This window comes from Muscardinus avellanarius (assembly GCF_963383645.1).
Source record: "Muscardinus avellanarius genome assembly, chromosome: 11".
Taxonomy (NCBI): domain Eukaryota; kingdom Metazoa; phylum Chordata; class Mammalia; order Rodentia; family Gliridae; genus Muscardinus; species Muscardinus avellanarius.
Window position 1 is genome coordinate 84,414,481 of NC_137797.1, and position 144,179 is coordinate 84,558,659.

General features: G+C 36.1%; 1 protein-coding gene across 1 annotated transcript; it reads left to right on the forward strand.

Annotated features, from left to right (window-relative positions):
* Positions 1-31,078: 31,078 nt before the first annotated feature.
* SYT10 (synaptotagmin 10) lies at positions 31,079-94,683 on the forward strand (the record flags this gene model as incomplete). The annotated part of the gene is made up of 7 exons (XM_080705261.1): positions 31,079-31,229; positions 44,861-45,218; positions 60,822-61,389; positions 76,302-76,422; positions 89,496-89,667; positions 91,077-91,206; positions 94,612-94,683. 7 exons carry the CDS (start codon positions 31,079-31,081, stop codon positions 94,681-94,683), a joined length of 1,572 nt encoding a protein of 523 aa, XP_080561387.1.
* Between the last annotated feature and the right edge of the window lie 49,496 nt (positions 94,684-144,179).

Below are 144,179 nucleotides of genomic sequence, written 5' to 3' on the forward strand. Positions count from 1 at the left end.
TAGAGCAGATAAGATAAAGAATCAATTCTATAAATCTCAGAACCAATTAAAAAACTCATCCTAAAATATTTTCTTCTAAAACCACTCTCAATAGTAAAATCTACAGTAGGTTTTACTAGAGAAATACTACCAGTGGTGTGTATAGTTTAGATAACTCAATTGAACAACAGATAGTCTAGACAGTATAAAAAAATATTCCTATAAACTGGCATTTGAAATTTTGGGGGCTAGCAGGTCTGAAACTTCTAGAGTAGACAGACAGGCTGGATTTGGCATTATAGACTATAGGGAGAATTTTTCCCAGAGTATGTTCAATGTTTTCTTTAAGGAAGGATATTTAACTAGTTGGATGAAGTCTCATATTATTGAAGATATTCTCTTTTATTTAAAGGCAACTGACTGTAGATGTTAAACGCATGTACAAAAATACTTCTATACTTTATGGGAATATCATAACTCAATATCTTTTTTAAAAATGTTATTGGTGCATTGTAGTCATACATCTTAATGGAGTACAAGATGGTAAAGGGAAATATGCACACAACACTCAATTAGCCCTTACCTAATTTTCACCACATTCCAGTCTCAATATATTCAGAAGGCCTATGTTTTTCTTATTATGTAACAGAAGATAATTTATTACACATAATTGTCTGTTCAAATAATCTTTTATATTCTACCTAATTTATGATTAATATATACATTTCTGTTTTCGTGGTTAACCTTTATGAAAATTACTAATGGTTGGTCACTTTATTAAAAAACAAAAACCTCAGGACACTGTTATTAGCAGGTGCAAACTAGCACTGCAAAAGAATAAAGCAGTCAACTGGTCAAGATGAGCAGCAGCTGTATAATCTATGGAACAAGGTGCTTTGAGTACATTGACAGTTTTCAGTAATCATGCTAATTATAAATATAAAATACTAAGGTATATATTTATGTGCTCTAAACACCTTAAAATAATTCAGAAGCATGTTCTGCTTTTAAATTATTTTAAAAAGATTTATTTTATACCCCCATTTGCTATTAACTTTACTAAGAGTTGTTCCTGTGAATCTGAGAACACATTGATTCTTTAATAATATAACATTGATATGTTGTATTTTGAACACCAGGCTGGCTCTTGTTTCAATTTGAAATTTAGCAAGATGAAGAAAAAAACTCAAACTACTTAATATAAAGTAGCATTTATTTTCTTAATCAATGATAATGATAATAAAATACAAGCTCACAGAGAGGAGCAGTTTTCATTTAATATTTTTATGATGTTCCTTGCATCTAATTTAAATAAGATTAGGATATTTGTCTATATTTGTTTTGATTTAGTATAATGAAATGAAGTACAAAGCAAAGCATTTAAGAAAGAGATGCATGGATGTTTTTACCATCAAGATAGAAAAATAGGAACTCTATGAAAGTTTAAGTGAGCCTGGGAGGCTGCCACTATTTACTGAATTCCTGCAAAATATCAAGCTTTGTGATAGTAAAACATTATCTCATTAATCTTCCCACCATAAATAAATTGTTGTAATTCTAAATTTGTAGAAAATTAGTTTGAGATGTTAGGATGGTTATTGCTTAAGAATGCTAAGAAAGGAAATGACAGTGCTGGGATTTTAATCTATGCTGCCTGATTCCAAAGCCTAAGTGTTTGACAATTAAACTATAACACCTTTGCTATCATTGGAATGTTTGTATTTCCCTCAAATTGTATGCTTAAATCCTAATCTCCAAGGCAATAATATAAGAATGTGGGAGGTGATTATGCATTTAAAAAGAGATCCAAAAAGGACATTCTTCTCTAGCTTGTAAAAGGTAAAAATTGCCACACACTCCCAAACACCTGAACCAGGAAGTGGGTCCTCACCAAACACTGAAACTATTAAACCTTACTGTGGAACTGAACTGGCTCCATAACCCTGAGAAATAAATTCCTTTTTATGTAAACTATATACTCTCTAGTATTTTCTTACAGATGCCCAAATAAATTAAGTCCCTTTGTAAAGTGTAGGTTTATCCCAAACAATTATTATTATTTAAGTAGATTTATGTATTACAATACTAATAGATGGTTGTATAAAATTTAGGTGGTACGTATCTGAAGGATAAAAATAAAATTTATATCAAGATTCAATTGTCAGCCGGGCATGGTGGCACATGCTTGTAATCCCAGCATTCAGGAGGCTGAGACCGGAGGATCGCGGTTCACAGACAGCCTCAGTTACTTAGTGAGGCCCTCTGCAACTTAGTGAGACCCGGTTTCAAAATAAAGAATAAAAAATAGGGCAGGGGGTGTGGCTCGGAGGTCGACTGCCCCTGGGTTCCACTCCCAGACCTGAAAAAAAAGAAAAAAAAGATTCATTTGTCAAAAAGAGTGTAAACAGTCAGGTGTGGTGTTCACGCTTGCAATCCCAGCACTTGGGATACTGAGACAGGAGGATCACACAGGTTTAAAGCCAGCCTCTGCTTAGTGAGTCTCTCAGTAATTTAGTGAGATCCTGTTTCCAAATAAAGTATAAAATAGGTCTGGAAGTATAGCCCAGAGGTAGAAAAGTCCCTGGGTTCCACCCCAGTACCACCAAAAAAAAAAAAAAAAAAAGTGTAAACCAAGAAAAGATTTTAATAAAGCACTATGTGACCTACAGAATTACTATAAGGGTAGAAAAGAAATTCTAGATTCTGCTTTCAGAAATTTATCCAGAAGCAAGGACTTCTGGAAAGATGGCAACCAAGGGAAGAAGCACGTATTAGTCCAGCTGACACTCAGTTTCTTGCTGAAAAAACAGCATTCTGACAAAAGAAAGAAACCAGCATAAATTTAAAAAGAGGAAAAGGTAGCAAAAAACCAAAAGTTAGAAGGTAGATCAGAGAGCAGAAAAGGACCCTGCCCACATCCAATGGCTCCTCTAACAGAGAAAATTGCTGAGTCCAAGTCTGCTGAGTATTCATATATTTCTATAGTGGTATTATTTTGGGGAGGTTGGGGTTTTTTGTTATTTTGTGTATGCATTGTGTGTGTTTTGGGGAGTGTATGCTGGTTTGCTTGCTCTCGTCCCCTTTCACAAGCCTCTTCCCTTGTACATACCTACTCTCTTCTCTCCATATCTTTTATTTTTTCTTATTTGTCTTGTATTAAATTACTAATATATCATTATACTAAATACTCTACATTGGTTTCTGGAATCCTACTACATATTTGCTATCTCTAATTTCTACTATATACTACTTTACCAAACTCATACTCTCATTTGATTTGCTCCTATCTGTAGATGTACCCTATTCTTGAATTTACAACTTGATTTTTCTTCTCACTTAACCTTTACATAATTAAATACAAACACAACTTGCCCATGTATATACCAGCTGACACCTAAAGACTGAGAGAAATCTATTAAAAGCAACAGAAACAAACTTCAGAAATCATGAGAAGGAAGAATAATAAGCAAGCAATAAGCTCCTACAATCCAACAATAACAGAACCTGACAACACAGATTTGCAGAGCTCACCAGAAAAACAAATCAGAAATTTAACAGTAGAAATGATATAGAACTTTTGTAAAGAATTTAGAGAGAGCCGAGAGCCTGAAAGAAATAAAAGATGCAATCAATTCAGTGAAGGCATCAATAAGAACTATAAACAATAGATTAGACATGGAAAATAGAATCTTGCTCTTAGAAGATGATCACTCCAAAAATGAATGCATAGTATATAATTTTGAAAAAAATAATTTGACAGCATGAATTGGACATTGAAGTGATATGGGCCCATCTTAAAAGAGCTAACCAAAGAATAATAGGCACAAAAAAGAGAAAAGTAGGTGAAACCAAAGGGATCAACAATCTTTTCAAATAAATAATATCATAAAAAATCCAAATATACTAAAAGATGTCAAACCACAGGTACAGAAAACTTAGAGAAACCCCTTTGGACAAGATCACCACAGCAATTAAAATCAAGCTGACCAATGTAGAGACCAAGGAGAAAAATTTAAAGATAACAAAAAGGAAAAAGAAAAAAAAAGTAACATTCAGAGGCAAATCAATTAGAATCACTCCAGACTTCCCAAACCAAATCATAAAAGCCAGAAGGCCCTGGAGTAACATATTTCAAATTCTAAGAGAAAATAACTTGCAGCCCAAAACTTTATACCCAGCAAAATTATCTGTCAGATTTGATAGGGAAATAAAAATCTTCCATGACAAACAGAAGCTGAAAGAAATTATGTCTCACAAGCCAACATTAAAAAAATACTCGAAAAAGTAACTGCAAAGAAGAAATAGTTGATACATGCCAGAACCAAAAACGATAATAATAATAATAATTTCCATCAAGCAAGCAACTAAGCAAAAAAAAAAGATAAAACTCAAAATACTAGGAATTAAAAATTATTACTCAATAACCATGTGGAACATAAATGGCCTCAACTCCCAATAAAAAGACATAAGGTGACAAAATTTATTAAAATTCAGAATTTATTTATTTACTGCTTGTAAGAAACACACTTTACAAGTAAAGATAGTAACAAACTAAAAGTAAAGGTCTGGAGCAAGGTAATCCATGCCAACAAAAATTGAAGATGAGTAGGAAGAGCAATTATGATATTAAACAAGTTAGAATTCAAGCTCAAGCTTATCAAAAGAGGCAAAGCATCTCATTTTTACTGGTTAAAAAAAATCCAGCAAGAGGATATATGACCCAAACACACTCTTTGTGACATTAAACCAAACATAAATCCCAATACACTAATACTGGAGAGACTTCAACACCCCTCTCACACTGATAGACAAAACTTCTAGCCAAAAGGTCAGTAAAGATGCCTCTGACCTAAAGAACACCATAAATCAAACAGACCTATTAGACACATATAGAAAAATCTAGCCAATTACAATAGAGTTCACATTTTTCTCAGTAGTTCACAGAACCTTTTCCAAAATAGACCACATCCTGGGTCATAAAGTGAGCACTTGCAAATACAAAAAATGTGACATACTCCCCTGTATCTTCTTAGAACATAATGGAATGAAACTAAAAATAAACTATAAGAAGACCCACAGAAACCACATAAACATGTACAGACTGAACACCACACTGCTGAACAAAGAATGGGTCATAGAAGGAAGGGGTGAAATCAAAAAATTTTCTAAAATTAAATAAAAAGAGAAATATAACATATCAAAACCTCTGGGACACCTTGAAGGTACTATTAGGAGAAAATTCAAAGCACTGAGTTATCACATAAAAACAGAAAATCATCAAATAAATAACCTAATGAGACACCTCAAAACCCTTGAGAAACAGAAATAGTCTAACCCCAAAGCCAGTAGAAAACAAGAAATTTTTAAAATCAGAGCAGATATCAATGAAGTCAATGATAAAAAAAAACAATACAAAAAAAACAATAAATGGATATAGCACTAGCCAATTAACAAAATAATCAATCCAAATCATAAAAATAAGATGAAAAAGTAAATAGTACCACTGACAGTGTAGAAATCCAGAGGATTATCAGAAGTGACTTTGAAAAACTATACTCCAAAAAAAAGGAATAATTTGGAAGAAATTTACAACTTTTTATATAAATGCAGTATCTCTAAACTGAATAAACTATTAGCAATCAAAGAGATTGAGCAGCAATAAAGAGCCTACCATCAAACAAAGCTCAGGACCATATGGTTTCCCAAGTGAATTTCATAAAATCTTTATAGAACAGCTAATCCCAATACTCCTGAATCTATTTTATGGAATAGAAAGAAATAGGATTCCTCAATATACATTTTATAAAGCCAATAGACATTAATAATAAAATCAAATAAAGGCAGCTCAAGGAAAGAAAACTACAGGCCTATATTGTTGTTGAACAAAACTGCTAAACAAAATACTAGCAACATGCATTCAAAACCACATCAAGAAAATCATACACAATGAACAAGTAGGGTTCATCCTAGGGATGAAAGGCTGGTTCAACATTCAAAAATGAATTAATGTAATTCATCACATAAACAAAACCAAAGACAAAAATCACATGATCATCTCAATAGATGCTGAAAAGGCATTTGAAAAAATGCAACACCAATTTATACCAAAAGCACTGCATAGAACTGTAATAGAGGAAACCTTCCTCAACACCATAAAGGAAGTCTACAGTAGGCACACAGCAAACATTATATTAAATGAGGGAAAACTTTGAGTATTTCCCCTAAAAGCAAGAACAAGACAAGGATGTTCATTATTACCACTTGTTTTCAATGTAGTAATTGAGACTGTAGCAGAGCAATAAGGCAATAAAGAGAAGGAAATGAAAGGAATACAAATAGGAAAAGAAGAACTAAAACTATCAACATCTGCAGATGACATGATACTATACTTAGAAGACCCAACAAACTCAACCAAAAGGCATATAGAACTGAACAACAAATTCAGCAGAGTGTATGGCTACACAATCAATCTTTTTAAAAGTCAGAAATTCTCCTGTATGCCAATCATAAATCTCCTGAAAAATATACAGAAAACAATTCCACTCAGGATATCCAAGAAAACAAAATTAAATACTTAGAAATGAGCCTAACCAAGGAGGGAAAAGACCTCTACAAATTAAATTATAAAACATTGAAAAAACAACTGAAGATCTTAAGAAGATGGAAAATCGTCCATGTTCTTGGATAGGCAGAATAAATATAATCAAAATAGCCATACTTTCAAAAGTGATCTACAGATTTAATGCAATACCCATTAAATTATTAAGGTAATTCCCCATAGACATAGAAAAATCAGCCCTTTAATACATTTGGAAGAGCAAAGAAACCCAGAATAGTCAAAGTAGTTCTCAGTAACAAAAACAAGGCATGAGGAATCACAATACCTGACTTCAAACTATACTACAAATTTATAGTAATATAAACAGCATGATACTGGCAGAAAAACAGATACATAGACCAACAGAGCAGAATGGAAGACTCATAAACAAATCCACACAATAATATACAATTAATTTTTGACAAAGGGACCAAAAATCATACACTGGAAAAAAAGGTAGCCTCTTCAACAAATGGTGTTGGCAAAACTGGTTAACTACAGGCAGAAAAATGAAAATAAACTTTATTTTCTCATCCTGCACAAGAGTCAAGATGGATCAAAGATGTGGAAATTAGACCAGAGACCTTGAGGCTCCTTGAAGAAGGCATAGGTCCAACACTGCAACACATAGACACAAGTAACAACTTTCTCAATAAGACCCCAAAGGCACAAAAATCTAAAAGGCACATAAATACATGAGATTGCATTAAACTGAAGATCTTCTGTACAGTAAAGAAAACTATCAAAAACTTCAACAAAGAGCCAACAAATGGGGAGAAAATTTTTGCCAAGTATTCCTCTGATAGAAGACTAACTTCTAGAAAATAAAAAGAACTCAAGAAACTCATCACTAAGAAAACAAATAACTCAATAAAAAATGAGCAAGTGAACTAAATAAACACTCCACAGAAGAAGAAATTTAAGTGGCAAATAAATGCATTAAAATACTTGATTTTATTAGCAGTCAGAGAGATACAAATCAAAACTACAATGAGATTTCACCCAACTCCAACTACAATGTCAATCATTCAAAACACAAACAACAACAAATGCTGGGGAGGATGTGTAGAATTGGGAACTCTAATACATTTTTGGTGGGACTGAAAATTAGTGCAATCACTTTGGAAGACAGTATAGAGGATTCTCAGAAGAATGGAAACAAACCTACCATATGATCCAGCAATACCACTTCTGGGTATCTCCCCAAAAGAATAAAAAACAAACTAATGCATGCATATCTATGTTCAAAGCGGCTCAACTCTTCATTTTCAAACTATAGAACCAGCCAAGATGTCCATAAACAGATGAATGGATAACAAAAGTATGAAATGTGGACAGAATAGAATTTTACTCAACCATAAAGAACAAAATCATATCATTTACAGGAAATGAATGGAACAGGAGAACATTATGCTAGGTGAGATTAGTCAGTCACAAAATGTAAAAAATTGGATGCTCTCCCTAATAGGTGGAAGCTAGGGAGAAAATGGGTCATAGGAAGAACTCTAGATAAAGGAGAAACTATAGATGCACAAATAAGGCGACCTTACTGAGGGGGTGAGAGGGGAAGAGGGAAGTTCCCTAATGTACATGATGTACATTAACAAATATATTAGTCAATTAGTCAAAGGCGCACGCTTGTAATCCCCGCGCTTGGGAGGCAGAGACAGGAGGATCGCACAGGTTCGAAGCCAGCCACGCGCAGGCTTAGGAGACCATGTTTCCAAATTTTTAAAAAAATGTAAAAATAGGTCTGGGAGTGTAGCCCGGAGGTAGAAGGGCTTCCAGGAACCCCAGTACCACACACACAAAAAAGTCAATTGCTAAGCTAAACAATGAGGGAGGAAGAGGGAATGGAGTGGGAATTGTGGAAGGGCTAAATGAGTGAGGTGTGCATGTATGCCTCTACCATCTTGTGCCCCATTAAGATGTATGACTACAATTGCACCAATAAAAAGTTAAGAAAAAGAAATTTGTCCCAAATACATAATATGGAGAGCTACTTATTCTTTTCTGATTGAACATTAGGAATCAAATTTATGCCATCACTGTCATTACTTGGAAACTGCTCCTCAATCATCTCAGTGACTAATACATTAACCATCAGCGAAGTAAATATCCCATACACAGATTCATTGGAATCAAATTAAAGGTAACTTAAGAGTGGCAATCATCAAGAATACAAATAATAAGTGCTGTCAGGGATCTGGGGAAATTCTTGAAAGGAACCCTTATAAACTGTTGGTGAAATTGTGTGGCCTGTGAAGATCAATTTGGAGATATCTCAGAAAATTGGGTATGGAACCTATATATGACCCAGGTATGCAACGCCTGGGTATCTCTTTAAAGAAACTAAAGTCAGAATATTATATTGATACATGTGAATACATGCTTATAGTCACACAATTCAACATAGCTAAACTATAGAACCAGGCTAAGTCGTCATCAACTGATTAATAAGTTAAAAAAAACTGTGGTGTATACACACAATGGAATTCTACTCAGCCATAAGAAAGAATAAGATTATGTCATTTGCAGAAAAACAGATAGATAATGGATAATATAATACTAAGTAGCCAGATTCAGAAAATGAAGAGTCATATGTTTTCTCTCATATGTAGAAGCTAGAGAGAAGCAGAAAAGCAAGAAAGACTTAAATGAGAAATACCAGTAGAATATTATGGTGGCAAGGAAAGAGACTTGATGAAAAAATCTGTTCAAATAATCCTATGCATTTTTTAAATCTAAAAATGCTAAATTTAATATTATAAATGAAGAGAGGGTCGAGTAGGGTGGGATCTGGGAACAGAAATATATTGAGTGCTATGTGTCTGTTTGTTTTTATCATACTGAATGGTGTATTACACTGCATCAATAAAATAAATAAATAAAAATAAAACACTCTATAAAGACAAAAAACTGAACACCTGATAATGCAACAACAACAAAATAATTTTTTTATGATAGTGCTTGCTAACAGAAGTATCAAGAGCAATGACAAAATGCCTTGGCTTTATTTTATCACCTAATTTTCTGCAATGACATAAGGTTAACTAGGTAAAGAATGAACTACAGTGAATTCAGAAAGGCAATTTCTATCTTTCTCATCCCTACAATACAAGAAGCATACCAAAAGAGGCTGGAAGAGATATTGAACACCAGCCCAGCATAGTCAACTAGCCCAATATTTTGATAAATGCACCGTGAACATTTTGTTGCTTTTTCTTACTATCATAAATTAATAAATTTGGACCAACATTTTTATAAACTTCTTTTAAAAATTTTTTTGTTGGTGCATTGTAGTCATACATCGTAATGGAATTAAAAAAAACTTGTGAATACATACATGCTAACATTGTCCAATTAGCCCATACACAATTCTCTTTCCATTTCCTCTCCATCCCTCCTTCCCATGTTTGGCTTAGTGATTGATATCTTTTTTTTAAGTATATCATGTGCTGATTAACTCATCTTACTATATATCATGGCCACACTTCACTATTACTGTATTTACAAATACCTTCTTAAATTTCATATCATTTTTTCAAATACTTTAAATGTTATGTGGTAAAAATTATGCACAACCTAAATTTTTTCATATTAACCATTTCTAAGTGCACAGGTTGGGAATGCTGAACACATTCACAATGTTGAATAACTTTCACCACCACCCATTTCTATAACTCTTTTCATCCTGTCAAACCTTTTTTAAAGCTAAGTAATGTTTTAATATATGTATAGATCACATGTTGCATATACATTTATCCTTTGATAACTACTGGAGGATTTATTTCTGAGATGTCTATATTATTCAATTAATCTATGTGCCTGCTTGTGCCATGATCCACAGTTCAGCAATGCTATCAGCCTGAATGTGCAAATATCTTTTTGAGACCCTTCTTTCAATTCTTTGGGATATATTTCCTAAGGTAGGACTGCTGAATCAAGTAGTAACTCTAATGTTAATGTTTTAAGGAACTGCAATTCTGCTTTCCACAGTGGCATTTTAAAATTCAAACAACAGTGTACACTTAGGGTTCTAATTTACCTACATACTTGCTAACTAAGACTTTTAATCTTTTGTTGTATTTTTGTTGTATTTTGTATTTTTTTATGGAAGCCATCCTATTGGGTGTGAACTGAGTGGAATCTCATCATAATTTGATTTTCACTTCCCTGATGATTAGTGATATTGAACATCTTTTCATATACTTGCTAAAAATATATATTTTTTCTTTGAAGAAATGTCCATTCATAATGTTTACTCATTTTTGAACCAGATGGTCTGTTTTGTTGTTGAATTTTTAAAGTTGTCTATGTATTCTTGATGTTAATATCTTGTCATTTATGTGATTTAAAACTATTTTTCCCATTTGGCATGTTGCCCTTTTCCTCTGTTGTAACTATCTTTTGATATATAAAATTAAATTTTTCACAAAGTATAATTAGTCTATTGATTCTTTTGTTGCTTTTGCCTTTGGAGTCAAATCTAAGAAACCATTGCCAGATTCAATCTCATGAAGATTTTTGTCTATATTTTTTCTTAAAATCTTACAAATTTAGTTTTTATATTTTATGTCTTTGATCCAAGTTAATTCTTATGTATGATATTAGGCAAAGGTCCTATTTCATTTTTTTTCACAGATGGGTATCCAATTTCTCAGCAACAGTTGTTGAAAAACTTCCCTTTTATTTCTCTGTGTCAAAATAATTTGACCATGTGTGAGGATTTATTTAATTTTGGGATATTTATAGTATTCCATTGGTCAATATCTGTCATTATGCCAGTATCACATTGTTTTGTGGTAGTAGCTTGTAAAAATATGTGAAATTAGGAAACATAATTCCACTGGCTTTGTGGTTATTTTAAGATTGTTTTGGCTACTTAGGCTACTTTAAGATTCCATGTAGTTTTAGAATAAGTTTTCCTAGTTCTATTAAAAAAAAGGGGGGGGGGAATTTTTGCCAGCTACTTCTCTGAAAGAGGATTAATATCTAGAATATACAGAGAACTCAAGAAACTCATCACTAAGAAAACAAATAACCCAATAAAAAATGGGAAAGTGAACTAAATAGACACTTTACAAAAGAAGAAATTTAAATGGCCAATACATGCATAAAAATGTTCAATGTCATTAGTAATCAGAGATGCAAATCAAAACTACCCTGAGATCTCACCTAACTTCAACTAGAATGTCAATTATTCAAAATACAAATAACAACAAATGCTGGAAAGGATGTGGAGAAGTGGGAACTCTAAAACATTTTTGGTGGGACTGAAAATTAGTGCAACCACTTTGGAAAACTATATCAATAATCCTCAGAAGAATGGGAATGAATTTACCATATGATCCAGCAATGCCACTTCTGGGTATTTCCCCAAAAGAATGGACACCAAACTACAAAAATAATGCATGCATATCTTGGTTCGTAGCTGCACATTCACCATTATCAAATTATGGAACCAGCCAAGATGTCCAGCAACAAATGAATGGATTATAAAACTATGGGATGTGTACACAATGGAATTCTACTCAGCTATAAAGCAAAACACAATTATATCATTTATAGAAAATGGATGGAACTGAAAGATATTATTCTAAGTGAGATTGGTCAGTCACAAAAAATAATAAATCAGACTCTCGGTCTAACATGCAGAAACCAGGAAGAAAATAGGTCATAGGATCAACCCTGGACAAAGAAGGAGATACTATAGATGAGCAAATAAGGTGACCTCATTGAAGAAATGGGAAGAGGGAAGAGGGAAATTCCCTAATGTACATAATTTACTTTAACAATCATATCAATGTCAATCACTAAGCCAAACATAAGTAGGAGGCAGGGGAAGGGAATGGGGTGCGAATTGGGTAAGGACTAATTGGGCAGTGCATGTATGTATAAAAAATAATAAAATGAAACATTTAAACAGTTAAAAATGTCACTCAGATTTTGAAAGGAATTGCATTGAGTATGTAGATTGCTTTAATTAGTATTTATATCTCTACATTTTGTCTTCTCATTCATGAAATGGGGTATGTTTCAACCTTTTTATGTCTTCTTTAATTTCTTATAGCAGTTCTTTATCATTTTTATTTTACAAGCTTTTCAGCTACTTACTTAATACCAAAGAATTTTCTTCTTCATAATGCTATTATAAATTACTGTTCTCAGTATTTTCTTTTCATATAGCTCATTGTTAGGTTATAGGAATGCATTAATTAGGATAATCATATGTTTTTTTTCTTTCATTCTCTTAATGTGATATTTACATTGATTAATTTTAGCATGCTTGAATTCCAGAAAAAAATTCCCATCTATTTATGTTGTATAATTCTTGCGATGTGCTGCTGAACTCAGTTTGCTGGTATTTTGTTGCAGAGTTTTGCATTAATAATCTGTGGTTTTCTTTTACTTTTCCTGTAGTGTCTTCTCTAGCTTTAGTATTAGGGGAGTGCTCATCTCATCAAATGAGTTAGAAAAATATTCTTCCTCTCCAACTTTTTGGAAGTGTTTGCAAAGTTTAATGTTACTTTGTTATTTATTGTTTTTAGCTTTACTAAACATTTATTACAAAGCCCCAGTGCTTTATAAAAATATGAAACACTTCACAAATTTGCATGTCATCCTTGCACAGGGGCCATACTAATCTTCTCTGTATCATTCTAATTTTAGTATATATGCTGCTGAAGCATGCATTTAGTTTTTATTTAAATATTTGTGTTAAGTCCTCTCTTTCCTGATTTATCTTCGATCGGGTTGTTCTAGCCATTATTGAGAGTTAGGTATTAGAGTCTCCAACTCATAGTAGGCCAACTTCTTTCTTCAGTTTTTACATATTTAATGTCCTATCATTAGGTACATAACTATTTATAATTATTATGTATTCTTTCTATATTAAAATTTATAAATATATAATATTCTTTGTATTTAAATTTTATGGAGATCATTTTTATATTGGTATATACATCAAATATATACATTTGGTACTTGGGATTGAACCCAGAAATGGCATGGTGGTGGATGCTTGTAATTCCAGTACCTGGGAGACTGAGGCAGGAAAATTATAGTTTTGTGGACAGCCTCTGCTAATAGGTGAGGCCCTCTGCAACTTAGTGAGACCCTGTTTCAAAAGTAAGAAAAAAAAATAGGGATGGGGGTGCAGCTTGAAGGTAGAATGCTCCTGGGTTTAGTCTCCAGAATGGAGATTATTTATTTATTTATTTATTTATTTATTTAATGGATTTATATACATAAACTAAATCCTAAATGTGGCAGACTGGCTCAATTGGGAATAATAAATCCAGCACTGAATATGGCCACTGAGTCCATTCGGGACCGAATTATCTCAGAAAGGTGGACAAAGGTTTAGATGGTAGTTCTGCAGCCACTTATCTGCAGCGATTTTTTTCCCTTTTATGAAATAAACTCCTTTAAGTTCCTATTCATGGCTCTAAACGTGGAGATTCCTCTCCGGGAAAAAAATCTGAATTGATTGACATGGACCAATGCCTCTTGTGCAATTGACCACTTTATTCTAGACACAAGATTTTTTATATTTTTCTATTTCCCTGTGATTCCCTAGTAGAAAAGTGCAAACACCCAAAATACAATAGTGAGATGTACATGTAAATCACCAACCCTGAACAAGACAAAAGTAAGGCCTGTGACATCACAGGTCTTTGTGATTGAAATCAGTCCCATGACCCTACAGGTGGGTCTTGTGCTCCGAGTCAGCCCCTCTGGCCTTGCCTTGGCCTTGCAGCTACAGAGGCTTTTAGTGGGCAAGTTCCAGAGGAACAAAAGTCACACCCAAAAGCACTTGAAGAATCCAGTTTTTAAGAGTTTTCTTTAACCCTTTCAGAACCTTTTATTCCTAGGGCTTAGTCCAATGTCCTTCTCTATCTAGCAACCTCCTTTGAGCTGAATGGGGATGAAGTCGGAGATTCCAGCTTTCATACGTGTAGTGTTGGCATAGGGAAATCCATGTACATTTATGATGATTTAGAGGATTTCGATGAATGTCTGCTGGATTTTGTCTGCAATACCATCTGCTGTCTGAATGCTTCACCCTATTAAACACTTAAAATATATTTTAGTAGACAGGGCCCCAAAAACATGAAGTTTTTATTATATGTCTTTTGTTCTGTCATAACTATTTTAACCAAGTGGTGTCTCCCTGTCTCCAGGCAGTGCTATCACTAGGTGCAAAGGTCAAGATTCCTCCTAGCCCTTGGCTCTATTGTAATGATTAGAATGAAGGTCAAAGATAGGGAGGAATTCTGCATTTGTTAATTGCTGTAGCAGGAATGCTTCCACAGTATCTGAATTCTGACTAGAGTTACATCTTTGAGCAAAGCCAAGGGTGTTTAGAGGCTTAGACAAATTACTAGAAAATTTTCGACGGACTCAGTTTCTCCCACAGTCCTGATCTTACATCACTGGAGCAATTCGTGTGGAAAGTTAAAAGAATCATTACCAAAAGAATAATAGTTATGAAAGAATATCTAAGAGTGGGGTAGTACTTTGGCGAGAGGCAATGCTCCCTCAGGGCTTCTCCCTGAGATGCCACGGCAGTCATGTGTCATGCGTGGGGGCACACACAGACATCAAGGAAAGCCGGCTGTGGCACCTGAATATGCAATGGTACATGGCATTGAACTCAGGAATGGTCTTTGTCTGAGATATACATTCTGCTCAAAAATCACAAGTGGCCTCAAACTTGAGATTCTCCTGCATAAGCCTTCTAAGTCACTGGAATTCTAAGTCTAAGTCTTTGTCTCATAAATACTTTTCATTTCTAAAGATTTTTTTATCTCAATGATGTTTTGTGATTTTCAGAGTTTGCCTTATATTTTATTCATTAATTATATTAAGCATTTTATTCTTTAAGTGCTATTATAAATGGAATTACTATCTGGGTGTGGTGCTACACACTTGTAATTCCAGTATTTGGGAGGCTGAGACAGGAGGATCACAGATTCTCAGTCAGCCTCAGCTACTTAGAGAGGCTCTCCACAACTAAGACCCTGTTTCAAAATAAAGAATGAAAAATAGAGATGGAGGTGTAGTTTGGAGGTAAAAGTGCCCTAGGTTCAATCCCCAGTACCACTAAACAAATTAAATAAATAAATTAAATAAAATAAATGGAATTATCCAGGTGTGGTGGCGCACACTTTTAATCCCCACACTTGGGAGGCCAAGACAGGAGGATTGTGCAGGTTCAAAGCCAGCCTCACTGGCTTGAGACACTGTTTCCAAATAAAAAATATAAAAATAGATCTGAGAGTGTAGCCCGAAGGTAGAAGGATTCCATCCCCAGTACCACCATAAATAAATAAATAAATAAATAAATAAATAAAGGAATTACTGAATTTTATTTTGTTTTTGTTTTTGTTTTTTGGGGTGGTACTGGGGTTCCTGGAAGCCCTTCTACCTCTGGGCTACACTCCCAGACCTATTTTAGGCTTTTTTATTTTTGGAAACTGTCTCTTAAGCCTGCACGGCTGGCTTCAAACCTGCCCGATCCTCCTGTCTCCACCTCCCAAGTGTGGGGATTACAAGTATGTGCCACCACACTCGCCTCTGAATTTTATTTTGAATTGCTCATTATTATGGTATAGCAACAAAATATTATAGTATTGTTTATGAATCCTGTAACTTTGTTAAACTTATCTGTCTTAGTTTTGATACAGATTTCTTAGGACTTTTTATATTAAAAATTATGTTCTCTGCAAATACAGTTTTACATCTTCCTTTCCAATCTGGGTGCTCTTTATTCATTATTTTGCCTAATTCCCTGGGTATAACCTTCAGTAAAATGTTTAATTGAAATGGCAAGCATGGACATCCTTGTCTTCTCCTACTCTTAAAAAACCTTTTCAGCCTTTCACCAGTAAGTATGAGGTTTCCAAGATATTTTATAGTTGCCCTTTAACAGGTTGAGAAAGTTCTAGTCCTTGTCTGTTGAGAGTTTTTAATCACGAATTAATTTGTTTTTAAAGTCATACTTTAAGTCAAGTTTCAGAGTTGGTAAATAAATCATTAAATCACACTATTGCAATTTATGTTAAAATTGGTGGTATTTTAAATTCTCTTATTTTCTTCATAACATGTGAAATGGCCTGGAAGTTAATTCCAAAAGATACTCTCCCCAAAATGTTTGAATTAATGTAGCATTATTGAAATTAGTGCAAGCCTATAAAAGCAACTATTCAAAAAAAAACAATATGCTCTTTTGTTTTAGGCATATTTCACATTCTAGTAGTTATTTGTTAATGTTTGAGACAAGAATATTACAAATGCTTTCCACATAAAACTTACCCAATATCTAAAAATTGAAATATTATGGAGAAAGCAATCACAACTAAAATGTTGACTCTATAGGGAGTGTAGCTTGAAGATAGATTGCTTCTGAACTCAACCCCCAGTACCATTACAAAGAAAGAGTCTATAGAGAAGAGTGATGTTAGATGTTTACTCCCTGAATTCAACAGTATTAGCATCACTTGGAAATTTTTAAAAATACTTTTTCAGTCTCCACCTTAAACCTATGAAATCAGAAATTCTAGGAGTAAGACCCAGTTATTTGCATTTAACAGACCCTTTCATTGACCTAAAACAAGATAAAGTGTTAGACCATTATTTAGAAAATAAGTAATACATGTATATATATATGTATATGTGTGTGTGTGTGTGTGTGTGTGTGTGTGTGTGTGTGTATATATGTATATATATATATATATATATATATATATATATATATATATATATATATATATATGTATATATTTGGTAGTACTGGGGATTGATTGAAGAGGCATTCTACCTCAGATATATCACCAGTCCTTTTTATATTTTGTTTTGAAACAAGGTCTCACTAGGTTGCCAAGAGTTTTGCTATATTCCTGAGGCTGAGGCTGGTCTGAACTTGCAATTCTCCTATCTCAGCCTTCCAAATACTGGGATTACAGGTATAAAAAATTACACCTGATTTAGATTGTGCCTATTCTATAGATATCTCATGAAGATAAATTAAAAGAGGCAGCATGCTATCAAGTTATGAATCTAAATTCTGCAACCTTAAGGTCTTAGACCAATTTTAGACTCTGCCACCAATGGCTACACAGCCTAGGAAAAGCTACTAGTTCCTTTGTGGCTCAGTTTTTAGTGTAAAATGTGAATAATAGTCACTATCAAACAATTTAATCTTGATGAATAATGAATTAATGCATGTAAAAGTATAAACAGATGCCTGTTTATACTAATATATGAGTTCTTATAACAATTACACTACAAAATACTCAAGTTGTATATGTATATATATGCTCTATAGAAAATATTTATAATTATTATCACTAAGTCATTTATATAACATGTATAAAGCATATCACTAATATTATATATATATAACATTTAATAGAAACTTGAACACAAAAGAAACACGTAGAAGTTAGTATTTACTCCTGAGATACAAATGGCCATCTTATTTCTTCTCAAATGACATATTTCCTCAATACCATCTACTCTTCCCCATGGTTTCTGTTTTCCTGATTTCTACTAAAACCCATGGGGGTTATTGCTGATGATGCCAGAGAGAAGCAGATAGAGAACATATGACAATGAACTGCTTTGCCAAATATTTATTGAGCAACTCTTATAGCTGGCACAGTGCAAGGCACATTGAATGTATTTAATATATTTTAAATAGTGAGAAGCAACTGCGGGCTGATCAGTAGTCAGAATTGCTTGTTTAAATAGTGAATTGAAGATGTGAGTACTTGCATGAGATGACAACTGACATGCCTGTAAAGCAATCAGAAACTGTAAACTCAAAAGGACAAAAATGGTAGGAAAAGACATAATAAAAGACAAAAGACATCAATAGTTCTTCAGAATAGAAGCTGAATAAAAAAAGAACTCACCTGCCAAGCAGAGGGAGCTTAAACCTCTAGATTCTGAGAGGAACTGAATCTTAGTGATTCAATGCAGTCTCAGAAAAATCAGAAGTGGAAGCATGTTCCACTGGTTCCACAGAAAACAGGGAAAGGCAAAAAGCCAACAAGGCAAGGTTTGGAGGTAGGGTAATTTTTAACATTTTTAAAAATTTAAGCCTAGGCAAGCAAGAAAGCAAGAAAAGAATCAGTGAAGAAAATGATGAAGGAAGGAAGGAAGGAATGAATGAAGGAAGGAAGGAAGGAAGGAAGGAAGGGAGGAAGACTTCCTTGATTCTATAAACTAATTTGGGCGATGTGGTCCTTTTGACTGATTCTGCCAACTTGTAACCATGAATTTGTTTCAAATTTTTAGTCCTCTTCAGTTTCCTTTATCAATGTTTTATAAATTTTATTGTAGAGATTTTTTTACCTCTATGGCTAAATTTATTCCTGTTTTTTGGGGTTTTTATTTTAGCCATTGTAAGTAGAATTGCTTTCTTGATTTCTATTTCTAATAATTTGATGGCGTACAGTAATGCCACCAATTTCTGTATGTTGATTTTGTATCCTACAACTTTGCTAAATGTATTTAATAGTTCTAAGAGCTTATTGATGAAGTTTTGGAGTTTTCTATAATTAAAATCATGTCAACTATGCTTGGTAACAATTGAATTTTTTCTTTTCCAATTGGGATCCATTTATTTCTCTTTACTCATTGTTCTGGCTAGAATCCACAGAACTAACTTAAATAAAAGTTGTAAAAATGGACATCTTCATCTTGTTTCATATTTAGAGAAAAAACTTTCAACTTTTTCTGTTTAGTATGCTAGCTGTGGGCTCATGATAAATGGCCCTTATTATGTTTAGGTACATTTATTCTATTCTAAAGTTGCTCAATGTTTCTATCATGAGAAATATTGAATTTTATCAAATTTCTTTTCTGCATATATTGAGATAACCATATGTTCTTTAATCCTTCATGCTGTCAATATGGTGTAAATACACCATTTATTGTATTGCATATATTGAAACCACCTTTCCATTCCTGGGACAATCCAAATCAATTATGGTGAATGATCTATAATTAAAAAGATTATTGTTGGATTTGGTTTTCTAGTAAATTGTTAAAAAGTTGTGTACCTATATTCCTTAGAGATGCTAATTATAACCTTTACTTCCTTCTTTTCCTCCTGTCTTCCTTCCTTCCTGTGTGTCTTCATCTATTTTTGGTATTGGTATAATTAGGGTTTCATACAATGTGTTTAGAACAACTTCTTTCTTATTTCCCTTTCTTCCTCTTTCCTTCTTTTTTCTTTCTTTATTTCTTGAATAACTTCAATAAAATTTCTATTACTTCTTATTGATCCTCCTTTTAATTTCTTGTGCCTTTGATGTTGAGAAAGTTTTTACCTGGGCCTATGTGTTGCAGTGTTGGACCTATGCCCTCTTCAAGGAGATGCAAGGTCTCTGGTCTGATTTTCAAGTCTTTGATTCATCTTGAATTTACTCTTGTGCAGGATGAGAAAGTAAAGATTATTTCCATTTGTCTGCATATGGTTAACCAATTTTACCAACAATACTTATTAAAGAGGCTTTTTATCCAGTTTATGTTTTGGGGCCCTTTGTCAAAAATCAATTGGCTATAAGTGTGCAGATTTGTTTCTGAGTTTTCTATTCTGCTCCATTGGTCTGTTTATCTGTTTTTGTGCCAATACAATGCTGTTTTTATTACTTTGGCTTTGTAGTATACTTTGATGTCAGGTATTGTGATGCCTCCTACATAGTTCTTATTGCTAAGAAATATTTTGGCTATTCTGGAATTTTTGTTGATCCAATTGAATTTAAGGACTGATTTTTCTATGTCTGTGAAAAATTATCTTGGTAATTTAATGGGTATGGCATTAAATCTGTAGGTCACTTTTGGAAGAATGGCCATTTTGATGATATTTATTCTGCTTATTCAAAATCACAGAAGATTTTTACATCTCCTAAGGTTTTCTTTGATTTCTTATTTCAATGTTTTGAAGTAGTATAATTACATGTGATTGCATTAAACTGAAGAGCTTCTATACAGCAAATAAAACTATCAAGAACCTCAACAGAGAATCAACAGAATGGTAGAAAATTTTTGTCAACTACTCCGCCAATAGAAGACTAATATCTAAAATATACAGAGAATTCAAGAAACTCAGTAATAAGAAAACAAATAGTTCAATCAAAAATGGGAAATTGAACTAAATAGACATTTTAAAAAATCCAAATGGTAAATAATGTATGAAAAAAATGTTCAACATCATTAGCAATCACAGAGATGCAAATCAAAATTACCCTGAGATTTCACCTATCTTCAACTAGAATGGAAATCATTCAAAACACAAACAACAACAAATGCTGGAGAGGATGAAGAGAAGTGGGAACTCTAAAACATTGTTGGTGGGATTGCAAATTAGTGCAACCACTTTGGAAAACAGTATGGAGGATCCTCAGTAAAACAAAAATGAACCTACCATATGATCCAGCAATATCACTTCTGGGTATCTACCCAAAAGAATCTAAAACAAACTACCAAATTAATGCATGTATATCTATGTTCATAATTGCCCAATTCAAAATCACCAAACTATGGAACCAGCCAAGACGTCTATCAACAGATGAATAGATTATAAAACTATGGTATATGTATACAATGAAATTCTATTCAGCCATAAAAAAGAACAAAATCAGGTCTTTTATAGGGAAATGGGTGGAACTGGAGAACATTATGTTAAGATTAGTCAGTCACAATTTAACATAATCATAAAGATAAGAATGGGCTGAGCTCCATGGAACACACTTATCATCCCAGTAATTGGGAGGCTGAGACAGGAAGAAAATTCAAAACCAGCCTCAGAAACTTAATGAAAATCTCAGCAACCTAGTAAGACCCTATTTCAAAAACCAAATATAGCCTTTATAAGGCTGGGATATGTTTTAGTGAGAGACAATTTTCCTAGCATGCATGAACCTCTGGATTCAATCCCCAGTACTGCAAACAAACAAACACATGAGCAATGTATTTTTAAAAAAACAAATATAATAAAATAAAAAAAAATAAAAAGGGCTGAGGGCATAGCTTAGAGGTAGAATGCCCCTGGTTTAAATATGACATCCAATTTACATTTTTCTGTATTACCTATCTCTTAACATATTAATGTAGTTACTGTTTAAATTTTTTTAGTCTTCATCCTAAAGGTAAGAATGGTTTCCACACAACTCTTACAATATGAGCATTCTGTATATTTATTCTGTTTTGGAGAAAGTAATAAGTTTATTTCATGTGGAAGTTTGTATAATTATTCTCACCATTGAATTTTATACCTTTCCATTTTTACTTGTAAATTTTAAGAAACATCCTTTAGTGTTTCTTGTAGAACAGGTCTGGTGAATATGTTTTCTCTTAGCTTTTGTTTGGAAATGTGTTTATCCCTCTTTTATTTCTAAACAATAGCTTTTCTGGGTATGGTATTTTCAGTAGACATTTTTCTTATTTAGTAATATGAAAATCTCATGCCACTCTCTCCTGGCCTGTAAAACTTCTACTGAAAAGTCAATCAGGCAAATTGTGGCACCTCTGTGTTGCTTTTATATTTTACTTTTGAAAGTTTGATTATGTCTTGGGGTAGATTTGATTGAGCTAAATTTCACTGGTGACCTTTGAACTTCCCATAGCTGGATATTTTTTATCCTTCTCTAGGTTTTAGAAGTACTTTTGATATTATTTATTTGAATAAAGCTTTCTACTCCTCTGGAATTGTCAAGTCCTTCTTCAACCCCAAAGATGTGAATATTTGCTCTTTTAACACTATCCCAAAATTTCTGCAAGCTTTCTTCATTTCTCTCCATTTTTTTTTCTCCTCCAACTACATATTTTTACCTAGCCTGTCTTTAAGCTCACTATTTCTTCTGGTTGATAAATACTGCTATTTAAACCTTCTAGGTGGAAGAAGGCAGTGGCCATGGCTGCAGCAGTGACCACAGTGGCAGCGATGATGGTTGGCAAAGACCGAATAGGACATGTATTCCTCTGAGAAACCCTAGACAAAAAATTTTGGCTTAATATCTGATTGGGACAACAAACAGAGACAGAAAAATGTCCTGGAGGAGAACTAAGGTGGCAGCAGTGGTGGTGGTGGTAGCTAGTATTCAAAGAGGCAGACAGATCCAATCCAATCCACCTCAAACTTTTGAAGAAATCACCCTGAAAGTAGACTACTCCTACACCACATGATTAGAAACTCTGGAAAACATACTATGTAAGAAAAATGTTTGGAGTGCTTCAGAGGGAGCCCTGCATAGCCAGAACAACTGATGCTCAGCGCATTCCAGGAGACAACAGTGCTCATGGTCACTTCATTCCTCTGTACAGCCCTGGGGGGCGGCATGTGATAAGAGCATCAGAACCCACTCTTCGTGGTGTAGCTGTGGACCTCTGCTCTTAGTAGGAAGATAAAATCTATTGCTGCTAAATATTCAGGTTTCCAATCCACAAAAGACATGTACTGTTTCCTTTTCAGACCAGATGGCAGTGGTGGCGGTGGCCAGTATTCAGGAGAGGCAGACATATCCAATCCAAGCCACCTTGAATTTTTGAAGAAATCTTCCTGAAAGTAAACTGCTTCTGCCACAAATTCTCAGGAATTCTGAACAACATACTATGTAAGAAAAATATTTGGGATAGAATCAAGATGGTCGCAGCAGCAGCCAGTATTTGGGAGAGACAGAAAGATCCAATCCAATCTACTCTGAACTTTTGAAGAAATCTCCCCAAAAGTAGACTCCTTCTGTCCCATATGCTCAGGAACACAGGACAACATACTATGTAAGAAATATGTTCAGTGAGTGTCAGAGGAAGCCCCATATAGCCAGGCCAGCTGATGTGCTGTGTGTCCCAGGAGACAATTTCGCTCATGGCTGCTGTACTCTACACAGTGCTGGGGCCCAAGGTATACTCGGAGCAGCAGAACTCACTCTCCAGCTGTGGACCTCTACCTTTGGAAGGGGGAAAAAATTCATTGCTGCTAGGTATTCAGGCTCCCAGCTATTGCAAAGGACACATACTGTTTTCTCCTACTAAAATATATATATGTATGTATGTGTTTACATATATATATATATATATATATATATATATATATATATATATATGAGAGAGAGAGAGAGAGAGAGAGAGAGAGAGAGAGAGAGAGAGAGAGAGAAGAAAAATAGGATCTTCTGTAGACGACCTGCCCACAGTGACAGAGAATGGAGCATACTGTACAGCGAGGCTGGTGCTGGGGCCTGTGAGTCTGGAATCAGAGCCTGACATGTGGTGAGGCCAGTGCTGGTGCCTGCAAGGCAGGGGTCAGAGCATGCCATGCAGCAAGGCCAAGATGGTGGCCTGCTGCAAAGCAAAGGGCCAGAGGGTACCTGCAATTATGAGGTCAGGAAGCACTTGAAGATGCCACTGTCTCACTCTATTTCTCAGCAGTTCTCCAGATGCAAGTGACCTCTATTAAAAAATTTAGGGTGAGTGGGTCATCTCATCAAAGTCACTCACCTTCTGGCTATTGTGATTTCAGCAAATGGGAAATAGTGTAGAAAATAAAAGTAGGACTTCCAAGGAAGAGATAAACTGTAATTGATCAGGCATAGAGAGGTGGAAACTCTAGTGCATTGTTGGTGGGATTGCAAACTAATGCAGCCATTTTTGAAGATGACATGGGAGATCCTCAGAAGAATGAAAACAAAATTACCATATGACCCAGCAATACCAACTATGGGTAACCACCACCCAAAATGAAAACCAAACTACCAAACCAACGCATGAGTTCATAGATGCACAATTCATCATTCCCAAACTATGGAACCAGCCAAGATGTCCATCAACAAATAAATGGATTACAAAACTATGGGGTATATACACAATGGAATTTTACCCAGCCATAAAATAGAACAAAATTATGGCATCTACAGAGAAACAACACAAAAAATAAGAAAACAGATGCTTTTCCTAATATGTGAAAACTAGGGAGAAATGGGTAATAGGAGGAACTCTAGTTGAAGAAGGGGTCCTATAGAGAAACAATTAAGGTGACCTATCTGAGGGGGGAAGATGGAAACTCTTTAAAGTACATTATGTACTTTAAAGCACATTATGTCCTTAGACAAACATATCAAAGTCAATCACTAAATGAAGCAAGGGAATGAGGGAGGGGGAGGAAATGGGAATGGCAGGCACTGAGGGATTCTGCCTAATTCTGGACAGTCACCGTGGATGGACCAGCCCCAAACTCTCACCTCACACCTGTTGCCACCAATGCTCACAAACCAAATGACATCCTGAGCCCACAACCCACCCAAGCCAGCATAACACTGGGATAAAACCAAGGCCCACACTGCTATAGTCTGCCTATTGCTGAGGTAGACCTTGTAGCCCAAGACTTCTGCAACGACCCCCAAGTGATACTAGCTGGAATAAGAGTCCAATTGAATAAGGCCACTTGTCTTCCCTGGCACTGTAGCTGTGCCAGATGCTTTGTCCTCAGACATGCCTAGAAATGGAAAGATGTATTCAGTACTAGGTTTCAATATTCCAGCTCTAAAGAATCAAAGCAGAAGCTTACACTTACAAGCTATCCAATACACATCCATACTATGCTGGCTGAGGTTGGGTAGTATTATGGGAGTGGTGGCTACGTAGGTTGATAATAAGCAGGCTTACATCTGAGTCTCATAGCATTAAGGACCTGCACAACATCACGGTGCACAGAAGTTCTTGCCACAGCTAGTAGTGATGCAGGCCAACACACACGTCCATTTCTTTATGGCACAAGTTGCTGCCTGGCTCCAGGGTAACTCTAGATCCCTGTCTGTAAACACTGGACTAGAAATATTTGTGTTGTCCAAGAATAGAGGATAGGCAATAGAGACCATTCTTTGTCCACCAAGGCTGATGTCAGGCTGGATTGTGCCAGAGTCTCACAGGTTTTGTGGCCTGCTCAGTCTCAGGAGGAGGCGTCAGGTCCACTGGTCCATCTCAAAGGCTGGAAATTATGCAGGCTAAAACTCCTATCTCTCACAATGGCACAAGTGAAGGCCAATAACAGAGGCTTCACCTGAGTATTCTAGTGCCTTCAGTTTCTACTGGGTTCTTGCTCTTACTTTGATGGTCTGGAATGTGGCTTTAAGACAAATTTCTATTCTAGACTTCATGATCTGATCACATATGGGTAAGGTTCTGCTGCCTAGATTGCCAGTCACCCAAGAATAGAGGATAAGTACTAGAGTCAGTGAGCCACCTATCCTAATGCAGTTCCTATCTTCCAGTTCTCAGGTATTAGCTTAGTGATGGGGTTGCAGGTCTTTGCTCTGCACTGGGTTTCCTCATGGCTTGCCTGGTACTAAATTTAAAGTCTAAGGCTTAGACTTAATTCTCTTTGCCTCCCTGAAGTAGGAGGTATCTTGCTCTATGATGGGTTGGCTGGAGTTGGGGGAGGGTTGACATGAGCAACTCTTTCCTTCCTGCCTTCTTTAATCCATCTTTTCACTTTGTTATACTAAATTCAGGCACCAGAGCTCTCAGCTGAATTCCTTAACTCTTGAGAGGAAGGGAGTTTCACATGAGAATAGATGTTTAACTTGGTGTGTCTGTAGGAAGCCCTTAGCTGCCCTCTTGCTCAGCCTCTCAACATGATTCTTAAGGTGTCTAGAAGCTCATAACCTTACCTGAGTATCTGTTTTGCTCAATAATTACCCTTCCCCAAACTTAAAAATAAAAGCATTTTCATGAAAATATTAAACTAGGAAGGCTTCACACTCTAGATGCCAGGTTCAAAAGAAGGCAGAGTGTGGTTTCAGACAAAAGAAGAAAGGATAAAAGCAGGAAGAATTTACTGAGTACTCCACATCCATAGTGAGAGACCAGGTAGTGTCTCTCTGAAAAAAATTGAAGTATTCCAGAAAATATAGCTATTGACGCTGACATTTGGGCATCCCAATTAAAATGCACCTCGTTCAGTGATATACCTTACTAATGCACTTGGGACTTTGAATCCATAATATACTATTCTTAAATGGAAAGCCATGTACCGTGGACACCTGAGAAAATCTACCAATAGTCAAACATGGTAAGTACCATCAACAACTAAACACCACGAACTTAATATCAAAATAAGAGCACTGTTTAGAAGAAGACACAAGATACAAGTGGAAGGAGAGTTAAAATTATATGATAAATATGATCAGAGAAATAAGAAAAGACTTGTGTCCATCAATTAAGGAACAAAAAATAATCAGTAAAACAAAAACTGCAGAAATTTAAGGACTATGACAGCTAAAATTAATAATTGTTTAATAGAAGTTACAGAAGACAAAGTCAAGGAGATCTCCTAAAAAAATTAGATTATAAGAAATAGGGCTGATGGAAGATAGGAAATAAATAAAAATTAGAGATTTGATTCTGATGGTCAAAAACCCAACAGAAAGGAGATCCAGGAAAGCACTTACATCAAAAATAAAAAATAAGAAAAGAAAGAAAACTTTTAAAACTGAAGGACTCCAACTGAATCTCAGATTGAAATACCCAGTGAGTATCTGTCAGCATAAATAAAAGAAGTGAACACAACAGAAAAGAGAGGGCATGAAACCTTTCTGAGAGATAGCACAGACTGTAGGAAAAGGATGTAGAGCCAGAGTAGAACTCACTTCTCAGTGCTGACTCAGTCTATGCAAGCAAGAAGTCTGGTCCTTCCCCCCATCGGTTGAAAGTAAATGGCAATGTTATTTCTGAATTAAAGAACCCTGAGCAGGCCGGGTTTGTATAGGATGTTAAATCATTATGCATCTGAGCTGCCTGGAGAACACTAGAAAAGAAAAGCAATAGGGTTTTAAGTAACTTAAAATATAGCATTTGTCTCTGATCTTTATTCAGACTGGGTTGAGTTTCTCTGAGATTTCCTAATTTATTCACCTTCTTTGACCCTGTCTTCTGATCAAGTAATATTTAAAACAGTCTTGAGGATGACTCCTGTATTATGTTAGAACTCTCCCTACTGGAGGATTTGAAAAGTCATAGGAAGGGAAGAAGAAAGAAGTGGAAGAGGACTGAGCAAGTATAAAAATCGTAGTATTGAATATTCTTGAGTGGCATGCTTAGATAATCAAATTTTGGAATCAGCTTAGGTGACCATTGAAGAGATGAATATATATATATATATATATATATATATATATATATATATATATGGAATTCTACTCAGCTATAAAAAGAACAAAATTTTGTCATTTTCAGGAAAATAGATGGAACTAGAAAATATCATGCTGTGAGATTAGCCAGTCACAGAAAATCAAGGGTCATATGTTTTCTCTCATATGTGGCAGCACAGAGAAACTGGAATACAAGATGAACTTCAGATAAAGGAGGGGTTCTAGAGGAGGGGGATGGAGACTTGACACAGGAAACAAAACACTTCGAATAATAAAATATACATATTCAAAATTATCAATTCTATTCTCAATATCGTATATGGAGAAGGAAAGAAAATGGGGTAGACTCGGGCGAGTGCGGAAGTTAACCAAGTGCTGTGAGCATATATCTCTATCACCCTGAATTTCATTATGTTGTATAATTAAAATGCACCAATAAAAGCATGTGTGTACCGGGCACGCTTGTAATTCTCACACTTGGGAGGCTGAGACAGGAGGATTGCACAGGTTCGGGGCCAGCCTCAGCTACTTAGTGAGGCTCTCAGCAACTTAATGAGACCCTGTTTCCAAATAAAATATAAAATAGGTCTGGGAGTATAGCCCGGAGGTAGAAAAGCCCCTGGGTTCCACCCACAGTACCACCAAATTAAAAAAAAAAAGTTTGTGTGTATATTTTCTTTCTCTTTTTAAGAGACATGCTTAGTTTACAGGGATTTTGCTTCTTCTCCTCAAAGCCCCACACAATTCTTCCTCTGTTTAATGCAGAGGTCATTCAGAAGGAAGCTGTGACAGAGACGTTACAATCATCATCTTTTTCTGACAATAGTTAGCATAGTGCTTGATACCACCACCTCAGTTAGTCACGGTCTAACACGCTCCCCTTTTACTATTTCAGCAATTCCTTCAGAGTATGGATGAGAAAATAAATGCAAATCTGTATCGCTTCATTGGTTTTATTTTTTGGCTTTTGGTAGCTGACATAAATAATAAAACATTTTGAAGACTGCACATTGAAATTCCAGTCATCTTCAGCACTGAAAAGAAAATTGACCTTGAATGCAGTTTCTACTTTTCCTAAAACTCTCACCTGAGCTATTAATAAATGACCAGTAAAAAGTGTTTTGATTCACCTGCAAATGAGCTGAGAGATGGTCTAAAGAACAAAGAGAAAAATCAAAACCTATGGTGTTCATTTCAGATGAAAGGAAAATAATTTCAAACAAATGAATTCAATATGAACATCCAAGGGAAATTAACCCTGCTTGTTGCTGGAAATACAACAGTGAAGGTAGCCTGAGTAAGCAACAGCACACAAAACCTGGAAAAGTTATTTACATAATTTGTTTACTCAGTACTTAACACTGAATTCAAGCACAGGAGGGTCATTAAAGAGACCTGCATCACTCCACTTAAGTACTTAGCATAAAGATAAATTCTTCACAGGGTCTCCCACACAGCAGTCAGTTCACAGTGTGAAAACAGAGCGCTGCCTTGGCAGTTGTTTTATATGGGTCTGTCTAGTCTAGAATGACAGAGGCAAAGACAATTGAAAAGGACCTTATTAAAGTGTGTTACTGAACTTTGAGGGTGGTGTAGACATTCAGTACTTTAAAACTGACAGTAAAATTATTTCTTTAGATAATGTGATCTTAAGACCACCCAAATCGATGTGCATTATACAAACAAACACAGTCATATGAAGCCTGTAGTATTTAGTTTGTCTTAATTCATGACAGATAGTCCTCATTAGATTAATTGTTCTGTGAACCAGGTCAAAGAGATTCAATGAATGAACCTACTGGGGAGCTGTGCCTAATGTTTATACTAAATTTTACCATAGTGTCCAAGCAAGGGAAACCATGTAACAAGGACTGACTAACAGCTTTTGAAAAGAGATTCTACTTGTATATACACACAAACGTTCAGAATACTTCACTTTAAGAAATAAAGGAATTCTCACCTAATGATGGTTAAGCTGGCCCTCTGGATATAATAGAGGCTCAAATTCTGAATGCAAACAATCTTAAAACTGTGTGTATGCATTTATTTTATTTTTGTGGCACATGTTTACTGATTTATTTTGTAGCCTAAACTCCATTTGTGACTTGCATCATAGAATGAGAGCACTGTAGGAACAGGTGAGCTAGATCTCCAATTCAAGTTCCTCATTTTACAGGTTGAGAAAAAGTCCTGAAAACTGTAATTTAAGATTAAGCAAGGGCGTGCAGCAGATCGGACTTTACTTGCTCCACTTTAACACCCATGTCTTGTCTTTTCAGTAGTAGAAGTCGCTGGTAAAATAAAACAAAACAAAACAACAACAACAAAAGAAAAATCAAGATACAGGGCAGCTAGGCGTGGTGGCGCACTCTTGCAATCCCAGCATTCTGGAGGTTGAGAATAGAGGATTGCGGTTCACGGACAACCTCAGCTACTACTTAAATGAGGCCTTTTGCAACTCAGTGAGACCCTTTTTTCAAAATATAGAAGAAAAAAATAGGGCAGGGGTGTAGCTCAGAGGTCGAATGCCCTCTGTGGTGAATGTCCCTGGGTTCCACCCCCAGACCCGCAAGGAAAAAAAAAATACATTCTCAAGTGTCAAATAATGGATAAATCAACAAAATCCTCACCAAGTATCAGTACAAACGACGCATCTTGTTTTGTTTACCTAAGAGGATTAAAAAAATAAAAGACATCATAATCAGATTTGCCTATTCTAGTATTTACGCGTAAAGAAAAACTGAACTGATTGAACAGGAAATGTGTCTATGGCGAATGTTATTACTACTAATAAATCCCCTCGGGGAAAATGCATTCTTTGTCCCTATACTACCATCCTCAGAGTTCATTTTAAAAATATTTTAAGGCAGGCGTGTGTGTGAGACTTAATTTTTTTTCTATGTTTTCAGTTTCCCTGGGATGAGTTATAGAAAAGCAGAACAGGATGGAGGACAGAAAGTAGAAAGTTAGATGGAGGGGGAGGAGCGGAGGACCGGGTGCAGCGGAGCCCCGGCACCGAGCGGTCGCGGTCCCCGCGCGCCGCGCTGCGATTGGCCCGGGAAGGGGAGGGGGCGAGCCGCGCCGCTCCCACCGCCCTCCCCTCGGCTCCTCGCCCGCCGAGAGTTGGCGCCCAGCTCGCCATCGCCGCCTGCGCCCGCAGCAGCCTCTCCCGCGCGCCCTGCGCCCGGCCATGGGAACGACTCCGGGCGCCTAAGAGTTGGCGGCTCTGGGCGACGCGCTCCTCCGCACGAATCGCGCGGGCTATGGCTTCGGGCGCCAGAGGGTCGGGCTAGAGAAGGGGGAGGACGGCTAGCAGAGAAAGCAGAAGCCAGAAGATCGGCCGACGATGAGTTTCCACAAAGAGGACGGAGTGAGCAGCCTGTGCCAGAAGGCGCTGCACATCGTCACCGAGCTCTGCTTCGCGGGCCAGGTGGAGTGGGAGAAGTGCTCGGGCATCTTCCCGCCCGACCGCGGCGGCCAGGGCGCAGGCGGCACAGGTAAGGGCCGGCTGGGCCCGGGGCGCCGCGCCTCCCTCCAGCCCCCACAGCCCGAGGCTCGGAGCGCGGTGTTCGGGCGTCTGCCTCCTCCCCACCTGCGCGGCGTCTCCGGGTCCTCTCCCAGCCGCTCGGGCTCCCCGGCTCCCGCACCCGTCCCTGCGGTCTCCCGCGCCTCTGCCCAGGCTCGCGAGTGGAGAGGGCGAGCGCCGCGGCTGGTCCTGCGGCTCGCGGGCTGTGGGCTCGGGCCAAGGGGCCGGCACGAGAGTCTATGCTTGAAGGCCACGAAGCCCCGAGTGTGTGGGGGTGTCTTGGCCCTCGGGGTCTGAAAGGGCCCCAGAGCGGTAACTTTCCGCAGCAACCTGTCGAGCGCTGGTGAGCTCCAGCGGCCGGCAGGCAGGTGTCCTGGTGCTTCAGGATAACGATGACACAATATCAGAGATGACTGATCCCGTCTTTGGGGCGAAAGATTTATGCGATCTGAAGAGAAACCAGAGTATACGACGCTTAAGGCCCACGGCACATAATCTTTTCCACACACACTAATTCTAATCCCCCGCCCCTTCTCCCAAGCCCTCGGGAAACTTGGAAGATGGTGGGGTGGATATTGACTATGAGGAATCTGGAGATGGGAAGAAGTGTCAGGTGACACATTTTTCTCAAGGCTTGGGAGTAGGGGCCAGAAGAGCCTCTTTTTCGTTACGCGGGGTGGGGGGAGTTCATCACCCACCTCCAGCGCGGGTTTGTCCAGCTTGCTGTGCTGTTCCCAGGCGCGAGAGGGACTCCAGTGACTGACCTTCACTTGTTGAGTTGGGAGATAAACACTGACGCTGAGGTTTTCCGCATCTGAAGAGGTCTCCTTTCCTTGTGTGGGGTCTTGTTTAGTTCCCTTTGACTTCCCAGATCATTTTGGTCTCCCGGTGGGGCTTCAAGGGTTAAGGGTCGCCAGGGCAACAGGTCTTTAGCTTGGACCACCACGTTCAGGGCAAAACAGACCTTAGAGAAGCCAGAGTGCCGGAAAGGAGAGGAGGGGTCCGGAGTGAGTCATCCACTGCCCTCCTGGCCTGAGACAAAGGAAGCAGGGCGGGGATTGATTCGTTTTAGTTTTTGTTTTTTGTTTTTGTTTTGTTTTTGTTTTTTACATACTATGGTTTACATAGTATGAAACATCTGCCCGGTTATCCAGTTCTCTGGTAAAAAGGAAACAGAGGCTCAGAGGGGCTTCTCTCTGCACCTGACACAACTCGGGCTGTTCCTGCTTGGACCCCAGACAGAAGGATACTTAGCTGCTGTTCTCCAGGCACTGGGCGCTTGGACTTTTAGTGAAAGTAAAAACACCACTGAGTCTTTTCCAGGTGTTAAGTTCCCATGAGTGAATGAAACTGGAGTAACAGTGTAAGGGACCAAGTGAACGCCGAGTGTGCGTGTGCGTGTGCGTGTTGCATATGATTGTTCAGCAAGAGGTAAAGAAATAGTGTAACTTCAGGGTCCATCATCGTGATAGTGAGGAAGTTCTTCCGAAATGTCAGTAGGTGGGACACAGGCCTAAAATCTGACTCAGAGAAGCAGGCCCAGTGGAGGAAATGAGAGTATTTAAGGACCTGTGCTTTGGTTATTTAACAGTAGACGCCTTCTCCTGCTCCTTTGTAATCATATGCCAAATAGTGTTTTCCTGTGTCTCATTGCTGGCAATGTGGACAATGTGTGAAAGTTGCAGACCATATATAGTGCTAGCTTTTAAATCTATATTATATTAAGATGTATACAAGATTAAGGTAAAACACAGTATATGAATCGTAAAAAGTTTCTGAGCTTTTCCTAAGCATTATAACAAATAGTTGTAGTCCTAATTCCATTTGAACATTTCCTTGGGAACAAAAGATTGATAAAAATTACTCTAAAAGAATTGCATGCATATTTTTCTCACCTTAAAGTAATATATATAGTACTCAAGTGGGTTATTGAATTTAATGTCATTTAATATTTAATATAACATTTGGCATATTATTTGGCTGTCAGTAGGGAAGATATTTTACTAGTAAAATCAAAGGTCATATGTTTTATTTCATATGTAGAAGCTAGAACAAAAATAGAAAACAAAGGGACTTTATTTAAATGAGGAGAGAGACTAGCAGAACAGGAGGGAGATTGGGGAAGGAGGTGCTGAGGGAACATTGAAGCTTTAGGAAGGGCCTGGCTCAAATTAGGTGATGTCCATACGTGAAGGTGTCGGTATCACTGTCACTGCCATGAGGAGGGAGGAAGGGGAGCGGAATGGGGTGAGAGGAAACATAGCACGTGCTGTGTGCATGTATGAATGTGTCCCTGTGACTCTCACTATGATGTATAATTACAGTGGACCCATAAAAGTATAAAAAGGTAAACAAGATCTTTCTATATTTTCCGTTTGCAAATTTATACAACTATTAGAAGTAAACTACTTTAATCTGAAAATAGGCTTCCAATATTAATTAGCTCCACAGTATTTTTGTAGTAGATTTTTTATAAGTTGTGTACTTGGGGTCATTATGATAGATCCCTAGATAAAAACACCTCCATTATTTGATCCTTCTACTCGTTGTTTAATGAGAAATGCATTATTGGTAGGAGGACATTAATGAAATTTATTGGTGAAGTCATTATTTACTTTGAAAGTAATCAGCACTGCCCACATGGTGTTACTTATTCTGATATTGCAGTGGCAATTGCAAGCTTTAAAATTGTGTATATTTTTTATTACTTGCTTAGAAAAGAGATTCATGTAATCTCAAAGTTATTCTACATTGATGCAGTTAAGAATTATATATTGCATAAGATACTTTTATTCTGTCTTTTAAAATGCCAATAAAAAGCAAGGATAACTGTTTGTTTACCATGAAGGTAGCAGCAGCAGCAGCAGCAGCAGCAGCAGCAGCAGCAGGTTATTGATCATCCCCCAACCAAGTTAACCAACCTCATGCTTTAGTAAACTTTATGAAGACTTAAACTGCCACTGGCAACGCTAATTGATCTATCCTTTTGGAATATTTTATTAGCGCCATTGCACACACTAACATTACTAGCACACTAGAGAGCTTATTGTATGCAGTTTTTAGAAAATTAGATTTGGGGGAGTTCTTGTAAGACACTGATTCTCCTCTCCCTCAAAAAATAGATATGTCACCCACTAAATTCACTTTATTGTACAACAGTAGAATTATTTGAAAAATATACAAAACAACATGTTGGTCTGAAATATTATTTTTCAGCTATATTGTAACTGATAATCATTGTTTGAACTGGATTTAAGTTCATTTCTGGTCAGTCTTTATTGCTCGAATACTTAGCAGGTCCAAGGATTCATGTTACTTAAAAGACAGAACTCACAAAATCACAGCTACACAAAACCACCTAAGTTCACAGTTATTTACATTCATATCACAAACCTGACCTTACTAGAAATATCTTAATATTTGATTCAGCAGTTGTTTAATTTGGCATTTTTGTGTATTTTAACATGACACTAAAGATTCTAAAACAAAATTTAGACGAATTCTTCAGGCTCATACATTTATTCTTCAATTTCTTATAGGTTAGGATAATGGTATATAGTAATGAATTTCACTGAAGTACTTCACCATAAGAAAAGAAAAACTAAGTGCAGTGTTTAAAACCACATCATGTGTTTTCTCTGAGACTAAGGGGTTTTGAGTCCATGATAAAGGCTGAAAGTAATTAAGGAGCCTTTATAGACTTTCCCAACAGACACAGAAAATGCTCCCCAATTAGTTGAGCTGTCACTTTTATATCACCATAACTCTGAGTTTACACATCCTAATGACTGTATAAAGAATTACAGTTTAAGCCCAGTCAGAGAAAATAGTAAAGTAGTGGAAAGGGGCTTGGGGAAAGGAAGTCGTGGGGGAACAGTGAGGATTGAGAAAGCGAATAGTTCAAATGAGGTTATTTCCATACAAGGTTTCCCTACCAACCTCACCAGTATGTATGGCACAGGAGAAAGAGGAAGGGGGCAGGTTTGCAGAGGAAATGCACCAAGCGATGTGTTTATGTATGTTCGTATCACACTGAATCTCGTTATGATGTATTACACTGCATCAATACAAGTATTTTTTAGAAAATAATCACTTTAAAAATATATCAGTGGAAATATTTTCTTGAGACTTATAAGTGTGGAAAAGAAAAAACAGAACCACAGTACATTCAGAATCACCTGTAAGGTTGTGAAAGGATATTCATTCCCTCCTCAGTATCATCACTCTATCCAAAAATTGACGAGCTTTTGCCATATCTAGTCTCATGGGCACATGATGATTAGTACACATTGCGCTTCATCTCATTTTATTCCAGAGACCTGCGCGATCCTCCTGTCTCCGCCTCCCAAGCGCTGGGATTACAAGCCTGCGCCACCACGCCCGGCTCATTATTCTTATGGCAAGCTAAATTCTGTATTTTTCTTTATATGAGCTATGAATCTCTGCAGTATTATTATTGTGTTAGTAGTTTTATATACAAAGTGTATAGTTGTTCACTTCAAATCATATTTTTAAAAAACTTAATCATTATAATTTTGCTTTTATGAAAAAGATCATTTTTAAGACGCATCTTTATTCATGTACAGATTTCTTAGTTTTGCTTTGTTTTTTTTTTTTTTCTACAACATTTTGGTGGAAGGCAAACATTACCACAAATGTTTAATGGAATTCCGAATGCTAATTAAAATTATCCATATTTCTAAAAGTATAATTAGTTTCTTCATGATATACATTTATTCTACGTTAAATCAGAATGTGAGCCTTTTGAGGAAAAGGGTTTGCTTCTTCTTTATCCCCAGTACCTAGAAACATCTGTGATACAAACTTGAGGCTCAATAAATATTTGTTAAATGAATAAATAAAACAAATAATTTATTTATAAAATAATGGGTGCTACTTAATAATCTCCAAAAACCCTGTGAAATAAAATTGTATTCACTTGATCTCTGTGTCTCTAGTGCTTAATACAATATCCTATATAGATGGACATACAAAATATTTAGTTCATGATAATGGCAGGAATTACAGCTCTTTAAGACATTTAAAAGCTAGACTTTAACAAGCGACATAAGAAAGCAACTGAACACAATATAGATGTCCACCAATTTTTGGGGTGTGTGTTCAGATACAGATATGAGTCCATAGCTAAATCTGAAGTATTGCACAGAAAATATACTGAGTTTGCTAAAGTTCTAAGGAAAAGTAGGATTATACAAATGTTCTAATACAGATGTCTAATATAGATGTCATAATATGTCTAATACAGAAGTTCTTTGACTTATGAGGTTATGTCCTGATAAGCCATTGTAAATTGAAAATAAAGACGAAAATGCAGTAAACATACCAGACCCACTGAATATCACAGCTTATCCTAGCCTATCTTGAATGTACGCAGATCACTTACATTAGCCTACAGTTGGGCATCACAAGAGAATATTGCACCATGTATTGCTAGCATGGGAAAAACATAAAAGTTCAAAGTATGGTTTCTACCCACTTTGTACCATTGTATGGTAGAAACATCACAAGTCAGGGACCATCTGTATATGTATACTCTATACTTATTTACAACAGTATAAGGAAGCTGACTTTTTATTGTTATTATTCCTATCATCCAAATATAACACTTTTTCATTTCTTACTTGAATATTTACATGCATATGGACCTTAGTATGCATGAGTATTTGTTGTATATTCTTGACTAAATAGAATTTATTTGTATCAAAAGTCACATAAAAGGGTTTAGTGTGTTTGAAATGTGAAACTTTGAATTCATATAATTCCAAATATAGCTTCATTTATTTGTTCATAAATAAACCTATAATAAAACTATATTAAAACAAATAGCTAAATTGTTTTAACTAATTTATGATTAGGGAAAAACATGAAAATCTAATTTTTATGTTATCTTGCCACATTTTGACAAAGTTCAATAACAGTTCATATTATAATTTGAATTAATTACTGTAAAGCATTAAAAATGACATGGCAGTGGAAAAGAGCTTTAAATAATCTGTTCGAAGCTCCCAAAGCATTATTAACATGAATGTGTTAAAGAAACTGGACCTCCAGACAGTGAGTGTTAGTATTAAAGGTCAATAAATTACATTTTCTTGTCTCTAATTTGTAAGAGGCCAATTTACTTTTTTTAATATTCAACAATGACCAAGTTTAGAAATATAATTTTTGTCTAAAGCGATAACTTTTTATTGGTATCTAATGTGGTAGATTTATTTTGCTTCACAGTGTCAAATATACCCTAAGTAGTACTCACATTAATATGGCTTATGTACACTGTCAGGGAGATATGAAGATACATGATGTATGCATATATGTTTCATATAGTCATTATGTATATATGTGCATTCTCTATCACTGTATTTAATTAACTGTGGATGGAAAACATTTGGGAAAGATTTGCATTTGTAATGAACATGTGCAGACTTTTTTCTTGTCAATATTCCCTAAACAGTACAACGTAAGAGCTATTTACATGCATTATATACTGGGTTAGGTATTATAAATAATCTAGAGATGATTTAAAGTTTTAGGGAAGATGGAGTTGGTTGTATCTAACTCCACACCACTTATATTAAGGACTAGAGCAACTATGGATTTTGGTTCTTTGGAGGGTCCTAGATCCAACGTGTGTGTGTGTGTGTGTGTGTGTGTGTGTGTGTGTGTGTGTGAAATTGTGCTGTGATGGACTTGGTGCCAGAAAGGTTAGACTCATTCTGGAGCAGGGGTAAGGAAGAAACTGGTAGTAGTACAGTAACTTTTTTTCCCCAATCAGGTGAATCTTGAAGTATGTTATAGTCTACTGACTAATTTAGTGTTAAATAGGGAATATTACTGTCAACTTCGAAAAGTTGGTAAATGTTAAATTGTTCAAAGCATAAAATTATTCTAATTAAACAAGAATTATCATTTTCTCTCTAGTCTTTAAAATTCTCTTAATTTCACTTGAGTACTTGTAGAATTGTAAGAATAATAGAAAAATATTTATTTATTTATTTATTTATTTATTTATTTATTTATTTTTGCGGTACTGGAGATGGGACCCAGGGACACTCTACCTCTGAGCTACACCCTCAGCCCTACTTTTTATTCTTTTTTTGAAACAGGGTCTTACTGAGTTGCAAAGGGCCTCACTAAGTAGCTGAGGCTGTCCTAGAACCACGAGCCTCCTGTCTCGGCCTCCCAAATGCTGGGATTACAAGAGTGTGCCACCATGCCCAGCTCCCTTTTTATTTTGAAACAGATTCTCACTAGGTTGCTGAGTGTCTCACTAGTTTGCTGAGGCTGGCCTAGAACCTGTGATCTTTCTATCTCAGCCTCTCATGTACAGGATTATAGGTGTGTGCCACCATGCTTGGATTAAATGAATTTAACTTTTTTACATGGCTGGCCACTTCTTAAAATACTCTGCTACATACTACTATAAAAAACCATTCTCTTGATTTTCTTTTTAATATCTCTCTGCCTACTCTTTCTCAGTCTTTATTTGGGTTTCTTATTCCTTAAAGTTTTCTTCCTCTAAGTATTAATATACTCAGAATTCTATAGAGAAACTTTTCTATCCCCTGAACTCAGATGCCACTGTTGAAGGAAGCCTTTCAGTTTTATTTGGGTTGCAGCTATGTATGGCCAGCAGCCCATTCAAAATTTCTATTTGCATGATCACAAGTTTTTCTGGTAAAACTGAAAATTTGGTCTTCCTTTTTTCACCATCCTATTTCCCAATGGGTCACATTTCTTGTCTTTTGAATCATTACATTCCTTTACCAGATATTTGATTTCAAATTTTTCTCCTGAATCGTCTTCTTCCCAGGTCCGCAAGTACACTCTCTCTCTCCTGGATTAGCTAGTTTTTCTTCTTCCATTCTTATTTCCCACTGTGTCTTCTCTTTGACCAGGATGTCATTTCTGAAATATACATCTAACAATTTAAACCTTGACTTAAAATGTTTTGGGGCGACTTATTTCTCTTTAAGTCCACATTCATGATATGAGATTTTTCACGTCAAACTCAAGATACTATATTGATACATATATATCATGACTATAATAATAATTCAGAATAGCTAAATTATGAAATCAACCCAGATATCCAACAACAGATTATATATATATATATATATATATATATATATATATATACACACACACAATGTAATTATTGTATATATACATATATACACACAATGTAATATATAATATATATATATATATACACACACACACACACACACACACATATACACACAATGTAATTTTACTGAGCCATACAGAAGAATAAATCTATGTGATTTGCAGGAAAATAGAAGGAACTGAAGAAAAGTAAGAATAGTCAGTGTGAAAATGCCAAAGGTGGTACATTTTCTGTCATTTGTGGAAGGTAGGAAGAAAATAGAGACATAAAGGACTTGAAATAACACAAAGAAAGATCTGTAGAGTATCAGAAGAGAAAATATCATTTAAATTTTTAATATACTTTTAGTGATGCCTTTTGATTTTTAACATTTTATAAATTCTAGATTTTAAATCTTATGATCCATTCTTTTTATTTTTTGTAATAAAGCTTGTTGAAAAATATTACATCATGAAGATCTAAGCATTAAACATTTGATTTCCTTTTAACATTTGTGTAAAGTACAATGACAGGTATTACATACCTTTCTTTATTCAAACTTCACAACATTCCTACAAAATAATACAACTACCCTTATTATTATTTATTTAGGTACTAGGGATGGAACCAGGGACATTCTACCCCAAAGATACACCCCCAGCCCTGGTTTTTTTTTTTTTTTATTCTTTATTTTGAAACAGGTTCTCACTGGGTTGCAAAGGACCTCACTAAGTAGCTGAGGCTGGCCACAAGCTGTGATCCTACTGTCTCAGCCTCCTGAATGCAGGGATTACAAGTGTGAGCCACCGTTCCAGGCTTACAACTACCCTTATTTTATGGAAGATTTTGAATTCTAAATAACTTTCCCAAATTCCCACAGTGGTGCATATGACATTTTATAAAAGGTTCCATAGTATGAGGAAGAAGGGTTTATGCATAATTCCTCCAAATTATCCAACTCTTAGTTATTCTAATCACTTTAGGATCTACAGACATCTGACTATTTTTTAAATAACACTCAAATATGTACCTTTCAAATAATGCACTTTTCAAATATCTCCCAAATATGCACCATGTGATACAAATTAGACATCAAACATGATTAAATATATAAAGGTGAACAAATTTGGTTCCTGCTCTGAATGATCAAGAAATAAGCATATTGGTAGAATGGGAATCTTTTTTTTTTTTTTTTTTTTTTTTTGGTGGTACTGGGGTTCCTGGAAGCCCTTCTACCTCCGGGCTACACTCCCAGACCTATTTTTACATTTTTATTTGGAAACAGGGTCTCCTAAGCCAGCGCGCGCCGCTGGCTTCGAACCTGCGCGATCCTCCTGTCTCTGCCTCCCAAGCGCGGGGATTACAAGCTTGCGCCACCACGCCCGGCTGAATGGGAATCTTTGAAGAAGCAAATATTTGTGAATTTCATAATCCATTATCAACAATGATAAAACCCCCAAATCTCTGAAAAATGAAAAATAGTTTTTTTAAATTGTAGTAATCTAGCCAGGTGTGGTGGCACACGCTTGTAATTTCAGTACTTGGGAGGCTGAGACAGGAGGATCACAGGTTCAAAGCCAGCCTAGCAGCTCAGTGAGGCTCTCAGAAATTTAGTGAGACCCTGTTTCCAAATAAAATATAAAAATAGGCCGGGCGTGGTGGCACACGCTTGTAATCACCGCGCTTGGCGGGCGGAGACAGGAGGATCGCGCTGGTTCGGAGCCAGCCTCGCTGGCTTAGGAGACCCTGTTTCCAAATTATAAAATAGGTCTGGGAGTGTAGCCCAGAGGTAGAAGGGCTTCCAGGAACCCCAGTACCACCAAAAAAAAAAAAAAAAAAAAAAAAAAAAAAAAAAAAAAAAAAAAGGTCTGGAGGTGTAGCGCAGAGATAGAATGGCCCTAGGTTCCACCCCCAGTACTACACACACACACACACACACACACACACACACACACACACACTATAATAATCTGACACCAACAATGTATCTAAATTGGTGTTAACTACTTAATTAAAACCATACATTAGTACATTACTATGGCCTTCGGTGGTCCCACTTAGCATGACTAATTTACATATTCCATTAAAGATATAGTACCATTTTTCATTACTGGATATTATCCCAGATAATGTGCACCCCATTACATATCTAATATCCAAAAGAATGAATGTGCCAGGAAATATTCTGTGTAGTTATTTGGAAGGTTTATTATTTTTAACATCATTTAAGGCAGTTTTATAAATAATGTCCTAAAAGAAAAGCTTCACCAAAATTCCCTTGAGTCCCAGAGAGCCATACTGGATTTTCCTCTCCTCCATTTTGTCTCCTCTCCATATTCTCTAGCTGTTTGCACCTTTTCCCACTCTGCTTTGTTAGGAGCCCTCAGCGATGTCCTTCAGCAAAAGAAAGTAATATGTGAGATAGGAAAAGAATACAGGCAAGGGAGTGACAAAAATTGAAGCTGGATCCACAGTCAGGGACCACATCTCTAGTGCTGTGGGATGTCATGCAAAGTTTGGACCTGGTCCAAATGGCCCAGGAGGGACCTGGACAGATGTCAGGCTGAGAGAACTAAGGTTGCCAGACATTCGTCCTCATTGCTAGGGTGGTATTTTTCTGCTATCCTGGATTCATTGATAGCACAACCTTTCATTTTGGAAAGTATACTTGCTTGAAGAAAGTATGTGATCTCTCAAGTTAAGGAAGATGATGTCAATTTTAGAAAAATATATATTAGTAGTGAGAAAAATAGAAGTAGGTTCAGAGATTTCAACAGATTTCTTTCCTAAAATAAAAATGTACAAATATTGAATTCTTCTCTTAGGAACAGTGGCATAAAGGGATTTTATTAAACACTTGTAAAGAGAGTATAAAAGGTTCTCTCAAGCCTGAACCCCATGAATCAACAACACGGTGCAAAAGAAGAGACAAAGAGGGTCTAAACTCACTTCTCTATGAATTCATTTGCCTGGTACCTAACGCACTCTCTCTTATGATAATATTAATCCATTCATCAAGGCAGAGCTCTCCTGACTGAATCACCTCTATGAGGCCATACTTTTCAGTACTGTTGTACTAGGGACAAAGTTCCCAACATGTGAACTTCAGGGAGCACATTCAGAAGCAGAGTACAGGCGATGACTGTACTTATTCAGCCAGTTATAAATCATAGTTAACAATCATGAAGCACATTAATTTTATACTTTTTCTTTTTTTCTTGAGTTAAGATGATAATGAGTAATAAAAAGCAAACTACAAAATGTGAAATATGATCCTACTCTGCTCACCAGTGAAATATAAATGGGGAACATTCTATAGTTGTTTTACTAAATAACTGAAAAATGAAGAAAAATATTGATGTCTACATATCACAGCATGTCAGAATTAATTTTTATTTGCATAATTAAGTAGCAATAAAAACTCAGAAATATTTCAGTTTATAAAAGGATTTCTATTAGCCACAAATTGTATCTTACCAATTAGGAAAATATAAATTAAGACAAGGTATCATTTTCTCATCCAATTAGTGAACATTCAAGTACAGTATTTCTTTGAAATTTAGGAACTGGTAAACTCATGATTTTGTTACAGCAACTTTGGGACTTTCTTTGGAAATTGCTAGTTAAACCAAACATGTATACAAGACATGACCCAGAAATTCTATTTCAAGGTATTTGCCTTAGACATAACATTCCCAAATACATGCACAGAAAGAAAGATATAAGGATGCTAGTTATAGCTATGTTGGGCATAAACTATACATGATTAATTGTTATGTATTAACAAGATGTTAAACCTCAAACATTGTTAAATAAAAATTAATTGAAGAAAGAAATATGTAGTCATCCATTATGTAAAAAAGGAGTATTACGTATTTGGATATATTTTTTTACGTAGTTGGATATATTTATGGCTTTATGAAAGATATATTTGTTTGTTAGTACTGGGCAGACACACCTAATCAGTACCAGTGGTTACTTAGGGAATGATAGAACCTCATAGAATTAGAGTAAGACTTATTCGGTTTTAGCTTTCTTTATGGACTTAACCAGCCTCTAGAACTGTGAGCCAAAATAAAATGCTTACTTTCAAAAATTACCCTACCAGCATCTTGCTAGAGTCAGTGTCTGGTGAGAGCCTGTTTTCATCTGTGCTCTACTACTATAACAGAATAAAAGAGGTAGGATAACTTATGAAAGTAAGAGTTTTATTTTGGCTCTCAGTTCTAGAGGCTGGTAGGTCAATATCAGACAGTCATGTCCAGTGGTAAATGTCCTTGTTTTACGTCAGGCTATGATGGAAAGTGGAAAGACAAGCAGCCATGTGCTGAACAGGCAAAACAAAAGTAGCAGCCTCATTATATAACACACTCTTATAGTAGCTAATCCATTCCCCAAAGAGACAGAACTCAGGCATCATGGTAGAACATTCATGAGGGCTCCACACCATCGCACAGATACCTCCCAGGAAGCCTCTTCTCCCGACACTTCCATACTGAGGAATTAAGCTTTCAACTCAAAATCCCAACTCAAGAATTATGGAGGATACACTCGAACTATGGTATGGCCTCTTCTTGGCACATAGATGGCAACTTCTTATAGTACCTTGGTCCTATTTTATATAGATACTAATTCCATTTACAAAAACTTAACTCTCACAACCTGATTACCTTCTCGTATGCTCCATCTCCTAATACCTTGGTAGTTGGGATCTTAACATATGAATTTTAGAGGTACACCATGCCATATGGTCATACCATAGCACAATTCATTAACTAATTTAGAACTTAAAACACCTAGAAGCATCCCAAGTTATCAGAAAGGACTTAGGGTGTTGGAAAATACAACTAATAGTGTACCTATTCATTAATAGACATGTGTCATTCTCATTTATACTATAAAGAGCAGTTTACACAAATATTTAAGATTGTTTTATGCTTAGAGAATGAGAGGGATCTTTTTTTGATCAAAGACAAAACAGCCGAGCGTGGTGGCGCACACTTGTAATCCCCGCACTTGGGAGGTGGAGATAGGAGGATCGCGCTGATTCAAAGGCAGCCTTGCTGGCTTAAGAGACCCTGTTTCCAAATTAAAAAAAAAAAAAAATATATATATATATATATATATTCTGTAGTCTGGGAGTGTAGCCCAGAGGTAGAAGGGTTTTCAGGAACCCCAGTACCACCACCACCAAAAAATAAAAAAAGATGAAACAAACAACATTTCGTGTTCTGTGCAGCTTCAGAGCTCAACTTCCTGTCTTCATGGCAAGTGTCATGTTGTAGACTTACTTGCAAGATCTTAAATCCCTTGTAGCATAATTGGAAATGATATTCATGTCATGCTTTTCCTGTATACAATTGGAAAGCTTTCCTGGGCTGAAATTTGTCATAACTCTCCTATTCCCTCACCATGTCTACATCTTTATGTATAAAATGGATTAATGTTCTCCATATTGTCATTTTTTCCAGATATTTCAGTCAGCCTCTTAGCAGTCGTTGTCAGCTTTTGTGGCCTGGCCTTGTTGGTTGTCTCACTCTTTGTCTTCTGGAAGTTGTGCTGGCCGTGCTGGAAAAGCAAACCAGTGACTCCCGACGTCAATGCCCTTCCACAGAGCATTTCAAATGCCCCTACTGAAGTGTTTGAGGCTGAAGAAAAAAAAGAAGTTAAAGAAAATGGAAAGCCAGCACTCAAAGCTATTGAGCCTGCAATAAAAATAAGCCACACTTCACCGGATATCCCAGCAGAGGTCCAAACTGCCCTAAAAGAACATTTAATTAAACATGCACGAGTCCAGAGACAAACTACTGAGCCTACATCATCATCACGGTAAGGAAAGGTCAAATATGTGAAACTTGGGCTCTTGAATGTGTGCCTGTGTGTATGTGTGGTGTTTGATTTCAGAAGAAGGGTTAAACAAAGAAAGAGGAAAAGGAGAGATGGGGAAAACATAGGATACACATTATTCAATAAAGAGGGAAAGGGTAGAATAGAGTAAGTAGGGGCGAAGGGAGAAACTGAAGACAAAGGAGTAGATGAGAAGCAGTCCTAAGAAAGGGACTTGGTAGACTGATGCCTCAGCAAGATCATGACACACAGATGATTATTTAACTTTCCCTTGAATATTGGCCTTGAATATTGGTTGGTTAGTTAGCAGTTCACTAACTAACCAACCAAGACTAATCTTTAGTTTACAATTATTTAGCACCTACACCATAAACATGGAACTGCAAGAAAACGTTATCATTTCAGCTCATCAAGCTCGTATGCTGAGTTGTAACACAGAAGCCCTTAGGAGTATACACACAGGAAGGAAAAAGATTACCTTAAGAAAATATGTTTTAACTCAGCCTGTGAAAATTAGCAAAAGTTTGCTTGAATTAAAAAAATTGCCACATCTTATTTAAATTATATTAACTGTAAAGAAAATTAGAGATACATGGGAAGAGGCACTTTCTTTTCTGCTAAGTATAGTTATAAATTCTTAAAACAAATGACAGCATGATAATAGCTTTTCTCTGGGTCCTAGAAGTATAGCAACTAGGTTTACACCAGGGCAGGGTAAAACTAATGACACTGGGAGATGACTACTCTTGCCTGCTAACTGAATTTCTTTCCAAGCTTACCTTCTCCTTCTCTAAACCTGGGCCGCATTTCTGCTTGTTGACATGACATACTTTTGTGGGTTTAGAAATCTATCAAATTGAAAAACTGGGTCATGTTTGCTACTTGTACTGAAAGAATACTCAACATCTCTTTTGTGTAAATAAAATAGAGTTAAATTTATTAATAAATACATATCTCTCCAAAATACATTCCAGAAAGATAAATAAGAATAATTTTTATCTTTGATGTAAGAAATTTGGGATAAGGAATGGGAATGGGTGAAGGTGTCTATTATGTTACAATTTTCTGTGCTATATGAATTTTACAATCAAGGTATGCCTCATATTTAGTTATTATTTTAAGACATTTTCTGAATGGTTGATCATTTCAGATTTTCCTTTTTATAATTTTTATATAATGTAACAGAGTAAATGTTCATTTTAATTGTGAATATTTAAAAATAGTTATTTGATATAGTATTTTTTTTTTTTTTTGGTGGTACTGGGGTTCCTGGAAACCCTTCTACCTCTGGCTACACTTCCAGACCTATTTTATATTTTATTTATTTGGAAACAGAGTCTCAGCGAGGCTGGCTTTGAACCTGCACGATCCTCCTGTCTTTGCCTCCCAAGAGCAGAGATTATAAGCGTAGTCCACCACCCCGGACTGATATAGTATTTTTTTCACATGTTCTATAAATGGATAAAAAGCCTTTGAGAGGGAAAATTGCTTTTTTTCTAAACACTGGCTATGAATAATATATATATGAAAATATATATGCATATATATATATATATGTTTTTCATATTATATATATGGAAAATTGCTTTAAAATTATTTCATGTGGTTCCTGTATGATTATTACTTCTATCCTTGGAAACTATGATCAGATAGGATATTTAATATCCACAAAGCTTGAAGACACTCAATTTTTAAAATAAAAACACTGAATTAAACTTTTATTTTTTTATTTTTTATTTTTGGTGGTACTGGGGGTGGAACCCAGAGACTTTCTACCTCCGGGCTATACTCCCAGACCTTTTTAATATTTTATTTGGAAACAGGGTCTCACTAAGTTCCTGAGAGCCTCACTAAGTAGCTGAGGCTGGCTTCGAACCTGTGCAATCCTCCTGTCTCAGCCTCCCAAGCGCGGGGATTACAAGCATGCGCCACCACACCCGGCTAAATTAAACTTTAAAACATTTAAAAATATATTAGTTCTCCTTATCCAGAGGGATACAATTCCAAAGCCTTAGTAGATACCTGAAAGTACCGAGCTTTATAAATACTATGATTTTCCTTTGCATACTAAACCTATGATAAATTTTAATTCATCACTTAAGCACAATAGGAAATTAATGACAAAAGGTGATAATAAAATTAAATGATAGATGGGTGCAGTGGTACACTTCTGTAATCTGAGTACTTGGGAGGCTGAGGCAAGAGGATGGTAATTTTGAGACCAACCTCAACGACTTAGCCAGATGTTGTTTCAAAATAAAATAAAAAGGGCTGGGGTATAGCTTGGATGTAGAATGCCCCTGGGCTTACTCTTCAGTACCAAAATAAAATAATGATAACCATATACCGTAGTTAAAGTTATATGGATATGGTCTCTTTTAAAATATCTTACGATACTGTACTCACCCTTTTGATGGTGTGATGCAACACAGGGAGTCGAATGGTGCAGGCACTGCGAGGTGGCCTTAGGCTACTACGTGAGGGTTACTTGGACACAAGCACTCAACACTGAGATGGAATCTGATAACTATGAGGAAACCAAGCAGCTAAGAGGCAGGGGGCTTATGTTGTGTGCCTTTCATAGATAAGGTGATGATTTCCATCCCAATGGAGCAGAATGGTGCAAGATTTCCTATGCTACTCAAAACAATGCACTTATGAATGGTTTATTTCTAGGATTTTCCATTCAGTATTTTCAGGCCTCGGTTGATCATCAAGTGAAACCATGGATAAAGGGAGAACTAATATATATATTCAGCTTACCATTAAAAATTACATAGCTCTTTCTGTTAAGTGCATCTCATATAAGAAAACTCCACTAGTGAAGACAAATTGAAGTCATCTATATATTTTAGAAATTTCAGACAAAATTCTAATTCTAAAATATTGATTAAAAATAAACCATGTATCCAAAGACTCCTAGCTAGAAAAGAAGAAAAGAATAAACACTGAAAACACTTGTGCGAAGATAGTTTGAGGTACAGAATTGGCTAATGGAAATAATGTATGCTAGCAACAAAGTTGCATCATTTTCCCTGAATTTCCTAATAACTATATGAAATTTATTACATTGGAAGAGCTTTTCCCCTCAATCATTTAAAAAAAAAAAAAAACTAGGCATGGTAGCATACACCTGTAATCCCAGTACCCGGGAAGCTGAAACAGGAATATCAGATGTTAATGGTCAATCTTAACAACTTAGTGAAGCCCTCTACATCTTAGTGAGACCATTTGAAAATAAATAAATAAAATAGGACTTGGGTTGTAGTCCAGAAGTAGAATGCCCCTGGGTTTTATCCCCAGGACCATAAAACAAAACAAAACAAACATAAATTTAGATAAATTTAAATATCTGATATTTTCTAAGAAAAAAGTATAATAGAGATTTGTAGTTTTGTTAGAACTTTAATATTCATCTGTCTCTTTGAATTTCCCTGCTAAGTGGCTGGGGTAGAAAGAAGAAAAAATTATTTTGAGCCTTTGCAATTTAGTCACTGAGCCAAGGCACCCTTCCTGCTAATCTTTCACCAGCCTGCACGATGTGTTATTAATTATCCCCATTAGTTACAAGTTAACTGAAGCCCAGAAAGATTTAAAAATTTGCCTGAAGTCATGCAACTGGCAAAAGTCAGAATTCAAATTTCTCCAGATTGATGGAATATATTTTAAGTTTTAAAGCCAACGAGATGTAGCGTTTGCACAACAAAAATTGTAGGTTGCAGAGTTCTCTAAGGACACGTGTCTTGGAGGCTGGAAGAATAAGGGCATGTCCTACTCCTCCTACTCAAAGGGAAATCTGTAATTGTGTATGGTTATCATGGATGACTAGAGTCATGACTAAGTCTGTTTGGCCTTGGAATGAATTCCTGATCATTCTTACTTCTCAGAAACACTCATCTACATTAATTACTACATCAGACTAAAAATCATATTCTCCTTGATTTGGAGAGGAAGAAGAAATTACACAATTATGAAGTCCACTTGGACACAGAGATGGAGAGCATATTATTATAAATCGGTTTATTTGGCTCCTGTACCAGGTTTTCCCTGGAATATGACAAAAAGTAAACCCATGTGTATGTGCAGGTGTACACGCACGCACACACGCACACACGCACACATACTCACAAAATATAAGTACACCTTTAGTACTTGGTTTCCATGACTTGTTAGTCCCCGCTCTGTTCTGCTGTTAGTACTCTTTTGTGTGGTTCAAACAATAAATGACAAAAATCACATTCTTCCAAGTTTTCTTTGTTTCTATACTGAAATAGCATTCTGATAGGTCCTGAAGTTAGCAGTACTGCTACAAACAGCCTTAGTTCCCAAATTCTCATCATCCTTTTTTAATACCTGAACATCAGCTTGACAGGAAGACAAATATCCCAATTGGCATTTGTACACTTCTTCATTACTGTCTTTCTTCTAATTTTCACCTTGACTTATTGCCCATTCATCCAGTAACCTCACTGACTATATATTTATTTCAGATATAGTCAGTGTATTCTGTACACTCTCTCCACTGTTGAAACTTTAAGGATCTGTAACTTACAGCCTAATGTGGAGCTAAGACACATGATGCCATCTTCAATATAGGGAATTGTGAGAATCAACTGAGTGGTGGTGAATGTGAAATTCAGAGTCTGGAGGAATTATTTCCATCTGCATCATGGAGAAGCCTCATTAAACTGAAGTGAAAGGAAACTAGAAATTAACATACTACATAGGATAATTGGAAGAGGATTCGCATTTCTAATGGAAATATTTTATGTGAAAAGTCATAGGACGGAAAGTCTTGTTAAGGAAACAGCACATAGCTACCTTGATAAAAAAAAATAGAGCTTTAGGAGGCATAATGGAAGACAATGTTGGCTGGATTTAAAGTATAAGGAAACCTAAAACCATAGCTGACATGTTCAAAGGCTAACATATTAAACATACTTGCAGTACAAGAGTTACTTGGATTAGATCTATGTTTTATTTATATTTTAGAGTAGCCTACCATTGAAGACAGTTATAATTCAACTAGACCAAAGTGCTGTTAATTTTTGGTTTAATATGTCCCACCCATACAGGCATATGCTGTTTTTAAGGCAGAGAATCTGGTGGATTTGCTTCTATATTTCTTTTTGATGCCTAAACAAAGTATGATAGAAGCTTAAGTTATACTTGTTAAGTTAGAAAAAATAGCCAGGCGTGGTGGCGCACCCTTGTAATCCCCACACTTGGGAGGCGGAGACAGGAGTTTCGCACACATTGGAAGCCAGCTGCATTGGCTTAAGAGACCCTGTTTCCAAAAATTAAAAAAAAGTATAAAATAGGTCTGGGAGTGTAGCCCGGAGGTAGAAGGGCTTCCAGGAACCCCAGTACCAAAATGGAGAAGGAGGAGGAGGAAGAGGAGGAGGAGGAGGAGGAGGAGGAGGAGGAGGAGGAGGAGGAGGAGGAGGAGGAGGAGGAAAAATAATAAAGGAATTCAGTAACTTTATCTTGCCTATCCAAATGGATTTTTCATGGTTACCCATAAGAAGCATATCTGGCCTTTTTTTGTGTGTGGTACTGGGAATGGAACCCAGGGGCATTCTACCACGGAGCTATACCCCCAGCCCTATTTTTATTGTCTATTTTGAAACAGGGTCTCACTGAGTTGCAAAGGGCCTCACTAAGTAGTAGCTGGGGCTGTCTGTGAACCGCGATCCTCCTGTTTCAGTCTCCCAAATGCTGGTATTGCAATTGTGCACCACCACACCCGGCATATCTGGCCTTTTAATTAGCCTCCTAAATGGCCTTACTTTGCCTCTGTCTTAGCTAATGTTGTTTTCTGTGTCTAAATGATGACCTCTTTCTTATTTAATACAAAATATTTATAGAAAATGCTCCTGGCAGTCTGTAAGCTATTATCTTTTATTATTTAAATCTCAAGTTACAATATAGCAATTAACAGTTTAGTGTCTTACATAGAACTCCAACTGTTCCAACAAACTCGATCCTAAATTCTCAGAGAACAAGGATGTAACCTACTTTTATGCCCTTCTAATTCCAGCAGTGTGTAGGTGTGTAATAAGCATCAAGTGAATGCTTTTCATTGATTGGTCATCCCTGCACTTCATTTTCCTCTTTTAAAGGCATCATCAGGTGGTGAGCTAACACTGTGCTCATCTGAGAAGAGGTTAATGATGTATCCTCACAGGGATGAGCATGAGAATCAATGTTCTTTGCATTCATATATGGTGTAAAGATAAAGTGACTAGTCCATGGCAAAATAATTTGCTCAGGATGAGAAATTATACAGCCTTGTCACTGTCAGAGAGGATTCTAAGTACCTACTGATAATAATTAGGAAGCATAATGGGAGACCCAACTGAACATGAACAAAAGCAGGAAAATGGACATAAAAAAATCACTGATTCATAGGTTCTGATGGACTTACAATTAGCTTTGGTTGATGAAAAAAGTTGTTCTTAAAATGACCACACACAATACAAGAATACACAATGTACCCTGTTATAAGGAAAATTAATAATTATGTAAAATAAATAAATGGCATGGCATAGTTTAATGTAAAAAGTTTTTTAAAAAATTTAAGTTTTTCTCAAAAGATAGCAAAATTGAAATTACTCATTCCAGGTCACTGAAGGGAATGGATAATAAGATGTTGCACAAAGAGAGAGTTTAAAAATTATGTAGCTAGCTAGGATATCAAGAAGAATTGCTTGCCTGGAATGATGGAAGGAACTGAGTTACATCTCCTTGAAATAAAAGTTTCTAAAACATGCTTTATGCCGGGCGTGATGGCACACGCTTGTAATCCCTGCGCTTGGGAGGCGGAGACAGAAGGATCACGCAGGTTCAAAGCCAGCCGTGCTGGCTTAGGAGACTCTGTTTCCAAATAAAACCTATAAAATAGGTCTGGGAGTGTATCCCAGATGTAGAAGGGCTTCCAGGAACCCCAGTACCACCAAAAAAATTAAAAAATTAAAAAATAAAACATACTTTATAGCATAAGTTTCTCTTTTCCAAAGGGAAAAGGAAGGGAGGGAGGGAGGGAGGAAGGAAGGAAGGAAAGAAATAAAAGGAAAAAATATTACTCAGTGCCCACCTGGGTGCTTTCGCCTACACACCCCCCCAATTACACTCAAGGGTACCACCATCCCCATCATTCCAATCTCCCCTACCAGGTAGTTCAGACTGCTTTGGGAATTTATGCTTTATAGTAAGTTGAGGTGGTTAAATCTCCTTTATGAAAGGTATATATTTGGTGTTTACACTTGCTTTTTTTTTTTCTTAAATGGATAACTATTTGAACCAGACACTAAACCTTACAAAAATAGATTCTAACCTCAAGAGTTATTTTTCTGACATCAATCAATATTAATTTTCTATGCAAGTGCTAACTCTGAATTTATTATAATACAAATAGTTCTTAGAAAGTGTGATGCTATTAGTACAGGAATCTTATGGCAGACTATAGTTTTATGAACTCTAACAGACATTTTCTTAGTCCCAGCATGTGTTTATGATAAAATACATGAAAAGATGAACTCTTAATCCCCATTATAAAGACCACAGTCTAGTAGAAGGATGGTATGATGGAAGACAGATGTGAAAACAGGTAATTTAAGCCCATTAGATGCAATGTTTGAGGACTTATGAAGGCATAGAAGGCTCACAGAGGGTGGTGGGTGAGCTCAGCTGAAGAGGTATGAATATTTTCTTTCAAAAGTTGGCTGAGTTCATAAGGAGGTGGGTTCATGATAACAGAAATATGTTCTAAAGTGACAAAAACCTCAAACAGCATACTGAGTATAGAAATTTAGAGCTAATATGCATACTTAAGGTCAGAGATCTAGTAATACTGTAATATAAGTTGTTACACTTACTATTTTAACACATTCTTACTGATAATCTTTTATCAATACTTAAAGCTTTAGTCTGTTTACTTCCTGTCTTAGAATCAAAGTGGGCCCCAGGAACAGAAGCAAAACACACTAAGGAGGAGATAATGGTTCAGATCTGGGAAGTGGTGGCCAGTGGTGATGAGAATTGACTGGATCCAGAACATATTTTGAAAGTAGAACAAATGAAATATCATTAAAGATTGGTTAGGACATATAAATAAAAAAGGAAGAATCAAATTGGCACTGAGGTTTTGCCTGAACATCCGGGACTCTTTAACTGAGACAAACCAGACTCAGTAGGCAAGTATAAGAGGCAAAAACAGGCATTCTGCATCTGTTGAGTTTGAGGATTCTGTTAGAATTCTAAGTAGGGAAGTCATTGAGGCAACAGGATAAAGATTTTGGAATTCTGGAGAGAAACTGTGATATACATGTAAGTTTAATGTCCTCAACATATTGATGATATCGAAAGCTGGAAGATGATATCATCAAAGTGGTGAATGTAGATGGGAAAAAAAGATCAGAGACAAATCCTAGAGGTTCCTGAATGATAAGTCAAAAAGGGCAGCAAAAGGGCCTGAAAAGTTGACTAGTACAATAGGAGTAAAGTGAGGAAGATGCAATTTGGGAGCCAAGTGAAGACGTTATGTTAACAGCCAGGAATGACTGATTGTACACTGACTTTGATACAGCCTGTTGGGATGAGGATTGAATTGACCTGTGAATTTAGCTTTGTTTGGAGACACTGTAGACATTTTAGAAAGCAGTTGTGGTGGAGTAGGGCATGTTAGAAGCTAATTAAAGTAGATTTAAATAGAGTGAGATGAGTTAAGTTGGACAGTGAATATACTATCCTCCACTTTTGCAAGATTTGCTGCAAATGTGTTATGTATAAAACAGAGCAGTGTGGAGAGATAGCATAGGGTGAACAAGAGGTTATTTAAAGACTCTCTTATACCCTAACTCAGACAGCCCTGCTCCAGAACTCTCTTATACTCCAACTCACCAGAAGTTTTAGTCCATTGATTCCATCACCATGGAATTGTCTCCAATTAATTAGTAATATTTTTCCCTCTGTTCAGTTTCAGTTTTATGGTCAATAGTTAAGCCATTCTCTTGTAAGAACTCCCAATTATCTCATTGAACTCTGTTCTCTTATTTGAATGGCAATCTACAGCCCTGAAGCCAGGTAGGGTAGCACACACTTGTAATCCCAGTGTACTTAGGAGGCAGAGACAAGAGGATCACAGGTTTAAGGCCAACCTCAACAAGTTAGCAAGGCCCTCCTCAACTTAGGGAGACTGTTTCAAAATAAAAAATAAAATAGAGCTGGAGGAATAGCTCAAAGATAGAATTCCCTTGGGTTTAAACCCTAGTTCTACATTCACACAAAAGAGCAAAAACTACAAACCTGGATAAATTCAAATCTGCCATCTTGCACATGTTCAAGTGAACACCAACCACTGAGACAAAACATAACCAACTCTCACTGATCCGCTTCAAACCTGTAACCACATCCAAATTTTCTAGATGCCCAAGACTATTTTATACCTTCTCACCTTTCTTTAAATTTTTGTCACCTCTGTCCTTATACTCAGTTTCAACTAATGACTTCACTTCCAATTTCACTAAGGAAATAGAGAAAAAAGGCAGAAAACTTCAGCCTCCTACCACATCCTTATTGCTCTTACCAGCATCTATGTACATATATTTGTCTTCTTGATGGATGTTATGTTAATGACTCCCACTTTGATCTAAGGCCAAAGCCGATACTCTTATTCTAGATCTTATTTTTCCTCATGTCAACTTTAAGAATGCTCCTCTCTGAATCCTTCCTTATTAACTCTATTTTATCAGTACCCTCAACATAAAAACAGACTGATATTTTTGTCTTAAAAGACTCTGGGAAGGGAAGAGCTTTCAGCTACTGATGATGACACACAGTCTGACTGTGCATATGATAGTGTCTAAGAAAAGTGGAGAACACCATTATAGGAGTAGAATTCATTCAACTCATGACAGGAATTAGAACAGAGCACTTCCAAAAAAAAGTGTTAATGATCCAGAAGACCTAACAAATTACTACAAATAATGGCTTGTCAAAATCAAGCTGACAACCCAGCCAGAAGACAGAATACAGGTATGAGATTACAAGGGTTGGGATACAGCTTCAGGAAAGCATAATTTAACATTAGGTATCAAGGTTAATTACCAAAACAACTTAAGCAGACAGCTCTTCTTTATAGATGCCAAGTACAGCAAAATGCTTTGAGAAGAAACATGTACAGTGATTGGAATTAGAATAGAGCCCTTTCAAAAACAGTGTCAATGATCCAGAAGACTTACAGAATGACTAAAAGCTGTGGCTTGGTTATCTATAAATGACAGCAATCAGAGCTAATGATGAGAGAGGGCTCTGTTGAGTAGCTTCAGGTGAGGGTGAGGGTTTAAAGCAGAATGGTGTGAAGAATGGACAGCTACTCTAGCCTGAAGCCCAGTGGATTTGGGGGTGTGGAGGAAACATCCACTGGCCACTATAGGAGAGGAAAACTGAGGATATAGTGTCATTTATGAAGATCCAAGTTCTTTCCAAGCAATAAGATGAAAAACATTCATATTAGAGTTTAAGAACATAGAGGCAGAGGTCAACGAATAATATTTTTAAAATTCATTGTGGTATTTTAACAACTAAATCTGCATATGTATATATATATGTATATATATATATATATATATACATACATATATATATATATATATATATATTCATTCTGAGGAGCACCTAGTCCAGGGAATGGTCCAAGAGGCATGGTCACGTAGGAATGACTCATTATAGTGCCATCTCTGCATCTCCAGACTTGAATGTGTCAAAACTAGAGTTCATTATGGTATTTGCACACCAGCTCCTTAGTCCTGAATTCTAATGCTAATAGATAAAACTAATACAAATGATAATAGTCTTCAGAGTTATCTTCAAGTTCATTTTATCTTTACAAAAACTATGCAAGAAGAAAATAAAGCTCAAACAAGTTAAGTGAGTTGCCCAAAGTCACCTTCCCTACTTAGTTTAGGCCAGCAGAAACCAAACCACAATCTGATGCCAGGCCAGCACTTCCCCAGAGCACTTAGCCAGTGCCCTTTTGGGTCTGAAGGATAAGAATTGGAATAGTAACAGACAAATGGCTTGCACTGATTGCTTGAGTATTTGTGTGACTATATAGTCACTAATCACTGTCATTCTAAAAGAGGAAAAGAAAGCAAGACAAAAAAAAAGACCTGTGTTGTCATGGCAATAGCTTAACATTGTAATAATTAAAGCTTTTCTTAACTGACTAGCTAAACTGTGACTTAGAATATGCACTATTTACCCTATAATTAGGACACTGGCTTACAAGAACAAAAACATTACTATGTTTTTTATTACTGTTAAAAGACGCTTTATAGCTTTGATTTCTTTCAGAAGGAGACTCACAGCCTGCACTAATTATATTCAGGGGCATAAAGAAGACATTGATGACTTTTAAGATGAAGACAGAGGATTTTAGGTTTATTATGCAGAAGAACAAGTGAGAAATTATAGAGTAAACATGTAAAATTAAGAAATTAAATTCTAAAGGCTTTCCTTTACAAGATTTTGTTGCATAAGTGAAAGTGATTTTTAACAGGAGTATTAGATTATTTAATAAAGTATTCCAAATATCTTGGAAACAAAGGATGCATAAACTACATTACTCTACACCCCTTTACTACTTCACAACAATACATACTTTTATTTTTCCGTTATTCTTATTTTCCTAAGTTCTCTTTGAGCTTTTTCTGAATCTAATCTAGGCTACTAATTTTTATATCTGGATGGTCTCAGGATCCAAATATATTTCATGGCATTTTTTTTGGTGGTATTGGGGAGGATGGAACCCTTCTACTTCTGGGTTACACTCCCAGACCTATTTTATATTTTTATTTGGAAACAGGGTCTCTTAAGCCAGCGAGGCTGACTTTGAACCTGTGCAATCCTCCTGTCTCCCAAGCGCAAGGATAACAAGTGTGCACCACCATGCCTGGCCTCTATATCATGGCATTTCTAATGTATTAAAATGGAATAGAGCTAAGGAAGCATTACTTGAAGATTTAATAAAGATTTTTTATATACATATTCAGTTACAAAAACTAAAATACTGGGTTTTAATTTCAGTGTAGTTCCCTCATGTGACAAAAAGGAGTGGTAGCGTATTTCTTTGTATAGAAATAATTTTTGGTTACATTCAAATTTTAACTTAGTCACTTTGAATATAGCATATAGCAGAAAGGGTTTTACACATTGTGCTTTGCTATTTTCAAAGTCTATATCATTTCTTATACCATTAACAATAAACTTGATGAAATTTTTATATGATATCTATAATTTTCCTCACAAATTAAACATCCTTATTCCCTTTCAATTCTTGGTAACTAGTCAAAGAAGTGAAAAAAACAACTTTAAAAGTACATCTCAAGCTCTTTCAACCAAATAAACTTTAATGGGATACTTAATGATATATATATATATATAATGTTTAAAAGGGAAAAGTTCCATAAAAGTGTGCGTGAATATTTTTTCAATATCTTATTTGATTATCTAGCAGAATTATTTAAAATAATTCAATTAAATAGGATTAGAAGGAACTTGACAGTATAGCATTGTGGTCAAGGGTGCAACCCCTAGACTCAGGCCTGTATTAATTTGAATAAACTGCCTCTCTGGGCCCCAGTATCCTCCTCATTTGTAGAACAGAGAACACAATAATTTCCTAGAGTCACATGAGGATCAAGTGAGTCAATTAAGGATTTATACCTGTACTTGCCATATCATTAGTCCTCATAATGTTTAATCTTTAATAGAAAAATCTAAAGAGCAAGAGCACATTTAATTTTATTGTGAAAGTAAAATATATATTGTTTTTTTCTGTTTTTCATTTTTCTCCCTTTATTTCATCCCTAATTATCATTGGATATTATTTTCTCTCATTCTAATTCTTGTATTAACACTAATCCAGTACTAGAGTATCCTTTTTATTTCTGTCTTTCCCTTCAGCCATGTAGTTCTCGGTGACCACATGCTGAATGTCTCCCATTCCATGGTAAGAGCAAGCAGAGGCTGAAGAAGAGATCTTTTGTTTTATCTTCTTTATCTCTGTTAAGGGAGTACTATTAAAAGAAGTACAATTAGTTAAGTTCTACACATTTTCATGGAGTTATTTACTATTTCAGGCCAACTACAGACAATAATTCAATTACATGTAAGAGAATGAATTTTAAAACTCTTTAGATTATCATTCTGACCTTAACAAATCCCATCTTACTAATAAACTTCAGAATAATATCGTGGATATTTTATCTTATAAAATTATCAAAGAGTCATAGAATGAAAGAATCACAGAAATTTATGGTTAGAAAACACCTAGTAGTGAAACATCTCCTGAGACAATGTTTTTTCTTCAATATCTAACCTTTGTTGTATAATTTCATTTGGGGGAAGTTCATCACATTACCGTGTTGCGTAGCTCTAGATATCTTTACATATTCTTTTCTATGGACGAAGTCTAACAACTAAATTCTTGCTGTGTCATGACAGTTCCTCAGGCATTAGAGAACAACCAACACTAATCTTGTCTTTGTCTTCTGTTCCTGATTTTTCTTTCCTTTCTAGGTTCAACATCCTTTCTTTTTTATGTTACCTGAATTTTTTATTCCTCTGTAAGAAAGCAATCTCCATGCATGAATCAAGGAATAAAGTATTGATTAAGCAATGTCTTGAGCATAATCTGGTTCTATGAAAGGTGTAGATTTGATACAATAGACAACAGAAGTGAGCAGAGGATTTTTTTATATTATTCGTTACTAGGGATAGCGCCCAAGGGCATTCTACCTCCAAACTACACCCCCAGTCCTATTTTTTTTCCTTCCTTCCTTCCTTCCTTCCTCCCTCCCTCCCTCCCTCCCTCCCTCCCTCCCTCCCTTCCTTCCTTCCTTTCTTTCCTTCTTTCTTTCGTGGTACTGGGGTTCCTGGAAACCCTTCTACTTCCGGGCTACATTCCCAGACCTTTTTTATACTTTTTTGATTTGGAAACAGGGTCTCTTAAGCCAGCGCGGCTGGCTTCGAACCTGTGTGATCCTCCTGTCTCCACCTCACAAGCGCGGAGATTACAAGTGTGCGCCACCACGCCCGGCTTAATTCTTTATTTTGAAACAGGGTCTCACTGAGTTGCACATGGCCTCACTAAGAGGCTGTGTCTGTCTGTGAACCTTTATCCTCCTGTCGCAGCCTCCCAAATGCTGGGATTATAAGCATGCACCACCATGCCAAGCTATGAGCAGAGGATTTGGGGTGAACTCTCTGACCATGTGCTGAACACATAATACTTGAAGGCTAATGGAAGAAGCAAAGTATACAGTGATGAGAGTCTGCACTGAGTTACAAGGGAAATGGAATGGGTGATGATATGAGATGTTACAAAGAAAACATCAACATCATTTAGAAAACTAAATAAATCTCACAGTTGACGGGAAGGTGATTCATAGCATACTGCACATTTTTAAGTGTTGAATGACTCAAAAATTTTAACACTGTTGGCAGTGATTGTGGAAGAAAGAACTAGTTTCAGAGCAAAGGGGAGAAAATGCTGAGTTTGCTTGAATTTGGGGTAAGATCTGGAATCTATTGAGAAATCCTCTTTAGAGACTTAAAGATATGGGACTAGAAGTTTATGTACCCAAGAGATGTCAGCAGAACCATCAAATTCTAGACAGTAATTATAGTCCAAGAACTGATACATAATCTGATGGATAAACTGAGGAGAGTCAAGAACAAAAGACCTGGGGTTAAGCCTGGAGGAGACAACAGATAAATAGACGTAGTCTAGAAGTCATAGAGGAAGTATACAAGAAGATCTTAATGCAAATCACATTTAAAACACATCATATTGCATATTTAATATTCTAGATATGTTGACTAAATGAATAGTAATAGTGACTATAAGAAATTTAGCTAGAATTGTTTAAACTATTATTTTGTCCCCAAATTCTAAAATTCTATATATTTTGTCCTCAGCTTCTGAAACCCATTCAATGTTGAAAAAAGGAAAATGTACTAATTTTGGCTATCACCACTTTATAATCTTTCTAGAAGTAAATATTCAATTATTTATATATTAGAAATAATTACCACATTATAAAAATATGTAGACATATATCTTAGTATTGTGGTCACCAAAACATAAAATACAAAAGACCCAAATGTCCAGATGACAGGGAACCAGACATCTGAATGTCTTTATTTATATAAAGTTCATATCTAGATAGACCCAAATGTTGTAAGTTTATTTTTATAAAATATTAAACTTTTATTAATAATCTTCTTTAATTAAGTGCTTATTAGTAGTAGTACAAAATTCCAAAAGCTCATAAAATGTATGTGTGTTAGGTGTTCCTAAAATTTTAGGCTTTTTCTTTGAATATTGCATGTCTCATTATTCAAAATAGCTCTGTGTGTGTGTGTGTGTGTGTGTGTGTGTGTGTGTGTGTGTATAGAAACATAGTTTTTTTGTTATTCTGGGGGTGGGAAGAATTTATGTGTCACTTTATAACATTTTCTGGTCTCCCTAAATGACGTGTGTGTGTGTGTGTGTGTGTGTGTGTGTGTGTGTGTGTACAGCCACAATTCTTTCAGGAGACATCTACCAAGGCAAATGCAAGTTTCCAGTGTTGATTACAGCATGGGCACGGAACCAGTTTTACAAAGAGGAGAAACAACAACTAGCATCGGGAGGATAAAACCAGAGCTCTACAAGCAGAAATCAGTCGATTCCGAGGGCAACAGAAAGGAAGATGTCAAAACCTGTGGGAAGCTTAACTTTACCCTTCAGTATGATTATGAAAATGAACTTCTAGTTGTTAAAATTGTCAAGGCCTTAGATCTCCCTGCTAAAGACTTCACAGGAACTTCTGACCCTTATGTGAAAATGTACCTTCTTCCAGATAGGAAAAAGAAATTTCAGACCCGAGTGCACAGGAAGACATTAAATCCTCTGTTTGATGAGGTGTTTCAGTTTCCAGTGGCATATGATCAACTAAGCAACCGAAAACTACATTTCAGTGTGTATGATTTTGATAGATTTTCCAGACATGACATGATTGGGGAAGTGATTCTTGAGAATTTGTTTGAAGTCTCTGATCTCTCCAGAGAAGCCACAGTATGGAAAGATATTCATTGTGCTACCACGGTAAGTGACAATTCCACCAATGTATTATTTTCTATGTGACCTACAGTGATATACGAGACCATTTTTTACCCAGATGAATATATTGTACAGAATTAAAGAATTTAGATCCTAAGAACCTGAAAATATAGGGTTTGTTTCCGTGTTAAGAATTTAAGTACAATAACACAATATATTAGTGATTGTGTAATAACAAACTAGCTCTTACAAGTTATCAAAAACAGTAGCCTTTTCTCTTATAAAATATTTATGTATAACCTATACCCAGCACCCAGTTTTTTCATGGCTATTATTGACTTTCATTATATAAAGTGATTTTCCTCCTCACATCAAACATAAGATGTTCTTTGATCTAAAAGAGTCCATTACTTCAGATGTTGAATGATCAAGTAGTGATTGCTTCTATTAAAACTTTTTCATTACAAAATGATTTTTAATTATTAAATAGCATTAAGCATAGTATTGGAAATGTGAAAAACAGCCAAATAATCAGGAATGTTAACAATTACCTAAATATTTTGGTGTATTTCTTTCCAAGTTAGACTATGGATACATTAAAATCAGATCATACTAAGTTTTAAGATTTTTCACACTGATTTTTTATGCTATTTTTTTTGTGAAAGGTGCTTAAATATATTATCCATTTTCTTATTAGTCATTTAAGTTGAGCATAAATTTGATTATATGGAAAATTATGGGGTTTTTCAAATGTTTTTTCAATTTAAGGCTACCTAGGATATCATTATAGAAGTGGAACTAAAGAACTGTCTCTTAGGTTCCATTGCTACACTGTTTTCACTTATTAATTTTAAAATGGGATCACTTAACTTTTTATCAGATTGTCTTTATGTATTTACTATCTTTCAAATTTTTACAAAACTTACAACCTTAAGATGTTAAAGCTTTGAATAGAGACAAGGATTATCAACAAAGGAAAACCAGTTTTTCAAATTCAAATATTTCTTTTGTATTTTACTCTCATCCATTTTTCCAGTTACAGTTAATATTTAGGATTATTATAATGTTATTGTAAATTACATATGATATTAAAATTAACTGACCCCTTAATATTGTAATCTATGATTTCAACATTTTTAGTTGTTGTATTTTATATCATGGTCTCCAATGTGATATTGATAAGGGAACATAGAAATAATTTTGTGGTGGGATAATGTTTCAAAGACACATTGGGCTTCTTTTGACTTTCCATTTGTTTTTCAGTTTATTGCTTGTTTTCTGACAGAGAAAATATGATAAACAGTAATTTTATTATTTTCAAATATATAACTTCTAGAAATCTATAAATACAAATAGTAAGTTGTTATTTCTTTGTCTCTTTGGTATTATTACTTCTTTTATTCATTTAACACATATTTACTGAGTGTATACTATATGTTTGGCATGCTCAACATATGTCTATAAACCTTTGTATTAAAGCATTTTCTTTCCATCAATCAGATTTAGAGGTAAGTAATCTACAAAAGAAATCTATAAATTTCTATATTTGTAGTAGATAATTTTGATTTTTATAATCATAAGTTCTTATATTACAAACTGGTCCTTAGAAAAATAAAAATTCTTATAGAACTTCATTTTTTGACTGTTAGTAGTAAATTGTTGTTTTGGTTAATAATAAATTCTTCATTTTTATTTTCCACTCTCCCATATGTTTGATATGTTAAATTTCTAGTTTTGTTATACAAATTTCCACAAATATTGTAATAGCTCCAGCAGCCAGGCTTGATGGCTCATGCCCATAATCCCAGCAACTAAGAGCCTGAAGCAGCAGGATCTAAAGTTTGAGGTTAGTCTTGGGCAACTTAGACCTTATCTCAAAGTAAAATTTTATAAAAGGCTGGAGGTAGCTACCTCAGTGATAGAGTACTTGACTAGCACATTAAAGCTCTAGGTTCTATCACTGGTCACACACACGCACGCGCGCGCACACACACACACACACACCCCCAAACAAAACAAAAACAGCACAAAAAAATGTGCTGTTTTAAACCAAAAGCAAATTTAGTTTAAAAAAAAAAGGAAAGTTGAGCATATATTTCTTTCTGATGGCTACTGTAGCCATTCATTTCCTTCCCTATTCCAGCTACTAGAAGCCATGGGCATTCCTCAACATAGATTGGGCATTGGGCTCATGTGAGTAATCTAGGAAAATCAAGGTGTATAATTTTCAGCACATCTGAAAAATCTCTTTTTGCCATGGAAATTTCAGATTCCAGGAATTAGGACATAGTCGTTGCTTAACGACCATTTTCCTATTCACATGTCATTAATTTTAAATAATTTCATATTGCTGTTGTATGAATTTTCAGAAAGAAGGAAGTAAAAAGAAAGAAATGTAATATATGGCAAGGCATGGTGGTGCACACTCGTAACTCCAGTACTTGGGAGGCTGAGACAGGAGGATTTCAAGTTTGCAGCCAGCTTCAGCTACTTAGTGTGGCACTTCGCAACTTAGTGAGACTGTTTCTAAATAAAGAATAAAAAACAGGGCTGGGGGCGTAGCTCAGAGGTAGAATGCCCCTGGTGCATACACACACATATCCCCAGTAACACACACACACACACACACACACACACACACACACAAATTAATATATGCTCTCACTCATCCAAGTGGTATAGAAGCTTGGGTAGGGGATACAGGTTTATAAGCATAGACATAACAGACTTTATGTAACAGATACGATAAATAATATTTGAATTATAAGACTATCGTTCTATTATGATATAAAATGATAAATATAATATTCCCATAATTCTGATAATTTCAACTATAATAGTTTATAATTATTCTAATTTAACTGAAAGTTAACTTACTTTAGTAAGAGGGAAATATTTTTGATCAGCTTGAAAAGCAGCAGCTAGTATACCTTTAACTTTTAATGATTTTTAATACTTTATTAGCATGTTGGTATAGATATAACTTTTTTCTTCTTTATGCCAATTTTATATTATAATTTTTGAAAATAGAACTAAATGAAAATCAGAGTTAATGATTTTGTGTTTTTAAATATTTTCAGTATCTGTTTACAATACATTTTTATAATAAAGCCTCAGTCACATTTTTTTAACCATATGTCCAAAATTTTTTCCAAGGCTAGGTAGAAATCTAAACTACATGAGGGGAACTGAAGCCTGATTGAGCCTGGTGGCAAAGACAATGGAAAAGAGCTAATATGTAACATGATAGATAGATAGATAGATAGATAGATAGATAGATAGATAGATAGATGGGTGATAGATATAGATAGATAGTACTTATTTAAACATTCCACACATACTTGACAATATTTGCCACTTGATTCTGAGCTCCTGGAAAGCAGAAAGCATCTTATAATTCTCTTCCATATTTCACAGCATATATGAGTACCTAGTAATTAACTAAAAAATACTGCTCAATTAATAACTTGGCAAATTGTCATCTAAGGTCAAGTGTTAGATCAAGTGTATGTTAAGTACAAATCTACAACTACCAGATGGAGAAAAAGAACCAAGCAGTACAAAGATGTTCCCCAGTGGCTGCAAATTAATACTAGTGGTTATTTTTAATGTTAACTACTTTTTGTAGACAAAAATTTTTTTTAATTATTCAGTGTGTGGCACTATTTACATATAAAAGAAACCTGGAATATTTTAAATGTTCTGCATTCCATTTTGTTACTAATTATTTCTGTATAAAAAAGATTAATATTTTTATTATGAATTAGCAATTTTTCTTTGTTAAATTTGATACTGGAGAATGCCAGCATTGTGTTCTTATATCACAGATTTCCAAGGATTAGAAATATATATACATATATATATTTTTTTTTATTTAAAAAAATTTACTGTGGAATAATGTGTTAGCTAATAACATTTTAAAGAGTGCCCAAATACTCCAGTCTCATTCTAATAAAACAGATGTGGCTAAGGCGGGGTAGCAGTTGGGGGTTGTTTCTCTCACGGCATCTCCCAGAATGCAGCAGACAGTCTTGTAGCCATAGAATTGCAGGTTGAGATAATATCCAACCTAGTCCTTTCTGGGCAATCCTAACTTTTTAGTCATTTCTGTAATAAACCTAGTCCTGGAATGCCACAGATTTTCATATGCTCATGGACCACCATTAATTGATTATTGATTAACGCAAACAGTGCGAATTTTATGAGCCTATCTATAAAGTCTTTTAGCCATTTTATAAAAATAGCAGGGAAACATCAGCGTTGCAATAAATCTAAATTAAGTTTAAAATAATAGAACCTATCAGACTTTCACAAAGCTATGAGAGGTCTCAAAGCATGATTCTTTTTGGCCTAACACCCACCCAAATCAGGAAAACTGTTAAAAAGAATTATGATTCATGAATATTTAATAAATCACCAGTTTGTTATATAACTTTTAAAGTTAGATTACATCAAGTACATCTAGAGAACAAGGTTTCATTGTCTTATCAGTCTGTTCTGATTATCTTTGAATTTCATTAAAAATATTGCAGGTCCATAACATAGATTTTTATTAGCAGTTTATGTAGAAGCTTTCTTTAATATTGATTACAGCATTTTGCTTCACACACACACAAATAAAGGTTAACTAAAATCTGAAATTTAAATCTCTGCCACCAGTTTTTAGCTCTACACTGATGCCACACCTTTCAGGTAAATGCAGGTATTGGATAAAATACACTGCCTCTAATTATAGTTACAGATAGTCCCGAGGGAAATGGGAAGCTCAGGGGAGAGCCTAGGGGCTAAGAAAAGAGCCTTGGGTTTAACTCTGAGTGGCAAGTCAGAACACTGAAGTGGTTTATTCAGAAAGAAGTCATAGTTTCACTTAGAATGAACATGATTTTTGTGTGGAGAATCAACTGTAATAGGCAGGAGTAACACCATACAAATCAATTCAACATGGGCCCCAAAATAGTGAAGCAAGGTATCTATAGCAACACTTAAAGGGTTCCTTGACTTAAGAATTTTTTTAATTTTATTTATTTATTTATTGGTGATACTGGGGTTTCTAGAAACCCTTCTACCTCTGGGCTACACTCCCAGACCTATTTTTTAATATTTTTATTTGGAAACTGGGTCTCTTGAGCCAGCGAGGCTGGCTTCGAACCTGTGAGATCCTCCTGTCTCCGCCTCCCAAGCACAGGGATTACAAGCGTGCGCCACCACAAACGGCTGAGTTAAGAATTTTTCAAAGGTATTTAAATGTTTTTGTAAAGTATTTAAATAGTTTTATAAAATCACTCTAAAGGGAGCTGTACAAAGTTTATTGCATGAGATTTATTACCCTATCTATAAGTAGAGATTAATGTTTGAGAGAAGTGTATCCATCAGCATTCTTATAGGCAAAAATCTAAAGACTTGATCATATAACGTAGAGAAAGATGATTTATTTGCTCAAGCTCTAGTCCATGTGAGGCTGGACACTGCGGTCTCAGAGCATGGCAATAGGAGGTGGAGAGGGAGAGAGCATATGAGCTGTCCTTATATCATGGAGGCCAGACGCAAGAGAGTGAGTGCGCAGGGAAAGGAGGAACCAGATATAATCCCAAAGGCCACACTCCCTGGGACCACCTCCTCCAGCCACACCTTAGTAGCCCAGGCCATCACCCAGATAAATTCATTACAATAGATTTATATGTATCCACTTCTGGGATTACAACCTGCAATTCTCACTCCGAACATCAATTTATGAGCTATTTACGGGGTCATTCTGTATTTAACCATAACAGTCGAATGTGTTTTACTAAGAAGCCTATGATATCTCTCAAGAACTATATTGACTGAAGGATTTATTTATTTATTTACTTATTCATTCATTCATTCATTCATTCATTCATTTGTTACTGGGGACAGAACCCAGAGGCATTCTACCTCTGAGCTACACAACCAGCTCAATTTTATTTTTATTTTGAAACAGTCTTGCTAGGTTGATGAGAGTCTCACTACTTGCTAAGGCTGTCCTCAAAGCCACCCCCAAGGGTGTTGTGTCTTAGGGAGTGAACACACCTGTCAAGGCCTCAATCACATATGATGACTTCCAAAATATAGTAAGTTAAGAATCATGGTGATTTTGAGCCAACTAAAGATACACATATGGTTTGGGAAGCTTCAGTCTATGCCTCCCAAGTACTGGGAATACAAATGTGCGCCACCACGCCTGGTTTGATGGAAGAGTTTTTATCAAACCTGTAACCTATCTTTGTGTCACCAGGTGGCTCTGGTCCCAGTGTCTGTGTTGGACTGTCTCCTCTTTGTGTCTTTATTGTACAAGTAGTAATGAAGCTTGATTGATTAGATCAAGGAGAGGTTTTTCTAAGGCTGCAGGTCTGTTTTATAACCTGAGCACTTCATGGCTCTTTGTGGCTTCATGTCTATGTAAGATAAGTTACAGAATCTTGGTAGATAATTATTCCTCACTTGGATTAGGCACTGAAAATAAATTTTTCCTTTGAACAGAAACAGGGGCACTCCTGGCCACCGCAGCTCTGGGGTTATTGCCATGACTCAAGGAATAACCAGTAGGGTCCAGGGTTACCCTGCCTTGAACTGTGTCTACCCTGACTTCAGCCAAGCTCTTTGCCTGGAATAGTGTCATGGTGAAAAGCAACACTCAGGATTATGTGCTCCCTTCCCTGGAGCAACCACTTATTACCTATGTTTCCCATAACATTGCGTGGTAAACCTCATATATGCATTACAATGCTTATTTTAATACTTAAATATTTTTTTAAAATCTAAAGGGAAAAAATAAAGATCATGTGCTTAATACAAAATATATTCCTTCCTTCATGCAGAGGTCCCACTAAGGGTGTGTGGCAAACATTGTGTCTGTCTTCAAGTGGAGATGGAACAAAGAATCAATAATGGAAATATGATGTGAAAACCCAAGAACATAAGGAAGCAACCTTTGTTTCCCATTCCTTCCCTGACCCCAATTGACCATAATGAAATCTAGTTTAATTTGAATCACCCAGGAGGAGGAGGAAAGGCTGAAAGGAAGTGCTGTTTGAAAATCGTGGTTCTTTGAAAGAAAAAGAGGGAAGTAGGCTAGAAACTGGAGATGGGTGATAATATTAATTACGCTTCCTAATTATATTCCATCAGACAGCTTCCTCCTCCTCCTTATTTGCCATCTTGTGCGACTGACTACGCGCGCTGGCTAGTTAAGGACGTGGCCAGACGTGCAAAGAAGAAAGCAATTTATATATCTTAGAGATCTACAGATTTGATTCTGAAGTTTCAGCTTACTACTGAATTATAGCAAACATAATCCCACACCACTCTCTAGAAAGATTAACAGACATAAGATTCAATAAAAATAAAAAAATAAGTATCTTATCACTGAAGCTTCCCAAACCATATGTGTATCGTTAGTTGGCTCAAAATCACCATGACTCTTAACTTACTGTATTTTGGAAGTCATCATATGTGATTGAGGCCTTGACAGGTGTGTTCACTCCCTAAGACACAACACCCTTGGGGGTGGCTTTGCTCACTTGTTCTCTAATTGCTGAGTGGTCTTCACCCCTTCGATGCCCCACTGCAGCTGAAGCCATGAGTTGGCCTGATGCTTTTATGGTTTATATCTTGATTTATTAATTCAATAAGCACTTTATTGAGCATAAACCTTATATCAGGCATTGACCTCAGAAACATTATGAGCAAGCAAGGAGGGTGGTACGTTCTTAGCATTATTATATTTTCTTTTTTTTTATTTTCTTTTTTTCTAGCATCTGCACAGTGGGCCTAGGGCATATATTAGATTTTTGTGTTAGCCCTTTTCAGTCTAACTTCCACTCCTTCATATAATTTTTATTCGCAATTAAATGGAACTTATCCCAACTGCAGACAACCTCAGAGGTGATCTATTTAAGTATTCCTGAGGCAGGGACTGCTGCCATTCTAAGTAAGCTCTGGCACTGTCAGAGACAGTGCTTCCTGCTGGACCTTCTGGTCATGACCAGACAAGACACCCCAGGCCTCCCTTCACTCTCCATGGATGCTGCTCTCCCTGATCTTACTTCCTTTGAAGCATGTGTCTTTGTTCACGCTTAAAGAATCAGATTGTCAACCAGCTTTGAAGACCAGATATTCATGGGAAGGATCAGGTACCCTTTCTCAATTCCTATAGTAAAAATAATTCCTCTACAAAGAAATTTTGAAACTAGATATAAAAAGATATATATTAAAATTAAGTAGACCTGTATTTTTATTCCAGCTTGTTCCCTACTTAATTGTGCAATATTCTACAAGGTTAAGTGACTTGTCCAAAATCACCAAAAGAGATCTATGAATAAAAAAAGTTTGTCTTGGTTGTCAATATTCCTTCCATGGCTAGAAGAGTGCTGGGCAATTCTGGATTCTCTCCATTACTATGAGCATGCTAATGAATGACCGATTCAAGATTGACAAGGCATTCAGTGCAGCTAGAGTGCCGAGTTTAGGGGTTGTGAGAGTGTAGTAAAAGATTTAGAAGATGAAGGCAAAAACTGGAGAACAAAACTGTTAGGACTACATATGTTATCTAGAGAAGTTTGGATTTTATGTTGTAAGACATCTGTGTTCAATACAGGAAATCCCACTGAGACTTTCAGTAGAGTCAGAGGCAATATAAATGACTTGTACATTTGTCAAATTTTATGGATTTCCTCATGGATCCCCAACTAGGTCAGCAGGGATAGTCTGGGCCTTGAGGATTAGAGGCCTCCTAGGCTATCACATTTCCTGGAAGTGTAAGTGATAACTACTCTTTGTAAACACTTGTTCTTCATCTTGAAATCAAGCTCGTAGCACCAGTTGATCTTTCCTGGTCTTTCATCTGAGGCTCCCTCAGCACTACGACAAACAAACCTAGTAGGGCCTGTCTGACATAAATCCAGCCTGTCCAGATTAATTGGTTAGTTTATTAATTTATTTATTGGTTGTAACACATATTAAACCCAGAGGCATTCTACTCCTGAACTACACACCCAGACTTGTTGTTTTGAAACAGGATCTCAGTAAATTGCTGAGAATTTGCTAAGTTGCTGAGATTGGCTCCAAACATGTGATCCTTCTGTTTCAGCCTCCCAATACTTTGGAGGAATTACAGGTGTGTACTACTGCACCTGGCAAAGAAAATCTTAAACATTCCTAAAGTATATGTTCTTTTTAGTTCTTATTTTTTTACAGGTGCTTACAGTTACAGAATCCTATAAATGGAACATAAACCAATTCATCTCCCTGAACACACTCAAAATTATACCCAGGATACTGAAAAGGAGTGAGGTTAAAGTAGATAGCTTAAGGTTAAATTCCATGATTTCCTCAGGGGGATGAGAGGTACAGGTCAGGGAGAAATACAAAATGTAAAGTAAGCTGAGTCCAGAAGGTCTTTCCAGAGCCTGACTTTCATCTTAGCTGCATTTTGTGAACAGGTAGATGGAGGAACTGGTAACAAGATGGAGATGTTCACTTGATTAACACATCTTGCTTTTAGCAGTGTGGAGAAATCCATGTTTTTTTTTTTTCCCTAAAGAAAACATGGAAGGCAGGCTACATTTAAGGTGCTAAGTGGATGTGATGACTGCTGTAGCCATAGCAACCAATTGTTGTTTATCAAGTGTTTTCCCCAGTAAGTCTTTGCGATTCTTACTTTCCAATTTATCCCTGAATTCAAATCTTTCCAGCACCTCTCACACCTGCTCCAGTTCACTAGCCTCTATGTTATGTCTTTTTTTCATCCTAATGTAACATAATCAAGGTAAAGAAATGTTTTTTCAAATATTATTTTCACATCATTATTTTCAAATGTCTTTTTACAACAAGCACTTTACTTGCTTAATACCTACCTCACAAAGTATTATCATTATTCCATTTGACTTGCAATTAAACACAAGTTTAGGGAGGCCCAGTATTTTTGCCCTGTTTCGAGAACTAGTACAAGGAAGATTTAGGATTATAATGATATCATTTTTTACCATGAACCTGCATCCTTTCTACTCTGCCAAGCTCCCACTCTCATGTCACAAACATCACCAACATCTTTAGATCCCTACTGCCCACCAAAGCCAGCAATAAAAATTTACCTGGACGTGCTGTTACACACCTGTAATCCTAGTTGTTGGGAGGCTGAGACGAGAGAATCACAGGCTTGAGGCCAACCTCAGCAAATTAACATGGTGCCTCAGCAAAATAGTGAGACCCTCTCTCAAAGTAAAAAAATAAAATAAAATAAAATAGGGCTGGGGTTATAATTCAGAGATAGAATGCCTCTGGTTTCAACCTCTCATACTCTCCCCCACATACACACAAAAAATTTAGCCTAAACCTCCCCTAACACATCACAAAACTTATTATTTTTCAGCATATACTGCTCATTTCTATTTTTTAGTATTTATCACAGCACTCATATAAAACATGACTCCTCTTCTTCTCTTTGAAATCTCTACTCCTTAATTCTTCACCCCCCAAAGTAATGACCACTTCCCTCCAGGAAAGTTTTTCTTGGTTATTATCCATTAATTATCAAGACTTTAATATGCCTCTTCCCCATCTCTGACTCTCGATTGTTACAGCTTGGCTTTATTAATAGTTCAGTTAGTCCCAAAATAGGATGGGCAATGCAAACAGTTGCCTAGAAATTCATATTTCCAGTGGCTTTTATTTTTAGTTTGGATAAGAGTAGATAGGAGAAAGTATATGTTGCTATATTTGTGAGGATAACTATTACAAATCATCAGAAAATTATCTTTATCTACTCTGTTCCATGTTGGTGGAGCCAAGATGAAAAAAAAAATCAAGTGCACAATGCCCAGCCCAGCTCAGTGTCAGCTTTTCTCCATAAGCATGGACTCAGAAACTGTCATAAATGTTCAACCCAATAAATTAGTGTGCATGAGAACGGACTGTACATCTACTTACATGAAAGAGGTTTTATGGAATACTATATCCTACATTTATAGCAGGCTTTTAAATGCTTATTTGCCCAAAGACACAGAGTTTTTCAAAGGATAATCTGGAAACTCATGATGATGTAATACTGTAGAAGATAAGATTATGCATAAATAAGATTTTCAGACATTCAAAGTCTTACTCATCTCAAGCCAAAATTACCACTTTAAACATTTTAAGCATTTTGGATAAAAATAATGCAGAAAAACAGTGTAATTTTCTCTACCTTCTTAAACAGAAAATATAGAATATGTTTTCTTAGCTAGATGAGTCAAGCCCATCATTTTAGTATTAACTTCTATTCAAGTTTATTCCTCTTCATGTAAAATAATTAACACAAAATGTTTAGGTTAGTTCCTCTTAATGAAAAAATAATTCTAGATTGTCATTTTCTCTAGGATATCTGCTTCTTATGTATCTAGATACATCTCTGTAGCTACTATGCATTACTGTCACTAAATTAGATACCCTCATCTCTACATTTCATGTATGACCTTTGATCTCCTGTAGATGGATACAAGTAAACATTCTTATTTGAATTTTGTCTGAAATAATAGCATATGGGTACTGTATAAGAAATCATGTAGTCTTCTTATATAGAAAACCTTTAGAATATAATTTTCAAATACTCTATATGTTCAAAGACCTCTCACCTTGCTTCCTGGTTCTTTGCTGGGCAGCAGAGAGTTCATATTGTTGGGTCTGAGTGCAGCCTTGTAGTCCACAGTATTACGGGAAAGACCAAAAAGAGGTGGTAATTTAAACTACCTATCCCCAGTAGTTGGACTATCAGTCACCCGAGAGCTCAGTGGTGCATCCCGAGAATTGGTGCATATTGCAACTCAAAGCCTTTCATCTGTGATAGGACCTTCTTAAGGTCATACAGCTCTTTACCTTCACTGAGTTCATTTTTTAATGATTATCTCTTAAGTCACTTCTGAATCTAAAAAGTTCAAAAATACTGGTATTCACCATAGAGAGTGTTATTCTACTTTTTCTGGTACTGAGACAGTTTGTTCATTCACATTCATGCTTCCTGAAAGAAAAAACTCTAATGCAGAATTCAAATTTTGCCATTATTATGCATGCCTACTATATTTTACTTTTTACAGTCCAGTTAACTGCAATTTCCCAAAACTTCCTGACTGCATGGACTTTGAATACTTAAAGTTCTTACTATAGCATTAGATATAAAACCAATATAAAGCTTCTGGGAGATGCCTTCCTTTACTCAGGCTTTTTGCTTTCTGTTTATTTGCTTTTTATTCAGCGTCTTAGTTTAACTTCTCTATAGGCATCTGTTATCATAACAGATGGTCAACATTGTGTTGCACTTGAATCCATAGAAAGAATCTTTGAGAGCTGGGTGTAGTGGCACACACCTGTAATCCAAGTACTTGGAAACAGAGACAGGAGGTTTGCAGAATCGAGGCCAGCCTCAGAGACTTAACAAGGCTCTCAGCAACTTAGTGAGACCTTGTTTAAAAATAAAAAAAGGCTAGGGGTGTAGCTAAGAGATAAAGTGCCCTTGGGCTCAATCCCCAATACTAAATCAAATCAAATCAAATCAAAATAATCTTTGAGAGATGTGGCTAAACATAGCAACTTTTCTTGGTTCTAACACAATACATATCAAGAGAAATTGAAAAACTACTTTCAGAGATTAATGCATAAAAGTAAAATCATATCAGTCAGAACCAGATATGTTTTATTTTTTAATCCTTTTCAATGATTCTGTATCCTCTCCCTTTTCTTTTCTGATTTCCTGTTGTGTTGGATTCTAAGCTTTTCAGCTGGAGATTCTGACATCTATTCATCTTTGGCTTCTCCATCAGTACCCAGATCATGTCTTAGTGGAACATGAGATCAAGCTCTACATTCATACAGAAATCCCTTAATTTGGCTAGGAAGCAACAAAATATGGCTGTAGTTATCAATAAAAACTGAAAATAAATAAGAAAAAGCGGAGTAGCTATAAGGTAGAAAATAGCCCATATGTTGAGCCTAAAGACATTTTTGGGAAAAAGAATCAAACAGAAAAACCAGGAAAGACTATTAAGATAAAATGGGATTAAGAATTATGTGCTTCATCCTTCCTAGCCTGCTCTCTTCCTTCTCAACAGTGATCTTCTAGGGCAGAATCATAAAAACAGTATTCTTGATATCCATGCTGCTGCCATGGTGCCCAGCAAATAATGCTTAATAATTTTTAGGTAGCAAAAAGGATGAACCTCTCCTTAGTTGGAGATTGTGCTCTTCCTGTTCTTACTCAGCTCTCTTCTATGGAACTTTGATCACTGTCTTTACTGTCTTTGGTTTGCAGCAATCCAATGTCCCAGAGGAGACCCAGGTGTAAAACTCGCTCACTTTTTTTTTTTTTTTTTTTTGCGATACTGGGGATGGAACCCAGGGGCATTCTACCTCCGAGCTACACCCCCAGCCCTATTTTTTAGTCCTTTTAGTTTTTGAAACAGGGTCTTGCTGAGTTGTGATGATCCTCACTAAGTAGCTGAAACTGTCTGCAAACCAAGATCCTCTGGTCTCTGCCACCAGAATGCTGGGATTCCAAGCATGTGTCACCATGCCTGCTGTAACTCTCTTTTAGAATACTTACTTTAAAGCCACACATGGTGGCGCATGCTTGTAATCCCAGTATTCAGAAGGCTGAGACAGGAGGATCATGGTTCACAGACAGCCTCAGCTACTTAGTGATGTCCTCCATAACTTAACTTAGTGAGATACTGTTTCAAAATAAAGAATAAAAATAGGGCAGAGGGTGTAGCTCAGAGGTTGAATGCCCCTGGGTTCTATCCCCAGACCTGCAAAAAGAAAAAAGAAAAAAAAAGAATACTTACTTTACTATTGTTTTTGAAAAATAATAAATGCTTCCATTTAGTTTTTACATTTATTCAGTAATTGCTAAGCACCAGGTATCTGCTAATAACACAGAAATGAAAAACAACAACAACAAAAAATACCTGAAATCCCACACATGTAAGGTACCGAGTATTGGATAAATCAAAAAATGGTGGATACATTTATTATTTCTCAAGAAAATTAGTAAAAATAAATCTAAACCATAGGTACATATATACCCAATTGGGTGTATGGATGGCTACAGACCTAAGATAGTCTAGTGGAAGAGGAGAAAAGAGAGAAAGTCCAGGTGACCTGGGTTCTGTGTGTGTGACCTTGTAATGTATTTTCCAAACAAAGACACATGTTAAGAGTGGAAGGGGATGCTTTTAACAATTATATCAGGACAACAGGTCTATACTAGGATTTCCCAGGCACACCAGGACTTAGAATTATTCTTCTTATATGCCACAGTAAGGAGTTTGAAATTTATTCAAACTCTAAAAAAGCCCTGAGATGATTTCAGCAAGAGGGTGGCATAATTAGATTGGCATCTCATACACTGTCACTTTGACTACTATGTGAAGATGAACTCCAACAAGGAAAGTAAGTCTCAGAGGCTGGTAGAGTAGTCCTCGTAAGAGGTGATGGTGTTTGGAGTGGTAGTCAGTTGAAAAGAAAATCGCTAATTTACAATGTGTTTCTAGATGGTATGGACAAGCCCCACCTATGGGCTGCATGTAGGGGCAAACGAAAGAAGAAAAAAAGTGACTGCTAGTTTTTGGTGAGTTGTGATGCCACTGCTTGGCTGTGGAAAGATGAAGGAAGGAATTGGTTAGTGAAGATGATGGCGGATGGGTGGAATCAGCAGGCTGGCTTTAACTGTGTGCTTGAGTTTCTTATTACAAACGCAAATGTAGAAAGCATATCAGCAACTGGGATATGCCCTTTTTTCTTACTCCATTCAAGACATCCTTCTTCCAATGTTATTTGTATCCCTCAATAAAAGTATTCAAAATGACATTCCTATATTCTAGTAAAGTGATTTTTCACTCATCATCTTTCATTTTCTTTTGTCTTCACTGTTTGGTGTTTGAAATTACTAACCTTGCTAAATGCCTTTTTAGGAGAGCATAGACCTGGGTGAAATCATGTTTTCCCTCTGTTATTTGCCAACTGCTGGTCGTATGACCCTGACGGTCATCAAGTGCAGAAATCTGAAGGCGATGGATATTACTGGCTCATCAGGTATGTACAGGCCAGTGGGTCAAGGGCACATTTCTCAAATAAGATACATCATGTATGTAAAATTATATATGGCTGTTGAATTATTCGTAATGGGGTATGGTAATAGGAGTAAAGAAGAGATTTTAAATCAAATGTTCCAAACTACCACTTTTGTATAATTATCTCATTATGAAAAATTTAAAAATTCTTATCAAATAGTGAATTTGAGTTTGTGTTTGTATTTACTTCTCTACTGATTTAGCTATATCTCAAAAGTACAAAATTTAGCCGGGCATGGTGGTGCACGCTTATAATCCCAGCATTTGGGAGGCTGAGATAGGAGGATCAGAGTTCGCAGACAGTCTCACCTACTTAGTGAGGCCTTCTGCAACTCAGTAAGACCCTGTTCAAAATAAATAATAAAAAATAGGGCTGGAGCAGGAAAGGTGGGACATGCTTGTAATCCCCGGGCTTGGGAGGCAGACAAGAGGATTTCGCAGGTTCTAAGTCAGCCTCTCTGGTTTAAGAGAACCTGTTTCCAAATAAAAATATAAAAAATAGGTCTGGGAGTGTAGCCCAGAGGTAGAAGGGTTTCCAGGAACCCCAGTACCACCAAAAAAAAAAAAAAAATAGGGCTGGGGGTGTAGCTCAGAGGTAGAATGCCCCTGGATTCAGTCCCCAGAACCACACACCAAAAAAAAAAAAAAAAAAAACTTTAAAATTTAAAGTCCCCCAGTTTTAACTAGTTATTTCTTTCTAAGAGAGGTTTTTTTAGATTTTACACTGTGAACCTTATGAAGACATTAATTAGATTGAGTTATTTTCCTCTCCTCACCTGATCTGCAGAGGAACAACCATGCTCCATATTTTTGCCATCTTTCAAACCTAAAATCTGGGCACTGGTAAGAACTATAAGAAACAATAAAGTAAATTAACACTGGTTGGTATTCTAAAAAAAATACTCCAAAGGAATTTCTCTTGTTCTAACTTTAATAAAGAGGTACCAGGTGTCATGTGCATGTGTGTTCCTGAATATGATGAATGGTTACAATGCACCAATAAGAATATATTTTTAAAGAGAGAAAAAGCCACATCATGCCCTCTTATCCTTCCATTTAAGTCATTGAAGTTCGGAGGAACTATATGAACACTGACACAGGTCTGTGTAAGTAAAAAAAGAATAAGGAATACATAGGGAGGTCAGTATATATTTGATGAGTTAAAAAGAATGCCGGGCGTGGTGGCGCACACTTGTAATCCTCTCGCTTGGGTGGCAGAGACAGGAGGTTCGAAGCCAGCTGCGCTGGCTTAAGAGACCCTGTTTCCAAATAAAAAAGTATATAGGTCTGAGAGTGTAGCCCGGAGGTAGAAGGACTTCCAGGAACCCCAGTACCACCAAAAAGAAAGAAAGAAGAAAGAAAGAAAGAAAGAAAGAAAGAAAGAAAGAAAGAAAGAAAGAAAGAAAGAAAGAAAGGAAGGAAGGAAGGAAGGAAGGAAGGAAGGAAGGAAGGAAGGGGAAAGGAAAGGAAGGAAGGAAGGAAAAAGAAAAGAATAAGGCCAGGCTTGGTGGTGCACGCTTGTAATCACAGCATTTGAGAGGCTGAGACCAGAGGATCGCTATTTGCAGAGAGCCTCAGCTACTTAGGCCCTCTGCAATTTAGTGAGACCCTGCTTCAAAATAAAGAATAAAAAATAGGGCAGGGGTTGTAGCTAGGAGGTTAAATGCCCCTGGTTTCCATCCCCAGACCTGCAAAAAAATAAAAAAGAAATAATAGTAAGAATATAAGATATAACATTGGGGAGAAGGTTCTATAATTTTGTGGTTCTTCAGAACAAAGGAAAAAGCTGAATTCACATTATAAAAAGCAGAAGGGAACTCTTAATTTCTGTGTGAAAAGAGCTGTAGGACACTCAGGCACAAAAATAAATCTGGATATTAAGCTCATTCTCTGCAAGCATAGAAAATTTTAGAACATAAATTTATACCATCAAAATTTGCCTTAGGAAATAATGAAATAATAAAACTAATGACTGAACAATGGAGATACAAGGCAGGGACACCTTTTATTGATTTTTTAGCAATATCATGAAAAAATTATTCTCTTTTTAATTTGTAAAACACAGCGTGTAGATCAAGGCAGAAAAGCAGGTTAGATTCCGCATTTATTTTGTTGAAAAATCTTGGGTCAGCAAGTATTGAAGAACTTGAGCTAGGTAGTATACTGTACAAATTATTGTTTATTCTACTCTTACCATGTATCTAAAGATATCAAATTTTAAGACAAGCAAACAGAATAAAAGTTGTAATTAAGTGCAAGATTACTTTTTATTTATAGGAAGCTTTTCATCGGAGAAGCCTGTACTTTGAGAGCACCACCTCATTAATCCACACAACAAACTTGGGAATCAATTAAGGAGCCAGTAAACTGTCCTTTTCAAATGCAGAGAAACCCAGTCAGAGGCATGGTGGGGTAACTAAGGATACAGTGCACCTCACTCCCATTGGCAGGAGGCCTGTGGGCTCATACACAAGACTGTATCACAGAAGTGGACATTCTTCTTAGAACATTCTTCTTAGAATCTTCTTCTTCTTAGTTTCTTCTTATTAAAAATAAATAAATAAAGATGGGTGTGGTGGCACACTCTTGTGATCCCAGTACTTGGGAGGCTGAGACAGGAGAATTGCAGGTTTGTGAACAACCTCAGCTACATAGTGAGGCCCCCTGCAACTTAGTGAAACCCTGTTTCAAAATAAAGAAAAAAAAAAAAATAGGGCTGGATGTGTAGCTCAGAAATAGAATGCCCCTGGGTTCAATTCCCAGTACTGCAAAAAATATAATAAAATAAAAGGTAGCCGACGTGGTGGCGCACGCTTATAATCCCCACGCTTGGGAGGCAGAGACAGGAGAATCGTGCAGGTTCGAAGCCAGCCATGTGCTCTGGCTTAGGAGACCCTGTCTCCAAATAAAAATGTAAAAATAGGTCTGGGAGTGTAGCCCGGAGGTAGAAGGGCTTCCAGGAACCCCAGTACCACCAAAAAAACAAAAGGTAAATCAATATAAAATAGACATAAACATTGCCCTATTGCTGTGTCCTTTACATATGCTATTGCCAGCCACAAAAAATGTTTGTCCCTTGAAAGCAAGGCTTATTTATTTATTTATTTATTTATTTATTATGCAGAACTGGGGATTGAACCCAGTGGGATTCTACCTCTGAGCCACAGCCACAGCCTTATTTTTTATTATTTATTTTGTATTTATTTATTTTTTTATTTAGAAAACTGAAAAAACTTTATTTATTTTCTTTTCTTTTTTTTTTTTTACAAAAACAGGATTTATTCTTTGATGAACAAGTAAAACTCTGTACCCTAAAATATGGCTTTGTCTACTGAGGATTTATTTTTTAATTTTTTTTATTGGTGCATTATATTCATACAACTTATTGGGGTAAAAAACTTGTGTGTACAAACATGTACTCATCGCTGATTTAACCCCTAACCAAATCCCACCCCATTCCCTCCCCGTCCCTCCCTCCCTCGCTTGGCTTAGTGATTGACTTCGATATGTTTAAGTACATTGTGAGCTTTAGAGATTTTCCTCTTCCCCCCTCATTTCTCCTCCTTTAGGTTGACTTGTTTGCTCTTCTTTTCTCCCTAACTCTCACATATTAGGGAAAGCATCTGATTTCTTATTTTTTGTGCCTGACTAATCTCACTTAGCATAATGTCCTCCAGTTCCATCCATTTCCCTGAAAATGATGTAATTGAGTTTTTTTTGATGGCTGAGTAAAATTCCATTGTGTACATATCCCACAGTTTTGTAATCCATTCATCTGTTGATGGACATCTTGGCTGGTTCCATAGTTTGGCGATGGTGAATTGTGCAGCTATGAACATAGATACACATGCATTAGTTTGGTAGTTTGGTTTCTTTTCTTTTGGGTAGATACCCAACAGTGGTATTGCTGGATCAAATGGTAGATTTGTTCCCATTCTTCTGAGGATTCTCCATACTGTTTTCCAAAGTGGTTGCACTAATTTGCAATCCCACCAACAATGTCTTAGAGTTCCCACTTCTCCACATCCTCGCCAGCATCTGTTGTTGTTTGTGTTTTGAATGATGGCCATTCTAGTTGGAGTTAGGTGAAATCTCAGGGTAGTTTTGATTTGCATCTCTCTGATTGCCAGTGATGGTGAGCATTTTTTCATGCATTTATTGGCCATTTGAATTTCTTCTTTTGTGAAGTGTCTATTTAGTTCATTTGCCCATTTTGTTATTGGATGCTTTGTTTTCTAGTGTTGAGTTTCTTGAGTTCTCTGTATATTCTAGATATTAGTCCTCTATCATTGGTGTAGGTGGCAAATATCTTCTCCCATTCTGTTGGCTCTCGATTGAGATTCTTGATAGTTTCCTTTACTGTATTGATTCTCCTTTTAATTTGTTGTGCCTTTGGGGTCTTGTTGAGGAAATGTTTGTCTGTGCCTATGTGTTGTAGTGTTGGACCTATGCCCTCTTCAAGGAGCTTCAAAGTCTCTGGTTTAATTTCCAAGTCTTTGATCCATCGTGAGTTGACTTTTGTACAGGGTGAAAAAGTAGGATTAACATCCAATTTTCTGCATATGGTTAACCAGTTTTGCCAACACCATTTGTTGAAGAGGCTATCTTTTCTTTCAGTGTATGTTTTTGGCCTCTTTGTCAAAAATCAATTGGCTGAAAGTGTGTGGACTTGTTTCTGGGTCTTCTATTCTGCTCCATTGGTCTATATATCTGTTATTTTGCCAGTGCCATGCTGTTTTTATTACAATGGCTTTGTAGTATAGTTTAAAGTCAGGTATTGTGATTCCTCCTGCGTGGTTTTTGTTGCTGAGAACTACCTTGGCTATTCTGGGCTTTTTGTTATTCCAGATAAATTTAAGGACTGATTTTTCTATGTCTGTGAGGAATGATCTTGGTAGTTTAATGGGCATTGCATTAAATCTGTAGATCACTTTTGGGAGGATGGCCATTTTAATGATATTTATTCTGCCAATCCATGAACATGGAAGGTCTTTCCATCTTCTAAGATCTTCTTCGATTTCTTTTTTCAGTGTTTTATAATTTTCTTTGTAGAGATCTTTTACCTCCTTGGTCAAGTTTATTCCTAGGTATTTTATTTTTTTGTGTGAGACCCTGAGTGGAAGTGTTTTCTGAATTTCTTTTTCAGTGGATTTATGGTTGGTGTACAGGAAAGTTTCTGATTTTTTAAGATTGATTTTGTATCCAGATACCTTGCTGAATTTGTTGATCAGTTCTATAAGCCTTTTGGTTGAGTTTGTTGGGTTTTCTAAATATAGTATCATGTCATCTGCAAATAGTGAAAGTTTGAGTTCTTCTTTTCCTATTTGTACTCCTTTGATTTCCTTTTCTTGCCTTATTGCTCTGGCTAGAGTCTCTAGTACTATATTGAAGAGAAGTGGTGATAGTGGACATCCTTGTCTCGTTCCAGTTTTTAGTGGGAATTCTTGAAGTTTTTCCCCATTTAATATGATGCTGGCAGTGGGCTTGTTGTAGATTGCCTTAATAATGTTGAGATATGTTTCTTCTATTCCAATTCTCTGCAGTGTTTTTATCATAAATGGATGTTGAATTTTATCAAATGCTTTTTCAGCATCTATTGAGATGATCATGTGGTTTTTGTCTTTGATTCTGTTTATATGATGAATTACATGGATTGATTTTCGTATATTGAACCAGCCTTGCATCCCTGGGATGAACCCTACCTGGTCATGGTGAATGATTTTCTTGATGTGGTTTTGAATGCGTGTTGCTAGTATTTTGTTTAATAGTTTTGCATCCAAGTTCATCAGAAATATAGGCCTGTAGTTTTCCTTCCTTGAACTGTCTTTATTCAGTTTGGGTATTAGTGTGATGTTGGCTTCATAGAATGTATTTGGGAGAGTCCCGGTTTTTTCTATTTCCTGAAATAGTTTGAGTAGTACTGGGATTAGTTCTCCTATAAAGGTTTTATAGAATTCACTTGGGAAACCATCTGGTCCTGGGCTTTTCTTTGATGGTAAGCTCTTTATTGCTATTTCAATCTCTTTGATTGTTATTCGTTGGTTTAAGTGTTCTATATCTTCTTGACTCAGTTTAGGAAGGTTGTATTTATCTAGGAAGTTGTCGATTTCCTCCAGATTTTCCATTTTGTTGGAGTATAGTTTTTCAAAGTAGTTTCTGATAATCCTCTGGATTTCTACACTGTCAGTAGTAATGTCTCCTTTTTCATCCCTTATCTTCATAATTTGGGTTGATTCTCTCTTTTTTTTAGTTAGGTTGGCTAGTCGTTTATCAATCTTGTTAATTTTTTCAAGAAACCAGCTTTTGGTTTTGTTGATTTTCTGTATTGTTTTTTTATTCTCTATTTCGTTAATTTCTGCTCTAATTTTAATAATTTCCCATCTTCTGCTGGCTTTGGGGTTCAATTGTTCCTGCTTTTCAAGGGCTTTGAGGTGTGTCATAAGGCTATTTATTTGAAGATTTTCTGTTTTTCTTATGTGAGCACTCAGTGCTATAAATTTTCCTCTTAATACTGCCTTCAAAGTGTCCCAGAGGTTTTGATATGTTGTTTCTTTATTTTCATTTGTTTCTAGAAATTTCTTGATTTCACCTCTTACATCTTCTATGACCCATTCTTCATTCAAAAGTGTGGTGTTCAGTCTCCACATGTTTACGTTGTTTCTCTGGGTCTTCTTATAGTTGATTTCTAGTTTCATTCCATTATGGTCTGAAATGACACAGGGAAGTATGTAACATTTTTTAAATTTGCTAGTGCTCATTTTGTGTCCCAGGATATGATCTATTTTTGAGAAGGTTCCATGAGCAGCTGAGAAAAATGTAAACTCTGCTGTAGTTGGGTGAAATATTCTATATGTGTCCAACAGGTCAATTTGGTTAATGGTGTTCTTTAGTTCTGAGACATCTTTACTGACCCTTTGTCTGGAAGATCGGTCTAGTATTGTGAGAGGTGTGTTGAAGTCTCCCAGTATTATTGTGTTGGGATTTATGTGTGACTTCATGTCACAAAGAGTTTGATTTATGAAAGTAGCTGTCCCTATGTTTGGGGCATAGATGTTGATTATTGTTATTTCCTCTTGCTGGACTATTCCTTTTACCAGTAAAATGTGACCTTCTTTGTCTCTTCTAATAAGTTTGGGTTTGAAGTCTAACTTGTCTGATATCATAGTTGCTACTCCTGCTTGTCTTTGAGTACCATTAGCATGGATAACCTTGCTCCAGCCCTTTACCTTGAGTTTGTTCCTATCTTTACTTGTAAGGTGTGTTTCTTGTAAGCAGCAGATGGATGGATTCTGGCTTTTAATCCATTTTGCCACTTTATGTCTTTTTATTGGAGAGTTGAGGCCATTTACATTCAGTGTGATTATAGAGAGATAATTTTTAATTCCCAACATGTTAAGATCTTATTTCTGTTTGAGATACTGTTTATTCTTCTTTGCTTAGTTGTCTGCTGGATGGGAATTCTTGTTTCTTTGGTTCTGGCATGTATTACCCATTTCCTCTTTGCAGTTAATCTCCTTGAGTATTTTCTCTAGCGCTGGTTTTGAAGACATAAATTCCTTCAGTTGCTGTTTGTCATGGAAGCTTCTTATTTCCCCATTTAATTTGATGGATAGTTTTGCTGGGTAGGAAATTTTTGGCTGGAAGTTGTTTTCTTTCAAAGTTTGGAATATGTTACTCCAAGCCCTTCTGGCTTTCATAACTTGGTTTGGGAAGTCTGGAGTGATTCTAATTGGCTTGCCTCTGAATGTCACGTGGCCTTTTGTTTTTGTTGCCTTTAAGATTCTCTCCTTGGCTTCCACATTAGTCATTTTGACAATTATGTGGCGTGGGGATCCTCTTCTCTGATCCTGTCTTAAGGGAGTTCTATAAGTTTCCTGGACCTGTGTATCAACTTCTTGCTCTATGTTTGGAAAATTTTCTGCTATTACTTCCTTGAAGAGATTGTTGATCCCTTTGGTTTCACCTTCTTTTCCCTCCTCTATTCCAATTATTCTTAGGTTAGCTCTCTTGAAATGGGCCCATATTTCTTCAATGTCAGATTCCTGCTGTTGGTTTTTTTTTTCTAAATTAGAAACTATGCGTTCATTTTTGGAATGGTCATCTTCAAGAAGCGAGATTCTATTCTCCATGTGGTCTAATCTGTTGTTTATACTTTGAATTGAAGCCTTTACTTCATTAATTGCATCCTTTATCTCTTTTTGACTCTCTCTAAATTCTTTTCGAAAGTCCTCTATTATTTCTAAAGTTATTTTCCTAATTTGATCTTCTAGAGATCTTTGGATTTCTGTGTTATCAGATTCTGATGTTGTGGGGTTGTTGGCATTCACTGCTCCATTGTTATTTCTCTTTCCCATGATTTTGGAAGTTTGTGCCTTCTCTGGGTTCTTCCCTGAGTCACTACGAGTTCACTTAAGATGTTCTGGATCTCAAGTCTGTGGTATCTCAGTTACCACTACTCCTTTACTGAGTTGTATCACAAAGTCTCAGACCCAGGGAGTCAATTGAGGCTGCTTAGACCGTGGGGGGTGCCAAGTTGGGCGTTCTCTAGCGGGGAGTTGTGACTATGGTATGATATCTCTGCCACTGCCACTCCCCCACTGGGCTGCACTGCTAAAATCTCCGAACCAGGGAGACTAGTCCCTGGGAGTGCAGTACTGGGATTTCTCCCCTAGGGGCCGCAATTTGACTCACGGTTGTTGAGTGTGCTGATGGAGCTGTAGTGAACTCGGTGGATTCGCTGCTGCCGCCACTGGCAATATGGCACCACTGCCACGCCCTCGGCCGTGATGCGGCGTATTTCTTCTCTGGTTTTGAACTCCGCTCTGAGTCCTTGTCAGTTGTGCTGTGCCCGGCCCTTGAGAGCTTTAGATGTTTCCTGCACCAACAAAATTGCTGATTGCCGCCCGGCTGTTCAGCACCTGCTCACCTCGGCTCACTGTCAACCCCTCCTCTCAGGCGCCTGGTGGCTGGTTGAGTGGGTTGGTTTGGGCCGTCCGGTGAACTCACTGCTGCTGCCAGCAGTAAGATGCTTCTTCTGCATCCTAGGCCGCGAGGCCAGAGTACCTCCTCTCTGGATTTGATCTCTGTTTTGAGTCTCCCTCCTCTCTGGAGCCTGGTGCTGCTAGGGGAGATGTAGGCCGCGCCGCTCCGGCCGCTCTGCGCCGCGGCTCTGGCTGCTCTGCACCATGGCTCTGGCCACTCTGGCTGCTTCGGCCATTCTGCACCGCGGCTCTGGCTGCTCTGCACTGCGGGTCTGGCCACTCCGGCTGTTCCGCGACGCGGCTCTGGTTGCTCCGGCTGCTCTGCTCGGCTGCTCTGGCTGCTCCGCTCAGCTGTTCTGGCCGCTCCGCTTGGCTGCTCTGGCCGCTCTGCTCGGCTGCTCTGAACCGCGGCTTCGGCTGCTCTGCACCGCGGGTCTGGCCACTCCAGCCGCTCAGGCGGTTCCGCGACTGGGCTCTGGCTGCTACGGCTGCTCAGGCCGGCTCCCCCCAATCTGCGCTGCGGCTCTCGCCGCTCCAGCTGCTCTGGCCGCTCCGCTCCGCGGCTCCCCCAAATCTGCGCTGCGGCTCTGGCCGCTCCGCACCGCGCGGGCGCGGCACTTCGGGCTGTTTTTTTTTCCGGTGTCTTGATTTTCTAGCCCTTTTTCTCTGTCCCTTGTATTTGTCATTTTTATTTCTTTGCTGGTGGTGTTTTCTGGCTCTGAAAGGCGCTGGTTTTGTGGTAGTAGAGTTGGATTGTTAGAGGGACTTGTAAGTGCCGCTTTCCTCCGTCGCCATCTTCCCGGAAGTCCTTATTATTTATTTTGAAACAGGGTCTCACTAAGTCATGGGTGGGGGAGGCGCTCTTAAGTAGCTAAGGCTGGCCGCAAACCTGCAACCCTCCTGTCTCAGCCTCTCAAGTACGGGGATCAAAAGCATGCACCACCATGCCTTACTAAAAGCAATGCTTTTGAAATACACACTTTTTAAAAACACACACATCTGCTAAATAAATTAATATTACTATCATTTCAGCTTATTGTAAGGAAGTACAATTTATTACTTATATAAATAGAGATAAAGAGATGGTGGTGCTAGATGAGGAGTAGTAGAACAAGAGGAGGAGGGAAAAGGAAAAGGTGAAAGAACAGAAGGAGGCAGAGGAGGAGGAGGAAGAGGAGGAGGAGGAAGAGGAGGAGGAGGAGGAGGAGGAGGAAGAGGAGGAAAGAAGATACCATAGCCCTGATATTTTATTATACTTTTATTGGTGATTTGTAAATATACATCATAATGAGGTTCAGAGTGATAGAAACATACATACAGCACTTGGTGTTTTAACTATTTATTATGATCACACCAATGTTAATATGTCCTCCCAAATTCATGAGGCTTCTTAGAAACTTGTATATTGCATAATATATAATTTTTTATAATGCTGTTAACAGTTTTTCAACTTCAGATGGTAAGGGTAAATAAGTAGGGGTTAGACTAGCTGAAGAGAAAATCATTAACAATGATTTGGTCCCATGGGCTCATAAGAATACAACCAACTAGATTTTTTTCCCTCTTGTTAACATCATATAAGCAATGTCATGCATGAGCTTTCTTTGAGACCATCTTAAAACAAATCAAAGACCTAGAAATTAGACCAAGACTATGAAGTTATTAGAGGAGGGCACAGGCTCAACACTACAACATATAAGCACAGGCAGTAGCTTTCTCAACAAGACCTCCAAAGCACAGAAAATTAAAGCAAGAATTAACATCTGGGCTGGCATCAAACTAAAATGTTTCTTCTGATCAAAGTAAACCATCAAGAACCTAAAGAGAAAGCCTGCCAGGTGTGGTGGCGCATGCTTGTAATCCCCACGCTTGGAAGGCTGAAATAAGAGGATTGCACAGGTTCAAAGCCAGCCTCAGTTATTTAGTGAAGCTCTCAGCAACTTAGTGAGACCCTGTTTTCAAATCAAATATAAAAAATAGGTCTGGAAGTATAGCCTGGAGGTAGAAAGCCCCTGGCTTCCACCCCCAGTACCACAAAAAAAAAAAAAAAGAGAAAACCTACAGAATGGGGGAAGATCTTTACCAGCCACCACTCTGATAGAGGGCTAATATCCAGAATATACAAAGAGCTCAAAAGACTCTACACTAACAAAACAAATAACCCAATTAAGAAATGGGCAACTAAATTGAATAGACACTTCAAAAAAAAAAAAAAAGAGATACAAATGGCCAATACATGAAAAAATTACGGAGATGCAAATCAAAACTATGCTGAGATTCTATCTAACCCCAATCAGAGTGGCAAGCATAAAGAAATCAAATAACAACAAATGCTGGCCAAAATGTGGAAAAAGAGGAAATCCTTTACACTGTTGGTGGGAGTACAAACTAGTTCAGCCATTATGAAGATCAGTGTGAAGATTCCTTAGAAAATGGGGAAAGGAATCCACCATATGATCGAGCTAACTCCAGTAACACATGCATACCCATGTTCATAGCAGCACAATTCACAATAGCCAAAATATGGAACCAACCTAGGTCTCCATTGACAGATGGATGGATTGCAAAATTATGGGAAATACACACAATGGAATTCTACTCAGCTATAAAGAAGAAAATCATGCCATTCACAAGAAGATGGTAAGACCTGGAGAACACTATGTTAACTGAGATCAGCAAGGGACTATTAGAAATACCAGAGGGACTCCAGATAATGGAGGGGAAACCTCAGCAAAGCTGAAACTGAAAAGTAGGAAATGAAGAAGACTGAGGTTGATTAATGGAGGAACTACATCTGAATATGTGTAAAAGTATGAATGTAGCCTGGTTAACCTGGACACTCCTTATTGGGAGGGGGAGGGAAAGTTGGGGATGGGAAAGGGCACCAACCACAGTCTGAATATATGCCATTTTCAATATGATCCACAAAATTAATTAATTAATTAATCTGGTCGTGTGTGTGTGTGTGTGTGTGTGTGTGTGTGTGTGTGTGTGTGTGTCTGGGAATAGAACCCAAAGGCATTTGACCTCCAAGCTACACCCCCTAGTTTTTTATTTTTTTACTTTTTTGTGGTACTGGGAGTGAAACCCAGAGGCTTTTCTACCTCCAGGCTCTACTCCCAGACCTATTTTATGCTTTATTTGGAAACAGGGTCTCACCAAGTTGCTAAGTAGCTGAGGCTGGCTTTGAACCTGTGCAATCCTCCTGTCTCAGCCTCCCTAGGGGATTATAAGCATGTACCATCATGCCTAGCCAAATCTTTTCTTATCATTTATAGTGATCATTTCTTCATTCCAACTCATCAAGCATCAACACTATGACTAAAATGATATTTCTGATTTTAGTACCTTATCCAGCAATACAGGAAAATTTCAAGTATATTTTACATTTTCCTTTCTAATTCTTTTTTTTTTTTTTTTTTTTTGGTGGCACTGGGGTTCCTGGAAGCCCTTCTACCTCTGGGTTCCACTCCCAGACCTATTTTATTTTTTGGAAACAGGGTCTCCTACGCCAGCATGGCTGGCTTTGAACCTGCGCGATCCTCCTGTCTCTGCCTCCAAAGCGCAGGGATTACAAGCGTGGGCCACCATGCCCGGCCTTTCCTTTCTAATTTAACTCATTGTGATTATATATAGTTGTCTAGACAAAATATTGTTTTAGTTTTCTTATTCTAAATCATTCTGAAGGAAAGTAACCTGAATACAGTTACTCTTATTTGTTAGATATATTCCCTATAAATCACTTCTAACAAATTGCACCCTCAAATATCTCTGGTGGGAAAAGGTATCACAGTTCTTGGTTAAACTGGTGGGTTTCCTCTCCTGGATTAAAAGCAATGAAGTGAAATTAATTTTTTTTAGTTTACTCAAGATAAATAGCTTATATATAAAGTAAGAAGCCTTAGAGAATCTATCATTCCCAAATAAATTATTTAAACTTAAAAATACTAATAATAAAGTGATTGATATACAAATTTTCTTGTTTAGTAAAAGTGAACTACAGCTTTATTTTGCTTGATACTAATATTTTAATAAATTACCTTCCTACTCCTAGATCCTTACGTCAAAGTATCACTAATGTGTGAAGGTCGACGATTAAAAAAGAGGAAAACAACGACAAAGAAAAACACTCTAAACCCCGTGTATAATGAGGCCATTATTTTTGACATCCCTCCAGAGAATGTGGACCAGGTCAGCCTCTCCATTGCGGTCATGGATTATGATAGGTATGTGGATCTTTCTACTCACTAAATAGCAGCTCCATCTAGGCATTGCTGGCCCAAATCAGCTTTTTGGGTTATTTACTGCTGCAACAGTTTTAAGTCAGAAAAAATTGTTTCAGAATTTATTTTTCTATATGTTATAGTTTTCCCTCAAAAGAAGTCATTCTTAAATTGAAATTTATCTGGAAGTTGGGCTAGATAGAGAGTAGATTTAGAATGCAATACTTTATAGGAAGCTCTATTGTGGAAATAAATAAATAAATAAATAAATAAATAAATAAATAGGCTTGAATGTGTATCTTAGTGGTAGATTATCTCTGGGTTCATTCCCCAGTACCAAAAGAACAGCCTTTTTAGATATGTCTGTCAAAATAATGCTATAGAAATCCTTTTAGTTACATTCCATTCTCAGGAAGCAAGTTACCATATACACTCTCTCTGTAGGCAACCACCCCAGTCCAGCCTCGGACTCTTACAATGTAGGTAACATCAGACCAGCTCCTGCCCTTCTGGACATTTAGTTTACTTATCTATAAAATTGTATAATAATAATTATACTCATGGTTGTAGGGGAGAAATTCAATGGGTCAGTACATTTAAATGACTTAGCACAGTCTCTGGTACATAATGAACTCTCAAAAATATAATGCTTATGATTATTTTTATTTGCTGCTGAATGCAGGACAAGAGTATGAAATAGAGATGTCATTCAGTACACCCTCTGTGACGTGATGAAAAATCAGTTGTGACGGGACCACACTCCATCCCACTCTGTTTGATTGCAGTACGCTCAGTAACACACACTGACATCTCATTTAGAGTCAGTTAAACACAGTCTTTTAGACAAGAGAATGAGTACTGTGCTCTGGTGTAAAATCTAAGCATCATTATAGGACATTAAGCATTGTAGAAAGAATAGGGCTTGATTTACATCACTTAAATGTAATAGGGCTGCTTCTAAAAACAAAACACATCACATAGGTAAGAACCTAATAGCATTTCTCATTCAAGCTATTTTTATTGCTATGAAATGTGCTCAAATTGCACAGCTCTATAATGATTTGTGTACTTCTTATATAAATTCACTTTTAATGCTTATACCATTTGGTTAATTTTTATTTGCTTAATGTTTTTTATTTGATCAGAAGTGGTATAGTTTAATTTATAAATATGGCACAGTATAAGAGATCAACACAACTCATTGTCAAAGAGAATAATTACAGCAATACACTATATGAGATATGAAAAGTTATACTACAGAAAGTGCAACCACAGATAAGGAGGACTTCTGCAATCTGTAAAATGACAGAAGCTGGTGTTTTAATGACATTTTAAAAATTCTACTAAGATGTATGAAATTCCACTTATCTTTGAATGCTGAAAATGACAGTAAATTTTTTAATGATTCCTAGGGTGGGACACAATGAGGTCATAGGAGTATGTAGGACAGGACTGGACGCTGAGGGTCTTGGGCGAGACCACTGGAATGAAATGCTGGCCTATCACCGAAAACCAATAACACACTGGCACCCCTTGCTGGAGGTAAGCTTGTCCTTTCCTGACCTCTGCTCTCTTTATCACTTTTGCTTAAATATTACCTGTGTACTAACCTTTATCTGATATTTTATGTATTCCGTTTAATAGAAAAATTTCTTTCCACGTCACTACCACCAAGTATTAAAAGTTCTTTTGGAGTTGTGCCTTGTGGAATTAAAAAAAAAAAAGTCAACTTTCTGGTCTTCAGATTCAGTAAGCCCATAAATTCTGCAAGGCTGTCATTTTCTTTGCATTGCCTAAAAATTCACATCATGAGTGGTAGAGCCATCTAGCAAGTTTATTGCTCAATAGAAACCATATTTTGGTGCTTTTATTTTGTGAAAAGAGACAGCTTCCCAAAAGTACCCTCCCAATAATCATTAAATGAGCCACATGCAATAATGCAGGACTATAATCTCAGTACTCAGGATGCTGAAACAGGAGGAGAGCAAGCTCCAGGCTAGCTTCAGCAACTCAGCAAGGACCTCAGCAGCTTATCAAGACCCTGCTTCAAAATAAAAAATAAAAAGAGCTGACGATGTGGCTCAAAAGTTGAATGCCCCTGGGTTTAAGTCCTAGTACCAAAATTTAAAAAAATTAAATCCAGGGGCATTCAACTTTTGAGCCACATCGTCACCTCATACAACTCTTCTGCCTAAAGAGACAAGGATATTTCTTCAAACTCTAGTCATGAAGGGCTCACAGATTTTTCAAATATCTAGGCCTGAGAATATCTGAGTTCAAGGCCTTACTCTGCTCTGTGGCTAATTATTGTGGAACCTTAGGCAAGTGACTTAAATCTCTCAGTTTCTGCTGTGACTCTAATAGTAAGGAACTCAGAGAAAAACTAAATAAATGCTGAATATGAAGTGCTTAGCAGAGCAGGCACAATGTCAACTCATAGCTATTGTTACCAGCTGTACTAACTAGAGAATGAATCAATACCAGTTTTCTACCATGACGTTTAGTAATGAAGTCCACTTGATACAATGACTGTTGTAGGTCAAATGGTGTTCTTTCCCAAGAACTTCCTCCTCAGGAAGTAAATAATTTATATTATTGGACTGAGAGGCAGTGAAGATTGACAACAGAGTGTGTAGTAGATTAGGATTTTATGTGTTTCAATTAAAATAATAGTCATAATGACCACATACTAAATAAATGACACATCTGCCATTTTTCCATGAATGAGATTCAGCTTTCTGTATTGGTACTAGGCACTGAGATAAAGAATGGGAGACACTGAACATTGTCATTAAGTATGTCAGTGGGATCAGGTTCTAATCTCAGCTTGGTCCAAAAAATGTGACCTCAAGACATTTCAGAGAACCTATATGAAATTTCTATGCTGAGACAATGGAATTGAACTGGCATTACTTAGAGCTGCTTATACACTAATGTTCCAAGTCATCATCAGACTTGGTAATTTAGTGTAAGTCATAAATGACACAAACACATACACAGAGACACACACACAGGTACATGGAGTTTTCCTTAGAGAATTTCTTAAATAGAAACAAATGTATTCTCATTAGCACAAGTATTCGTATTTCATTTCAGTGGTAATTATAAAAAGTATATTTGCTGATTATTGTCTAATTACTCTTTTTTTCCTGGTTCTAATCTTTTTTAAATTTTTATTTATTTTTTATTAACTTTTAATTTAATTTTTAAAAATAAACATTAATTAGAGGGATTAAAAATGTGTTAGGCAGCAGCCTGCAGTGAACAGAAATGTGGATCCTGGTCCTTCTTCCTCTAGTTGCCTAATCCTAGACAGGCCATTTGCCCTTACGTGCTTCATAGGGACCATGCAGGGAGAAATAAGATGGTGTGAGCAAGAATTTTAACATGAGGAAAGGTACTGTATGACCAGAGGCACATTAATTATTGATAACTTTTCTTTGAAGCCCTTCTACCTCTGGGCTACACTCCCAGACCTATTTTTTATATTTTTATTTGGAAATAGGGTCTCTTAAGCCAGTGCAGCTGACATCGAATCTGTGAGATCCTCCTGTCTCTGCCTCCCAAGTACGGGGATTACAAACATGCGCCACCACCCCTGGGTTATTGATAACTTTTTAATAAGCAGTAATACATTTCCTGATGAACAGGAGCTGTGGAATAGGTATGGGTGTCTGAAAATTCATAAACACATTTCAGTCATAATTAGAATGTTCATGAAAATAAGCTACAATATTCCACATATTTTTCTGGCAACTGAGTAATCATAGAATAATGTCATGTAAATGCACTTTCTCTAGGAAATAGTAACATTTTTCCAACAGAATATGTGGACTAGAGATACAAACTATCTAGGTATGAGGAAAACTTGGTGTGTAATTACATGTGTCCTTGTCAGAAAGCAGATAAATTTTGAAAAGTTATTCAATGACTGGATAAGTTTATGGGATGGATATTAAAGTATCATTTAGAAAATATAATTACTTCTACTTAGCTTATTATTTTGGTTAATATTTTCACTGCTGTGATCCAAAACAACTGACCAGACAACTTAGAGAAAAGTAGATTTATTTGTTCCTGGTTTTTGGAAATTCCAAAGCTCATTGTATGTCATGCCCAATCTTGGAGTTTAGGACTTGGTGGTGGGAAGTAGAGAGAGGAAGAGGGCAAGGCTCTGCTCTCACATCAAGGAGGCCAGAAGCAAGAGAGAGAGCAAGCAAGGGGATTCAATGACAAAGGACAGTCCCTGAGGCTGAACCTACAGGGTCTACCTTCTCTAGCCATACTCTACCTGCCCACCTAATTACCCAGCAATCCATTCTAATAGATTTATTCACAGATTACAGCCCTCAGGACTTAATTACATCGGATTAATATATGAGCCCTTTGGGGGACATTCTATACCTATAGCACTTATCAAAAGGTTATTCTGATGTAACTAAACTTTTTAAGTACACATAAATATTTAAAATTTATAATTAATCCTCCTCAGTAGGGGTTCCCACTTGCCAAATGCACTGATTCATTAATTGCCCCACTAGAGGCCACCCCCTGCTTATGAGAAAGTGGATTGCAGGCTTATGTGTTGACAATCTCTTATTGCTCTTGACTTGCAAATGCTGTCACTATAGTAAGCAATTCTTTAATAAAAGGAATTAAAACGCCATCATAAAGTGGGAAATTAATCTGCAGTCATAAATAGTTGCTGTGTGATGCTGCCTTGTGTACCATCTAAGTTCCAGGTTCTGCAGACATCACTATGAAATATTTGTGTCCCCTCATTCTACCTGAGAAGGTTAGTCCTGAAGGACAAAGGAACTGTGTATATCTTCCTTAGAGATTTGCACACTGCAGTTGAAGAGTCACTTATTTAAACAAAGCAGCAATTAACCATGGTGTGATTTTTTTCTTCACTAAATAATACATTATTAAATTATTGTCTTTTAGTTACCTGGCCGGGCAACCAGTTTTGATAGTCAAGGATCCTGTTCTTCTCCCAAACCACCATCCACACCGTAATGCCTCCAAAATAAGACCCTAATAATGAGGACTAAGACTAATATGCTCTTTGGATCAGAAAAAAAGCAGGTTTTATTTCCTCATTTAAAATATATGTATTTAATGAACCAACTTGATGTACAAGTTTTTCTTTTCTTTTTTGTTTTTCAACTTTGAACATCTTAATACATTTTACTTGAAAATGAATAGTCCTTAGTTACATAAGGCATTTTGTCTTTTATGTCAATGCCTATTAGCACAAAGAGGATTTTAATATGTTGTTCTTTTGCCTAAGCAAAGAAACAGGTTTTCAAGAATCAGATCTGTATGTATCTAAAATCAAATATAGTTTATGCTGCTATTGTATAAAGTAGCACAGCACATATGTAATGGCTTTGTTTTTGTTACAACTGTGTTCATTTCTCAATGTGCATATGGTTCTGTAGAATCTTCACTGGACATTTAAATTTAATGAGCACAGCATTAAGTCTTTGCACATTCAAATTAATGTTAATTACCAGATAATGGCTTTTCTTTCATTCTCAGCAAATTCTTTACTTGTTGAGGTTTAGTCCTATCAAACTCAAAACTTTGTATCTTAAGCTTGTTCTTTAATAGGTACAGATAAAGTTGTAAATTTAAAGAATCATTTTGAATATAAATTTTAAAAGTGATATTTAGTGGAAGTAATATGGAGGGTGAGCCATTTTGGCAACCAGTTTATACTGTCTGATTTTCACATTAGTTCAAACATCTACTGCAATGTTTAACTGATGTTTTAAAACTAGTAATCTAAATCTCAAGTGTAGCACTGTTGAATAGAGTAAGAAGTTCATTTTTTAAGTGTTCATAAGGTTCTCAAGTACTGTGACATGTACTTTTTGTGATATAAAGCTATCATGTAAATTCTGTGTTTCGGAAAGATCACATCAACAGACACCAAAGGTTCAACAAAATTGTCTGTGCTCATTGTCATTCAGATTATACACAATAATAGTGACTCTCACACTCTTTTAAAAGCTAATCATCAGAGCTAGGTATTTTCTTAAAGCATAACTTATTTTTCAGCAAACAATAGAAACATAAGATATATAATATAACTTCAACATTCAATAAAAGTAAACACATTAAGTCTAAAGGCCCAGACCTCAGTCCTTTCATGAAAGGCATTCGCCTTCATGAGGATCAAGGATCAGGTCAGTAGATGTAAAAACTATGCAAATGTTTTTACAAGACAGAACTTTCTTTTAAATTGGGTCAACTTTGTATTGTCTCATTTCAAGGCTGAACTAGAAGGCATCTGTATTAAATTATACCAACCTTACTTTTGAAAGGTGTACTATAGATAGTGCATATTTTGAGCTTATTCCAAAATAAGAGGTTAAAAAAAGATAGAACATTTTTACTTAGAATATAAAAGCTATTTCATCAGGATGAGAAAATTTTATCATCAATTCTTAAATTTTTACTTTCATAAAATCTCTTCTGAATACTAAAAATAAAATTTTAAAAGCCTTGAAATTTTATTTGCTGGCATTTCTCATAATGATGAAATTACTGTTAATTAAGGTGTAAATATTTTCACATTAACATTTTAAAGGAAAAACAGTTTTGCCTGAAATTTTTCAAAACTGCCTGTCCCATCTTAGCAAGTAAAAACCAAGAATTTCTAACCACTACTTTCTCATAAAAAATAAAGAAGAAAACTATGTGAAAGTACTTGGTTACATTACCAAGCCTAAAAGAACTACTTGTTATAGGTAGAATTTTGAAACTCTGTTTTACTGGGAAATAAAAATTAACAAATGGAAAGACAAGTTATTCTCTTAATATATTAACATTGTTTTTCTAAGTAGATAAAGCTTCAGCCTAAAGTAAATTAGCAGCTATATTTCTAAAATGATTATAATGTGTATTTTTAGCCAAAAACCTACTTTAAGGACTTGATATTTGTCCTTAGATGTTTATGCTTTTGTTTCTTTCGTAAGGAGAAAAAGCCAGTGCTTGTGATGAAAAAATAAAAGTGACCTCTCAGCTAATCAGGGGACTTTAGTATGAAGACTGTAGATTCAAATGAGTTTTTAAAATAATTTTTAAAACTTTTTTCCTGGATAGACTCATAATGCCAGAGTGTTTCCTAAGCCTGTGAAAGTGGTTAAGAGGAAGAAATTCACAACTTATCTTTCATATAATATATCAGATTGATAAGGAACTAAAACTAGAAAGGTTAGTTCATATCATGCAGGTATAATCCTACCATTTCTAATACAACACACACACACACACACACACCACACACACACACACACACACACACACACACACACACAGAACTTATCCTCTTTCAGTTTATTTTGGAAGATTATATATTTTTAGTTTAAATACTTAAAATAATGTTTAATGTTCAAAATATCTTCCACTAATTTGTGGAGGACACAATTTAATGACAGTATTGATGCATTATGAAGTTTTAGGTTAGGAATATATGTATTGACTACTCAATTTCAGGGATTTATTCAGGGACTTAAACAATATATAAGTCTAGGAAAAAGGTCAAGTGTTGATTCATTATCATAAGAACACTGATATTCTTTCTAGTTGTTTTGGTTTCATTTCTGTCATATGGTACAACCAATAAGTTGAATGTGTAAAATGAGTAGGAAAAGAACATTGTTAGTGGAGTATATAATCTTTTCACAAAACTAAACAGTTAATTTTTTTCTCGCTGGTTTCCTAATAATAATTTTCTAGGAAATTTTAATTTCCTTTATCAGGCTGGCCCTGTGTTTCTGGTACTTTATTTTACATGTAGATCACCATTAATACATTCACAATTAATCACACAATAGAATTAGGACTAGTGCCAAGGAAATAGTGAGGGAATGCAGAGCTAAGCACCCACTTTCTTGTGTAGTTTTGAGGGGTGTGTGCATGTTCCAGTTACTGCAGGGAGATCACAACTGATCAACAATGACTCAGGTTTTATATTAAAGCAAATATATACAAACCTACTTGGTTGTGATATTCAATTGACATTGCTACTGTGAGTATTCTCCTATGATGTTTATTATTTTAAAAATTTGCAGTCTCAACAAAGTTATCAGTCTCTTAAAGTTTCTACTTAATGATTGTTTCAAAAATGAAAAAAGTCAAACTTCCACTCCTGTTTAAACTTTTACTATCCATAAAACAGAATATGACTTAAGAATGAGTTACCAAAAGAACCAAAGGCTATTACAAATAAAAGGACACAAAATCTTAACAAGGAACATATGGCAATTTCTTTACTTCTTCAAAAAGATTACTTGATATTAAGAACTTAGATTTTCACAGAATGTAGTTGGTCTGATCTCCTTTTTTTGCCACATTTTGTGATAATAACCAGGTAATCTAATTACCTGATAATTTAAAAAGAAACTGAGATTAATAAGGTTTTAAGAAATTTATTCAGAGCTGGGTGTGGTAGCACATACTTGTAATCCCAGCATTTGGGAGGCTGAGACCAGAGGATCATGGTTCACAGCCAGTCTCGGCTAATACTTAGTGAGGCCCTTTGCAACTCAGTGAGACCCTGTTTCAAAATAAAGAATAAAAAAAAAAAGGGCTGTGGTTGTCGCTCAGAGGTAGAATGCCCCTGGGTTCCATCCCCAGTACCGCAAAAAAAAAAAAAAAAGAAAAGAAAAAAAGAAAGAAAAGAAGGAAGGAAGGAAGGAGAAAGAAAGAAAGAAAGAAAGAAAGAAAGAAAGAAAGAAAGAAAGAAAGAAAGAAAGAAAGAAAGGGTTATATAGCTAGGCATTGTGGCACACACTTGTCAATTCAACACTTGGTAGGCCAAGACAGAAGGATTGCAGGTTCAAGACTCATCTCAGCAACCTAGTAAGACCCTCAGCAACCTAGCAAGACTCTGTTCCAAAATAAAAAATAAAAAAGGCTGGGGGTTTGGCTCAGAGGTAGAATGCCCCTGGGTTCAAGCCTCAGTACCAAAAGAAAAAAAAATGTATTCAACCTGTACTAAATTTAGAGAAAACCAGGAGATCTGTTCCTTTATTATCTTGTTCTTGTAATCTCTTTGTTCTAGAGGTACTATAATTGATCTTAACTTTCATAATAGTTAGGCTTAAAATTCATTGCTCTCAAGAAAACACGATCTGAAAAACTGAAAATAAAAAGTAGGAGTCCACATCATTAAATGATATGGAAGCAAAGCAAAGATCTTAAAGCATATAAAAATAAAGCTACTGAAATACAAAGTGTTTTGTACGTTCATTTTAATTAGCAGACAATTTTTTAACATTTTTCCAGAATGGTCTATCACACAATATTTAGTAGGTACTCAGTGATATGCCTCAGGATGTGATTCATCTGAACCTGCTGTAAGCACCTATTACTTAAAAGAAAATCGCGAGTTTACATTTCACATGGGAAACAGAGCTAACTAAAGGACAGGCTGTTTCCAATGTTATTCAGTGATAACCATATAGGTAAGAAATTTATTTCATTTAGACTTCTATATGTATTCAATATTCTGTTAATTAAAGGGAATGGTAATTAAATAAAAGATGCATTGATAATTATTTGCCATCCACTGTTAACAGTTAACCAAAAAGATGTGTATCTGAACAGTGGCATTTAGTATTTGGTCACAGTGCATTCTTACCAGAGGAAAAGTCACTCTCCTTTCACCATATTTGCCATGAAAATAGAAACAGATTTGGCACTATAGCATGACAATGTCATGGAACATAGACTTAGAGAAGAAAGCTCCAAATTAAGGGTTGACGTGGGAATTAATGACTTATTGAATGCAAACATTTTGAATACTAGAAACAGCAATTAAAAAAGTAAGTATATGTTTAAAATAAAGGATAGGCTTCTTCATGCCTGAGATGATTTCAATATATTCCTGCCAGAATGAATTATTTCTATTTTTACCTATACTAAGACACAAGAAATAACCTGCTAATAATAGGTATATTTATAAGGAAATATTTGAATCTCAAACCTACAAAATTTCTTCCTTAAACTCACATGGACTATGAGACTCCTCTCCAAAAAGCAAAACTGCCTGATCTTGTACCAGAGTAAAAATAAATCATTTTCTTCTGAGTTGAGTTGCCTCGGCTCTGCAGAGCCTCCTATTTGCTGTACAACATGGTGAAATTCAATTATTCAATTTCATGTTTTTTAAGTTTTCTCAAATACAACTTATTGGACATCAATGTGGATTACAGATTCAAGTCATCTTTTTAAGAAAATTAAGTCTCAAGGTTTGAAGATTAATGCATTAGGTATTTTGTCATGTTTTCAAAATTATTTTTATTCTCCCCATCTGAATAGCAATTTGTCTATGATTTTCCATTTTGTGGACCCCAAAATGGCTATAATGCCTAATATTATGTACAAACTGGCCATGTAGTCATTTTCCATAAAAAACTTTTATAGCATTTTTATATATCTACATAGATCATATCATGGGTTTTATTATAATTTATTTTCTTTTATTTTTTATAACTTTTATTGATGTGCTGTTTTCTTTTAAAATATCCTTTAAAACTTCCACTTAAAGAAAACAGTAGTATTCTATGTAGGAAGTTTTATAATTCTATCACTGGATAAATAAATAGCAGAGAGCAATTCTAATATACAAAATACTTGCATTTATAGTTGATATCATAGATAAAAATCCAACACTCAGGTTGGTGTCATTGATATTCACTTGTTATTAATTTTACAATTGAGAGAAGTGATTTGATTTACTTGTAAATAAAGAGAAATTACAGAAGGGAAACTTTAATTTCCAAATGAAGAACAGAAATAATTAAGAAATGGGAACACATTGCTATAACTGTCCACAAATAGATATTTGTTGATTATTCCATACTGGCAGGAACTATAAGAATTCTTCATTTCACACATCAAAAAAATGGGATCCAACATATTTAATCCTTTTTTTAGTCATTGTTCATAAAGTGACTTTTAAATGAAGTTTGTGATTTAATACTTAGCCATTGTTCAAATCAGTATCTTTGACATCTGTGTCCTAGAGCAGAAATTTTGAAATCTTTTGAAATTTGTGTTTCTGGCTTTTGTGTGTGTGGTAACTAGCCATTTGTGAATCTTGACAGTATACAATTGTATTACTTAGAACAAATGTTTTTGCAGTCACCTTCAAAAGATGTTACATATTGCAGTATTTTTACAATGTCTTCTTTAAAATGTGTGAACATATTTGTCAGGTTCAGGTGAATTATATTAACAATGAAACCTCAAGGCTGTAATGAAGTATAGTTTATGACTTTTTTGTAAAAGAAAATGGAAAAGCATTTGAAATATAATTTTACTGTTTCATATGTATTTTGAAAAAGAAATAAAGTGATTATAAGCTATTTTTGCCTGTCTTTGAAGAAAATGCCTTTTCCAAATTTAATTTTGATATATCTATCATTAAGTTTTTCGGTAATAGACACTACTTTGGGTACACATCAGCGTTTCAGTCATTTATTTATCAATAATTCAATACCTCCAGAATTGAATACAGTTTACATTACTTCTTTAATACACATCAAGACTAGGGCAGGAGGGTGTGTCACCTTTCCACTCCACCCTGAGGGTCATGACTGACATTCCTATAACAAATTGCAGGTTAACAGGAGAAGAGCATAGCAAATTTACTTAACTATAGTTTTATGGTGCTGTGGGTATAGCTCAGTGGTAAAGCCCTTGTCTAGCATGTATGGGAGGCTGGGTAGATCCCCAGCACTGAAAACAAAATTAAAAAAATGTTACACATGATATGAAAGCCTTTGCATTACGGAGCAAACTTCCAAGAAAAAGTATTTTTTGTGCTTAGGTTCAACAGAGAATAGACACAGTCTAGAAATGCAATAGAAAAAGAAGGGTTTGGCCTTGGTATTTCCTCCTTTCAGGTACAGGGCAGGATCCTAAGCCCTCTGGAATGAGGATTTTAGGATCTACTGTCAAGACAAGGTAGGTCAGAATATTTCTCTGTAGCCAACTTTTACAAAGCCGGGGGAAGATAACAGAAACATTTCAGGTTTTGTGGATACCTGTAGAGAAGAGGTATTCTAGTTTATGTGGACTGGTTGGGAGGGAGAAAATGAAGAGGAGAGAGAAGAGCAGGGGAATAACAGTGTCCTTCGATTAAAAGGAGCCTTTCAGTGTCCTTTGATTAAGAGTACTTCACATGCCTAAGTGCAGTACTACAAGGTAGCATTTTCTAAAGCACAACACCATTTTTTTATAACAAAAGTATAAATAGAGGTTTCTAGATGACTTTGAATAAAAAGTAATGAGCCAATTGTAAAAAAAATTCTGTCACACGTTTTAGCTAAATTTGTTGTACCTACAAAAAAATGTTTCAAATCCTAGAAATACATATGCAGATGATCTGGTAGCTAGGATATACCTGTTACTTTGCTTAGTTCTTTTGATTGTGCTTTGCCTCAGATTTTCAAAAACTAATTTTGTAGGTAAAGCCTCTACTTTTAGGCAGTCAGCAGAGTACCGACTCAAAGACAGTCATACTTTTAACAAACCAGAGATTCTATTCCTAGAGTCATTGTGTGTGTGTGTGTGTGTGTATTTTTTCATATATATGAAAAATATAGCTTATAAGAGGAAGCAAATATGAATTTCTGTCTCTTTCTAGAAGTCCTTACATCCAAAAAGTCTGAGGAGTCTGAATAAAATCTATGCTTCTTTTTTCAAACAACAATCAAATTGCCACTTTTAAAGATTTTCTTGTTTTTCCACAGTTATTCCCAGGAAGGATTTATATTTATTCACACTGGTTTAAAATTAATATTCCTAATAACTACCCTAGTCAACACTGGCACAACTATTTTATTGTTTACCAATTGGAACATGGTAAAATGACACCAATGTTTTAATTTGTAATTATTTTTACCTAATGGGATTGATCATTTTTTGTATACTGATTAGCAATTTGGATTTCATTGTTTAAGTGTTTTAATACTCTTATATTGGGATTTTCTTTCTCATTGATTTTTTAGAGATTTTTTTCCATTTTATTAAGTGAAGATATATTATATGACCATATCTCAAAGTTATCTTCATTCTGCAAAGCAGAAGGCATTGAAGAGAAATTAACATATGTATATGTTTATATACATATGTAGAGAGACAGATAAATAATATATTTTAATATAGAGAAAAAGGTAAATATAAAGCAAAGTACAAGTAAAAGTTTTCATTTCTTGAAAAGAATGAGTTATTATCTTGAAACTTTACGAGATGATTTTGGATTATAATCATTGGTGCATCTAAAAAAGTTAGGAAATAATCCTTTTTTATGAGAAACCCATTATTTATGTTATGTTTTAAATCCCTTTTTCTGCTGCATTTGAACAGTTGGGTTCTATTCACTTTTAAAGTGATACAGAACAAAGAGAAACTAAGTCCATTAATGTCCACTAAAACTATAACCAAAAATCTGAACAGAAACCACAACAGGACATTTAAAAGTACCCATTTCCATGCTGCAGAAAGAATTTTTAATTACCTTTTTTCAGGTAAAAATAATCATCCAAAGTTCCAAATATGAGTATAAATTATGTGAACAGAAATCAGCTCCCAATATGAATGCTTTTAGTGAGCCTATGAGCATTTTCATGAGTGAGATCTTTTTCTTTTATAAATTTTAGGATATACATGTCTAAAATTTTTACTTTAAATGGGAAGCTAACTTCGAGTCGGTGATGAGAACTCAGACTACAAAGTGAGGAAAATAACAGATAAGAATCAGCTGTGAACTCAAATCACAAACAGACCACCAAATTGCACAATTCCATACTCAGCCACACTGTGGTCTGTGTAAATGTGCATTAGAACAAAGAGATCAACACCTTTACTGGTAACTTGCAAAGCACAGTTACTATTAAAAGTAAACTGTGAAAGCATAGTTACCTCAACCAGAAGTTCTCATTTAAAGCCAGAGCCAAGAGTTGAAGGCCAAACATTTTTAATTGGTTGTAGAGCCTAAATAACACAATGTGTGTCATACAGCAAGCACTGTGCTCTTTCTATACATTACCTCTGATATGTAGAATATATCTGTGATATATTATTATGACCATTTTATTTTTTTATTTTTTTAATTTATTTTATTGGTGACCATTTTAAAGATGGAGAAAAACTTAGGCTGAACTAATTAAGTGGAAACACAGATAGTAAATTTTGCACATACTCTTCATTCAAAGTCTGCATTTTTATTTTATGCAAGTCACATCTTACTCATATTTGGATTAAGATCAGTTATAGCTGTCTGACCTACCATTTAATTAATGTATGTGTGATTTTGTGATATATATAACACTATGCAAATAATAAGGTATTCATTTTTATAATATAATTTCCATCATTAATAGCTGAAATCCACAGATATTAAATAAATATTTTAAAAAGCCATAAGATAGCTATCTGTACAGATTAAGTGGCTAAGAAACATGTAGTAGATGCCAATATGATCTTGATCGAAAAATGAAAGAATATCTTGACCCATAGGCTCAAGTCCTTGAAATGCCTGTTCATCGTATTTCATGGTCTTACTATTTTCCTATCACCTCTACCCTAATTCAGGCTGTGCAACCTCTTTTCTACATTTTATAAATCTGGATAATTGCTCTAAAAACCACTAGATCCTCACAGAAGTCACTTTTTATAGAACCATTTCTAGAAAACTGAGTATGTGAATATGCCATATTTTTACTCAAAACCCTAAGTGGAACTTAAAGAGAAAACAAGTTATACTGGAGCAACTGGAAACCTATAAGAACCAAATAAGATGTTTCCTGCCTAATATTATACATAGAACTTAATTTCATATAAATAACACTTAAGTGGAAATATTAAACCTCTAAGTCTTCCAGAAGACCAAGCAAGATATTTTTGTGACCTTGGAGTATACACATATAGTCAGGACTTTCTAGTTTCTTGGAAATGATCCACAATAATTATAGAAAGGCCTACAAGTGTAAAGACTTAAATTTTCTCCAAACAGATCTCAAAGCTTCAATAAAACTTCAATAAAAACTCCAAATGTTTTGGTTTTGTTTTAAGGGAACTTGATTAGCTGATGCTTAAATGTATATGAAAAGTAAAGGTCTATAAATAGACCATTCTGCTAAAAAAGTAGGGAGATGAGGTATGATATAAAAATGAAGTATATTTTGAATTTATAGTTACCAAGGCAGTCTGGTACTAGGGTGAAGATAGACAAATTGACAAAACAAAAAGGTAAAATCATGTCAAATACATATGAAAACAATTATGTAACAAGAGGACATACCAAGTGAGGACAGGAAATAAAAGTATTTCATAAAAGCTGTAAAATTATTATTCTTAGGAAAAACGTTAAGTATGGACCCATTTTTAATCCAAATGCTAAATTAAACTTTGAATAACATTTATTTCAAACAAATACTTTCAATATTCTATTGCAAAGTATAATTTGAAAATAAGGATACTTAAGACACAAAATGTGTTCTACATTTAAAAAGATTAATATATTGTCTTATACCTTCAAGAAGTGAAAAAGCAAACTACAAATTCAGGATGAAATAGTTACAATATATATAACTAACAAATCATTGGCATCAAGTTATGTAAATAGACAACAAGTTATGTAAATAGATAAGTCGACAAGAATAGCTTAAATGATCCAATTTGAAATGGGAAAAGGCCTGAGTAATCTTTCATAGAGGAGAAAATGCATATGGGCAAAACATAGGAAGAGATGTTCTACCCCATTATTAATCAAAGAATTGAAATAAATTGGAACCCTACCTCATGCCATATATAAAAATCAATCTAAAGTGGATCAAAGACCTAAATATTAAGAGGTAAAATGATAAAATTATTGGAATAAAATCTCAGCATAAATCTTCAATGTCTTGGATTTGGCAATAATTCCAAAGACATAATAGATAATGTGCATTTCATCAAAATTAAAACCTGTTCTGCTTCAAAGGACACCATCAAGAAAGTGAACAGAGATGAGATCAAAGGGAAGATGGTGGTCAAGAGCAGCAGCAGTTACAAATCCTGATAACACGTGGTCACCATTGTCCCCAAAACAGAGCGCAACAAAAACAGATAATACTTTAGCAGAGGAAAAACAATAATTAGCACAAGAGACTGGGGGAAAAAGAGAAGGCTGACCAAGAGAGAAAAAAAAGAAAAAGGAGAGATGGAGGATTCATGGACTGCAAGCAAGCTTGCGCTTAGACCTCCTACAACTCACAAGGAGCTAAACACGCCACCAAGAGAACTAGAATAGAGTTCAGCACCCGCCATGCCCAGAGAAAGTTAGAGAGGGGGCTGCTTTTGGACATAACAGAAGCTCTGACAGACTAAGGCTTTGATCAGCAGAAAATGGGGGAAGGGAAATCTAGCTAGATCCATTTAATAGAAGCTCCAGATCATCACAGACCTCCCATTTGGGGGAAATGTGGATAAGTAATACCAGACCAGCCCTAGCTGTAGAGAACAGAGCCTCCAACATTGAGTTTGGTCCCAGAGGCAAATGTCACCAGTGGTGGCAGGGAGAGATCTAGTTTCCAAACTGGTGGAAAGCGTGAGAGTGGCCTGCGCATAATACATAACACAGCTTCAAATGGTATTGGCCACCTACATAAACTGAGAAAATATCAGAGAACCAAACCCACAATAGGAAGGGCGCAGTGATACTCTGTATCTCCACAGAGAGAGACTGCAGCAGATCTATCTGCTAAATAGAGATTTAATTGTAGACCTGCATTAATTTGTAGTTGAGGTTATTTTTTTGGTTTTCTTTTGTTTTTTCTTTTTGTTTTTGTCATTTGTTCTTTTTTATATGATTGTATAACTGAATGATTTTATTGTTGCTCTGATTTTGTATTTATTTATTTAAAATATTTATTTATTTATTTATTTATTTATTTATTTATTTATTTATTTATTTATGGTACTGGGGTTCCTGGAAACCCTTCTACCTCTGGACTACACTCCCAGACCTATTTTTTTACTTTTCTTATTTGGAAACAGGGTCTCTTAAGCCAGCGCGGCTGGCTTCGAACCTGCGTGATCCTCCTGTCTCCACCTCCCAAGCCTGGGGATTATAAGCGTGTGCCACCACGCCCGGCTGTTTTGTTTTTATTTTTAACCTATTCCCAAACCCTCTCCCAAGCTTCTTCCTTTGTACATACCAACCCTTTTGTCACTATCCCTTTCCTATCTTGTTCCTGCTTTTTATCTCTCCCTTGTCTTGTATAAAACCTACTTTATATCATTATACCATAAACTCTACATCAGTCAGAATACTACTTTATTCTTACTACCTCTAATCCCTACTATATTCTGCTCTATGAAACTCATACTTTAATTCTATTGACTCTACCTGAGATTTTACCCTATTCTTCCATTCACTCCTGCACTTCCCTCCTTCCTCAGTCTTCACTATTGAATACAATACAAACTCCCCTCAGATATACCAGCTGACACCTAGAAACTGAGAGACGTCTACAAAAAGCAACAGAAGCAAACATCTGAAATCATGAAAAAGAGGAATAACAAAGGAGCAATGAGCTCCCACAACTTCACATTTACAGAACTTGATAACACAGAACTGCAGAGATCTCCAGAAGGTGAATTTTATAAAACCTTTATAGAAAAGCTAATCCCTATACTCCTCAATCTATTTTGCAAAATAGAGAGAAACAGAACTCTCCCAAATACATTCTATGAAGCCAACATCACACTAATACCAAAACCAAATACAGTTCAAGGAAGTAAAACTATAGGTCTATATCTTTTTTTTTATTGGTGCACTGTATTCATACATCATAGTAGGATACATACTTTTGTAGACATACATGCACACTTTTCCCAGTCAGCCCCCACCCAATCCCCACCCCATTCTCTCCCTATCCCTCCCTCCCATGCTTGGCTTAGTAGTTGACATCTAGTATTATGGCAATTTATCTAAAATTAAAAATGATAATCTCACATAACAGTTTCATTTGTCTGATACCAAGCTTTTGATGACTTAAAGATAACATTTCAATATTTCTTTTTGCTTTCTTTCTTACCAGAGAATTTTTTTTCTATTTTTTAGGTGAAGCTATCATATATTTATATATTTATTTTTCAGAAAAAAATCTATCCTAATATGGAATATGGACTCTAGGTACCCAAAACGATCTTAAAAAAGAACAAAGCTAGCCGGGTGTGGTGGCGCACGCTTGTAATCCCCGCTTGGGAGGCAGAGACAGGAGGATCGCGCAGGTTCGAAGCCAGCCGTGCGCTGGCTTAGGAGACCCTGTTTCCAAAATGAAAATGTAAAAATAGGTCTGGGAGTGTAACCCCAAGGTAGAAGGGCTTCCAGGAACCCCAGTACCACCAAAAAAAAAAAAAAGAACAAAGCTAGAAGATATATATTTTCTGATTTCAAACCATATAAAGCTACAATAATTGAAACAGTGTAGTACTATTCTAAAGGGAGATATATAAACCATTGGAGTTAAATAAAAGCCTAGAGCTAAATTCTTCCCTATATTGTCAAGTTATTTTTGACAAGGTTTCCATGAACATTTGGTGGTGGAAATAATAATCTTTTAACTAAATATTGTTAAAAATAATAATTACATGGAAAAGAATAAAATTGGACCCTTACCTAATACCATATACAAATATTAACTCAAAATAGATAAAAACCCTAAATATAAATCTTAAGACTATAAACTTTTAGAAGAAAATCTGGGTCATAAAACCTCACAACATTGAAATTGGCAGTGATTTCTTGGTTAGAATTTCAATGGCACAGGCAACAGAAGAGTATACAAACTCCCTAAAAAAAAAAAAAAAAATACTGTATATCCAAAGACAATGTAAACAGAGTTAACAGTTACTAATAGAATGGGATAAAATATTTCCAATTGCTATATCTGAAGGTATATTAATATTCCAACTAGAAATCCTAAAAATTAACAACAATAAAGGCAAACAATACCCTTTAGAGATAGGTAAAAGACTTACATAAATAATGAATCTCCACAGATAACCAATCTTAGTTGTCCGGTTGGATGGAAAATCTTGTTTCTCTAGTTCTGGAGTGTGTTACCTATTTCTTCTTTGTAGTTAATCTCTTTGAGTATTTTCTCTAGTGCTGGTTTTGAAGACATAAATTCCTTCAGTTTCTGTTTGTCATGGAAGCTTCTTATTTCTCCATCTAATTTGATAGAAAGTTTTGCTGGGTAGGAAATTTTTGGCTGGAAGTTGTTTTCTTTCAGAATTGGGAATATGTTACTCCAAGCCCTTCTGGCTTTCATAACTTGGTTTGGGAAGTATATCTTTGATGAACTTAGATGCAAAACTGCTAAACAAAATACTAGCAACACGCATTCAAAACCACATCAAGAAAATCATACACCATGACCAGGTAGGCTTCATCCCAGAGATGCAAGATTGGTTCAACATACAAAAATCAATCCATGTAATTCATCATATAAACAGATTCAAAGACAAAAATCACATGATCATTTCAATAGATGCTGAAAAAGCCTTTGATAAAATCCAACATCCATTTATGATAAAAGCACTGCATAGAATCAAAATAGAAAAAACATACCTCAACATAATAAAGGCAATCTACAATAAACCCACAGCCAACATCATATAAAATGGGGAAAAACTTCTAGACTTCCTCCTAAAAACAGGAACAAGACAAGGATGTCCATTATCACCACTTCTCTTCAATATAGTACTTGAGACCCTAGCTAGAGAAATAAGGCAAGAAAAAGAAATCAGAAGAGTACAAATAGGAAAAGAAGAACTCAAACTCTTACTATTTTCAGATGACATGATACTATACCTAGAAGACCCAACAAACTCAATCAAAAGACTTATAGAACTGATCAACAAATTCAGCAAAGTATCTGGATACAAAATCAATCTTAAAAATCAGAAGCTTTTCTGTACACCAACCATAAATCCACTGAAAAATAAATTCAGAAAATACTTCCACTCAGGATTTCCCACAAAAAAAAAACTTAGGAATAAACTTAACCAAGGAAGTAAAAGACCTCTACAAATAAAATTATAAAACACTGAAAAAAGAAATCAAAGAAGATCTTAGAAGATGGAAAGATCTTCCCTGTTCAGGGATAGGCAGAATAAACATATTCAAGATGGCCATACTTCCAAAAGTTATCTACAGATTCAATGCAATACCATTAAATTACCAAGATCATTCCTCACAGACATAGAAAAATCAGTCCTTAAATTTATTTGGAACCACAAAAAAAACCAGAATAGCCAAAGTAGTTCTCAGTAACAAAAACCATGCAGTAGGAATCACAATATCTGACCTTAAACTATACTACAAAGAATGTACCAATAAAAAAAGAAAGTGAAAATATATCCTGTTGAACTGAAGAAATTATATGCAAGTCATACATCTTATTAGGAACTTATCTCTCTAAAATAAATTTTAATATTTAATTCAGCTATCTCAAATGTATCTCAGGGAAGTTTTAAATGCACTCTTTTCCCTCTGAAATTTTGATTATTTTAATCTATAAAAGAGACTGACAATGACAGATAACAGGGAAAAGAACCATACAGATTCTATTATGTGTCACAGCATGGAAGCCACATGCATTCAGTATGAGACTCAAAAATGGGCAAGACAGCTGAGCCTTGTACAGAGTTAAACAAAGGGATGTGGGACAGGGTTCTGGGAGAAGGAAGCTGAAAGGCTGAGGAAAGCTGGGGTGAGGAGGTCCACAGCAAGCAAGAACTTTTTTTTAATAGATGAAGTCACCCAAATATCATCCATCTTTAGTAATCTCTATCTGGGCCAGGTGTCAGACTTCCAATTCCTTCTTCCTCTGAAAAGATCTTTCCTAGGCAGAAAGGGAATGCAGGTAATATCAAATATAGAGGCCTCTGCCTGAATCTACTGTGTGCTGATACAGGTAGATACCAATTTTCTTTCACAAAAGAACGTTTAATAGCTATTTCTGTGTTTACAGAAGTCTACATTTTTTTCTGAATAACCAACTCAAAATATGCCCCTAAATATCTTTGAGGTACAATATTTTGTTAATCCTCTTCTGACAGCTGTCATTTATTTATCAACATTTCCATCAAAAACTATTATATAAACAGGCATGGTGGCACACTTCTAATCCCAGCTACTCAGGAGTCAGTAAGATTTCAAGTTTCAGACCAGCATGGGGAACTTAGAACCCATTTTAAAATAAAAAAGTTTTAAAGGGGCTGAGGTGTAGCTTTGTGGTAGAATGTTTGCCTAGCATGTATAAGACCCTAGGTTTAAACCCTATGACCTCAAAAAAATAAAAACCAACAAAATGAATCAAAGAATATACTTACCAATTTCATGCAGCATTCTAATCCATAGGATTTCAATTTGAATCTGCATAATTTTGTAAACATATTATCTCATGAGTTAATATATTGAAATAATTCCTTCATAGACTGTATTTACAATAATACAAGTTATCTTTCTTAAAAACAAAAGTGGTTGCCTAGGTAAATATAATTTCCCATGAATTTTATACACATTCTATTTGTTTAATTTATTGTAACTAGGTAATTTAATTATAGTTATAATTATATAATCATAATTAGCAGCAACAATTTTGCCATAAAATTGGCACTCAGCTCTGAATTGCATTAATCTGAAATGTATTTAATGGCATATTTTCTGAAAGTTTTTAATGTTATTGTTTAAATTAGAATCATCTGAATAATAAATAGCTTTTTGTGAATATATTTTAATTTTTATCTTCATTTATTTTAAACAGACACATACAAATTGTGCATATGAATGGTATTCCATGAAATGTTTTAATACAAATATGCATTGCATTTAGATAAGGATATATATATATATTCCCTAACACCATTGTATATGAAAACTTTCAAAATCCTTCTGGCTCTTTGAAAATACAGTACATTTTTTATTATTATCTATAATTACCCTATCCCACAATAGCCCACCAGAACTTTTTGCCCTTATATAACCAAAACTTAATGCTCATTGGTCAAACTTTTCTCCTTACTTCTCCTACTTTCCCATCCTCTGAGAACCACCATTCTACTCTCAACTTCTATGAGATCAACATTTTTAGATTTCACATATGAATGAGATCATACAACACTTGTCTCTTTGGCTTATTTCACTAAACATAATGATCTCCAGTTTCATCCATGTTGGCACAAATAACAGGGTTTCATTCTTCTTATGAGAAAATAATAGGCCATTATGTGCATATCCCATATTTTCTCTATTCATCAACTGATGACAGGTAATTTCCATTACTTGGCTATTGTCAATAGTGCTGAAATGAACATGAAAATACAATGTCTCTTTCACACACCAATTTTATTGTCTTTGAATCTGTGCCTCATAGTAGGGACTACTGAGTCAATGGTAGTTCTAGTTTTAATTTTTTGAAAACCTCTAAAATTAATGCAATTTACATTCTCATCATTAGAATACAAAGGTTCCCTTTTCCCCTTATACTCACCAGAACTTGTTATGGTTCATGTTTTTGATAAAAATCATTCTTACTGGGGTGAGGTGATATCTGATTGAGGTTTGGATATCTCTGGTGCTGGTCATTTGTTTTTTGGCTACTGACTTTGTAGAGTTCCTAATATATTCTGGATACCAAGTCCTCATTAAATATATAGCCTGCAAATATTTTTCCCATTGTATAACTGTGTTTTGTCACTTGTTTCCTTTCCTGTCCAGAAGCTTTTAAGATGTCTATTTTTGCTTTTGTTTCCAGTGCTTAAATTTTTATTATTAGAACATATGATATAAACAATAGAATGCTACCTTCTATGCACAAAATGATGAGAACAATCTAAAATATTTTAAAACTCAAGTTCTGATTTAAATTTTTCTTGCTCTCAAGGTTAATTTTTGTTCATAATATTTATTTTTTGTTCATAATATTTATTCCTTGTTTTCATGACTTTCAAATCATGAGGATCATGATAACTTCATAATATAATTCATTATATTCTCATATTGTCATCAGACAGAAACTCTTTATAATAAAATGTTTGGTTGTTTCACATGCTTCATTTATTAGTTGAATGTATAAAATTGTTACGAAATAGTAGTATAGCATTTATTTTCAGAGCTTAATAGTCATCACATATATGAAGAAATAAGCCATATCCAAAGCCAGACATTGTATAATCCCAGTACTGAGGCTGAGATGGGAGGATAGCAGGTTCAAAGTCAGCTTCAGCAACTTACTGAGGCCCTCTGCAACTTATGAGATCCTGTTTTAAAATAAAAGAATAAAATAAGGCTAGAAATACAAGCAAGAGGGGAGATCATGAGACTGAAGTCCCAGAACCAGTTGTATTATTTTAATTTGTATTGTGGCTGAAAATATTTCAGTGTGACCTTGTCTTAAAGTAGAATAAAGCATGATTTGTCTTTATATCATTGATTACTTGCATTTTCTAATTTTTAACATTGTAACAAATGCACATACTTCTAAAGGATGAGGCAGGGCACATGAGGCCCCAAACTGCAAAGACCCTATTCTTAAGATCAGTAAAGCAACATTCATTGAGTTTTACAATAAAATAGTTGTAATAAAAGAACTCTATGCAAGACTTGATTTGTATTCAACAATACAGACAAGAAAAAACACAAGATATGCAAGTGCTCAGAAAAAGTACATATACACACTACAAGATATTTGAAGAATTGGATTTAACAAAATGATAAAAGAATAAAAATCAAAGATTTTGAAATGGGAGTATCATAGAATTAAAGAATTATCTCTAAGACATATTATTATTAAGACAATAAAATGTTTTAATAAGTATTAATTCATTATAAAACTTAATATATCACAAAATATCTTACAACATATAACATAATGTAAAATATGAAATGATAACCTAGACTTAAATTTCATATTTCACCAACAAAAACTGGAAATTAAAGAGGGGTAGGAATGAAGGAAAAAATCAGATTGAATTTATTAAAATATAAGAAAGTGTTATACCAATATTAAAGGAAACAAATAGCATAATATATTTGTCTTTAAATACATATTACTGGGGCCGGGCGTGGTGGTTCACGCTTGTAATCCCCGCGCTTGGGAGGCGGAGACAGGAGGATCGCGCAGGTTCAAAGCCAGCCACGCTGGCTTAAGAGACCCTGTTTCCAAATAAAAATATAAAAAAATATATAGGTGTCTGGGAGTGTAACTCGGAGGTAGAAGGGTTACCAGGAACCCCAGTACCACCAAAAATAAGATAGACATAAATAAATATTACTGGAATGAAAACAAACTATACACCATCTAAATTAACAGGAAACTAGCCTATAGATAAAAATGTTCTCTCTCCTCACTTATCTGAAGTCCCTTTTGTGTCCAAGCTTCTACGTACACATACTGATCTCACATAGCAAAGAAAACAAACAAAAAAAAAACATTTAACAAACAATAGATTATATAACAAGAGAACATATAAGAGCAAATACCAGTTGATCTAATCAAAGAAAGTGTATTACCTCACATATTTAGATCATATATTACCCAACAAAATATACACCATAAATAACAATATGACTTTGGAAAAATAAGCTACTAAAACTGCATTTAAAAAGAAAATCACATTTTATCATATACATATATACATCATATATAAGTCATACATATATGATATATACATATATAAATCACATTTCACCATAGGTATCACATTTTCTTTATGTATTTGATTGTCAATAGATACTTAGGTTGTTCCCATGTCTTGGACATAGTGAACAGTGCTGCTATGATTATGGGAAAGTATATATCTTTATTAAGCAATAATTTTGTATCCTTTGGATATATATCCAGAAGAGGATTGCTGGGTTATATGAGAATTCTTTTTTTAATACTATTATTGGTGCATTGTAATTATACATCACAGTGAGGTTCAAAATGGTATAGACATACATGCACACAGTGCTAGGTTTGTTTCTCTCTGGATCCCACCTCACTACCCAACCCCACCCTATACATATTAGTAAGATTGGTAGTGATGCCTTAAGATCTGGATATAGAATTATTTGAACTATTTTCATCATTAATTCTCTGTTTTCCCTCCCCACTTCTACTATTCTACTGTTCTGTCTCCTCATTTATCTGAAGTCCCCTTTGTTTCCTATTTTCTCTCTAGCTTCTACAGTATAAGAGAAACCTTAGAACTCTTGACTTTCTGAGACTAACTGAACTCAATTAGCTTAATATTCTCTAGTTCTATCCATTTGCCTGAAAATAACATAATTCAATTTTAATTACTTTGGGAATCTCCATATTTTTCCATATTGTCATTTGCCAATTGACATTTCCTTTTCTTGACACTCTTACTAATATTGATCTATTTTCTTTTTGAAAATCGTCATCCTAATGGGTGTGGCTTTGTTTTCCATTTTTCTGATGATTAGTGCTATAGTTTGTATCTGAAACATCCCCAAAGAGCTATATATTAAAGATATATACATATGGTGCTATAGAAAGCTGGTGAGATTATTTAGAGGTTGGGCCTACTTGAAGTGAGGTAGGACATAAGAAATAAAATATTAGGTAGAAGATGAATTAGGAAGGAAAAGAAAATATATTTTTAAAATCTGGAAAGTTTATAATCTCTAACTCCACCCTATAGGGTGTGTTCTGTCACGCTCCTCTCCAGCAATCCAGACAAATTTACCAGACCTAAGGCTGTCATTGAGGGTTACGGGAATGATCTCATTATGGTTTGATGTGCCCCAGTGATTTTGGAAATCAGACTTCTGCCTTCTAAGCAGTTTGATGCCTATATATACCCCATAGCTGAGTACATTCTGAGAGTGGACGTATTGCAGGGACTGACTGTGCAGATAAGTAGGGGAGAATTCCTGCTATGAGTGCATGTGGTAAAGACTATCATTAGGAGACATCGCCATCATATCCCCTTACAACTGTCCAGACCATGAAGCCTGTAGCCATTTAGTATGACAGTACTAGTTATCAGGAGATATAAAGGCATTGGACAAGTGATATTAAAGCTAGAAGAGGTAAGTGTACTCCACCTTACTCAGCAAATTCAACTCTCCTAATCAGCCAGTATCAAAACCTGATGGTTCCTGGCACATGAGATCTAAATAAAGTGGCATTGCTATTGCATGTGGAGGTACCCAACATTTCATAACTGATGGATCACCTATCACATGAACTGGAACAATTCCATTATGTTGTAGACTTGGTGAATGTCTTTCTCTCCATTAACATTAATCCAGAAAGCCAAGAACAATTTCTTTTTACCTGGGGATGATGGCAATGTATCTTTCTGGTACTGATCCAGGAATACCTATATAGTTCCACCTAGTGCCATGATCTGGTGGCACAGGAGTTAACATCCTAGTAGAAGCCTGAAGCTGCATAGTTATTCCATTAAATCAATGATATGCTAATCTCTGGTTCTCTTGCAGAGTTAGAGGCAGGTGCATGCAGTCTCCGAGCTGCTCTCTAGGAATAGGGGTCTTCTGTCAACAATGATAAGGTCCAGGGACTTTCTGAGCATTCTGTCAAATTCTTTGGAGCTGTCTGCTCAGGTAATACAAAGATAATAATCCAAAACAGTGATAGAGAAGATACAAGCTTATCCTCAACCAAAAACAGCCAAACATTTAGAGACATATCTGGGTCATTTGAGGTTTTCATGAAACTCCACTTAGTTATTCTTATCTGCCCCTTACACCACCTTGTCCATAAGAAACTGGGATTGGTCCTCTAAAATGGAAACTGCATTTACTGCCACCAAGAGAGTCGTGGCACAGGTGCAAACTCTGCAAGTAGTAAACCCTCTCCTCCTTTACTTGCTACTAGTCCAAGTGGAAGACACAGGCTTTGGATGAAGTTATGGCAGAAACAAGGAACCAGAAATATCCTGATGGGGTTTTGGTCACAGCTATGAAACGTAGCAGAGGTGCACTATTCCTGATGAAAAATGAGGGCTGCATTTGTTGCCCTCTTAGTTTGTGAACCATTTTGTAGGTGCTAGGTCACTGATACTGGAGACCACCTACACTATTAAAGTCTGGTTATGGTCTTAGACTTGTGCCTCCTGGGCATGAATAGCACAAACATCCACTCTGAGAAAGTATAATGTGTATTTAAAGCACTGAGTACAGTTTTCTACTAGCCCTTTGAATAGCTACATACTCTGCTGGGTCAGTACTTCCTGAGTGACAGTTCCCTATGAACACACAAAAGCAGTAGACACTCCAAATGCCTATGAGGAGAGAAATTCCCAATACCTGTGGAAAATGGTATACTGATGGCTTTTGTCATGAGAAGCTGCCCACATGGGTGGCTGTTGATTGATACCCCACCTCAAAAACCTTTTGATATGAGACCAGTGCCAGATGATTGAATGTTCTAGCCAATGATTGAATGCACCAGCCAATGGACTGAGCTCTGGGAAGTCTGGTTGGTCCTCATGGAGGAGAATGGGCCATTTCATGTCTGTACAGACAGCTGTTCAGTCTACCAGGGACAGCACAAGACTGGTTGAATGGGACCCACCTGTTGTGGAACAAAGATATTAGCAGGCCTGGAGAGATGCTTCCTTCTGGAAGGAGCCACTACACATCTACACATCATGTTTTAAGGCATAGACCTTTACAGGCTCCAAGATATGATGTTGCCGATGCTTTAAGGTAAGTTTGGGCTCTATGACTATCTCTGGAGTCCTTGTCAATAGCACTTTGGTTAGATAAGAAGCTAGAATATGTAGGTTCCTGCACCATGGGTCTTGTAGCCCAGCAGTAGGAAGTGCCTACTGTCATGCTCAAGCCCATTTTAAGTCAGGGTCATTGGTGTGCAGAACACCACCCACAGTGGGTTTTTGCAACCCTGGGGCAAATTCTCTGAGATACTCAAAGTTTATATAAATGGCAAATTGACTATACTGAACCATTCAGATTTATTGTGACAGCTGTAAATACAGCTATGGGCTTGGGTTTTGTTTATCCTGTGATACAGGTTGATCAGAAGCATACTGTAGCTACCCTTGAACAATAGTAGTAGCCTATGGTTGGCCCTTGTTAGTGGTGAATGACAGAGGTACTAACTTTAAAGGCCATCAGGCACAAACTTGGGTGAAGGACAATGGCATTCTTAGGCAATTGCATTTCCTCTACCAGCCCCAAATAGCCAGAATGATTGAGTGCTTTAATAATTCCTGAAAGAGAAGCTGAAAACCTTGGCCACCACTGGGAGAGGTGGTGGCAATTTTTTTGTATGGTACTGGGGATGGAACCTAAGGGATTTCTAGCTCTGAGCTGATTTTATTCTTGTAATTTGAAACAGGGTCTCACTAAGTTGCAGAGGGCCTCACAAGTTGCTAATACTGGCTGTGAATCCATAATCCTTCCATCTCAGCCTCCCAAGTACTGGGATTCCAAGAATTTGTGATAATGCCCTGCACATTACTGCTTTAAATGAGTAACATCACTGGAACAGAAGGCCCAGTTTCAACTGGACCCTTGGATAGCTGCCTGGCCCTGCTCAGCATGGGTCACACTTCCCCTACTGGCAGGAGGCACAATTTTGAAAAGCACACAGGTCACAAAATGATGGCCTATTCCCTTTCATTGTGTGGACTATGTTCCCAAACCCTTGCCTCCTGCCTAGGTGCTTTGGTGTGGTAGCATCTCCCTGGTGTGGCCACCATTCCAGCCACTGTTCTGCAGCAAGATGAGCATGTCTCCTGCATCCTGCCTCTTTTCCCAGAAGGGAAGAACTTACCTGTGATGGTCTCTCTCTCTCTCTCTGCTTGTCCAAACATCCAGGTTAATAGCAAGAAACAGCATTATTTCCTGGGGACACACCTCTGTGAGGCTGCACAACATCTCCCATTGCTTGGTTTACACCAACTCATCTGTGGAGGCAGCAAAGGTCTTCTGTGGAGAATCAGCCCCACTACTGCACACAGACCTTGTGAACCTGAAACCACAGCAGCACAGAATGGGATAAGCATTGCCACATAATAGAGGACTTATTGCCCCAAGATCATAATAATGCTCCCTCTTATTGGGATAAGCTATAGAAATGGGTGGGGCTAGTTAGCAAGGGAACATGTAGAGCTTGCAAACATAGCACCTTTTTGTATAAAATGGTGAATTGGTCGGTCACCAATAAAAACACTGGATGGTTGCCTGAAGAACTAGGTTAGAATGTCACTTACTGGTTACCAATCAGTGATGTGATGAGCAGAAACTAACAGAGACAAAGCCTACTGATTTTTTCCCCAAATAGTTTTCTCTGGATGTGTGGATATTATGGCTGCCCATACCTCCTTAGGGAGGTATACTTGAAGAAGGCCATACATACAAGATGAATACTCCCAGCTCTTCCCATAAACCTAATAATTGGATAATTGGGACCCCATATATCATCAATGGCACCACGAGTGCTGGGCTGCATGTTGGTTCTACCCAAATAGCCTTGTTTATTCCAGGAGGGGTATTGTAGGTGTATCGCTATAGTTAGAAGCCTCAGCCTACCTAAGGCTTTAAATACATGTTGCAAAAACATCCCATCATGCTCTTTCCCTTGTAATGGACAAAACCACCCAGATGTGGAAGGTGGTTTTGCAGAATAGAATGGAATTAAGTATGCTCCCTGCTGCCCAGGGCAGAACATGTGCTCTACTCTATGTAGAGGACTGTGAACACATTATAGACCACCAGCAACAGGTACAGTGAGCCTTAGTAGAGATGGATGCAGAGGTACAGGCTATTCAGGCCTTATGGGAAGAACTGCTTACAACCTGGTGGAGCTCACTGGGGTCCTTCTGGAGATGGGTATTGACTCTCCTCACCTATGTGGCTGGAGGAATAATAGTCACCTGTTGTACCCTTTACTGATGCCGTGGTCTTTGGGCCCAATGCAATGCTCTCTGTTGTGCACCACCACCCTGCAGGTAGTGGAGTGTGGGTCTCAGAGGATATACAGGCCTGTTGTAAGGACATGATCCTGCCTGTCTCACACAGCTGCAGATGTGCAGTCAGTTATATCAGCATGAAAGGCAAACACAGCTGGCCTGCACATGTCCATGCTGGTGTGAACATACACCATTTTGCCCAGAACCCTATGTAGAACAAGTCTGTAGAATGAAGTTGCTGCTGTTATTCTCCTGATGGGAATTCTACACATTTTCTTCTTTGGGGATGTGCACCTCCCCTCCTGCCACAGCTGGCCTATGACAAGGAATAAAGAGGAAGTTGTTGGCAAGACAGGAAATAATGATCCAAGAACAAAGGGAATGGAACTGAGGTAATAGACTGGTTGCAGTTATGTATGTCTTCAATGAGAAGGGAAAATCATACCACATTTAGCTGCAATAAAAAATGACTATGTTTTTTTAAATACAGCAAACAGACTAATTTAAAGTCATTCATTCTTTCTTATTGAGAAACTATATGAGTGAACCAAATAGATTCAGATCTTACCATTCTAAAGCTTATGTTGAGGATAAGAAAGAGATAACCACTCATTTATTTATTTTGTTATTGGTACGAGGGATTGAACCCGGGGACTTTGAGCTGTACCTCCAGCCTTTTTTTAATCTTTTATTTTTGAAACAAGCTATCACTAAGTTTCTGAGGCTTGCCTTGAATCCTTGATTATCTTCTCTCAGCTTCCCAAGTATTGATATCACAAGCATGCACTACTGCAGATAATCAGTCATTCTAACTGAGACATGTACAACTTTTTGTATATTACATAACAGAAAAAAAAACCTAACCTCTTCTAAATAGAGGTTTCAGGCAGTAGAAGTTTTACTGGAAGGAGTATTTTGGCTGCAACATGAAGAATGAGAAGCTAATTGTAGAGTGTAATAGCAAAATGTAAAATCTGCCCGGCAAGGACCCTGAGTACCTTAAAAGAAATGAAAGATTCTGGTTATGGGTAGAACAAAACCTGACAGAAAAAGACCAGCATAAGAGGAGGCTGGAGAGAAAGAAGGATAAGAGCCAACCCCACACAGTGGCAAGACAACTGAACATTTGGCTTTCCAAGAGTGTCAGTGGGTGCCTGGAGACAGAAGAAATTCAGGTCTACAATCTTAGAATATTGAGAGTCTAGATTAAAGATGCAGAAGAGTTCAACAGTGAAACAAAACATTGAAGGAGGACATTTCTGATAAATGAGGAGGGTTCAGAAATATTTTTCCACTGAATATGAGTGACTGAGACATCTAAATGTTTATGCCAAGCAGATGGATACCAAAGCCCAAACTATTTGCTAAGAGTAAGGAAGAATAAAAGGGGTAGGCTGTTGAGAATACAGAAGAAAATTCTGAAGTAGTTATGAGAAAGCCATGGAAGTTAAGGTTGATGCTGAAGAACTGAGTCATAAAACTAAAACAATTGTGCCCAAAGGCTATATAAGCCAATAAGAAATATAGGAGGATTAGGATTTTCACTGAAATGCCTGCATTGAAGATTTTAAGGCGCAACTGCTTTGGATGACCCAAATTTCAAGATGCACTCACAAGTGTGAGGATATCAAGTGGATTGAAGAATACCATTTGAGGCAGGTGGTCCAGGTATTGACTAGCTGCTGTTTCCGGTGAGGTGAGTGGGATGTGTGCAGATTAGCAACCTCTTCTTGAGAGTTGTTGGGTGTGTGTAGAAGGGTGTGTGAAGGATAATGCATGAAGGGCAGCTAAAGCTCTATAAGGCTGGCACAGTGAGCGGGCTAAAGGAAGTAGGAAAGGAGTGAGAGCTCAGGTCAGAGGAGCCACAGAGTAAGGGCAGGAGGTGACCTTGAGAGTGGTCAGATGGTGAAAAAGCCTGAGGATACCAGAAAGGCCAAGCAGCAACTTTCACCCCAGTGTTCTCTGGAGGGTGCTGGCTCCCAGCATCTAGGGTTGCTGAAATCTGGAAAGGATGCCTGGTCCTTTGTGAAGGGGTGGAGGCAGGCTTCTTGATATCTTTGGGTGACAGTTGGGGGAAGCTCCTAGGGCACTTTTCCCTTCTTTTAAACTGCATTATCCAATATGCCAAATTGTAATTTAATTGTCCTAAAAATTAAGTTTTCCAAAAAAGAAGAACATTCAACAGCTTTTAATCAGGCTTAGAAGCATGAGTCACTTCATCCCCAAGGGCCACCCCCGTGCCCTGTGGGCCAATCTAGAAAGCAAACTCCCCAGTGTAAAATATAAAGTTTTATTTCCTACTACTCAGTAGCATTTAACTTTGGAAAAATGGCATCTCCTTCTACCAAAAATGGTGACTTCACGTGAACTATATAGTCTTCTTTTAACTAATCAATTCCCTTTTTAAATTGTTTTTGACAAAAGTCAATTTATGCAGCCCACTTTGGCTAAGTGAATCACTGGTGTGCTCTTTTAAGGTACATCTATATCATGAAAGCAATGACTCAGATCATACAATGTCACTTTACATAATAGGGTGTGTTCACCCTGGCAAAAAAAAAGTTTTGGGTTTAAACTATTAGATAACAACTAAGAAGGCTTTGCACTGAGCATTTTGAGGGAAGTGAATCAACATAAGCTCTTTTACAAAGCTCCTGGCCTGACCAAACTGCTGTCCTGAATCAATTTTATGTGTAGCTTAGCAAATCTTCTTAGACAATTTAGGAACAAACAAACAAAACAAGTATGCCTTAATCTCTCTCTCTCTCTCTCTCTCTCTCTCTCTCTCTCTCTCTCTCTCTCTCTCTCTCTCTCATCTCTATCTCTCAATTTTTTTCCTGTGGTACTTGGGATTTAACCAAGGGCATTCTACCTCTGAGATGAACCCCCAGCCCTATTTTATTTTTTATCTTGAAACAGAGTTTTGTTAAGTTGCTGAGTCTGCCTTCAAACCTGTGATCCTCCTGTCTCAGCCTCCAAAGTACACAGATTACAAATACTGGGATTACAGTCATCATGCCTGGCTCTTAAACTCTCTTTTTAAATAATATCTGAAAAAGGCCTCAGGAGACAGTTCACACTTTTTCAGACTAGGTCCTCATCTACAGGATTCAAAACTTATCTCAGATAGCACATATTCTTTTGTCTAACTGGGAGAAAGAATGAGTACAAGAGCTCTCAAAAACTCCAGTCTTAGCTGTGTAGACTGGTACTTGCCTGTAATTTCAGTACATTGGAGACTGAGACAGGAGGATCGCAAGTACAAATCTAGCCTCAACAACTTATCAAGACCCTGTTTTCACATAAAGAAAGTAAGAAGTTTTGGGGACTTAACTCAGAGGTAGATGCCCCTCGTTTCAATCCCTAGCAACACACAGGCATGTATACACGCGTGTGCACACACGTACACAAACACATACAAACACACTCCAGTTTAAAAAGATACTGCCATTCAAAATTTTAAATGACATAGAACCTTTCTTTGTTTTCTGTTCTTGATCTAATTTTTTCTCTTTTAAAATCTAATAATACTAGTTATAATACTAAGATCATCGAGCACTTGCCAAGAACCATTTATCAGTAGCTATGTTCTTCTAGGAGCACTTAAAACCATAATTTACTAACAGATGAAGAAACATAGTCATGGAGCTTTTCCACAGCTTCTTCTGAATCATATACTTTACAAAAAGTGTGCCAGATTTTTATCTAGTAAGTTAAAGCCTGAAAATTGTACTTTATTCTCTTAAGGAGGCTAAAAGAAGTAGTCATGAAGTGACAGTCAGCCACCTTTCCTACTTTTCTAGTTCCTATGATCTACCTTGAAAAACAAAAAGAACTATAGTGTCAGTAACCCAACTTGAGGGAGAAAAGCAAGGGTAAGAAGAAAAAAAGGGTAAGAAGAAAAAAAGAAGGGTAAGGTGAGATTAGAAAGGGACTTTGTTTCTTAGGCCCTCTTAGTGTTCGCAAAGTACTTGGTCAGGCCTGCAATCAACTCACAGCACTGGTCATTGGAGTCATGGTTTTCCATTTTGGCTAACAACTCTTAATAAATTCTCAAAAATCAAACTAAAAAGTTTTAAACTAAAATTTAAACTAAAATCAAACAAAAAGATTTCTCAATATCACTCTTTCTAGAATTTCATATATTTTAACTCTATGCCAAAAAATTTGAGGTGTTTTTTTATGTAGAGTTACATTTTAGATTCAGATAATTATGAATAGGTTTTCATTTACATGGATCTCCATGGATCATGTTAACCCATGTATCATCCAGTCTCTGTCTTTCCCTTGGATTTAATTACACTCATTTTTTAATCTTTGTATTCTTGCCTCTTCCTAACTCCATCTTTTTTTAATCTCTCAATTTCTAGTATTTTTCATTTACTTTCTCATCTATACTATGTATTTTGGGTAAAAAGAAAATAAATTTCAAGCTGAAGACAGCCTAAATTTTTTTCTGACTGCCTAAAATAGAGATTCAATATTTCTACTTACTATCTTAATATACTTTCACTGGTACATTGTAATTACATATCTAATGAGGTTCCACAGGATAGAAACACATGCACACAGCTTTTGGTGTGTTTCCCTCTAGATCCCACCCTGCTCCCTTCCCTTCTCTATACATATTACTGAGATCGAGATTGATAACTCTATATGTGTACATAAAATTATCTAAACTGTTTCCTTCATCAAATCTCCCTTTCCCTTCCCTACCTCCGTCTCCAAAATCTCCTTCACTATTACACTGGTATCTCTCCTCATTTATCTGAAGTCCTTTTTGTTTTTCTCAATTTCTCTCTAGCTTCCACATATGAGTGAAAACATACAACCCTTCACTTTCTAATACTGGCTAATCTCACTTTGCATAATATTCTTTAGTTCCATCCATTTTCCTGCAAATGACATAATTTCATTATTCTTTATTCAATACTTTCAAAATTCTCTATTCTGTGGAACTACTAGAAGTGTGAAGATCTAAGTAATTTCTTAAGCTACAGCTGTGTCTACACAAGTAGCAAAATTGGACACCATCGAACATGGCCTAATTCAATTGATGTAATTCACCTTAGAAATTTTGTCCATTTCTATGAACAGCAAGAAACCTGAATATCCTTCAGGAAGAAGCACACTACACTTATTGTGGTGAGATGGACCAGTGAAATTTGGTCATTAGACAAAACTTTATTGCCCCAATGCGAAGGCATTTATACACTCTTTTATGGAAACTGATCTCTCCTTTACTAACCTAGAAGAACAAGAAAATCAACATTCAGAATTAGTAAAATGGCAAATTCACAAAAGTCAGAGAAAAAGGAGATGAAAAGAGATTTTAAAAAATCAATACAAAGCTATGTGTGGTGCTGCTCATCTGTAATCTCAACTACTTGGGAGGCTTAGACAAGGGGATCACAAGTTTGTGACCAATCTAAGCAGCTTAATAAGACTGTTTCAAAACAAAAAGGAATAGGGATATAGTTCAGTGGTAAAGGGCCCCCAGGTTCAAACCTCAGTACAAAAAAGTAAGAAGAAATGAAAGAAAGAAAGAGAGAAAGAAAGAAAGAGAAAGGAGAGAAAGAGAAGAAAGGAAGAAAGATAAAGAGAAGAATAAAAATCAACATAAATGCTAATAGGGATGAGGTGAAACTTGGAAGTAGAATGCCCCTGGGTTCAATATTCCCAGTACCAAATAAATAAATAAATAAATAATAAACAAATAAAAATAAATAGGCTGAAGGTGTGGCTCAGAGGTAGAATTTCTTAGGTTCAATCCTCAGTAAAACAAACACACACACATGCACATGCAAGTGCACACACACACACATGCACACAAGAGAGAGAACATTTGTTATATGTCACAGATTCTTATTGTCCATTTTGTATAGACAAATAAGAATCTAGAATGTAGGTTTAGAATGATTGTAAGATAAGATAAATCTTGTATTATGAAAGCAAAATAAAATTCAGCAAGATACATATTTGACAGGGATAGATGCTGCAGAGAAGAATAAACTTAGCCCTTTTGCTTTTTTGTCATTGGGCAATAATTTAATGGGGAAAATTATATAATACACGTGGAATTAATTTTAATATTAATTAGTTGACTCATGTTTTGCTTGATACTATATTTTTATGAATTGTGCTCCTTTTACATTTAACATTTGAAACTAAGCAATTAAGAAAAATAAAACATACCTACAAAAAATTCATGAAATGAATTTTTAAAATATCAACAAAATGAACAAACTTTTACCTAAGCTAACCAAGAAAAAAGACCAAATAACTAAAATTAAAAATGAAGGAGACTTTACAACTGATATCACAGAATACATAGATTATTGGAGATTATTAAAAATCATAATGTGACAAAAAATTAAAAATCCTAGAGTAAAAACTTGTGTGTGTTTAAAAAAATGCACCATAAAGATGTAGAAACCTCAATGGATTTGTAATCCACTCATATACCTAGGCTGGTTTCATAATTTGATATTGTGAATTGTGCTGTTGTTAATATTGATATGCATGTATTACAATATTCTGACTACAATTCCTTTGGGATAATATTCAATAGTGCTATAGCTGTGGTATATACACACAGTAAAATTTTGCTTCTCTGCAAAATAGAATAAAATCTTGTCATCTGCAGAAAAATAGATAATACTGGAGACTATTATTCTGAGATTAGCCAGTCTCGGAAATTGAAGGGTTTTCCCATATGTGGAAAATAGAGAGAAATTGAGAAATAAAAGGGACTTTAGATAAAAGAAGATAAATTCCAGTGGAATGATGGAGGGGGTTTAAGAGAAGGAGGGTGGACTTAATGAATGAAACAGTTCAAATAATGCTATTTATGTATACAGAATTATAAATGCCAATCTCAATAACATGTTTTAAAAGGGGGAGTGGAGTGGAATCTATATGAAACTTCAAAAAATGCTGTGTGATATATTCCTATCACTCTGAACCTCATTTTGATGTATAATTATAATACACCAATGAAAGTATATTAAAATTTAAAAGAAAATTTCAACAGAACAATAGTGACTAATGCAAATGTATTAATAACAAACAATTCTCCCCAAAAAGAAAATCCTAGGGCTATATAGCTTTACTATTGAATTACACTAAATTTTTAAGGAAAATTTAAAATTGCTTCTCAAATTATTTCAAAAAACTGAAAGGAAAGGATTCATCTAAACTTATTCTACAAGGACAGAGGGTGTATCTTAGATATATGATGACCCTTAGTTCAATCCCCCATACCAAAAAGGGCAGCAGATTATATGAATGTTTATATTATTCTCAAGAGAAGATAAAAGGCCAACACATTTAGGGAAAATATGCTGATAAGGATGTAGAGAAAAAGAAACTCTTTTATATTTGTGGTGGTAATGTAAATTAGTATAGTCTCTATAAAGAACACTATGAAAAAGCAACACTACCATAAGATCACTATACAGTCACTATAAAGAACACTATGTGCATGTCTCAAAAAAGCAACTCCAGCTATCCGACATACGGGTACATTTCCAAAGAAAATGATATCAATACACTAGAGACACCTGCACACCCATGTTGACTGGTGAAATAGGCACAACATCTAAGATGTGAAGTCAACCTATATTGGCCAGCAATGGATTAGTAGATAAAGAAAATGTGGCATATACATGCAATGGAATATTATCAATTATAAAAAGAATAATATCCTGTCATTTGCAGGACGTTTCACTTAACAGAAAAGAGGATGTTAAGTGAAATTGGTCAGACACAGAAAGTTAAATGCCACATGTTCTCTATCTTATAGAATTGCTAATAAAATTCAACCTAAATATAAAACAATGATTACTAGAGGCTAGGAAGTGTGGAGGAGAGGAGGGCTTGGAGGGGCGGGGTCACAGGAACTAATAAAACTAATAGAATACATAATATTAGTTACATAAAACTAATAAATTTGAGGTGTGGGACACCAAGCGCTGTGTCATGTGTGTCTTTGTCAACATGATTTCCATTATGATGTGAGACTATAATGCACCAATAAAAGCACAAAAAATTAAAACATAATGAGTTCTATACTTTGGAGGCCAGGACAGATGAATTGGATATTTAAATCCAATATGTAGCTGCACGCTTGTAATCCCTGTGCTTGGTAGGCAGAAACAGGAGGATCGCGCAGGTTCGAAGCCAGCCATGCTGGCTTAAGAGACCCTGTTTCCAAAATAAAGAATATAAAATAGGTCTGGGAGTGTATCCTGGAGGTAGAAGGGCTTCACAGAAACCCCAGTACCACAAAAAAAAAATTACAATGCAATAAAATAAATCCAGTATGTCGTAATTTAGCAAGACTCCATTTCAAATAATAAGAAATACAAAGGACTAAGGATGTAGCTCCATGGTGGAATACTCCTGAGTTTCATCCCCAGTACCACAAAAAATAACAATTCTAGTGTTTTACAGCAGAACAGGATGACTATAGTTCCTGATAACTTATTGTGTATTTTTTTTACTAAGTCAAAGAACGGAGCTTGATGCTCCATGATAAGATGGAAATATATTTATTTAATCATCACACATTATACACATGTGATGAATTATCACATGTCTCAAATATGTACAATTAAAATAATAATAAAATATCCCTCTGAATTCCTAGTTACACAAAACATCTATGCCTTATTTTAAAAAGCATAGAAACACAATAATAATGGATTGATCAAAAATCCATAGAGGAAATAGAAATAGCATAATGTAGGACTTAATATTTCATCTAGAATATTCTGTTTTAATTGTCTCTTTTCTAATTGGTTTTGAAAATATAAATCTGAAAAAATTGTTCTTTACATATCAAAGATATAATTGTATTATTATTAACATAAATTGTCAAATACTGATTCTTGCTATGCAGCTCATTACCAGTTTTTTATTTCTCCTGGAGATAACTAATAAAGGATACTCCCTAGAATTTTTAATGGTAAATTTCTGCAACAAAAGATTTTTATGCTATATTTTTTTCCTCCATTGACTATTTGATGTTCTCTCTAGCAAAGAATTTAGATGCAAGAAACCATAAAATTTTAATCATAGAAATTACCTTCTCAGCTTGATAGTCACAACTATCACATGGAAAAGAGATTTGCTAAAAGTAGAAATGAAAGAGAACCAGTAACGAAGAGAAAGAAAGGTAGTCTGAATTAAGATACCACTGGTGTCTGGTCAGATTTTAGATCAGATTCCCTGTGGAACTTATACTGGTCAACACTTGCAGTATAAACAAAGACATTAATGGCATATCTGTGGAGCTAAAAAAAAGAGATATGAGAAGTCAGGATGGTAATGGAATAACTCACCAAGGGAATTAGATAATGACAATAAGGATGCCTCAAAACCTCCATGCTCTATTCTAAATGAGACTCAAAAGGCAAAGCTAATTATAACTGTAATGTATCTGAAATTTTTCATTTAAAATTATTTGTGAGGAAATTTCAAAGCATGATGTAATGACTAAGAAGAATAAGAGGATCAATGTGTTTAGATAAAATTATTCTTTTTGTTTGTTTTGGTACTCGTTAATGAACCCAGGGACATTCTACTTACAGGCTATACTCCCAGCCCTATTTTTATTTTAAAACAAGGTATTGTTAAATTGCTGAGGTAAGAAACAACAGCTCACTCAGTATTGTATAAATATGTAACTAGAATAGATCTCTAAATTTCTCTTGCTTTGGGACAGGATTTATACTTAAATTTGGAGTATGCCTGTTCCTACAAGGGCATTAGATAATCTCAGATTCAGTACTTAGAGTAAAAGTAGACCTGAGGGTTCCAAGAGATATTACATTCTCCGAAAGTCAAATTCTCCAGTTTTTATTTATTTTTTAAAATTTTTATTGGTGCATTGTAGTCATACATCTCCCCACCCACCAGAATTTTTTTTTTATTTTTTATTTTTTTATTGGTGCACTGTATTCATACATCATAGTGGGATACAAATTTTTGTAGACATACATGCACACATCGCCCAGTCAGCCCCCACCCGATCCCCACCCCATTCTCTCCCCATCCCTCCCTCCAATGCTTGGCTTAGTGGTTGACATCTAGTATTATAGCAATTTATCCAATAAAAATGATAATCTCACATAACAGTTTCATTTGTCTGATACCAACCTTTTGTTGATTTAAAGATAACATTTCAATTTTTCTTTTAACTTTCTTTCTTACCAGAGAATATTTTTTCTATTTTTTTAGGTGAAACTATCATATATTTATATATTTATTTTTCAGAAAAAAACTCTATCCTAATATGGAATATGGACTCTAGATACCCAAAATGATCTTGAAAAAGAACAAAGCTAGAAGATATATATTTTCTGATTTCAAACCATATAAAGCTACAATAATTGAAACAGTGTAGTACTATTCTAAAGGCAGATATATAAAATATTCGAGTTAAATAAAAGTCTAGAGATAAATTCTTCCCTATATTGTCAAGTTATTTTTGACAAGGTTTCCACGAACATTTGGTGGTGGAAATAATAATCTTTTAACTAAATATTGTTGAAACATAATAATTACATGGAAAAGAATAAAGTTGGACCCTTACCTAATCCCATATACAAATATTAACTCAAAATAGATAAAAGACCTAAATATAAATCTTAAGACTATAAACTTTTAGGAGAAAATCTGGGTCATAAAACTTCACAACACTGAAATTGGCAGTGATTTCTTGGATATGATTTCAATGGCACAGGCAACAGAAGAGTATACAAACTCCCTAAAAAATAAAAAAATATATTGTATATCCAAAGACAATGTAAACAGAGTTAACAGTTACTAATAGAATGGGATAAAATATTTCCAAATGCTATATCTGAAGGTATATTAATATTCCAACTAGAAATCCTAAAAATTAACAAAAATAAAGGCAAACAATACCATTTAGAGATAGGTAAAAGACTAACATAAGTAATGAATCTCCACAGATAACCAATCTTAGTTGACTGTTGGATGGAAACTCTTGTTTCTCTGGTTCTGGTGTGTGTTACCTATTTCTTCTTTGTAGTTAATCTCTTTGAGTATTTTCTCTAGTGCTGGTTTTGAAGACAAAAATTTCTTCAGTTTCTGTTTGTCATGGAAGCTTCTTATTTCTCCATCTAATTTGATAGAAAGTTTTGCTGGGTAGGAAATTTTTGGCTGGAAGTTGTTTTCTTTCAGAGTTTGGAATATGTTACTCCAAGCCCTTCTGGCTCTCATGACTTGGTTTGGGAAGTCTGGAGTGATTATAATTGGCTTGCCTCTGAATGTCACTTGGCCCTTTGTTTTTGTTGCCTTTAAGATTCTCTGCTTGGCTTCCACAGTGGTCATTTTGACAATTATGTGGCATGGGGATCCTCTTCTCCGATCCTGTCTAAAGGGAGTTCTATAAGTTTCCTGGACCTGTGTATCAACCTCTTGCTCTATGTTTGGAAATTTTTCTGCTATTACTTTCTTGAAGAGATTGTTGATCCCTTTGGTTTCACCTTCTTTTCTCTCCTCTATTCCAATTATTCTTAGGTTAGCTCTCTTAAAATGGGCCCATATTTCTTCAATATCAGATTCCTGCTGTCAGATATTTTTTCCTAGATTAGAAACTATGTGTTCATTTTTGGAATGATCATCTTCTAAGAGCGAGATTCTGTTCTCCATGTGGTCTAATCGGTTGTTTGTGCTTTGAATTGAGGCCTTTACTTCATTAATTGCATCCTTTATCTCTTTTTGGCTCTCTCTGAGTTCTTTTCGAAGCACCTCTATTATTTCTACAGTTATTTTCCTGATTTGATCTTCTAGAAATCTCTGATTTTCTGTTTTATCGGGTTCTGATGTTGTGGGCTTGTGGGCATTCATTGCTCAAGTATTATTCCTCTTTCCCATGATTTTGAAAGTTTGTTCCTTCTCTGGGTTCTTCCCTTGGTTCACTATGACTTCACTTAAGGTGTTCTGGATCTCGAGTCAGTAGTATCTCAGACCCCACTACTCCTTTACTGGGTTGTATCACAGAGTCTCTGACCCAGAGAGTCGATAGAGGCTGCTTTAGACTGTGGGGGGTGCCAGGTTGTACGTTCTCCTATGGTGTGATATCTCTGCCACCGCCCCTCCCCAACTGGGTCAAGTCCCAGGGAGTACAGTACTGGGATTTCTCCTCTGTGGCCCGCAATTTGACTCATTTTTCTTGAGTATGCAGATGTAGCTGTACTGGATTCGGTGAATTCTCTGCTGCTGCCACCGGTGGCAATATGGCGCTGCTGCCACACCCTCGGCCATGAGACTGGTGTATTTCTTCTTGGTTTTGATTTCAACTCTGAATCCCTGCAGCGTGTGCTGAGCTCAGCCACTGGGAGCTTCAGATTTTACCTGCAGCGAGAAATCCCACCTGGCTGTTCCGCAGTGGCTCACGTCGGCTTGCTGTAGCCGTCCGGTGAATTTGCCGCTGCCGCCGGCAGTATGGCGCTGCTGCCGAGTCCTCGGGCGTGAGGCCGGTTATCTCCTCTGTGGCTCTGAGCTCTGTTCTCAGACCACTTTCTCTCTGGAGCCTGGTGATTTTTTTGTTTCTCTGGTGATGGTGTTTTCTGGCTATGAAAGGCGCTGATTTTGTGGTAATGGAGATTGGTTGTTAGCGGGGCTCTTAAGCCCCGCTTTTCTCGTTCGCCATCTTCCCGGAAGTCTCCGTAGTCATACATCTTAAAAGGATAAAAGACTTGTGGAGACAAACGTGTACACATGACCCAATTAGCCCTTACCCGATCCCCACCTCATTCCCTTCCCATCCCTCCTACCCATGCTTGGCCTAGTGACTGACTTTGATATGTTTAAGTACATAATGTGCTTTAGAGAGTTTCCCTCTTCCCCCCTCCTATCCCCTCAGTTAGGTCACCTTATTTGCTCCTCTATAGGATCTCCTTCTTCATCTAGAGTTCCTCCTATTACCCATTTCTCCCTAGCTTTCGCATATTAGGGAAAACTTCCCATTTCTTATTTTTGTGACTGACTAATCTCACTTAGCATAATGTTCTCCAATTCCATTCATTTCCCTGTAATTGATGTAATTGTGTCTTTCTTTATGACTGAGTAAAATTCCATTGTGTACATATCCCATAATTTTATAATCCATTCATCTGTTTATGGACATCTTGGCTGTTTCCATAGCTTGGCAATGGTGAATTGTGCAGCTATGAACATAGATATGCATGCATTGGTTTGGTAGTTTGGTTTCCTTTCTTTTGGACAGATACCCAGAAGTGGTATTGCTGGATAATATGGTAGATTTATTCCCATTCTTCTGCAGGTCCTCCATACTGTTTTCCAAAGTGGTTGCACTAATTCATAATCCCACTAACAATGTTTTAGAGTTCCCACTTTTCCACATCCTCCCCAGCATTTGTTGTGGTTTGTGTTTTGAATGATTGCCATTCTAGTTGGAGTTAGGTGAAATCTCAGGGTAGTTTTGATTTGCATCTCTCTGATTGCTAAAGATGTTGAAATTTTTCATGCATTTATTGGCCATTTGAATTTCTTCTTTTGTGAAGTTTCTATTTAATTCACTTGCCCATTTTTGATTGGATTATTTGTTTTCTTAGTGCTGAGTTTCTTGAGTTAGTGCTTAGTTTCTTGAGTTCTCTGTATATTCTAGATATTGGTCCTCTATCAGAGGAGTAGGTGGCAAAAATCTTCTTCCACTCTGTTTTTTAAAATAATAATTTGAGCCAGGCGTGGTGGCACACGCTTGTAATACCTGCACTTGGGAGGCAGAGACAGGAGGATCACGCAGGTTCAAAGCCAGCCATGCGCGCTGGCTTAGGAGACCCTGTTTCCAAATAAAAATGTAAAAATAGGTCTGGGAGTGTAGCCCGGAGGTAGAAGGGCTTCCAGGAACCCCAGTACCACCAAAAGAAAGAAAGAAAGAAAGAAAGAAAGAAAGAAAGAAAGAAAGAAAGAAAGACAAAATGCTAGGAAAGCAAGGAAAGATAGCCCTAGTTTTTATAATCTCTCTTTCCATTAACAGGTCATTTTTAGATACTAAAATCTATTTGGTAGTCACATGGTTCACATGACTAACAAATAATTTCACAAATAAATGTGTTAATTAAATTGTTTTAATACAACACCATCCAAAAGATTAATTCTGTATTTATAAATTTATTACCACCTCAAAAAAAGAATAAGATTATTAGAAATGAAAGCAGATAATTCTACTGATTCATAGTTGTGTGTGTGTGTGTGTGTGTGTGTGTGTGTGTGTGTGTATGTGTGTGGAACTGGGGGTGAAACGCAGGGGCATTCTACCAACAAGCTACCCCCCCAGCCCTATTTTTAACTTTTTATTTTGAAAGAGGATCTCATTAAGTTTCAGTTAGTTGCTGAGGCTGGCCATGAACCTGAAATCCTCCTGTCTCAGCCTCCCAAGTACTAGGATTATGAGTGTGCACCACCATGCCCAGCTTGATTCATGTTTTCAGAAAATTATCAGCATTTTACTTAGTGAATATTATTGTACAGAATAATAGGTTTCATCATGGCATATTTATATAACACATTTTCATCATTCATCTTCCTCTCTTACTGTCTCCTTGCCCTCCCCCATCTCCTTTTCTCTAATAATTTCCCTTCTACTTTCATGTACATCAGTATTTAATCAATGCAAATTTAACTCTTCTATAATACCTTGGCACCTCAGGTTAGTATATATGTATGGTGAAAATAATTAATATGACATACTCAACAACATTCCTTGTTTAAAGAAACTACATTACCAGAAGAAGAAACGCCAAAGTCACCAAAAGGCCCCAGTATGTGCTACATTAATTTATTCTGTAATTATTGTCAGATGACTTATGAGCCAGACAAACCTTAGGTGGTAGAAATAGATTAGTAAGTGAACAGAAACAGCTACTGTGCTCATGGAGTTTATATTTGTGTCGGAGGTATAGAGACCACCACCATTCCATGCTCTGTTTATATTTTTTATCAATTACAATAGCTCCCATGCTTCTTTTTTACTTCTACTGACTGCCAACAGCCAATCCAATGGCAGTGAGTAAATGGAAGTTTTGGCAGTGGAGTGTACAACATAATATCCAGCAGTCTGGCCTTGCCCTCAAGCCATGACACTGTGTCCAGAGAGAGCTCTCCCTTTCCTCTCACAACTGCTAACGTTCAAGGCTCAAAAACATTGCAAAATCTACACCAGCTCTGCTGAGTTTTCAGAGGTTCCTAAATTAAAGTTCAATAATGACTCTCAAAAAAAGTTTAGTCAATCAGCCAGTCATTTTCAACAAAACGTCAGCATTTGGCTGGGACACAGGGCAAGAAGTCCCAGTAGAAACACTGCGTTCTTTTTGCCCTTTGAGAGCAATTATCACCTTGATATAACTCTGTTCTCCAATTTTTTAGCACAGATGTCACAAATTCCAATGCCAACAGGGCAGGAAATGTAAATGTTTGAAGCCCTTGTGGGGAAGTGGTACACTCCAAATTACATTCCAAGTCAAAAGAAAAGAGGTCAGCAGCTTCTAGCTGCAACCTGTGTGGCTCTGCAGCCTTATAGATCAGTATTTTAAAGAAAAGCCAAAATCTTTATGTTAAATGTTTGAAATAAGTTGAAAACTGTTGAAATCACTGAGGTTCCACATGGTAAATAAAGAAGAAATTTCAGCCTCATAGTTTGGATCTGACCTGTCAGTAAACTGCAAATTCTCCCTTGAGGTGTCGCACACCAATTTAAATCTACTCAGGTCTCCTACCATTTTTCCTAAACCACCAAAAGAGTCTACTAAAATTTATATGAACTGCTCAGAATACTTGGTAAACAATATATTGGTCACCTGAGAAATTTTAACATTAAGCATTTTCTTGAAGACTGTAGTAAGCACAACAAAACACATTAAAATATTTAGAGGTAAAGGGCCATGATGTATGTCACTAGATCTTATATTGCTCAAAGGAGAAAAACTTTCTGATCTTTAAATTATGACCATTTATTCATGAGTTCATTTTACATTCATTCAGTGAACACACCTGTGACATATTCCTTATTTTAAATTACATCTCCAAAGGCAATGCCTGTTGTTTGATATGAACCTGATAGTTATAATACAAGTAAAATTCTTCTTATGCTTAAAGATGTGGAGGTCCAGCTTCAAACAATGAGAATATCACTAGTCTTTACTGAAAAGATGTAGTATGATTATTTAGCAGGTTAGAGTGAAACTTTCCAAACTCTCTTAAAATTTCACTTAAATAGTAATAACCCGCCAGGCATGGTGGCACAGGCTTGTAATCCCCGCACTTGGGAGGTGGAGACAGGAGGATCGTGAAGGTTCGAAGCCAACCTCACTGGTTTAAGAGAACCTGTTTCCAAATAAAAATATAAAACATAGGTGTCTGGGAATGTATCTCAGAGTTAGAAGGGTTTCCAGGAACCCCAGTACCACCAAAAAAAGAGAAAAAAATAGTATTGACCCATATCCCATAAATCTTCCTATTTCCAAATTTTAACAGAGTATCTGACTTTCTTCTTGAATCCCTTCCCTTTGTCTGACCAAGTTCACCCAATTATTTTTAAGTTCTCTTTTTTTACCATATTTTAATGTGAATAAATTCTCTCTGTAATTTTCAGTTTCTCTTCTCCTATTCCATCACATTAAGGATCTCATGGGCATAAATGAGATGCAGAAAACCAAGCTACAAGGCATTCTTCTTCTTAGAAGGCTGGGATAAAAGGGAGGAGGAATTTAGGGAGGGGATCGAAGTGAAAATTAAATATAAAAACTTAAAATTATATATTTTCTTTTGTTCTTAAAGTACTATGTGGAACAAATAGACTATTCAGACTTTGCAATTACTAGAAGAGGGAATAGGACCTATTCTCTAACATATAGCCACTGTTAAAAACTTTCTAAATAAGACCCCCCCAAAGCACAAGAAATTAAAATGACAATTAATAAGTGGATCATTAAATTAAAAAGATGTATGCAGCAAAGTAAACCATCAAGAACCTTTTAAGAGAGCCACTAGAATGGGAGATCTTTGCCAGTCATTTTTCTTAAAAAAGGACTAGTATCTAGAATATACAAAGCACTTTAAAAAACACCAAAAAAAAAGTTGGAAAGTGAACTAAACAGAAACTTCATAAAAGAACAAATGCAAATGGACAATAAACCATTAGCAATCAGAGATGCAAATCAAAATTACACTGAGATTTTACCTAACCCCAATTAAAAAGGCCACCATCAAAAATACAAACAATAGAGCTAGTCGTGGTGGTGCACACTTATAATCCCAGTATTTGGGAAGCTGAGACAGGAGGATCACCGTTTTCAGACAGCCTTAGCTATTTAGTGAGGCCCTCCACAACTTAGTGAGACCATTTTTCAAAAATAAAGAATTAAAAATGGGGTTGGGGGTACACCTCAGAGGTAGAATGCCCCTGAGTTCCATCTCCAGCACTACACACACACACACACACACACACACACACACACAATAATGAATGCTGCAAAGATGTGGAAAACTATAAGCTCTGAAACATTTTTGGTGGGATTGAAAATTAGTGCAACTACTTTGGAGATCAGTGTGGAGGGTTCTCAGAAGACAGGGAAGGAATTACCATATGATCCAGCTCCACTTCTGGGACATTCCCAAAGAGATTGAAACCAGACCACCATAGGAACCCATGAATATCTATGTTTGTAGCAGTGCAGTTTACAATAGACAACTTACAGAACCCGCCTACGTGTTCATCAAGAAATGAATGAATTACAAAAATATTGAACATACACACAATGGAATTCTACTCAGCTATAAAGAAGAATAAAAATTATCTAATTTGAAAGAAAACAAATGGAATTAGAAAATATTATGCTAAGTGAGAGCAGTCAAATCAGAGAAAAATGAAGGGTCATATATTTTATTTCATATGTGCAAGCTAGAGAGAAACTGGGATACAAAGTGGACTCTAGGAAAAGAAGGAGAAACCCCAGTGGAGTGATAGAAAATGTCTAAGGGAAGGTGGTAGGTGGCAGAAGGAGATCTAATGAAGGAAACACTTGAATCCATGGAATGTACATAAACAAAATTTTCATTGACAATCTCAATATTTTGCACATGGAGGGAAAGTGAGGGGGTGGGAGCCAGGGGAAGTTCACCAAGTGTTGTATGTACATATGTCTCTATCACTCTGAACTTCATCTTGATATATGACTACAATGCACCAATAAAAATGTAAAAAATTAGAGTATTCACTATTTCTTCAAAATAATGAAAAGACAGTCTCTTTCCTTAAAAAACTCTCAATACAGTATACAGTCTGAATAAGCAAAAAAGAAAGGGAGGGAACAAGAGCGGGATGGTGCAGTAATAGAATCATATAAAAGAATTTCTGGTGTATCATATAAGAATTTCTGGTGTATCATATAAAAGAATTTCTGGGATGACCTCCTTGTCAGTGCTCACTGATGAACTGTAATTGCAGTGCTTATTAAAAGGGTACCCTTCACTCTCTAGTGTCTCAGTGTGGATGAGAAACTGTTTGTCATGTCCATCAACAGTGTAGAGTAAGATCTAACTTTAATATTAGAGAAGTTCTTTTTCAAAGATAGAGTTGGGTCTTTGATATCCACAGGAAAGCATAAGTACATTTTTTCTAGATAAATTTCTCAGGGTAAAGGTCTACTAACTTCAGGCTGCTACTTTTTAAAGATATTGCTTTCAATTGTAACCTTCATTATGGCTCCTGGGAAGCTGCATGTACCTGCTCAGATTCCAAAGCCCTCCACTATTCTGACTTCAGAGAAACTGGCTGCTAAGGATTTCCTGTCCTGGGCCTTTTCTGACCCTCAGGAAACTAGAAAGTCTTTTAATGAGAAACACAATGAATGAGTCGATTCAATCCTGATTCTCTACAATTCTAAGAGCCAATTATAATGATTATAAGGAGGCCAAATCATTATCTTTGTAGAATGATCAAATTAATGATAGATTCTGAAGAGAAATTGAGAAAGTGTTGCTTGACATCCAGAGACTGATAAAAAAGAGTATTTTAAAAGCAATTGTTCAAATAAAGGAAATCATATGCTATACTTGTGAACCTGTTTATATAACTGGAAAGGAACTAAAGATCTTTATATATCTAGACACTGATTTTCAAAACAAGGAGTCAAAGAATAAAAAATAAGCAAGTTTTAAATTTTTATTTTTTGTTCTTCCTCCTGTATGCCCTACCTCTAACAAATTCTTTGATAATTCAAAACATTTCTCTGAGAATTTAAAAAGCTCAGTTATCCCTGAGTGGAATGTCTACTTACCTTAGCTTCTTTGCTGTTTATCTCTGCTGTATAGCACAAGTTGAAGTCAATAACTGACAAAATTTGTACACAAAGACTGTGGGGCATTTTAAATATGTATGTTCCTTAGTTTCTTTTGTACATTAAAAATAAACAAAGGAAGGAGGAAATGAGTAATTATTAATTAACAAAGTTTCATCTAAGCAAGGTGAATGAGCTCCAGAGATGTACTGCACAGCATTGTACCTATAATCAGCAATAATATATTTTAACATCTCCAAATAGAATGGCAATCATTCAAAACACAAACAACAAATGCTGGCGAGGAAGTGGAGAAGTGGGAACTCTAAAATATTGTTGGTGGGATTGCAAATTAGTGCAACCACTTTGGAAAACAGTATGGAGGATCTTCAGAAGAATGGGAACAAACTTTCCATTTTATTCAGCAATACCACTTCTGGGTATCTACTCAAAACAAAAAGGAAACCAAATTATCAAAAGAATGCATTTGTATCTATGTTCATACCTACACAATTCACCATAGCCAAACTATGGAACCAGCCAAGATGTCCATTAACAGATGAATGGATTACAAAACTGTGGGATATGTACACAATGGAATTTTACTCAACCATTAAAAAAAAACCTCAATTACATCATTTTCAGGGAAATGGATGGAACTGGAGGACATTATGCTAAGTAAGATTAGTCAGTCACAAAAAATAAGAAATTGATGTTTTCCCTAATATGTGAAAGCTAAGGAGAAATGGGTAATAGGAGGAACTCTAGATGAAAAAGTAAATCCTATAGAGGAGCAAACAAGACAACCTAAATGAGAGGATGAGAGGGGGGAAGAAGAAAATTCTCTAAAGCACACAATGTACTTAAACATATCGAAGTCAACCAGTAAGCCAAGCAAGGAAAGGAGGGATGGGGAGGAAATGGGGTGGGAATTGGGCAGGGGCTAAATATCATGTATGAATATAATGCACTAATAAAAATTTTAAAAAGAAACATGAAAGACCTCAAAAATTAAATTAAATTAAAATTTGTTAACACAGTAGATCTCATATTATGAGCGCTTTATACAATAAAGTTTTTAAAAGTATTTTATAGCATTTATGAGGCAAGTATCTTAGTCTCTCTTAGCAAATACAACATGAAAATAACTAGGTACAAATTGGTATCTGTGCATCCACTATACTGTGCTGATTCTATTCAATCCCTAATGAGTAGTTAAAATAGCATGGTATTGGCACAAGAACAGGCAGACAGATCAATGGAACAGAATAGAAGATACAGAAACAAATCCACACACTTAGAGTAAACTGATCTTTGACAAAGGTGCCAAACTCATACACTGGAGAAAAAAAAAACAGTCTTTTCAACAAATGGTCCTGGGAGAATTGGCTCTCCATTTGTAGAAAGATAGAACTAAACCCTTACCTCTCACCATGCACAGGAATCAACTCAAGATGGATCAAAAACTTGGAAATTAGACCAGAGATTGTGAAACTATTAGAGGAAGGCATAGGCTCAACATTCCAACATATAGGCACAGGTAGTAACTTTCTCAATAAGACCTCTGAAGTGCAGGAAATTAAAACAAGAATAAACAAGTGGAATGGCATCAAACTAAAAAGTTTCTGCTCATCAAAAGAAATCATCAAGTCGGGTGTGGTGGTGCACACTTGTAATCCCAGTGCTTGGGAGGCAGAGACAGGAGGATCATGCAGGTTTGAAGCCAGCCATGCTGGTTTAAGAGACCCTGTTTTCAAATTTAAAAAATATATAAAATAAGTCTGGGAGTGTAGCCCAGAGGTAAAAGGGTTCCAGGAACCCCAGTACCACCAAACAAAAGAAAAGAGATCAAGAATCTAAAGAGAAAGCCTATAGAATAGGAGATTTTTAACAGCCACCACTCTGATAGAGGGCTAATAGCCACAATATACAAAGAGCTCAAAAGACTGTACACTAGCAAAAGAAATATCCCAATTAAGAAATGGACAACTGAATTTAATAGACACTTCACAAAAGAAGAGGTACAAATAATCAATAAATGCATGAAAAAATGTTCAACATCATTAGCCATCAGTGAGATTCAAATCAAAAATATGCTGAGATTCCATCTAACCCCAGAGTGCCAAGAATAATGAAGTCAAATAACAACAAATTCTAGTGAAGAGTGGGGAAATAGGAACTCTTTTACACTGTTGGTGGGAGTGCAAACTAGTTCAGCCACAATGGAGATCAGTGTGGAGATTCCTTAGAAAACTGGGAATGGATCTACCATATGATCCAGCTATACCACTCCTGGGTACCTTTCCAAAGGGGTTGAAATCAGAGAACTACAGTAACATATGCATATGCATACCAATGTTCATAGCAGCACTATTCGCAATAGCCAAAATATGGAACCAACTTACATCTCCATCAAGAGATAAATTGATTGCAAAATTCTAGGAAATACACACAGTGGAATTCTACTTAGCAATAAAGAATAACAAAATTATGCCATTTGCAAGATGGAAAGACTTGGAGGACATTATATTAAGTGAGATCAGCCAAACACAGAAAGAGAGGTGACATACAATTTCTCTAATATGCCCAAACTAGGGAGTATTAGGGATACCAGAGGGACTCCAGATAATGCAGGAGAAACCTCAGAAAAGCTATAAAGGAAGAGTAGAGGAGGAAGAAGACTGAGGTTGATTAATGAAGGAGCTACATTCGAATGTGTATAAGTGTGACTGTAGCATTGTTAACCATGTTGGGACACTCAATGTTGGAAGGGGGGAAGAAAGTGAAATGGGAGGGAGGGGAACAAGCACTGTCTGATGTATGCCATTGTTGATATGATCCATATTATGAATCATATCATATGATGTGAGATTTTATAGTGTACCAATAAAATAATAAAAATAAATTTAAAAAGATCTTTTTCAGTTAGAAAATTTTAATTGTTCTACATTTTGTTTTGCATAAGAGAAGTTTCATGATAACTGACTGAAACTATAACTTTAATTGGTGATATTTGCTTTTGCTTTACATCTTTAAGTTAATATAAAACAGTGAAAATATATATATGAGTAAGAATGAAAAAGAGCAAAGATGAAGTCTACTTTGAAATTTCCTATTTCATGATATTAGTGCTATAATGAAATTAGTACTATGTTGGCAAAATGTAGTTATAAGAAGAATACAATGATTGAAATCTAGTAATTTATAATTTTTAGCTTGTAATTTAAGATTATGATATCCCTTCTGAGCATGGTGGTGCACAGTTGTAATCCCTGCGCTTGGGAGGTGGAGACAGGAGGATCGTGCTGGTTCAGAACCAGCCTCGCTGGCTTAAGAGACCCTGTTTCCAAAAAAAAAAAAAATATATATATATATATATATATATATATATATATATATATATATATATATATATTAGGTCTGGGAGTGTATCCTGGAGGTAGAAGGGCTTCCAGGAACCCCAGTACCACCAAAAAAAAAAAAAAAGATTATGATACCTCTTTAAACCATCTATATCTCTCTATATATCGTGTAGCTAAAATTTATTGTTCTAAGCAGATGTTGCTCACTTATTTACCTGTGGAACTTTACAGAAGTCTAGCAGAAAATGATTTAATTCCTGTGGTTTTTAATTAATGGAAACAAAGAGAATAATCTTTGTATTACATTGATTCTTGATTATTTTCTCTATAATTATTTCAGACTTTTTTTAATTTCAAAAAACTATGAATGTCACTCTGATGGGACAATGGGACATATCAGTAAACAGTCCTGTTTTAGTTTTTGTAAGGTGCACATTGTTCTAAGGGCAGCTGCCCATAATCAAGGTGGCTGCATGTAAATGACAACTGAAGGATCAGACTACCAACAAGAGGTGATGTGATCCACTGGAACTGATGTCATACATCCTAGGCAATATACAAGCTTGATAGGCTAGCATTCATATTTTTGTAAAAAAAAAAGCTTATCTGTAGTTCTTTCAACTTTATAATTTTTTTCTTTTAACAATTTTATTATTGAATATAAATAGTATACACTTAAACTATATTTGGTGCCCTTTCCCCCCGCCCCCATTTTCCCTTCCCCCCTTCCACCAATGGTTGTCCAGGTTAACCATGACATATTCATAATTTTACACATGTTCAGATGTAGACCCTCATTAATCAAGTTCAGACTTCCTCCTCTCCTATCTTTCCATTCAAACTTTGCTGATTTCCCCTCCATTATCTGGAGTCCCACTGATATCCTCTGTGTTTCCTAGTTTGGGCCTATTAGAGGAAACATATGTACCTTCTCCTTCTGTGATTGGCTGATATCACTTAACATAATGTTCTCCAGGGCTTTCCATCTTCTTGCAAATGATAAAAATTAGTTCTTCTTTATGGCTGAATAGAATTCCATTGTGTGTATTTCCCAAAGTTTTGCTATCCATTCATCTGTTGATGGAGATCTGGGTTGGTTCCATATTTTTGCTATTACAAATTGTGCTGCTATAAACATAGGTATGCATAAGTTGCTGTATTTCTTTGAATTCAACCCTTTGAAAAGATACCTAGGAGTGGTAGAGCTGGATCACATGGTGGATCTATTCCCACCTTTTTAGGAAACTCCACACAGATCTCCATAGTGGTTGAACTAGTTTGCATTCCCACCAACAGTGTAAAAGTTTTGGTTGGGCAAACCATATTCAAACCTTAACAAATGCTGTTAAGGTTTTTAGTTCAAAGTCAAATAGTAAAGCAAAAAATGACTATTGAAAGTATTAGACAAATTACAAGACTTATACATTACTGAAAAAGTAAGAGATATAGTTCAATTTCTAGATGATAAGAAGTCTGGTCTAAGAGATGAATTGAAAATATGGGCAATCTGCTTTTCATCTCTCAGGCTCCAAACCTGCTCTTTGGTTAACCATAACCCTGAGAATATGGCTGTGCTCCAAGTCACAAGTGGAACTGGACAAAAAGAAGGCTGGGCCCATGGAGATTTCCAGTCTCATTTTCAGAAGGACAGAAGCCAAGTGCTTCATTTTGGTTTCTGAGAATGTAGACAGTTTCAGACTTTATAAGGAGTTTTTCAAGCTTAAACCCAAAAAGAGAAGATGATAATGTTAGGGGAAATGCTGTATCTAAAATCATTGCAACTCTTCCCTTTTGGTCAAATAAATCAAATGTAGTCAAAATACATAAT